Here is a 121,896-nt window from a genome sequence, read left to right as displayed (position 1 = left end):
CACAGAGATCAGGATCACTGCCCCCACCCTCAACAGATGGTGATAGAACAGATACCTTTGATCACACTCTGTATTGTAACGTGTGGCTTATAATCAGGTGCGGCTTGTGTATGGACACAGAACAAAAAGTTTCTGACACCCGGAAGTGCGGCTTATAATCGTGAAATGGCTGTCCTCATGGATGGCCTCTGGAAGGACCCCCACAAACAAACACCTGTCCAGGGACACAAACACAGGTGCTCTATTTAAGGACAAATGTTGTATTTAAGGACAAGAATGGCCTGGTAATGCACAGCAACACCTGTGTTTGATACTGTCCCTAAATAAATAATTCTTGACTTTAAACAGTACCAGACTGGCAATACAATTATGGCAGCTTTTGAGACATGGGTGCTTGTCCCTTCATGGAACTGTGCTATCAGTGCATTTCCCAGAGATCATATAATGGTGATCTTCCCAAAAAACATGAGTCCTGATGCACTTCAAAACAACAGCATCTGCCCCTTAAAGCTAATGGTGCAAAGTCAAGAGACTGGGTACCCACAGAGCTCACATGTGGAAACCTCAGGAAAAACCACCACTGCCTTCAGTGGTTTTTGTGGCCCAGCTCTTTACCCTTTAGGATGTACAACAGAAATAAAGATGATGTAACAGTGTTCAGAATTTATTTGCATGGTGTGTTAAACCCTCTGTGCTCTCCCAGGAAGAGCAGACCCATCCAGCCCCATGGCTGCTTTGCCTGCAGGTGCCTGAACTCTTCTCCATCTGCTCTCCACGCTGGGCTCCACACCCTGGGGGACCCCAAGGCCACCCTGTCCCCAGCACCCCCAGCTCATCACTCCCTGGAGAAGGCAGGAGCCTGCTCTGTGCTCCCTCCCTTGGAAGGAAGGGTGAGATGACAGAAGGAATCACCATTTCCAGGAGAAGGAAGCACTGTCCCTGCTGCCTGCTGAGGAACCCACCTCACCTCACCTGAGCAAAGCAGGAGAGGACAATGCTTGAGGATTACCTCACCTCACCTTTCCCAGTCAGAAGTTTCTGGCACCTGAAAATACACAGAGAGTTGCATTTAATCAGAAATAGTTCAAGGAGTCACAGTTCCATGTTCCATGGAGCTGGAAGCAGGACAAGTCATTCAGTGACCACTGTACAGGGAATTTATTTAATTTATTTATTTAATTTTGCTTAGATTTCCCACAACTAAATGGTCTGTGCCACAGCCAGGGATATTAACATTCATTAGCAACCACTCCATTATTCAGGAGATAGCAAGCCTCAGAATATTACTAACTCTTCCCTCAAATGTTTTTTTGAATGGTTTTAAGAAAGAATAAACTTCAGGCTGCAGTTTTGATTTTGATTTTTTTTCATTCTCACCTTTAGCTTTATACATGTTAAGTATCCTGTTCCTTGGCTGTTATATCAGTATAAAGGAGATTATTATCTGCAAGTTAATGGTGGGGAAATGAAGAAGCAGAAAACAATGTCTTGTTTAAACCAACAGAAAATAACTCAGCCCTCACCAATACATGGGGCTGTTATTAATTTACCCAAGCCCACAGTTTGCTTCATTGCACAGAATCTCACCACCCCATCAACTAAGGTTTTTGCATATTATCACAGCACTACAATTTGCATCTTTGAGCTTGTGGTGGGCCACCAAAGCAGCCAGTAAAATGAACATTCCCAGGTGTGTATTTATTTTGACAGTTTTGTCCTGCAGAATATCCAAAATAAGTTTAGTTTGTTTGGCTTCAGATTTTTACTATAACTAGAAGAGGGAAATTTCAGTTTATTTCTGTTTAGAATGTCTCCATGTAAGTAATGCTTTCTGTCAAAATATTAATTATGACTTCTTCAAGTTCTTCTGTAATTCATTTGTCCAGCATTCACCCATTCAGCCTAAAAGATCTCACAGCACTTGGCCCACTATTACAATCAAACCAGTCCTTCCAAGACAGGGATAAAATCCATCCTTACTAAAACTATCACCATCTTCAAGCTCCCTAGGATCCAGAAGAGCCACACCTCAGGTCTTAAAAGATGATGAACAAAACTCTCCTTAAAACTTCCATGAGGGGCAAAGGGCTGATTGCCCTCACCCATCCTTTGGATCCACAATATTTCAGTACCCATGCTTGGGAAGACCTTTTCCCTTTGGAATTAGGACATCACATATTTAAAGAGGAGATTACTGCTGGCAAAAAGCTCCAAAGGGAATAAATCCTAGAGACCCTCCAGCCCAGGAATGAGATAGAGCAGCCAAAAATGGCACAAGCATCTCAGTCTCACAGTCTTGGACTGAAAGCATCACTGCCAGCATGGCAGGGATGCAGCTTTTTATGGCTCATCCAGTTCTCAGCATCTCAGCCTTCCCCCAAACACAACTGCACCAGTCACAGGAGCAATGTGGGTTTTTTGGGGTGTGGATGAGATCTCCTGGGTGCCTTGCACTCCTTGCCCACAGAAACAGGAGGGTTTGGGAGCACAGGAGGGTTTGGGAGGGGAGCACAGGGGGGTTTGGGAGCACAGGGAGGTTTGGGAGCACAGGAGGGTTTGGGAGGGGAGCACAGGAGGGTTTGGGAGCACAGGAGGGTTTGGGAGGTGAGCACAGGGGGGTTTGGGAGGGGAGCACAGGAGGGTTTGGGAGCACAGGAGGGTTTGGGAGGGGAGCACAGAGAGGTTTGGGAGCACAGGAGGGTTTGGGAGCACAGGAGGGTTTGGGAGGGGAGCACAGGAGGGTTTGGGAGGGGAGCACAGGAGGGTTTGGGAGCACAGGAGGGTTTGGGAGGGGAGCACAGGAGGGTTTGGGAGCACAGGAGGGTTTGGGAGCACAGGAGGGTTTGGGAGGGGAGCACAGGAGGGTTTGGGAGGGGAGCACAGGAGGGTTTGGGAGCACAGGAGGGTTTGGGAGGGGAGCACAGGAGGGTTTGGGAGCACAGGAGGGTTTGGGAGGGGAGCACAGAGGGGTTTGGGAGCACAGGAGGGTTTGGGAGCACAGGAGGGTTTGGGAGCACAGGAGGGTTTGGGAGCACAGGAGGGTTTGGGAGCACAGGAGGGTTTGGGAGGGGAGCACAGAGGGGTTTGGGAGCACAGGAGGGTTTGGGAGCACAGGAGGGTTTGGGAGCACAGGAGGGTTTGGGAGCACAGGAGGGTTTGGGAGCACAGGGGGGTTTGGGAGGGGAGCACAGGAGGGTTTGGGAGGGGAGCACAGAGGGGTTTGGGAGCACAGGGGGGTTTGGGAGGGGAGCACAGGGGGGTTTGGGAGCACAGAGGGGAGCCCTGCACTGGGGCTGTACCTGCCTTGGTCAGACATGCCCAGGGTCTATCCCTTGAAGAAGAGGCATGTGCTGGAGCAGATTCCCTGCACTGCCTGGCGCTGGGGCTGTGCGAGGAGGAGCAGGGACATCTAGAGGCCACGCGGAGCCTGGATTGTGCGGGAGGCAGAGGAGCACCAGGCACAAACACACACAGGGATGTGCTTTAGTGTGCCATGGGAACAGAATCCACATTCCACCCGCACTGCAAGCACCACTTCTGAAGGCAGAAGGGTATTTTTGGCTTGTTCTGAACTTTCCCTGTGAGTTTATTTAAGCAGGAAACAGATAAACAGATAATGCCAACTGCAGTGGCCAGGCTCCCACTCCAGCCCACAGTTCCATCACAAACTACAAGAGCCACGTTCTATTCTCTCAGGACAGTCCTTATCAGGTTTTAAAACACATATTTATGGAAAAGGAATTTTCCTTTACCAGAGCATATACCTCATGTGGTCATTTCCAAGTCAAGGTCAGCAGAACACTCTGTCCCTGCTGCACTGACAGGACACATAAAGGTCACACAGTGCCTTCATTGCACCTCAAATTTTACACTAAGACTCCCAAAGTGAAAGTGAAAATCAGGGATTTTTTTTACTGTAAAATTTTAAATTTATGCCTCAGTTGATGGTAATTTCAAGAAGAAAGCCTGAAAACATGACTTGAAACAAGGGAAGTGCAACTGCTTCTGCCCTATTCTAGACATACAACCTCAGTTCAAATGTACACCCAAGCTAAATTCCACACACTAAAATATTCCCAAAATCCCCTATTTGTTTTTAAATTCTGCACCTCTTGCTATCATGCACAAACTTGTCAGCTTTCCCTCACACCTGTGTACCCCCATAGGTAATTACAAACCTTCCTTCTCAAGGCAAATTCTTCAAAATTCTGACCAAACCCAACCCCTTATGTTCTTCCAAGGGAACATCTTTTGAAATATCATTTTCTTACACAGCAACACGTCTAAAAAAAGTTAAAAGCAGGTTTCTCTCTGGGTTATTTTTAGAGTTTAATATACACCCTTTAAAGGAGATTTCAGTTTGTCCTTACACACAATGTAACTGCAAGTTAGACATAAAGAAATGCAAAACTTTCCATTACAACAGAAAACCAAAACCACAGAAATTCTGAAAAGTACTCAATTATTTTCTACTTAAAATTGGTGATTAAAATTGCCTGCCAAAAGTTTTGTTATTGTTCTGTGTAAATCATCCACTCCAGCCTTTGTGAATTCAATCCTGAAAGTTTCAGCCAATGTGGAAGAACCAGAAAGTGGCAATGGGGAGGTCAACAAAAGGCAGATTTTTGTTGTTCCATATAAGGACTGTTACCAAGGGAAACAGCAGAATATCCAAAATAAGTTTAGTTTGTTTGGCTTCAGATTTTTACTATAACTAGAAGAGGGAAATTTCAGTTTCTTTCTGTTTAGAATGTCTCCATGTAAGTAATGCTTTCTGTCAAAATAGTCATTATGACTTCTTCAAGGTCTTCTATAATTTATGACATCTGTGTGCAGGCAGTGAGGCAGAGTCTAGATCCTATGGGAAACCTAAAGAAAAAAAATGTTAAATGACTCAAATCCAAAGAGACAAAATATCAGGGAAAATGTGACCTAGATTTTCAAATGCACACACTGATCACACATTAGGAAGAAATTCTTCCTTGTGAGGGTGGCACAGGGTGCCCAGAGCTGTGGCTGCCCCACCCCTGGAGGTGTCCAAGGTTGGACAGGGCTTGGAGTGACCTGGGACAGTGGAAGGTGTCCCTGCCAGGGCAGGGGGGGAATTTAAAGGTTTTAAGATCCCTTCCAACCCAAACTACTCCAGAACTCCACAATCTTTACCCCTAATTTCCTCAAGCTTTAAAGCTAATAGATCATGGCTTGTTATTTGGAAGCTGAGGATTAGAGGAATGAGATAAAGAAGTTTTTTTCTAAATAGAAAATGAAATGGAGTTCCTCATGGAGTTCTTCCTGCTGCCTTTCCACAGAGCTCCCAATGAACCAGGCTTCAAACCCACAGCTGTGTCTGCTCTGCCAGAGCTGCCAGGAACTGTCAGGAGCCCTCCTCTGTTCCAGCATTACCCTGGAGGGGATGGATGACCCTCATTTCAGAGCCTGCTGAAGAGGAGCTGGTGTTGGGATGATTCTGAGAAACTCCTGGGTGTGCAAGGGGAGCTGGAAGGGGAGCTGAATCCCCACCCTGCGTTAGGAGCAGTGATTGAAATTGTTATTTTTAGCACTGTCACTTTACACCTGCTTTCACCATCTCAGTGCTGGGTAACTGGAGACAGGCAAAGAAAAGGAACTCTGAGCCACCCTGTGCCATGAGGGATGATCCCATGGGAAGGGACAAGGGCTGTTCCCAGCCCCTCACAGCCCTGTGCACAGCCCAGAGCAACACCACAGCCCAGGCCAGCCCAGCTCTGACAGAGCCACTGCTGGGGAACTGCCCTAGCCAGAAAAAAATTAATAATAAAAAAAAAAAAGATTAAAAAACACACTCTGCTTTTAAGGACAAAAGGCTCAGAACCCAAATATCAGGTAGCAGAAAGGACTTGTGTGCAGAGTTTTCTCTATCAACTAAGGACTTCTAAACCAAACAGCTTGGTAGATGCACCAGCTATTCCATAAATTATAGCTAACCCAGAAGTTAAATGAGGCTGTTTTTGACACTGCCTCTCACAACTGAGAGAACACCCAATCTAGAAGAGATAAATCACCCAATTTGGTGAGACTCCCTACAATAAAAAATATGTGAAATCCCAGCTCTAAAAGTTTTCCATCCTTAAATCTGACAGTGTTTTGTAGTGTGCCAGTACCATAATCCCAGTTTTTCAGATCCAAAACAGAGTCAGGTGGGAAGGGATTTGCCAAGGTCACTCAGAAAATCTGCAGCCTTAAAGCAGAGGACTGAACAAAGGGAAAGGTTCCCCCATCACCTGCTTTACTCTTAAAGGTTAAATTGTCTGAATACCTAAGAATTTGTGCAAACCAAGTTCCTATTCCATAAACCTTCCCTGAGCCTTGCCATGAGCAGCACACACAAACTCAAAGCTCAGGAAAAATGCCAAATCCTGGCACACCCCCTTCCCTCAGACATTCCCAAAATACATTTGGTATTTTTTATTCAAATTAGCTTGTCTTCCACCACACTTCTGCAATTAACATTCTCCTGGGTTGCTAGTTTAATTCTCTTGAAACATCCCAGAAAAATAAGCCATGGTATTTGTGGGCATGAAGGCTGGAGTGATCTGAGGCAGCTGCCAGTCCCACCAGGGAAATTCACTGAACAAAGTCATGGCAGTATGGGGTAAAAATTCAGGTGATTCAGGTTCATATTTGTATTTTAATTAAAGTGGGTTTTTTCCCTACAAGGATCATACTCTGTAATCTAAAATAACCCCAAGGATATGCTCCAGAATTTCAGACACACACACATTCCACACTACATTTAACAATAAGCATGCCAGGAACATATTCTATCAAGGGTTTCCTACTCCTAAAAGAATAGTTTAAAAAGCTGACAAAAATAATTGACTGCCTAGGAAAAAAACCAGAAATGTGGATTTTAAAGCTTGAATTCTTGGTTTTGCAGAATTAGGCTGAGTAATTTCAGAGGCCAGAAGGGAAGCAAGGGGGTTCAGGGGGTGGATAAATGCCATTTCTGGGCTTTCTGCTCTCAGTGCAGTTAAACCACAGTGCTGCTACCCTGACTGAAATGTAATATACTCTCAGGCAGCAGTATATTGCTTAATGGGAAAGCAAATACACAAAACAAGGACTTGGGAAAACATAAAAAAATCAACCAAATCAACCATTAAGGAGAAGACCTTGGTTTGTTTCAGTGAAACTAAGTATTTATCCAGACAAAAATGTTCATGAATAGAATTTTGTTGAAAGGGATGTTTCTCTTTTCTATGGAAGTCCTGACTCACTGTATAGAAAATGGGGAAGCAGAAGAAAGCAAAGAGGATCTTAATGTGCTGCACTGTGGATGTTTGGAGACTTGGGTGTGTTTGTTGATGAAAGCAGGGAAAGAGCTGGAACATGTCAGGATTTCATCTTTCCTCCGCATGGCGCGAAAGGCGAGAACACGAATGTTACCATCAGGCTTTCATGAACCCAAACAGGAAAAACCTGTTCTGGAGATCCTTTGCATTCTGACTTCCAAGAAGACACCTGACAGCACTCTCCAGCCACAGTGCTTCAAAGAACTTAATCCTCTAAAGCAGCACTGCTGCCCCACAGGAACTCAAAAATTGCTTTGTCTCACACGTGCTCTACAGTTAAAGTTTCTTCACTGCTGGCTCAGCTCAGATCATAAGGAACTGTGGTGATGAACACCAAACCAACAGTGAGAGCTGCTGGAAAAAATCTCACACCATGCCTACAGCTCACCTAGGGGACTCTAAAATGGATGTATCAACACCATTTTACTTAAATAGAAATATATTTTTAAAAGCAACCAGTGACCTAAAGTAGTGACTTGGAAAGGAATTCAGCACTGAGCTTCTGAGCTCCTTCACACCATCAGCTGCCTTGAAGGAACTGCAAGTTGAGCTCAGAGATTAGAGTCTTAGTCACTTAAGAAATCTTGGTGTAAAGCTGTAATTGAGATGAACAGCATCATGTCAGCAATTTATCTTCCTGCCCTTTTAAAAAGGCACAGATTATTGTGAAAGCCAAAAGGTGAACAATTTTGGGTTAAAAATAGAAGTACTTGTCTTCTATACTGTCAGATAATGTGGTTTGATAAAAATTTTGTATCTACTGAATCACATTCCTAACAGAATGAGGAAACTTTCAGCACACATAGGGAACACTGCAGTTGATTTTATTTAGCTTTATACAGAAATGGTGACACCAAAAGAGTTCAGGATTGCTGCAGGGTAGCAGGACAAGGATGAGCCCTTTGTCCTGCACATCTCATTACATTAAAAAGGAACCAGAGAACCAAGTGTGCTTTTGATTTGAAAAGGGACATGAGTGACATGCTGTATTGCCATAATAAATGGAGAACACGACTTCAAGTTCCAGTGACAGTGGAGTTTGAGTGTGAAACTCTTCAAAGCAGCCCAGTGATGTAAGAATTCAGTATTTCTCATCTTCCCACCTCCTTCCACTCTGGAATGTTTAGCAGATATCTCAACACCTAAAGGAAACACTACATAAATTTCCCCACTGAGTCATGGTTGGGGGCTATGCACAGGCTGTACATGGGAATGAGCCTCCAGCCCTGAGCAGGAGCTGCATCCTCTGCATCCCCAACAAAATCACCTTCCTGAAGAAGTCCTTGCATTTACTTTACTTTAACTTTGCTGAGCAGCACTGCCTGAACTGCAGAAGGAAACACAGACTCTCTGAGACTGGACAAGACCTCCAAGGCCACCCAGGCTGGGGACTCCACCACGCCCTGGGCAGCCTCTGGCACAGTCTGAGGCTGATTCCTCTTGTCCTGTCCCTTGTTCCCTGGGAGCTGAGCCCACCCCACCTGGCAGGGAGTGCAGGGAGTGCAGAGATAGAGATTGACCCCCTGAGTGTCCTTTTCTCCAGCCTGAGCCCCCCCAGCTCCCCCAGTTAGAAACAAGGCAGGCTTTGCTGAAACAGGCCCAGATATGAGATTATTACTCTTTGACTGACACAGGGCATTGAGTGCTGCAAGTTTCAGTTTTGCTGCTCACCTGCTGTGTGCCAGACCACCTGGAATCACTGAACACTGAGCCTTGCACTTCAGGGAAATGGAATATCACCCGCTGAATAACCAAAATGATTTCTCACAACCCTCTGGCAGTTTCTGGGAGTACTGTCATCCAAAACATGACTCAGAAACCCTGCTTGGCCCATGAAACATGAAAGTCTTTAAAAATTAAACAGAGAGATAAATATATAAACAAAGAGCATGTTGTTGATTACAACATTATGTCTCACTAACCACTCGAGCTTTGAATAAATTAGGAAAATGAAGCAGCTACCAATCTCTTAAGGAAAAGCCTCCCTCCAACATGATGCCTGCCCAAGCTTCCCTTGGAGTTTGTTTTACTGCCCTGTATCTTAAAAAAACAGAAAGCAGTATTTCAGTGCTCTTTTCCCAATGAATGCTCTAAAAGTATGATCAAAACCATTTTAAAAGACTTACTAAGAGAAGGTGCAGCAAAAGGAGAATTGAAAGTGATGAAGGATGTGAGGGAAGCAGCATTCAGAGGTGACTCCATGGATTCCTCTTTACTAAGGAACAAGGGCAGTGGTGGCTGGAGTGGTGAAGAGGCAGCACAGCACTCCTGCTCCTGTGTCCTGTCAGCAATCTCACATTAGACACTGGATGCTTTACACCCATCTTCACTCTAACAATCTACTTGCATTTTAAACATCTAACCCTTGTCTGAGTGTAACTGATGGGCACAAAGAGGCACTAACTCCTCCTCAAAATATATCCTAAGGCATTTCTTAAATTTTTAAAAAGATCCCGAACAAAGCTTAGGAAATAACAGCAACTCATTCACACACATGGAAAAATATAATTAATAACATTCAATTCCCACTCCCTCATTTGATGTGTACAATGGAGCATTAACTACACTTATACCATGCCTTCCTTAAGTGTTTTATTTGCATCTTGCTCTGAAATAGATGTGTTCTCCTCACCATCCTGCTCTTGCAGAGTACTGGAAGGTACATCCTTTTTTCCATTAGAAAGTTGCTATTTTTTACAGTTTAAACAGACACAGAAGTTCACCCCTCTCTCATCAGACTTACCACAAAAGCTCAGCTCCAAACCAGCATGTACTTCTTGTTCAAAATCAATTGTTCAGCTCCTTTTCATCATGAGCAGAACTACAACATCATGTGACTCACACAGATCACATTCAGTAAATAAAGGCCAGGGTTAGTATGTAATGTCTTCTAAGTTCTCTTTTTAAGGTCAATCACAAGCTATTTGTCTGTCTCTAGCAATTCAGCTTCCTGGCTAAACCCAGCTCCAGTAAAAAGCTGGAGCTGAACCCGTAATTTTGGAAATGCAGTCACAAACCACAGTAAATGAAGTGAGTGCTGTTCCTATTTGCATTCAATATTGAACATTTAGACATCAAACTCTATGACATCTCCCCAAAGAAAATCATCAGGAACCAAACTAGAATTTTAAATAACAGTCTTGCAATACAAAATGCTGACAAATCAGAGAAGCAGGAACACCCCAGCCCTAATCCCCTCGGGCAGCTTCCAGCAGGGCTGAGCTGCAGAGCAGGAGGGGCCTGGCTGCACCCCCTGCACTGCCTCTAACACCAAGGACTGAACACAGCTCAGCTGCTGCCACAAGCTGGTTCCCATGCCTTCCAGCAAACTGGAAAATGGAAAACACAGAAAGGTAAACACAACCTGTCAGATCTCCTGTCTCCACAACTCCACATCGCTGTTTTTATTAAACTGAACCATTTGATCTCGCCCAGCGTGTCACTTGGTCTCTGTAAACAGGACAAGTTTAATTGTTTTCATTGCCTGTCTGGATGCATTTCAAGACGTGTCAGCTCTTTGTGGGCAACGTTACAGCTTTATTGTTGCTTCAGATCATACAGAGGCGGCTATAAAAGCTGAGAAATTCAATTATGCAGATGAGATGCAATAGCAATAGTAACTATGAAAGCTGCACATTTCTAGTTGGGATGAGTCACCTATTTAGAACTGAAACTCTTTGATGATCCTCTCTCATTTGGAGATCTCCATCACCCAGCACTTCCCTGATCAACTGGTGAACACAGGTGAACATCTCAGTCTGGCACATCCTCGGGACCCAACAGGATTTAAGATCACTGCAGAGAAGCTGCGCACAAAACGGTGAGAGGATTTCTGCCATGGCATTAGAGTGAGGCTGCTTCACTCACCACCAGCTCACTGCTAGGCATGGCTAATAAATCCTTACAAGGTGACTGAAATACCGGACTGCAGCAAGAGCAAACACCACCTGCTAGTTCCTTGGTCAGTAAAAGATGTGAAACAATGAATCAAGTTTATGTCCCATCCTCAGCAATTGTTTTCACTTTTTTCCATGTTTCTTTTTTCTTACAAAACATCCAAATACAACACTGGGTACATTTTTCCCTTGGGTAAATACAATAAAACCTAACCAGGACTGAAAACCTTCACTGTGGCTTCCTCCCACCTCCTTGGTGTAACTGCTGTTGTAAGTACACCGAGGATTCAGCTCTTCCATCGTGGTGCAAATCCCAAATGGCAGTGAGTGCAAAAACATCCATGAACAATGCTGGAACCTCTGCATCATTCCACCAGTGTTCAAATCCATGGAAAATGTTGTTAAGGAGAGAACACGTTAGAGGAATGACATCCCCCACAAAAAAATAAACTGGGAGTTCTTACCAAAGAGTCTTAGACAGAAGCATTAATTTGAATAGACAACTACACAAAATAGTAACTTAATATGGATTAGTAGGGAGCATGTGAAGGAACTGACTGCTGCAGCTCTTTAGCCTTATCAATTTTACATTATTCCACTAATATGGACACAGGTGCTTCCAGCTCCACTGCAAGAGGCAGAACACACGTCTTGGTGGTGGAACACAACATTCCAAAATTCTCAAGAGCCAAAAAAATCTTAGCATGTATTTTTTTATTGAACTATTTAACAAGTTTAAAGCATATAAAAATAGAAAACTGTATCAGAAAACCAGAAAATGATAGTATCAAGTTAAAACAGTGTATGTAATTTTCATTATTTAAATAGTTTAAGTTTATAAGCTGTGTCCACAATTAAAACCTAAATTGCTCAAGCTAAGTCAGAAGTGGCCAGCTGGTACAAATTCATGTCACTGAGCCAGGGGGACACACCTGAAGGATGCAAGGACATTTAACTCCTCCTAGATGTACAGAAATTTCACGAGTATAAGGCGCACTTCCGGGTTCAGATCATGATTTCAGTTTAAAAGGTGCGCGTTAATACGCGTGAAATTACTTGTTCCATTTGTCCTGGCATGTCTGCTTTCCACACAAAAGGCAAGTTATCCCCAAGTTTTCAAAAAGTTGACTTCACTGGTTTTAGAAAATAAGTCATATTTCCATCTAGTTGGTCACTGGACGCGGAACCACGGCTGGAATCGCGGCTGGACGGCACGGGGAGGAGAATTCCCTCTTCAGTGCTCACTCAGCCCTCCAGCAGGGCTGGCACGTTCAAAAGCAAGGACAACCCCACTTTTATGGCAAATTGCAATTTTTAATGTTTTCATTAGAATAGTCTTTATATCACTCTCCAATAGAAGAAACAATATAACTAACAGCAAACTTTAATACAGGAACATGCTCCAAGATTAACAACCCAAAACGAAAACAAAATGAAATTAATGTAAAATGTAAATCACATATAGTACAATTGAAGTGTCCAAAACAATTTAAATAATTTTAAATATTTTATTTTTTTTAAACTTGCTACAAATGCTTTATACAATATTTCAACATAAAGTCCCCATAACAGAAATGTAACAAAATGGGAATGATAGTGAAAGTGAAAGTTAAAGTGGCACAAATTCACCAAACAAGTATTAAACTACAAAATTTAAAGAGGTAGATTACTTTTTAAGAACAAAAAATAAAATGGGGTGTCTGTATAAACTAGCCACTTTCCATCCATTCTGTCAGTAATTGTGAAAGCTCTATGAACACGTGACAAACAGTATTTCCATAAAAAGCTGTTATGAACAATAGACCAATTAATTGTCTTAAATTAGAGGTGTACAACCTTTTAGAATAATTATATATTTCATTTTCAAAATATGCAGGTCTGCAGCCCTGCTCTAGCCTTCTTATCCATAAAAAGATACACTGCATCCATTATATATCTGGTGTTTAGAAATTCATCACTGCTATATAAAGTTTTATTTGCATGTGTAAATAACTTGGAAAAATCCATAAAACATCCAAATCAGGCTTTATTCCACTGGATACTGGATGTCTAAAGACTCAAAGTGAGGAGAAGGTGGGAAGGGAATTTTGCCGTGCTAAGTTGGTCTCTACTGAATCATTTAGACAAAAGGTTTTAAGAGACCTAAAACATGACAAAAATACTTGGAGTGCAGCAATTGTTGGCCCTGAATTAAACTGATTTCTGGACAGGCTGAAGGAACCTGCTTTGCCAAGCACAGAAACCGAACTGCCCAACACCATCCACAACGTGAGGACAAAATCAAGAGCAAAGATTTGGTTCAGTGAATCCCACAATGTCTTTGGGTGATTTCCTGTGGGGGTTTCATTTGTTTTTAACAGTCCCCTTTGCTTTAATCTGAATCATCCTACACGTGTCAAGCACCAAGTAACAAAATCTCAGCCTGACACTGAGCATGAGCAAGAAGCCTGCAGGCAATTTTATGGCTGTGACTCAGCTTCTGCAGGTGCTGCAAGCTTGGATTTCACATCCCTTGGCATAGTGCTTATCCTAAGATGAGCATGCAACAGCTCTACCATGGCATTAAGGGATTTTTTTTTGTTTTGTTTCTACAGGAGATTCCTAGAAAATAGAAATTCAAAACAAAACAAAACCTCAAGACAAATGACAAAACAATTTGTGAACAAGTGTGTTTACACAAAAAAACTGAAAGGTGAAAAACAAATTGGCAGACAAATATACACAAAGCAAATATTGGAAAAAATTAAGATTTCCTGGAAAAAAAAAATCAAAACCCAACAGTGCCTACACAGAGTAGACTCTAACTGTGCTGATATTAGTGTACGAAGGCAAAAAAATCCTTCATACTATGTAACTGATATAAAAAGAAGTTGACTAGACAATCTTAGATTTATGAGTTACTTCAGAGACAAAAAGAACTCCCTAATGTAACTTTTTGTTAAACTGATAAAGACTCCAAGCAGCCAAAGTAAAGCAACTTGGCTGGTGTTTGAGCCAGCCCTGGAAACCTTACCACAGGTCAATTGATATTTCCCCAAATACTACTGAACAATTCCATATGCACCCTTTCCAAGTACTTGGTTATTTTGCCTAAGGTCAAGTGATTCATTCAGATGGAAAGATGTGGTGTTTTGGCTTCTTATTCTACTGATCTGTTCTGGCATCATTTAAATACAGTTTCACACATAACTTAGAGAGCAGCTGATGAGAATTAACATGAAGATGTTTATGTCCCAAGGGAACAGGCCTGGTAGACATTTCTTGTTCCTAAAAGGCATTTTTACACCATTAGTCTCCAAATTCCAATAACATTTTTCTCCTTCAACACATCCTAATTTGGGTATGGACTATTTTAAGTCAAATTCCCCTCTAGCACTTGGGAACAATTCTGCTATATTGGACCTTTACTTCGCAAAGTATTTCCTCACTATTTGCACCTCGGAGATCTTCACTGCAAGACAAACAAACTGTGAACAGTTTGGATTTTGACAATGAACAGATCCTGCTCTACTTCTTCTGACAGAGGCTGCCAGTTCCTCCCCCTCCTCCTCTGGCAATGACTTCAATTCAAAAACCCCTACCCTTGGCCCAAAACCTGGTGTTAATCACAGCCAGGCGCTGCAATCACCAACCCCAAAAGAACTCTTAATTACCAGTGAGCTTTGTGAAAGTTCCTCAGCAAAGCAGAAGCCTGTTTCCAAGAAAAACAGGGCAGGAGGAAGGTAACAAAGGTTATAAACACCGTGCAAAATATACTATTGATTTGAGAGACTAATGAAAACGTAAATCGGGACTCAGGCACGTAGATTAAGATTTTTATTTATTTATTGAAGGATTACCCTTTCTTGTGATTAAAATGCTTCTTCTCAAAAAGAAATAGAACTTTAATTATAAAGTTTTATAGTGAAACATAAAAGCATGATACTTCTAACAAATTTACATGTTCATGTAACTTTTCTTACATGTCTATTTCCCTTATATTAAGTATTTCATTATCTCAGTCCGTATGCACATACATTTTCGAAGTATTTGGTCATGGTTTGTTTCTTTTATATATATATATATATGTGCAGAGAATGCTTTTTATTACAAACCAAAGCAAGTTATTTTAGTGAGTAAAGAATGCAGTCATGTTTTTTAACTTAGTGAACCGCCATAAATAAATCTAAATGATTCTGGGCTACCTTAGAAGTCAGATACCAAATACAAGGTCAGTGTCTCCAATAACATTGAGTTTAATGACATTAAGTTTATTTGCACTCAGGTATTGACATTTTTTTCCAGAGTTTTCAATTCAGTTTATAATTAAAGACATTCTCTATACAAACCGTGTATTATTTCATGACATGACAAAATGCATCAAGTATGTACATCATACCTCAGCATCAGTAAGCTGCTCATTCATGTCTTAGGAAATGCAACTTTTTTTTTATTGAAGCATGAGAAACTCAAAAAAAAAAAAAAAAAAGAAAAAGAAAAAAAAAAAAGAACAAGAAAATTGGCAAAACAGCAAGCAACGTGTTCCTGGGCTGTTTCAACTCCAAATTAAATGCTTACCTGAAATCTTTTAGTTCTTGCTTTGTACTGCTTTCCTCTCTTTTGTTTTCTGCTGCCTCTGCATTTGCTGCCTGCTGCAGGCTCCGAGTGATTGGTCCTCCAATCCTCTCTCTAGATTTTACACTGAACCTGTCTGCCTTTTTCTTACTCGCCACAGATTTACTTGGCAAAACAGCTTTATTATTCCTTTGTATTCTGACGTGCAATTTCCGGGACGCTTTGCTGGAGATTCCAGAGGAACTGTTCTTAGAAACCACCTTAGTTTTTTTCCCATCAACGTGGGACATTTTAGACACTCTTACAGGACTAGAGTTCCTCAAGGATGAAGATGAATTTGGCTTTTTAGATCGTATGGAAGGTACAAATTTAACGTTTTGTTTGGACTTGAAGGAGGCAGAGGGGAGCTGGAGCTGTGTGGGTCCTGAGGTTCGCGCTCTCGTCTTGCCCAGGTGAGCCTGAGTGCTCTGCATTTTGATTTCTGCATCTGCTGTGCGCCTGCGCTGGTTGCTGCCTTTGTCACTGTTTGCAGGTGAAGAAGCTGCACTTTTTTTGGAAGAATTCTTTTTGGAGGAGGGAGAGATGGGTTTTTTGGGGCAGCTGTATGATGCGTGTTTGTTCAAACTCCCAATGTAAGTGAACTCTCGGTTACAGTAGGGGCAGATGTGAGAGTCCGTCTCAGATGAGTTATTTTTCAGTTCTGCCTTCTGCTGGGCAGATTTCTTTTTTTGCAGGATAGCTTTCTGGACAAGCTGGTTTTTCTTTTTCAATGCACTTATTTTTAGTTTATTGGAGGACATTTTGCTAATCTCAACATTGAAATTGAGTCTTTTAGGCTGGCCCATTCGTCTGAAGGCGTTCTTCCCAGGCCCAGCAATAACCACCACGCCATTCTTAGGCTGCACTGTCTGTTTGAGGGGCACAGGATTTTTTTTAGGTGTGTATCTCTTTTTATCACTAGCAGATGCACAGGCCAGTATGTGTTTGTGTAACTCAGGCATGTTATCAACACTTTTTCCACATTTTGTGCATCGAATGGCAGTAGTAAAAGTCTGGGGGATATTGTGGGTTGTGAAGTTTGTTGCAGTAACTCCAATACCCATGGGATTACGATGGTGATACTGGAAAGGGGGTGGTTTAAAGCTTGGGTAGTGTTGATTGAGGCCCATACGAACATCTGGATCTTTAGATTTCACTCCAGAAGCCATTATTTTTATAGTAGTATAAAGCTCTTCAGAAGAATCATTTAGATCTTCATCGTCCTCCTCTTTGGAAGGTTCCAAAGAATCTTCTGGCAGGCTCTGCATGTGCTCCACGTTTGCCTTACTGGGGTCAGTAAAATTCTGGGGTCTCAAAGTCCCACTTTCAAACTCATGATGTGAGCACTCTTTGTCTGGATGGAGATCCCGTTGATGCTGCTGCAAATTGCACAAAAAAGCAAATTCCTTTTTACACACTGAACAAACAAAGATATTCCCTACTCCATGAAGCAGAAAGCGATGTTCTGACAAGTCTGTTTTATCCCTAAAAAGCTGTACACAGAATTCACATTTGAAGGGCCATTCTTCAGCATGAATGGATAAATGCTTCGTTAGGTCTTTAATGGAAAGAAAAGGTGATTCACAGACATTGCACACAAAGCTCTTGTTGAATGTTTCCTGCACTACTGATTGACTTGAAGTGTGAGGATCTTCTCTTGCTTTCTGCTGCTCGCTTTCAGCTTCTTCCTGCTTTATTACTGGGAGAGAACTTTCAAGGTTATCAGCAGAGGAAACAACAGAAGAAACTACAGAAAGAGGAGGTGGAGATGGAGATGAGGAGGAGGAAGAGGATGAGAAAGAGGAGGAAGAGGAGGAGGAAGAGGAGGAAGACAGTGTAGGGGGGCCAGGTGAAGCAGCAGAAATAAGAGGTTCAACAGACGGGACAGGGGATGGAGAAGGAGAAACTGTAGGTGAAAGAACTGGTAGTGGGGACTGGGTGGTAGTGTTGGAGAGTGGCGAGGGACAGGAGGAAGTGTTAGTGGCACTGGCAGAGACATCTGGAATGGGTAAGGGCATCGTTGGGAGCAGGGGGGGAGGCGACGTGGCCACGGTTAACACGGGCGGGCAGGGCGGCGGGGAGGGCGGGTTGGTGGGCGTTAACAACGGAGGCAGCTGGCACACAGCAGGTGCTGCAGGCGCCTGTGGCACAGGGGAGGCAGAGCTGAGGGGCTGAGTGTCAGTGGAAGACGAGGCCGAGAGAGAGGGATCTGCCTCGGGCTCTGCCTGAGGCTCCAGCGCCTTGCTGGGGCTGGCGGCGCTGTCCGCGCCCAGCGCGCTGTCCAGGGCCGCGTCTGTCCCGTTGTACTCGTTCAGCAGAACCTTCTGCAGCATGCAGGTGGTGGGTTTCTTCTTCTTAACACCACTACACGTTGGCTGTGTGGAATTCTCTTTGTATTCCCTGATTTCAGCGTCGTTGCAAGGCTTCTTATGCACACTTAGATCTAAAACGGATTCCCAGGGAACCTGAGTCTTGCTCTTGACATCAGACCTTTGTTTCATACCACTGGACAAATCCAGTGGCTGCTGGTTGCACACATTGCCAAAAGTCGGAGCTGCTGTCCAGTCTTTTGATATTTTATATTCTTCAAAGCAAAGAGGGCTCAACGTTTCTTTGTCCTCCCTTCCAGTCAAGCTCCAAGCAGGTGAGTTGCTGTGGCTTTCTAACTTTGGCATTTTTGAGCTCCGAATATTATCATTCCACACAGTTTTTCCCTCCCCTGATTTGACAAAGTCTCGAAGCACTGGACTGTGCTGTGGAGAACTGGGAGGAGAGCTGGTCCTTCTTTTAAACCTGCTGGATACCGGAGGCAAAATAGGCGATGATGTAACAGAAGGTCCTATTTTAGGGATCTCACTTGATGGAGTTATCTTCTTATTGTCCTGTGTCTGAAGGAGCTGCTTTAATTTTGATGACAAATAAACCCCTTTTTCTTTATGAAAAGGTAAGCTTTCTGTTGAAATGGTAAGAGGAAGATTTAAAGAACTAGTAGGAGTTATAGGTTCTGGGTCTATTTCAGTTTTTATTTTTGGTACAAGAGGAGGGCTAGCAGTTCTTCTCTTTTTGGATTCACTGCTCCCACTGCTAGAGGGTTCCTTAGCAGGTTCAGTCACAAGTGTTTGTGTAACCTTTAAATTTGAGGAAATTTCCACTGTGACTGGACTGATTATACAATTCAACCCATACAAGTCTGCAGAGTTGGACTCCATCTGAATCACATCACAATTGCTAGTGTTGCTGTTGGACTGAATCTTACCATCAATGTAGTAATTTAAATTCTCAGAGATATTGCTGGATATATCCATAAGATACACATCATCCCCTTCACCTTCCTCTTCTATTTCTGTGCTGGCTATGTACACACTCTGGACTGCAGGGGCCGGCTCTGTTGGGACAGGTGGCTCCTCAGTAAAGAACCCTTTTCTTCTGACACCTTTGGGAATAAGATGACGCTCATGAACCCTCCGCTGATGCCTCCTCATGTTGGTGTGAGTACCAAAAACCTTCTTGCAGTATTTGCACGGATGCAATTCTTTGGGCTCCTTATTCTCCTCAGCAAACGCAGAATTTGACATTTCCTGGGAAACCTTCTCAGAATCCAAGACAACAGAGTCTTGCACAAGATTGGAAACGTTCAGGTCATCTTTAAGACCATCATCCACAATCACCTGGTTATCAGCAACATTATCCAAGTGCTGTGATGAGGTCAGTGTCAGGAATGGTTTCCTTTTCGGCCCGGCCTCGTGGCGCCGCTCGTGCCTCCGCCTGTTGATCTGAGTGCCGAAGGCTTTCCCGCAGTACCGACACTTGAACGCGTGGCTCAGGGTGGAAATATGGATGTGCATGTGGCGCTCCAGTCCCTGCTTTGTTGTAAACTTCCTCTCACAGTGCTGGCAGGGAAACATGAATGTTTCCTGAACATCACCGTTGGATTCCCCCTGTGCTTTTGGGATTTTCACCACGAGTTTTTTCTTTGGAGAGCTTTCTGGAGATTCCTCTGATGTACTCTTTTGTTCTTCCAAGGAGTCCAGCTTTTCTTCACACATCAAAGGCATTTCAGCATTTTCTTTAGGCATATTGGTATCCTCTATTTCCTCTTCATCTTCCTCTTCTTCATCATCCTCTTCTTCATCATCTAATTCATCTGATGCACAGTTTATTGCTTCTCCTTGCTTGTCTTCAGTTACCACTTGTGGTTCATTGGCTGGACTGGGGATCATCAGCTTTGGAAGTACATCTTGATTTACCATTTCCTGAATCACAGCTGTTTGTTCCAGAGACAGCACAGCAGAAACAGAAGGTGCTTCATCTTCCTCTTTATGACCTGGAACACAAGAGCATAATAAAGAAAAGAATGAGATATTTTTATCAAATGCTTCACCTTTCTTCTCCTCTTTCTTCTGTTCCTGACACAACACAACACCAGCACTTCTCATTTATTTACTCATGGGATGGATGTTTTCACCTCTGCATGCAAGTCCTACCTATCTGCTGTCAGTATATCCATTGCTGAAGAAAATAAGGCCAGGTTGGATGAGCTCTGAGCAGCCTTGTCCAGTGAAAGGTGTCGCTTTAAAGACAACCTTTAAGGTCCCTTCCAACCCAAAACGTTCTGTGATGATTTTAGGAAAACACCCCTGCTGCTAATACTCACAATGTTGCCTAAGTGGGTACATTACAGAGCAAAAAACCCTTCTCCATTGCTTAGCTGGGCCATAAGACACCTGAACAGTGGTGCACGTGTTGGGCAAGCAGAAGGGAGAACAGAAGGGAGGAATGGAAGAGTTATGGGTCAAAAGAATTAATACTGTATTCCCCCCACAGTAATGACTTTGTTAATTAGCAATAAATAACAACCATGTAACTAAGCTCCAAAGACACTAGAATATGGACTTTGCTCAGCTATTATCTTCTAAGAGTTTATGTCTAAATTTTACAGCACATTAGTTTTTCCTGTGGTCAGAGTTGTATGTTTAATGACACACTTCTAACAGCCAAGTTCCTAGCTAGTAAAACAACTGGGGTAAACAATATAAACATGTTCACTTTGCTACAGTAAGATAACCTGCTAATGTACTAAACATGACAAGCATCCCTTGATTCAAAAAGATAAACAGAAGGAAAAAATAAGCCACTGAGAACTCACTCTCTTTAGAATCCCTCATATCTGCAGAAGTAGAATCCAAATCAGCCTTTTTCTGTTTTGTATCTGTGGCCTTCTTTCCCTTGTTTTTACCTTCCTGAGTCTTCTTCTTTCCTGGGGAGAAAAAAGCATTTATTATTCCTGCTCAACAATTTTTATTTGTCATAAATGAGCGGAGATTTAAACCCTCAGCTTTGGAGTATAACAAACTCCTGTAGAGACCCTGCTTTCCTGAGGAACAGAAATGACTGATTAGGAGAACAGACAGCATTCAGGTAAAAACTTCAGATACTGAAATACTTTCCTCACTTTCAAAGCAAGAACAAACTACTTGTCCAGGCTTAAGCAGCTCACAGCAAGCAGTTACCTTAATATGGCCACTAAATTCCTGTATCTCACAGAAGTGTATGGAAAACAGAAAATCTTTTCATACACTATTAATCCTTGATGTTAATTGGAAAACCTTACAAAATAGAAACCCACAGAGGATTACTCTGGGTGTATAAACATTCTGAATGATCAGGAGAGTTATAATAAAAGCAATGAATAATAACATCATGAGAAGATTGAAAGCAGCATGAGCTTCACCAACATGGCAAAGGCAGCAGAACCAAATGAGATGGAACTGGGCAACAGCAAATAATGAAGGTATTTCCTTGGGTCCTGACACAAACACCACTTTCAAGTGATCACCTTCTGTTAGCCAAATGAAGCAGCATGTATTAATTGCAGAGGATAATGAACACAAAAGGGTATTACATGCAAAGAGCTGACCAGCACTGTAAGATGTAAACACACTGAAAACTTCATTTTCCACTGCACTACAAAGTTAATTTCCACTGCACCACTGTTAATTTTTGCCATTAACCTTACAGACTCAGGCCTATAACATAAATTATGATAAGGGGTGTGTAATAACAAATGAAAGCTGATGGTTTTCTGACTCATTTCATTGTAGACTGTACTCTAGACACAGAATACAGGAAACACCACTGAAACTCCACGGTTCTACACACAACTCTTGGGAAGAACTGTCCAGAAGAAGCAATCCAAATTCCTCCTTTGCCCCCTCTAACACACAGAAAAATACTTCATAGCACACTGCCCATTCCCTCTGATCAGAAACGTCCATGCACCTCTAAATCCATTTCCTAGTTAGAATCACATTCTTCCATGTCACAGTCCTGTCAACAAATTCCTCCTTTTTACCCCATGAAAATATTTTTGTATCCTGAGCTAAGATACTGAAATGTCTTTTTATAAAATGCTCCTCTGTTCAAACTGAGAAGTTCCAAGTACACAACCCCCCCCAAGAGAGCAGCTCAGACAGCCTCAGCTTTAAAAGGAAACACTTGTTTTGATTTGAACTATCTAAATCATTATCTGCATTTTCTCTCAAGGAGCTAAGATTTCATAGACCATTCCCAAATTCCAGTGTGTTTCAATTTTATACAGATAATAAACCTTTTTCAATTTCTTATCTAATTTAACAGATTTTAGTCTTATAACCTGACAACAGTCACTCAGACTGAATTTCTGTCACCTTTGGAAAAGACACAAAGTGAACTAGCAATTTGCTCTGAATATCCTCAATTATTATCATGATACTCATGTCTAACCTGCCATAAAGGACTGATACTGGATTGTTTGAACAATGCAACATTCAATTTTGCTTTTATATAAAACACCTGCAATTGTCAGAAGATTTAGCACATATTTGGGTGTTCACAGCCATAAGGAAGTTTAAGCACCTCTTTCTTTACCTGACAGGCTACTGAATGTCCAACACCATTTTTTTATCATCACCTCTAATGTTCATAACTGCAAACAATGCTACCAAGATCTGAGAATGAAGGATATCAAAGAAGTTTCCAGAAGTATCTCCCAAGTCACTTGAAATTGCTCTGGAAATGTACAGTAACACAATCCAACAGCTCCACTTCTAGGGAAAAAGTGGAAATGGAAGATTTCCACACATTCCTAGGAATCAAACATGCATCCCAATACACCTCAGGAGTGACATCACAAACCATACCTAATTCCTAGAACATTAAGAACTCTCAACCTTTTTGCAGACCACTTATCATCTGAAGACCACTATCAGTATCTTGACCCAAAACCAACACAATTCTTGATTTATCTCTCTTGACAGGTGAAGCAACAATGAAAGGTTGGAGGACAGGCCCCTCACCTGGCAAAGCTGGCCCATGCTCAGAGACACTTCTCCCCCACAGTGAAGTGTCCAATTTATTCCAGATGAAGCCACAGGGCAATTCTGCATCTAACTCCACAGCAGCCCTGAATTTCAGCAAAACAGGTTACTGTCAAAGTCTTTAAATCAAGAGCCAATTAATTCTTTTTTCTAACAATACTGGCAATATCCTGTGCTGTTTCAAAGGTGAGGTAAAGTATGAAAAGGGACCAACACAAATTCCAGGTGGTAAAGCACAAGGATGTGCTTCAAAGTGTCATCCAGTCAGAGAATACAAAATCAACAGTACCTCAAAATCCAACCATAATCTGAGATATCACTACAACAGCAGGATTTTCACACAAAACCAAGGTGCTTATGTCACATACCTTATGCTACTGATGCAAAGCAGATCATTTGCAAGTTCTCCTGCCAGTCCTAAAAAGAGATGCAATTTGCTCATGAGGCAACCTGCTCCATGATACAGCTGGAGATGTGTCAATGACTGGTCTTTAAGCACTGATGCATTTGAAGAGAGGATTCACCCAGCACCTGACTTGCCCTTCCTCTGAACAAACTTCTTGTGCACAGACAACATTTCAGCTGTGTCAGATCAATTTCTGACACATATCCACAGTAAACCATTGTAGATGATCTCCTTTACCACCTTCAGTTTGTTCATCTTCTAGGTGCCAGTTTTCTTTGAGAAGGTTCAAAGAATTCACTACACTCAAACATGCCAATGACTGTCCCAGATGCAGTTTCATGGTCCTGACATTCAAGAGCATGTGCCCAGAAGAGAATTAAGCACAGAGGAACAGGTGATACTTCACTGATATGCTCTCCCAGCTTCCATGTGTTGGAGTCCAGGAACTTTAGAAGACATTTAACAGCTGTTGACAGACTTTCTCCCATGACTTCCCAAAGTGCTTTTAAAATCCATATAAACCTGGAAGATTTGTATCATTTTCTTCCTGCAGATTTCCAATAAAACCACAACCTACTGCTGATATAAAGCGTATCAATGAGTAGTCCAAGGCCTGTCCCTTAGTGTTTTTTATTGTTTCAGAGGTCAGGAATGAACAGAAGCCTGCAGGAGCGGGGAAATGCCTCTGAACACAGAACCTGGTGGAAGCCTGAGTATAAGTACACACGTGCACTTACCATCAGGTTCCTGAAGGGTCCTACATGGCTGCTACGGCCAGCTGGAGCCTCCACTTGGTCTAAACAAGAAAGATACAGGAATGAAACACAGGGAAAGTGAAATGGAAACAATGACAAAAGAATAAATGAAGGGCAGAACTTAATATATGGGTATGTGCTCTAGAAGAATTGTAAAAGAAAGATGCAAAGGAAAATGAATTAAATAAACAGATGGAAAGTAGGAACTTGTTTGTAGTGATGAAGATCAAAAGAGGAATTCACCAGTTTGCAATTTGTCTTGCAACTTTCAATAGGGTTCCTTTTTCTCTCCTCTCCCCTTCTGCTGTCAGATAGCTCAGCCTTCACACCTTTACAATCCCTTTATAACACTGCACCAGGCACAGGAGAACTCATCCTGCTGCCAATGTCCAGGTCATCAGTACTCCACTAATATTAGAGGAGTTCAGATAATAGAGTAACAGTGTAAGAGAGGAGTAATCTTTATTGCTCATACTTCACTTTATTGATAAAACCAAGACACCTCTGAAGAATCTACAGTCAGACTTTTGTTGTTAACCAAACTAATGGGACTGTTAAAGCACTGAGTAATTTCTGGTGGGATGGAATAAGCATACTCAGAGCTGGGAGGGAAGATGTTTAACACAGTGTTTCCATACACCTGGAGCTGAACTCTGTAATTAAATATTGCTTAACTGTACAAGATGTCATTGTCTTTAATAACCTTTAACTGCAGCACCAAACATGTTCACAGTTAAGATCATAAAATAAGAAGGACACTCACACCTGAGCTCAAACACTGCCTCAATCTCTCAGAGAAATACAGAATGTGGACATCTGTCTCCCCAAAGATTATAAAGAATGGAATAAAGATTAAGTGAATATTCAAGCTAAAACATTCTTTTGGAAAATTCAGCAGAAAATAACTGCATGATAATTTCCATATTCTTTTGATTAATGAATTTTAACATACTGATACAACTTGAATTTTAATTTGAGAAACAGCTTGTTATGCACCAGAATTCATCTGTTCCTGTATCCAGAATGCTGGTTGATGTCATGTTTTTCAAAATAAATTCCTTAAGGCTTCAGGCATCAGTAAAAATCTGAGTAGTTGTTTGTTCTACAGACAGAACACATGAATGCCTTTTCCACACACAGAATGCTATATCTAAAAGAACAGCATAAATTGCCTCAAAAAATTAAATCCAAGTTGTGTTGGCTGGAGGAGCATGACAAAATGCATAAACATCTTGCAGTGACTTCTTAGAATCTTGTCCAACTGTGAATGGCACAGTACATGGGTGTTAAAGACCTTACATATTTAATAAGTTGAACTGATTAAACAGTAAGGTACCTAGGCTGTTTAATTCAAAATGCTCATTATTAAATGTGAATACTAGGGCTGTTCTTCTAACATGTTCCTCTGTTTGCATTTAAGAGTCTTTGTTTTTTTTAGTTCTTCCATTATTCACAAAATCTTTCATTATTCTCTACCAGCACCTGCTCACACAGCAAAGTCAAATCAAAAACCACCTGGCTAAATAAAGGGCAACATAACTGTGTGTCAAGGGCTGCTCTGAGCCACTGAGACAGCCAAGAACTCCCAATGTTTGGGGAAAGCTGGCAAGCACAACATGCCTGGTATATATAGGATTATTCAGATAATCAGGGGGATTGCAGAAATGTGCCAAAAACATGACCCACAAAGTTATGCAAATATCTTACTCCAATATCTGAGCAGGAGACAGCACAGGGTCACTGCTGCCCATCCAGCACCTGGCTCAGTGTCTCACTCACAGCATCCACCAGCTCACAGACTGTGCTAATTAAATCTTTTTTTAATTGCTGTCCAAAGTTTTAAGTGATTTAGGATAGCTGAGGTTCAAAATATCACACTGCAAATTACTGGAGAAAAAGGAAGCAAGAGTAAAAACAGTAAAAAACCCTAATATTAGGCCAGGAATAAAAAAATTGCAACCTTGAAATAAAAAGCTTCAGCAATTCTGCCTTATTTAAACAAACATTGCTTCAATGTTGTAACATTGACTTCCAATATTTCTTCCACAATATTACTGTTCATACAACAATATATCAAAGTTCCTTTCAAGTGCTTGCAGTTAAGTAAGGATTTGCTTTGAAAGGATTCCAGCAGGCTCAGCTGAGGAACTCTCAGTACCTCTGAACAGACACACTCATTACCTGGGGAGGAACAGCCCAAAGCTCCCAACTTAAAATGAAACAAGACCTGAAACTGCTGCCTACCAAGGGCTCTGGAGACAAACAGCCTTGTAGTGGCAACAGAACAGGCTACAAAACCCAAACCCAGCTTCCCAAGAGCCCACACTCACAAATTCCAGTCCTGCCACAGAACATCTTTGGTGATAATATTGTTTTTTCTCCCCATTTTTATTTCTTTGTCAGCCTAAGATAGCTGTGCTGTACTAGGTGCATTTCCCACTTGGCTTCAGATCATCCCAAGCACTGGTGGGCATGTACACATGAAATCCTCTGTTTTCAGTACTGTATCTTTCTAAAACTGAAAATTTTAGAAGCGAAGTCAGCACATTTTCATCATATTCCAGTAAGTCTAAGGGTAAAATTCAAACCACATACTCAATTTTTCAAACAAACATGTCAATTAAATGCAAATGGCTCCACACAGTATCACTAAGAGGCCTATTTCAACAATAGGTAGGTATGAAAACCAACAGAAAAAGGTAAAATTTAAATGCTTTTATGACCCTGTTTTCTTCAATCTGTCATCCTTGTAAGTATTTGGTGGAGTGCACTTCTTGCAACACCATTATAAAGTTATCAGATACAACTAGTTTGTGTAGGCTCATTTCAGGTATTGTTAAGCAAAGGAAACACTAAAACTGACACGAGCTATTTCACAGAGTACAAAAACAATTACAACAGAATTTTAACCTGCAGCTCCTGAGAACCACAAGAGTATTTCAGAGCTGCAGAAGATCATGATCCTGTACTGTCAGTCTGCCCAGACCTAACATATCAGATAATATTAAAGCTGGAGAGGCAGAATACATACAGCTATATAGCACAGAAAAAAAGGAAAAGTCTTGTGAATTAGCTACAGATTATGGGCAACTGCAGTGAGCAAAGGTTTCTCTGCAATTTTTTTCCAGCAGAACTTGCATCTCCTCTTCCATAAAAAGACACTTTCAAGCTTACCCAGTAGGAGAAAGAGGAAGCCAAACTTCACAGCAATTCTATTAATACCAAACTGCCTGTTGTATAAGCCTATTGCTACCCATTAACCATCACTTCACTCACTGAGAGCAGATTTTATTCATTGCATTTTCCATCCACAATAGGAAAGGGGCAGTGAAGCCTCACCTAGGGAAGGTGTTTCAGGACACCTGAAGACAGGTACATACACCACACTGTGCATGGAATTATTTGTGCTGAGCACTAAATAGACTCTGCAGGAAAGAACCAGAGCCATGCTCTGACAGAGACTGTTAACATTTGCATAACAGATGAACTTGTTGCCATGGAAAGCCTAAGAAAATTCTGAGCTGGGTTATTTAAAACACCAATTTCTGCAAATGTTTGGCAAAGTCTCCACTTTAATGACAGCACTGAAGATCATGTAACTGTGTCTCCCCACAGACTCCTGGAATTATGGTAGTCAGTACAAGAGATGGGAGGATGGCATCACAGGTGAGCAATGCCAAGAGAAAGAAATGACCCAACAGTCTGCAAGAAGCAGAAGGGAGAACACTGCCATTATATGGAGTTGGTGAGACTAGAAAATTTGACTCTGTTCACAGATTTCAGATAAACAAATTTTAAAAACTGGTGAAAAATTCAGAGTGGGAAGCATATGTTAAATGTGTGGTATCACACCAATCCCTACAAGCTGAACTATGAGCTATCTCCAGTCTTCTTCACACAAGTTACATTTTGTACATTAAATTATGGCCCATAACTCTGTACCAGCCAAGAGACAAAACCAGTTTATACTGCCTGTCTGTCAGAGTATGTCATCCTCTCTTGCAGCATCTCATTCCAATCCCCAACACGTTCTGCCTTCTTCCTAACCTGACTGCACATCCCAGGAAGTCTTCAGTTTACAGACTACAAGACTTATAATGACTTAAGTAGTACAGAATGTCACCCAACAATTACAAGGCATGGCAAACAAGGCTTTAATTCCATGCAATTTTAACCCACACAAGAGTTGTGCTGGAACAATTAAATATAAATAATTAAATGTAGAGCTTTTATCCTAGCAAGATTTGAAAATGTTATTTCTGCCCTTATGCCAATATTTCTAAAACTGTAGAAAAGGGACACAAATATGTGAGCAGACTTGCTCTAGACCTTCTAAATCACTCCAACTCCAGGTGTATTCCTGCTTTCCAGCCCCATTCACTACATGGAGCAAGTTGTTCCATGGCTGCCACAGCTCCAGGACAGAAAACAGGATGAACATTCTTCTCTGTGCTTCTATTCCGTGACCTTTTGTTTTGCTAAGTATTAAGACAAAAGCAGCAGCAGAAGAAATGTCAGCTGGCACACACACTTTCCAGAAATAACTGTTCTCTATATTTAGCCAGTTTTTACATAAAATTCAGTTAAAAATAGAGCACCCAAATTGTGCATTTAATACAGAGAATGTCTAAATTTAAATCTCTGCTTTAGCCAATCAGAGCTGTTATCTAAGCCCAGAAAATACTGCAGTCACTACAGTTTGCTCCAAAATGTTTGTGAAATGAAGTTGCTCTCAGGTAATTAGAAATATCACCCATTTTGACAGCAGCATTTACAAGTTAATGGAAATGAAAGCCCTCACACAACTATTTGTACCACCAAGTTTAAAATAATCACTAGTTCAGTCTGCCTTTATATATAATAAAAAACCCAAATAGTCATGGCCCTATTTGTATCACTGAACACCTGAGAGGATTACATCAAAAATATCTGGGACTTCAGCTAAGTTATCTTCAAAAGTAACTACTTAGGTTGACAAACCAGGTATGTTTCAATACAGCAGCATCACACAAATAAGAAAAGAAAAAAGAAGAGAAGGACTTTTGGGTCCATTGCAGACCTTCTCACACAGCTGATCAAGGTGGTGCCCTGCCATCCAGAGTAGTTTTGCCTCTCTATGCCAGCCATGAAAAGCTGTCACTGCATGGAGAACCAAACCTGAAGCAGTGATGCAAGGTTTGCCCAGGCAGGGGCGATGCCTCTGCCTGCAGAACACAGCTGTAGCAAGGCTCCAATCCCCAGCAAACAGGGCTGCCTTTGTGCCCAGCAGGATTACTGTAACAGGAGTCCCCACTGCTGAGGAAACAACAGCAAAGCCTCTCACACACAGGATCTGGACAGTGCTACCACCATGCTAAAGCTCCCAGGGATAAAACTGAGCCCCTCAGAATTGCACAAGGTCACACTCAACACTGTCATTTACAGTCACTCAAATTTGTCCTGTTATTCATTTTATTCAAGTTTGTCATGTCATTTATGTTTACCACATCTGCAACATGTCACTTTTCCAGCAAGTATTGTCAATAAAATCACCCCTCTGTGTTTTACAGTGCATTTCACCTGTTCTTTGACATCCACTTCCAAATTTCTTTCCTTTAACCTCATTTTATTTCTTCAGCACAACCAACTACCTACTGGTTAAGTATGCTGTGTTTTTCCATCAGTCCCCATTAAAAGTATTACAGCATCTTCTCAACTGGGTCTCCAACCTAACAAAGAACATGAATTGTTAATAACCAGCTCCTGTCAAATCATATTTGTGCCATGGAAATGCTGCTTCTCTGTATCTGTTCAGAGTAACAAACCCAAGGTCATGTGAAAGAGTATCACAGCAGGTCCTTTAAAGAAGTAGATAAAAGAGGATAAATATTACTCTGTAAACTCATCATTTTAATGTCCAATATCTGCTGGGAAATTGTGGAAAAAATGCTTCACTTCCTTGTGAAACAAAGTGCTTCATTCATTTCAGCCACAGCCCACTGATACTTTCTTAGAGAAACGTTTGTCAGCCTTCTCTGATAACATGAGATACACTGAATTATATTTCCAAAGGAACTGTAATCCTCCAGTTGCCCAATCAGTCCATTTCTCAAAAGGACTGTGCTACAGGACAACGGCAACAGTTGGTCTCATGTTAACAAAACCAACAACAGAAGTTCTAAATTTATAATATGCCCCAAACCAGACAAGAGCAAATTGCTGTGTGCTTAATTTGTGTCACCAAGAAAGGTCACATGCTCATGGAGTCATTACAGGGAACAGCAACTTCTCCCATTTTTCAAACAGTGAAAACAAATCTCAGAGCACAGATGTACTTGTCCTCTGCTCAGTTAACTGCTACAAGCAAGATGAAAGTCTGATTTGATCTAAATGGGTTAAAATTAGAAGTCTTTTGCACACAACTGTTAATAGTGTAAAACAAAAACTAAAAACAGACTACAGAAATAAAATGTGAATTGTAACATAACTTGGACAATTTAATTTGCAGGTAAGGAACCAGAAAATAAAACCAGAGCAGAGTAGAGGGTGACACTGAACAGTTCAGGATTTGGGAGTATGGGCTAAGTTTCAGCACAAAGTCCACTTTGTTTTTGCAATCCCTGACAAGGGCTGCAAGATCATAAAGACTGGACTTACTGATCTTTACCTGCAACTTGAAAGGGAACACTTTGCAGGAAAGGCCACTTCTTCCTCAACTCCTGCCACTTGGTTAAGACTAAGTCCTTGGGAAAAGCCCAAGATAACTCTGAGACCTGGCTGAGGATCCAACTATGGCAAAGGTGGGTGTGTGGACGTTCTGATCCCAATCCCAGCAGGACAGGTCAGCTATCACTGCACTGAGCTGCTTTACACACAGCTCACTGTCTCCACACTCTGCACTTTTACTGGCAGCAACATATGGAAGTTTGCATTGGACTCAGCCCTGAATAATGGTGATGCCTGAGAAAATGTCCCCAGATTTCTATGAATCAAGTCACTTTTACAAACATCAAGCCTTCCCCATTCAACAGTCAAATTGTTTCTGATGGACTGCCAAACAAAACAAGATCTGTATCTGAGGGGACTCGAGTGAGGCATCTGGCTCTCAACTAGAGTTACAATAATGTATAGCTGACTACTCATTTCCATGGCATTTTGCAGCAATAATAATCAAGATGATGGATTTTCAGCTACTATAATACTCTCACTAGAATAACTTTATGTCAATCAGCACATTAATAACAGTGCCTCTCTGAAGTTCTGTGGCATTAATCATAGTCAATCAAAAGCTCTCACAGAACTCTGATAACAAAGTGTAACAACAGAATTAACTCTTAACAGCTGGTAAGCTCCTGAGTGCTCACAAAACTTCATCCTAAATAACTCTCAGGCACTGGTGATCCAAATAAATATTGTGATTTTCCAGGGGAAAAGTGTATAAATGGTCAGACATTGCCTAATTTCTTAGCTACAAATGCTGAAATACCACCGAGTCTTGTTTCAATAACTGAAATAAACCCAAGCAGAAAGTCAATCTGCTGTAACATTTCCTTGAGGAACTCAACCCAGCAAGTGTAGGCCGGTGAGAATTCTTCAGAACAAAGTCATTCCTGTCAGTCTGTGTAAGGCTCTTGGCAGCAATGACAAAATAAATTGGAAGGTTTGACAGATTGAAAAAAAATAAACACACTCTTGTCTTACCAATGTTTTTCCTTTCTGTTCATTTGGAAAACATACAAAATAGTTCATAAATAAAACACAAAATTTCTTTGCTATTTTGCAGGTTTGTAATGCAGTGGTGTGAGAATCTCCAGAGAACTGACAAACCCAAGTTACCTTCTGAAGGAGATCTCATTAAACAAAAGAGCTCTCAGGCACACACTCAAATGGAGTCTGCAAGTCTCCATGAATAAACCAGGAATCAAAACTTGGTGTGCACACTCCTGAAGTTAAATGTGCTTGTTCACCACTGCATAATAAATTACATGGGCCCTCAGTGTAAGACATTCCCTGTAAATAATACAAGTAAAATAAATGGTCGAGGTAAAATCTTGGCAAATTGCAATAAAAAAGTTTAGTACAGTCAACCATACAACATTATTCATATTAACTCTGATCAAATGGTTTTGAAAAGATAAGGCATAAAAAAGAATCTAGAGAAAGGCAGTAGAAATGATTCAGAGGTACAGAAGATTTTTTTACAAGGATTCAGAGCCTTCCCTAAATAAAAAGATGGTTCAAGCAGAGGCAAATAAACTCAGAATACACTGAAAGTCAGTTATTGACTTTACCTTGCATCCACCATAAACCCCAGAGCCTCCAACTGGGAAACAAACACTGAAGTGGGAGATTGCACAGGAGAGTCAGGAAACCACACAAAGAGCAACAGTGGCTGGTAAAGCCTTGACTTAATGTGAGGGAACACAAAGCAATTCAAGAAAGGATTTTTCATGTGAGCAAAAGTCACCCAGATTTAGTGAGATGTAAGGCAGTCAGCAGCTCAGTGAGTTTGTTCTCTTATATTCTATAAGCAACAGGACAACTCTAAATCACTAAATACTTGAAGAAATAAAAAACAGAAGTACTTGTTTCTCTGCCTCTTCTTCTCTGTAGGAATTCATCCCCTTCCAGTTTTGGAACAAATCCTCTAAATCTATCTCAAAGCTCTTCCCTAAAACAGCAATCACCAAATTTTCTCCACATCTTCCACACAGAAGCATTTAAACAATTCTATGAGTCAGAAGAAAATGGTCTAAGAAAGTCCTGGAAAATCTCAATACAATAAAATATTTCTACAAGGAAACTGGTATTTCAATAGCAACTTAGCTTTTAATTTATTTTCAGGAAAATCAAACAGTATTTACTAAGAAAGGAGCAGAATAATTTCCAAATGCAGTGGATTGTTTTTTGAAAATTAACAGTGAAATATCAGCTGCTTTTCTTCCAGGTCACTCCTTGCTTCAAAGCAATCCTGATCAACTGAAAAAAAAACCTGATTAATAACAGAAAGCTGCCTGGTGCCTCATTTCACTTCCCACTGTAGATTATATAACTGAAGACATTTGCAAATTTGCTGGGAAATGCCACAACTCTGGTCTAGATATATTTTACTTTTTTAACTTGAGAAAAGCAGTGTAAGGCAGTGTGACTAAAATGCAAAAGTATGAAAAAATACAGAACACTTGAGAATCTGAGTTACCAAATAACCCAAGAATTTTTACTGTTAAGTAACTACATACATCTCCTTTAAGCAGACATTAGTAGCTAGAAATACAACTTAAAATAATCTGGCCTTCATGGTTGTTGTAAATCAAACACAAAATCCCCACAGAGATAAAGTAACAGTGTGTGCAAGGTGCTTGCAATATTTCCAGAAGTTTATACTTCAAACACTGAGTTTAAGGGGCCAACACAGGCAATTCAGTGCTGAACTTTTAAATTTTCTTAAATACAGGCAATTAATTTTTTTATTCCTGAAATGAAGGCTTATTTTCTCCCATTCTTAAAGCCACAGGCAGAAGCAAGGCTGGAATGAGTGACACCAATTTCACTGCTCTGAAAGCACAGAGCAGCTGTCCCAGGAACTGGGGGCACAGCTGGAGAGGTGAAGAAGGGAATGTAAAGGAACACAAGTCTCCCTTTCACAGCCCCCCTGTATGGGGGTTAAAAGAAAACTTGCACTGCTTAGAAGACCTCAGATGATTGAGTTACTCTCCAGACAGATGATTCCATGAGATATGGTCCCTTGACATCCCAAATGCTGCTTCTGCACTGGAGCTGTATAAAACTTCTTGAAAATCAATGTGCCTTGGGGAAATCAAAGTAAATTCCATTTTGAGACTTTGTTCCAGGTTATTTTGATGACCTCTTCCCTCCTCCCCTGTCTTTTTCCAGTCATTGGTTAGGAAATTTTGAAGCCTTGAACTCCTGAGTTTTTCCTTAAATTTACTGGAAAAGAGCTTAGATAACAATATCATTTAATGATATCCTTGTTTCACCTGTACAACTTACACATCCCCCTATAAACTACATTCCAACTCATACACAATCATTTTATTCACAAACTCTTTTCTGTTTAGAAACAAACTTAAACTTAGTCCAAGTACAAACCTAATAAATTTGTGTAATTAAAAATAGACAATCAGGGCATCATTTGACCATGATTTCTATTTGGGATGATATCCAGATGGGAATCCAAGGCCTAACTTTTATAAACAGGATGCATATTTATGCCACTCTCAAGTATAGCCAATGATTTGGAATTACATGAGAATGTCTAGGAAATTATTAATTTAAAAAAAGAAAAACTGCAAGGATTTCTACTATCACAGAATTTAACCTGCTTATTTCATCCCTATGTTTTCCTGTTCCCCAGCAGCAATTTTACACAGTTCCAGCAAGTCACACTTTCAGACAAGACAAAAATCAGTGTAACTTTCAGGATAACAGAGTTTATTTCCATGTGGGAAGCAGAAGCCTGAAGTTGCACTTTGCATTCAGCCTGATACAAACCAAAACACAATAATTATTTGTAACATCCAAGAACTGATTCTAAACTCGCCCACCTTCACCTCACACTGCCTCTGGGCCTGTGTTGGTTATTGTGAGTGTCCCTACAGCTCAAGTTCTGCCTAAAAACCAGCAAGAACCATGGGAAGCAGCAACATTAGCAATAGAACCATTTAAGGTAACAAAGCTTTCCAAGATTTATTAGCAATGGTTTGAGACTTTCAAACCATGCTGAACAATCAGCAGGGGCTGCCCAGGACACAGGTGACCCTGAGGCAGGTGCTCTGCCTGCACTACAATACAGAAATATTTTAGGAGTTGACACAAGTGTGGCTCAGAGGTCACTGGGTTTCACAAGCCACTCCAGCTGCATTATGCAGCATGTGCTTTGGGAAGAATTAAATGAGAGACTTTTACCCCCCTGGAGAGCCTGATGCACCAGTGCAGCTCCCAGGGAGGCACCCACAGCCCAGACCTGCCTGCCATGAGGGGAACCTCCAGAGACAGAAACCAGCACAGGAAAAAGAAAACATTGTCCTCTTCTCCCCCCAAAAAAGGCTCTTTTAGAGGTATTACATGCAAGCAGGGCAAGCTTTCATCCTGAGTAAGATCAGTATCTTTCTTCCACAAAACCAGACTTTTGATCTGCCATATAATCTGTAACAGAAATGAGATTTTAGCCTTGTTTGATCACACTCTGGAGCCCATGCAGCAGCTTAAAGCAGATTACAGCCTGATAAAAACACTGCATATCTTTATGTATGACCATCTATTGAATGACCATCCCTTCTTTAAAACAAAACAAAACTTTAGCTACTTAAGGTTACTTTTTTTCAGAAAGACCGAGTCTGAAGCCAGAGGCTTCGTGAGTTCTTTTTGAAGGAAACACTGTCCATGTTACTGCTCACTGCTACAAGTTATTCCTGTCATATGCAAAGGAAGAAACACCCAGATGAGACAATAAAAATCTACACTACTTCTCTCAAGGACACAAGAACCCAACTTGCAAAGTGAACCCAAGCTTTTTAATTTCCTTAGAAGGAGAATTAATGAAAGATCTTGTGCTAATGTGTCTGATTGAGCAGATTTCCCTTTCAATCTTGGCAGGCAGCACATGAACAATGATAAATGTTTAACAAAAAAAACAAAATTTCAGAAAAATGCGAAAGAAACAAAAAATCCCTAACCTCAGCTCTTGTGGGCCATGCACTGGCAGTTGCTGGCTCTGGACTGTGGAGGTAAGGCAGTGATAACAGCTTGGTTCTGATAAAAATCTCACCAGGTTTTCCTTTTTGCATCCCCACCCCTTTCAACACCCTGTTATCCCACTAAATTTCTTTCTAAATCTCAAATGCACCTTAGGAACATCACACAGTGCTCCCATGTACAAAAATAAATTAGCAATAACTACCTTTTCCCTCCAGGACTCCTGAGCTGCTGTGCATGGTAAAAGGAAGATGCAGAGGATTTATTCTTGCTAAGAAAAGCTACAGCCAAGGCAGGCAGGAGCCATCAAACATGAACACCTGGGGACTATAAAGCAGTTTGAATGCAGAACACAAAACCAAAAATATGCAGGAGGGAGATGGGGACCTGGAGGAACTGCCAGGTGCCAGGCCAGAAACAGCCTAAAGGAGATTATGGACCTTGTGGCAGGGATCAGTGGCAAACAGGGCAGCTCAAGGTCAGGGCGAGCAGCTCAGTGTGGACTTTGTGTCTGGCCAGCTCCTGGCTCACCCAAACCTCACAGCCTCAGCCTCTTCTGGGAACTCACTCTGACCTACAGCACCAGAGGGTTCCATCATTCCTTCAGAGGATTCCTCCTGCAACATGAACAGATTCCAGCAGTGAAAGCCTCCCCTGACTGACTGGGCCATTCTCAATAGCTGTGAAACGCTCACCTCTCCTCACCTGCCAAGAGCTCCTCACAGGGATGGCAGGACAAGGTTCTTTGTAAAGGATAAATATCTTATCAAGCACAAGACCTAAGATGGATCAAAAATTCAAAAGGATGTTTGTTTTATTGAAAATAGAATAATTGTAAGTTTTATCTTATAACTACATAGTCTGTATCACTAAATTATAATAAACCTCTCAAATAATGTCTTGTCTAGTCATTCCTAGGGTATTAAACTGTCACTTTACTTTTCTGGAAAATGCAGGACACACTTATTCACAGTTGTTGGAATTTACCAATTCTTACTTGGTTATATTTTCTTCTCAATATCTAAGACAACAGTGTGTAACATAGGCCAAAATAAATTTTTAAAAAATTATTGATCTGTTTAGGTCACTAATGAATTCAAATTTCACAGCCCTCTGGAGGAGCTCCTCTCTAGCAAATTTGTTAAATTGCTATTTAATTCAAATATTACCTTATACTGACTCCCAATTTTTCACACATATAAAGTTAATTCACAAAAAATCTTTCTCCTCCCATTCCTTTGTATGACTAGACTATTTATTTTTTAATTAATTACTTTTCAATCATATTCATCATAATTTCCTTTATTTCCCCAAACCCCTCAAGTCTAGGGTTAAGAAGCTTCCCCATCCAAGAATACAGCTGAGTCTACAGAAGCACAGATATGAGTAGAAACCATTCTGGAATCCTCACTGCAGCTACTGCTACCAAATCTGCAGGAAAAAATGTGTGTATTTCTTATAAAAAAATTGCTGTGAATTGCAAATATTAACAGATGTTACTACAAACACTAAAATAACAGAGTAAATGCAGAGTAAAAAAATTCCAGTGAAACCTATGAAAAACAAAGCTATAAAATTTCAAAATATCCAATGAATTGCCTCATCAAATTACAGCTGAAACATTAACAATTCAAATCAACTAAATACTAAAGAATTTGGTCTTTCTGCTCCATGAGACAAGAGTGTAACTCCATAAATAGATTATTCTTGGTTATTCTTACATGCTTCATCAATTTTGTGCTTGGAGTTGGTAATCACTGGGTTGCTTTTTATTCAATAATTGTGAGCCTCATTAAGGAACTTGTGTTTATAAAAAGGAGGAATAGATTTACTGATCCTAATTATGAAATCTGTAACAGTTAAAACACTAAACCTACAAAAGAGTATAAAATCAAAACCCAGAAACCAAATTAGTTCACTGGTATTTTTACCTATAACTTCATGAATGCAAATCAAACTTCTATGCCATGAAAAATTACCTTAGAAATTATTCTGTCTGGCTTTTCTGATTTATCATATAATCAAATTCTTGCAGGTTGTTTTTCTAGCCTTTCAGGTAAATCATAGGCACACAAATTCCATTTGTTAAGATAATGTAGATTTAGGTAAAAACAACATAATACAGTCTGTAATTTACCAAGTGCTACTTATATATGTGCTAAATATGCTTTTCATTATAAAACAGAACTTAGTGCTTGAATTTCAGTATTTGCTTAACCTGTGAAACACTATTCAAAATAACTTTTTGCACTACAGTCCCCTCTCCTCAATCTCATATAAAAAACTTACACAATAACTCTTCAATATCTGACCTTGTTTCCAATGTGAGTTCCAGTCAAATGCACTAGCTATAAGATCAGGCCCTACATTTTACATTAAAAAATTTACAATGATGCTTCTTAAAATATTATCTTTGTTTGGTTCATTGGTAACCTCTAGACTACCAAAATGTACATGCTCCCCTGCAAGAGGAATTGATACATCTGTGCTATAACTGTAAATATTTCCCTCTTATACCTAGTCCCTGTAACTAAAGGCTTTGTTGTGATTTTGGCCTAAAACGTTAGTGAAAATGTCAGTTATATAAGGCCACGCGTGGAGGCACACGCACTCTAAAAAACCCTGCTGCTGAATTAGTCATGGAAAAAAATAATGGATGTCTGCTCTGACATACATATTCAGAGAGGGAATAATGCGTTTATACCACCGAAACTCTGTCCCACCCTCCCTCCTCACCCAAGGCAGCCAGGAGCAGCCATTCCCACCGCCTGCCAAATTCCAGAACCAACAAATCGGCCTAGAAACAACAAGAAATTAAAAACCGCAAGGAAATAACAGGAGCGGAATTCTTCACTTGGCTCGACTGCCGTGCCCCAGACCCAGGGCTCAGCCTCCCGTTCCCAAAGGATCGGGGCGGCTCCGGGCCCGGCTCCCCCTTATCCAGAGCGGGATCGGGGCGGCTCCGGGCTCAGACTCCGCTTTTACCGGGGAGGGATCGGGGCGGCCCCGGGCTCTGCTCCCGTTCCAAGGAGGGATCGCCAGGGCCCGGGCTCCGCTCCCTTCCCAGGGAGGGATCGCCAGGGCCCCGAGCTCCGCTCTCGCTTCCCACGAACAGATCGGGGCGGCCCCGAGCTCCGCTCCCGTTCCAAGGAGGGATCGCCACGGCCCGGGCTCCGCTCCCGTTCCAAGGAGGGATCGCCAGGGCCCCGAGCTCCGCTCCCGTTCCAAGGAGGGATCCGGGCGGCCCCGAGCTCCGCTCCCGTTCCAAGGAGGGATCGCCAGGGCCCCGAGCTCCGCTCCCGTTCTAAGGAGGGACCGCGGGCTGGGTCCCCGCCCCACGCGGGCTCGCTGCGGCCCCGCCGGCGGAGCGGGACGTTCCCCCTTCCCGCGCCGCTCCCAACTTTTCCAGCCACAACTTCCACGTTCCAGCCGCGGCGCCGCCGGCCGGGCCGGGCCCTTCCCTCCCTCCCTCCTCTGCCGGGCCGCGGAAGGTCACGGCGGCCGCAGGCCGGGCTAACCCGCGCGCCGGCGGCCACGGGGCCGGTCCGCTCCGTACCTCTGCGGGCCTTCGGGGAGTGCCGGCGGCTGCGGGCGCTCGCTCGCTCCTCCTCGATCGCGGCCGCTATCGCCGGGTCGTCCTCGCCATTGTACCACACCAGAAGCTCCTCGCCCGCCGCGATTGGCTGCGGGGACACAACACAGGGCGCGCGGCCAATCAGCGCGCGCGTTGTTGGCGGGGCGGGGAGCGGCTGCGGAGGCGCCCGCGGAGCGGCCCCGCCGAGCCTCGAGGGCGCCGCCCCGCGCGCCCCCTGCCGGCCGGAGGGCGCAGCGCAGCCCCGCCCCCGGACCGCGCCGGGCACGCAAATAACAGCGCCCACAGAGAGCACAAAAACAGCCCAAAAGAGCCCCAAAACCAGCACCCAAACAGCACCTAAAAGAGCCCCAAAAACAGCCCAAAAGAGCCCCAAAAACAACCAAAAAGAGCCCCCAAGAACAACCAAAAAGAGCCCCCAAGAACAACCAAAAAGAGCCCCAAAAACAACCAAAAAGAGCCCCCCCAAAAACCCCAAAAGAGCCCCAAAACCAATCAAAAATAGCCCCAAAACAACCAAAAAGATCCCCAAAAACAACCCAAAAGAGCCCCCAAAAACCCCAAAAGAGCTCCCAAAAAAAACCCCAAAAGAGACCCAAAAACAATCAAAAAGAGCCCAAAAAGAACCAAAAAGAGCCCAAAAAACAACTCCAAAAGAGCCCCCAAAAACAACCAAAAAGAGCCCCAAAAACAACCAAAATAGCCCCAAAAACAACCAAAAAGAGCCCCAAAAAACCCCAAAGAACCCAAAAACAACCCAAAACAGGCCAAAACAGTACCCAAAAGAGCCCCAAAAACAGCCCCAAAAATACCCACAGACTGTAACACGCATACAAAACCCCAAACTGCAAAAAAAAAATCATTTAAAAAATCATGCCATCAAAAATCCACAAGAAAACTTAGAAAAAAAATCTGAAAAATTATGGAATGTTAAGGGGTTGGAAGAGGACCCTAAAGTCCATCCAGTTCCACCCCTGCCATGGCAGGGACACCTTCCAGCCCTGTCCAGCCTGGCCTTGGACATTTCCAGAGATCCAGGGGCAGCCACAGCTCTGGGCACCTGTGCCAGGGTCTCACACCCTCCCAGGGAACAATCTCTTATCACTGAACATAAATTTCCCCTCTTTCTATTTCTATTCTGCTCCTTGGCCCATCACTACAGTTCCTGATAATGCAGAGATAACATCAATACAGTTAATATTAATACAGTTATAGAGTTAATTATTAATGCAGTCCTTGTGTTAATAATTCATACACAGTTGTTGTTGTTATTATTACTTTTGGCATTACCCTTTCAGCTGTAATGTCCCAAATTGTGTTTTGTCTCAAATAGTGACATTGATTTAAATTCCAGTGCTCATTTCTATGGATATTTCTATGGATGTTCATTCTTTTCAGAGAGCAGCCAGGTTGGGACAAACATACCTAGCCTATACAAAGCATTCGATAATGTTAATTAATTATAATACAATAATAAGTTACAGCTCAGGCAGCCACTACAGCTGGATATGGAGCAAAATCTAAAGATCCAGGAAAAGATTGTCACAGTTGGTTATTGGGAAAACAGATAATTACATGTTTAATAAATTCACTTCATCACAAAAATCTAAGGTTTGCTTGCCATTCCAAATTGATTATTTCTCTTCTTTTTAACCAATTAAAAAAAAAAAAAATCACAGACTAAATTAGTCAAATTGGCATCACTGCAAATGCTACTCATATTCCCAGCACTGCAACAAAAGAAATTCTATTGATCAGTTCATTTCACATGCTCCTTAAAATATCAGACTCAAACTAATAAGTCCCCAAGTTGGCAGACTAAAGATTTTAACTTACTTTTTAAATCTTCCTCATTGTTTCTCCATTTCCTGAAGCATTTTACCCAAAACCAAGAAAAATTTCAATGCCTTAAGTTTAACTCCCCTCTTTCAGGGGTTAGTGAACATGAGGCTGAAGGAGACCAGATCCTATTTTCAGTCATTACATCAGAGCAAAGGGTGGCCTCAGATTTTTATTCCTAGTCTGAAGCCAAAGGGTAATTTTATATCAAGAGGAAAAGTAGGATTTCTTTCTTCTACAGCCCATTTTTTAGTGGGTCTGACAGCACATGATAAAGGTGATAATTATCATCATACCCCAGACACTGGAACAACAAGAGGTGCAAGATCCCAACAACTAAGGCAAGAATAAGTTTTAACACAAGCAAAGCCTATGGCTTGGCTTCCTTGAGTCCCAGAGGCCTGACAGAATAAATAGTGGCAAAATTATTTGCATGGCCTTGGAGCTGGTGAGCAGCAAGGAATGCAGGAAAAAAAATGCAAAAAACCCCCTTATCATCTAAAAAATATACAAAGATCTGGATGAGGTTTCAGGCAATGCAAACACAGGGTGATAATGAGCACATAATTTGTTGGCTGCATGGCTGGAGCTAACGTTCAACTTGATGAATTTAGTTTTATTGTGACTGCTCTAGAATCTAAATTAAGCCCTCTAACCTTGTGCTTCTAAAATGAGATGCAGCAGCAGTTTCTCAACCAGACAATTAAAGCTGCTCCCTCAGTGGCAATGAGATAAGGACAATAGTAATTTCATGGTTATAAGCTGCACCTGATTATACAGGGTGTGATCAAAGGTATCTGTTCTATCACCATCTGTTGAGGGTGGGGGCAGTGATCCTGATCTCCCTGGGAGATATTCTGCTAATGGGCATCCATTGAAACCAGGCAGGGCATTGTTCTTTATCTTTTCACAACCCATCCTTCCTCCAGCCAGTCATTTTCTGCTCATGGCCATTGAGTCCCACTGTGGGACTGATAAAATTACTGCATCCCATTGGGAGTTGCTCCAGCCAGGGGGAAGAGCCCAACATTTCTTACCAAGATAAAAACAGAGGTTTTGGGACACTAAGGGAGCCCCTTTCTCCACTGGACTCCAGAGGAAAATGGGATTTCTCCACATCCCCACTGGAGCTCCGGAGGGAAACTGCACCTTGTACAGGAGCACTGCTCCAACTGAGCCACATCTGTCACTGCAGGAGGATGCAGCCACCATGGGATGGGACTGCTGCCAACACCCTGCCTGACGGGTGTCAGGTTGTACTCTGACTGTGTCAGGGTTTGGGGTTTGTTCTTTGTAGTGCTGTATTTCTATTTTAATTTCCCTAGTAAAGAACTGTTATTCCTAATTCCCATATCTTTGCCTGAAGGCTGCTTGATTTCAAAATTATAATAATTTGGAGGGAGGGGGTTTACATTCTCCATTTCAAAGAGAAGCTCCTGCCTTTCTCAGCAGACACCTGTCCTCCAAACTAAAACAGCAACTTTTTGTTCTTTGTCCATATAGAAGCCACACCTGATTATAAGCCGCACTTTGGGTTCGGACCAAAATTTCAGTCAAAATGGTGTGGCTTATAATCGTGAAATGACTTATCTATTTTTCACCACAGACACTGCATTTTACTGTGATATTGTGCTGCTGCACCTGGGTGTGCCTCATCTCACCAAACAAAACCAAAGTGAACAGTCTGACATTTACTTGTGTGAATCTTTCACACTCTGTAACCCAACATTATGTTGCTCTCTCCTATGTAACAGGGAGGATCTAGGAGTGTTATAAACCTGTTGGGCAAAACAATCTTCCACAAGCAAATCAATTTAATTTTCATCAGGGACAGTTTCATAGCCAAGCCTTATCAGAAGACTCTTTGAAACTGAGTTTTCCCTGTATTTCACCTTTACTAGAATTCAAGTTTTGTGTGTGCAGAACAACACTACACAGCAAGCTCCTCTCATGAGCAGAGGCAGGAAGAGCTGAAACTGCATCTTGAAGATGTTCCCCTGCAATATCACAGCTCTCACACAGCTGTCCTGAGGAAAGCAGATGCAAAGCAGCTCACAAATACCCTCACCCCTTTAGGAAAGATGAAGAGAAAAACATTTGCTTGTGCTCACTCACAAGTTCTGTTCTATGACTATTCATGGGGAACAGGGAAGTTAAAGCTCTACAGTTCTGAGGTGGCCCCACACCAAGCAAATTTGGACTTTGTTATCTCAGCAATGAGGCTTGGAAATCAGCCTGTTTAACTTACAAATTTAAAACCTACAAAAAGCTGAAAGAAACCTTGGGAAAAATAAGACCCCATGACTATACTTTCAGTGATTCAAGGTAAAGCAGAACAAGATTCCACACAAGCCTCCTGAATTCTCCTTTGGGGGTAAATAAAACCTGTGCTGTTTATTTGTCAGCAAGTGGAATCCCCCTAAATTTATGAATTATGATAAAGATCAGGAAAGAACCATGTGTTCATATCTGGGCTGGTAAATTGACAGCAGGTTTGAAATGGCAGGGTAGAGATCTTGACATTATATGCAAAAGATAAGGACATTTAAGATGTTCTTTATTGCATGCCTTCTTTTGTCTCAGTTAGCAGTAAGGTGTGACTGGGATAAAATTCATTAAGTTTCAAGAGACAACAACCAAAGGAACAAAAGGATATTCCAGTGCTGAGACAAGGTATTTGTTAATCTGTCAGCAGTGCTCAGCCTCTTTCAGCAGTACAGTTGTTTTCCAAAGTGCAATATCATCCATCAAATAAACAAATTTTTAACATGTGAATGCTTGTCTCTGTCAGAACTGAAACTTTTGCAGAAAAGATTTAATGAGAAATTTAAAATGTGAGAGTGACACCAGAAGCATTCCTGTATTAATGAGCTAGTGGGACTGTGGGCAAAGGCAGAGGAATCCAAGATAAAGTGTCTAGAGAAATCAAGGCTGGCTACAGAACCATATTGGGAGCCAGCCTCTGTGAATAAACACTGCAGAGAAGTCAGCAGTCTGGCTGACTCTGAACCTCTACTTGAATGCCATTACAAACTTCAGAAAATGTTTAGAGGGTTTCTTCCATCTAGCTTGAGTGACCTAAAATACAACACTTACCTACTGCTGCACTGCCCCATAAACTTAAGTCACTCTTTTATTAAGATATCAGATACTTACAGACATTGTTGGCCTCACAAGGAAATGGAAGGAACAGCAATAGTGCAAAACCAAAACTATATATACCTCAAACACCCAAAAGTATTTTAAAAAAATCCTAAGTCAAGCTACACACACTCAATGCCAGGAGGTCTTGATCAGGCATTCAAGAAATACTTTAGAGCCATAACATCTTAACCTAACATGCTCCACCATTATAGCTTAATTTTTTTTTTCTTGATTTGGAAGGTAAAATGCTTCAGGAATTACACCCTTTTCCCTGCCTCTCCCTCACTCCCTGAAAAAAACCAAAATGGTATAAAACCTTGAGAAATAGTTTCATGGAGCTACCCATAAAAGTCTTGACAGCCAAACTTTGTCAAACAACGCACAGACTATAAAAATAACTGATTACTGCAAAAGCATCCTCAGCAGAAAGAACCTTGGTATCTACAGAAATAGCAAAACATTTATTTCATATACTCTGCAGTTTTTCGTTCTAGTTTGTATTAAATTTGGTGCTACAGCAAACCATTATCCAGTAAGACAGTGTTGATATAGACTGTAGTTTAACAATAAATCTAATGTCAACTGTATTGGCAGACAAGAATTTATCCCAATATGTGTAGCATTTGCAGTGTTTCCAATGTTTCATAAAATGTAATATCAATAGAATAAATAATAGTAATATAAATAGCAATAAAATTGCTTAATATAAATAGCAATTTAAAAAAAGTTTACTAATAGAGCAGAATAAAAAGAATCAATAATAAAAGCAACTGTTCAGGCAGTGATACCTTCAGACTCTTGTAGTAAATGGTCCTGTTGATCTCCAGAGGGAAGAGGTTCTGCTCCTTGCCCGAGCGCGCCCAGTTTATGTAGCGCAGCCAGTTGCCCTTCTCGGGGTCGGTGGCATCCACACACATCCAGCCCAGGTTGGGGTAATACACCTGAGAGAGAGGCACAGAGACCTGCTCACACCACAGCACACAGCCCTGCACTGCAGGGACACACAGCACCCAGGGCCACCCCAGGGCAGGGACATCAGCAAGGGCAGGGACAACACCCAGAGCCAGGGTTGGGCTGGGCCAGTGCTGCTGCTCCTCTGCAGTCTGTCAGAGAAACTGCTACAGCTGGGAAAAACCCACTGACAGAATGCACAGAATTCACAGAATCATCAGGTTGGAAGAGATCCTCAAGATCATGGGGTCCAAGCCATGCCCCAACACCTCAGACCATGGCACTGAGTGCCACATCCAGTCTTTTTTGGATATCAATTCATGGCCTGAAACCCATCTCTGAAGGCTCTGGATTCAAAAGCCAAAATCCTTAAAATATTTTACACTTCTTTTTCAGTTTGGCAAGCCTGAAACAATACTCTAGATTTTGCATTTAGTAAATTGACTGATTTTAAGATATGGAGGCCACAGAGCTTTATTTTTACCATCTGATCAATAGGAAAAAGTAACTACATAGAAGCTAGAAGTATTTGCTTTGTTTGGAAAGATAAAGCATACTTTATATTTAATCTTGTTTTAGGGTATAAAAGAACATTTTAACCTTTCAGAAATCTTGTGATCACCTTAAAAAACTGACCATGTCAATAAAATTCTGCATGTTCCAAGATGCTGTGTAAATTCTTTGGGTTTTGCTCTTGGGGAAAAGGCTGACACCTACTCCTGATTTACATTTCAAGACAACTTGTAGTATAGCAAGAAGGGGACTGACAACTTCACTATTTTCTGGTGACAGGTGACTCTGCTTCTCTTCCAAGATGTTATGCATCTCCCACTCTTCTTGTAATCCAAGTTAGATGCCCATAAGAAGAGCTATCAGTGGGTATTTTTCCTTCTGTTTTTCTAGAAGCCCAAAAAACTACAATGTTGTAGCTTTTTATTTTCTGATACTTTACAAATAATTCCAAGGCTTTTCAAACTGTTCTCCAATTTCAACCTTATGTACACTTCTACAACAGTTTAGAAAATACCCTATTTAATAAATTCAAAATGGAAGAGCCAAGGAATGCTGTGGGAGAGCTAAACAGACATGAAATATATGTCTAAATGTAATTACTGATTACTTTTATATATCTATATAACCCAATTATGTTTTTATATAACTTTATTATGGGTTTTCCACAAACCAAAATACTTCTTTGCTTTTCTAATCTACAGAATATAACAGTTTAACTTACAGAATATTGTTTAAAGGCCTTGTGCACTGTGAGAAGGAAAATAGCTCCAACTCCTCTCCACACCATTGTGAATTTAAGTACCCACAACAAAACCCACTCAGCACAGCTGTGCCACTCATTCCAAACCAGCATTTCCCTCCCTTCTCAGACACTTGTTCTCATTTTCCCAACTGTGGCTTTTTACCAGTAAAAAAGGAAAATATGTTCTCTCCTCAGACACCAGAGGCATAAACTGCCACAGCTCATCTTTTTCACAGTGAGCCTCTGGTATGACAGTTCAAAATCATTAAAACTGACTGGAGATGCCAGTTTTAGAAGCTTTACTTTTTATTCAGATTAATTTGATTAAAGAAGCAGATGGAACACTTGTGGAAAAGGTTGTTCCCCAAGCAGAGTGTCCATGTACTGAACCGCTCCTACACAGCACCCTCCTTCCACAAACCATATTTTCTAACAGTTGAGATTCTGGACTGGTTTCAGGTATCAGCATATGGGACCAACTGTTGCAGTCTCATTTTAGCTGCTTTTTTTTTCTAACTCTAAAGTCACTATTAAAGCAACAAACAATTACTCTGGCATCTAACAATTCCCATTATCACCTGCATTGCAAACCAGGAAACTCTGAAATAGCTGGATTGCAACTATCATTTCTCAACACAAACTGCAAAAATATCCACCATGAACATTCAGCATCCAGCACTGAGAAACACAATTGTGAGGTCAATAATTTACTTGACTGATTCAATCTCACCAAATGTTCCTGTGACTGATCAAAACTGGAGATACCTTATGCACTGCAGTTTGTGATAGCATGAGCTCACTGCAACAAACATTATATTTGAAAATTGTATTGTTTTTCTAAAGGGGAATCTGCATTTATGAGAATGTCCTGTATCAATTCCTCTGATAGAGGCTAACTCTAAGCTCTGTGCATGTTTTTAGTGTTTTAGGGAGTTCCATTTCTGCAAGCAAGGGGACTGAAGGATGGATGACCATTATCAGAGTCTTAGCCTAAAAATCCATGTTCCAGAACATTCTATGCCACATTCCTCCACCCTTCCCCTCCCTGACTATTCATTTCACTAAAACCACGTCCTGTGCTTGTCTTCAGAAAGACTGAGGAAGTCTTTGGAGTGGTAAATGAGCTGCCTCAAAGACACTGTAGATGGGATTCAGCTCCCGATGATGACATTTACATTTTGACATCTACATAATAGCCAAGGTCTCCTGACTGCCATGGAGCTGCTCAGACAGCACCTGCTTCAAGGCAAGCCCAGCCCAAGAAATACTGCAACACTTCAGAACTCTTACAAAAACTCCAAAAACTGGTTTTCAAAGAGCTAAATGAGGAGGAGTGATGTGGCTTCCTTAAGAAATTCCATATCCTCCTAATTTCCCTAATTTCACAAGCAGTTGACAGCACTCAGGGTTCAAGCCAACAAAGCAAAAATCAGCAATAAACTCTTAAGGGCAGCTGAGATCCACACACTGCATATAAGGAATACAGCAATTTCAAACAATGTCAATGATTTATAAAGCTTTTAATTCAGAATAGTTGTTCCATCCAGGTGCCTATAAATAACCTTTAGTAATGGCAGTAACAGATGGTAATTACCTTACATCAAATTTATTTCTAAAATGTCTGGAAAAAGTAAAAGCTAGATACAAAATATTGACCAGATAACAGGCACATTTTTCTGTTTACAAGCTGTTTCTTACCTCCCACATGTAGACATTGCTCTTAACTTGAGATCTTTTTTTCTTGTCACCAACAAATGGTCCAAACTTCTTGCCTTTCAAAATTGATTTTGTTGCCCAGACACCTGAGGAGACACATATCAGGAGTTAAAACCAATCTAAGTTATTCCAAGCAAATCTTCTACTCAAAATTCATATTCTTAAGATCATTCCATGAGTCTGTCTTGGACTGGAGAGCTGTCCACTCTTTCCAAGAGGAATTATTTCAGACAAATACAACCAGACATCATCTCTACCCAGCACAGGGGGGCAACACAGCAACTCCAATTTCTGAGAGCTGCTATAGAAATCTTGCTTCTCTTTTCCCAGCTGCAGCACTCACCAAGCCGACTCTTGTCCACAGCAGATGGGAAGAGCCTCACATCCTCAGGAAGGCCCCTAAGCACGTGCTCAGGAACATCATCCAAGGTCTCCACAGCTACAGGGGATTCACTTGTGTTCTACAAGTCAAAAAGCCAACCATTATTAACAGGCAAAAACAACTACACAACAGGTGATCAACCCACACCGACTTCAAAACCTTCTGACTTGTAATTAAAGTAAAATTTCCAAACTCACCGCGCTGAGGATAATTTCACATTTATTAGCAATCATTTATTTCCCTTTCTCAAAGAATGACTTCCAGGCATACTCAATCTAATCAGTCTCCAAAATCAATCTAAAGTAGTTTCTTATCTTGCCTTATGTGACAAAGTGCCCTTTGTATGAAAGACTAGAAAGTAACTTCAGGAGAAAACCAAACTCAAAGTTCCAAAAAGTGCATACAGTTAAAAAATCCAAAAAGTTCCTGGCTCTGCTGACTGAAGTGAGCATGTTGCAGTAAATTAACCACTCCAATGCAGACAGAGAACTTGCACTTGGAATACACCATCCACTCTGCACAGCTAGCAGGATGCTCTGCGTGGAATGGGGTAAGACAATGCCCTATTTGCAAACGTGCAGCCAATGGAGGGCCATGCTGCTTTTGGGGTTGAATCATGCTAAAAGCCAGAGTTAAACGTCCTGAGGGTGAGGAGATGTGGCAGAGCTGACAGACAAGTGACACTACTGATACCCTGCCTAAGCTGCTGAGCTGGCACAGCTGTCTGGGGACATCTGAAGTCCAGCACTTCATCCCAGAAAAGCGAGATCCACTCTGGAACAGGGACCTGACACACCCCTTCTTTCAGGGTGGGTGGAGACTCCTCCCTGGAGTGGGGCAGAAATCTTAAAGCCCATCCAGTGCCACCCCTGTGCCACAGGCAGGGACACCTTCCACTGCCCCAGGCTGCTCCAAGCCCCTTCCAACCTGGCCTTGGACATTTCCAGGGATCCAGGGGCAGCCCCAGCTGCTCTGAGCACCCTTACCATGGCCTCCCAAGCCTCCTTCCCTAAAGCCAAGCTAAACCTGCTCTCCATTCCCCTTGTCCTGTCACTACAGTTCTTGGGGATTAAAGTGCATGTCAAGTTTACTGCTCAGCAACAAGAGAATAAAAGGGTTTTAACAGTAATTATTTCAGTATCATAAATGTTACTCACATTTCCTACATCAAGTAACAGCTCAGAGCTTTGGACAGCAGCTTATAATTAATACAAGAAGTTTTAAGGTATTTTTTATATTAAAGTTTGATAGGCAATATAAATCTAATAAATTATTTACTGTCCAGTAAGTGATTAGTTCCATTTTATGGAGCCTGTAAGGTTCAATATTATTCTTATACTATTATCCACAGCATCACTACTCACACTTGTCAGAAAACAACCTGCTCCCTATTACCCACTTACAATTAACAAAACACTATTTCTGATACAAATGACCAGAATTTCAAAGTTACAAGAATGTAAAGTTTCCTAAAAAAATCTGCTCACATTCTGAAAGAAGTGTGCTTGGTGAAAACCAACCCTTTATTGAACCACATGCCCTAAAATAACTCCCTGCCTTCTGATATGGAACTCTAATAGTTCTGCTCAGGAACAAACACTGGTGGTAATGGCAGGAACAACTCTAACATTAAGGATGTTACACTTGAGCTCTGAACCCATTTTTAGAAACAGGTTAAACTGAGAAATTTTTCCAAATAAACTTTAATTTTTTGGAAATTACTCTGGCTTTTACCTGTAACCATAAAGCAGAGAAACAATAGTAGTTTTCACATAGTTAATAAACTACTGAGTAATACTCAGAGTACTTTCCAGTGAGTACTTTTGAAATACACTGAAAGGTTACTGGAAATATATTTTAAAATGCATCTCAATATGCCACCCAATTTCACTTTTTTTCTCTCTAAAGCAAAACAGATAAAACTTCTCATCCCTCACTCCTCAGCACCCAGTTTTTGTCAGGGTGCTGCTACAGCAATCATTCACTACAACTGAAAACCCAACTTGCTGAGTGGAGTTAAAGAACAAGTCTTCTGCCAGTTTTAATTGCAACAACGATGAAAATTGTAAAACTCGAGCCAGAGCAAGGTTATTCTAGTGCTGCCTTCATGAGCCTTAACAGCTGCACAGAGAGCTATTTGTAGGGGAGAAAGACCCCCAGATTGGAAACCATGGAAGGGAGAGAATGCCAGAAATCCCCTCCCATCCAAGAGTGCAGACACCAGGGATACTTATTCATTAGTTAGAATAGCTGAAAAACTATTCAAAGCAGAGTAAAGCTTTATTTTGCTCTTCCAACAACCCAAAAGGAAAAATATTGATGAAAGCAGCCTGATTTTCAGACATCTGTTTGCCTTGAACTGATAGGCAGGAAGCCCTGTCTCAGCTGAAAAAGAAACATGCTCCTCTCAGCATTATCAAAGAAATCTGAACTTCCCAGAACATTACCCCAGGATTTCATCCAGGGAGAAACAAGTCTATTTTCCCAGTGGTTTCTAACAATTTATATACAGAAATAGAAGAGGGTGGCTGACAGCTCTCAGAATGGTGCACTTCCAGTTTCAAGCTAAAAGCAGGATGGTTTTTTGGCTGGGTTTCATTTGGGGGTTTGGTTTCTTTGGAGTGATGCCTGGAAAGGCTGACCTGGAACAGAGACTAGACAGAGCAAAAGGAATAAAAGAGAATAAAATAGGTATTTATTGAAAGGATTCACCTTGGGCAGTGCAAGGACAGGGCTGCACCCAAATCAGATCCAGAATGGATCTCAGTCACGAGTTTTACACTTTTATAAGTTTTGGTTCATCTACATTTTGGGTTTAATTGTCCAACCACAGCCCCAGGTTAGGAAGTCTCAACCCCCTGGCTTGCCCCCTTCCTTCATCTGTTTCTGCTTTTTGGGTACTGGATGTCCTTGATTCTCTAGCTGGGAAGGGACTGCTGTGTCTAACTACTACTAACACCTAACATGAAGTTTCACAATTACACACCAAGTAGCAGAGAATATAAAAATATAAAAGCTAAAACCCAAGGCATCAGGAGAGTGTTGGTTTTGGTTTGGTGTTTGGATGAGCAGTTAAAAATCTCAAATCTCAACCCTGCAAATAAATTTGAACCTATCAAAACAGACTCACCTGATTCAGAAGAGTACAGCACTGTGATAATCTTTGATTTTCCTGGTATATTCCTTAATAGCCACACCTTTTAACTGTAAACATCCCCAAACTGTTCTACCAGTTAAGAAGTGTATTTGTATGGAGTAGTACACAATCAGAACGTTATTGTGCATCTACCTACATAAATCAGAGATTAGCAGGACACCCAGAGAACACAACACTCATCCAGCACTTGTCATATTAATGGATTTCACTAGAAAATTGGATATGGCCTTTACACAACAATACAATTCACACCTCAAATGAATAGCAATATGCAATCAAACTCAAAAAACAGTAAAATAAACAATTTAGTTCAGTCAAATCAGTGCAATCTCTTTTTATTTGCAATTTAGATGTAGCTACTTGAAATGCTTTCCAGATCACAACTTGTCCCTAAGCAATGTCTGTCTACTAAAAAGAAATGCTGTATTTCAATTATTTTTCTACCAAGACTTATAATCACATTTAAATTTATTTTTCTGTTTACAAAATTCACCACTTGATAAGGGCAGTGCACCTCTGCATGTCCTACAGCCAAATTCTGCATTTATCTGAAGCCTTAACATTATTTTTCACTCCTTCCAAGGCTGCAATTTTGAATACACAAACACCTAAAGCTTATTTCACTTCTAAGCTTCTTACTCTGAAGTTCATCAGAAAATTATATTCTAGCATTTAAATCAGCCAGTGTGAAGTGACTTTAGAACAATCCAAAGGACCTTTGAATGCTGAAATGGTGCCTTAACTGAAACAATCTTTTCCTGTTTGCATCAAATCCAGAGCCCAGACACAATGACAGTACCTTTTACCACATTAAGCAACTTTTCACACCACTTTCAATATAATTGTACTCATGAACCAACCACAGATTAGTCTATAATGTTACAAACAGCATTTAAGCAACAAGATATTTACAGGTGGTGAAAGATTAGAGGGAAGAGGAAAGAAACCATCCTGAACAGTGCAATGAATGACAGACAGCCAAGCAGGTTAGTGCCATGTTAGGGTGGAAACAGGATTGGGATAAATGAGAAGAGAAAGGAAAGGAAAGGGAGGAAGGGAGGAAATGCAGAGAAGTTAGAAGAGGCAGTTGAGGAAGGGCAGTTGTGCCAGCTCTGGGCACAGAAAAGCACACAGGTCTCTCCTTGTCCAGGCACCTCACCTGGCTACCCCTCTTTGCCACAGTTACACACAATTTTCATGCTTGAAAATTAAATATGTATTGGAAATATTTGATATGATCATTGAAAAATTCAGAAGGAATGGGGGGAGGAAGTTTCAGCACAAGTGCAGGTGTCCTTTGCTCCTGTAATTCCTCAGCACTTCTCGAGTAGCTGCCATTGCTCTTCACCCAAATTCCTCCTACTCTGTCTCAGTGCAGTCTGAGATAATGCTACCCATCAAACCCCATGTTTGCTTGGGGTTTTTAAAATAAATTATTCAGCTATTCTGATGAACTAATTTACACATTAGAGGAAGATCTCCTTTTAAAAGAGGACACATACTGCCTATCCTGCAATCTTCCAAGAAACCCAAAAACATGAACTCCAACTACAGATGGGGGTTTTTAAATCCTTTTTCTCCTTACAACAAGAAGGCCATATCAAAGAATTTAAGAAAAGGTTTTCACTCACTACTTCAAGATTTTTGTGGGATAAACCACAAAACTAACAGTCTTTTCATATAAACCAAATCAACACAAGCCCAGTTAGTTTCATGGTCACCAAAGTCACACCAAAAGCAGAGACAAGCAGAATGAAAGAAATATGAGAACAAACCACTTGAAAGATGTTTGGCATCAGGCAAAAACATTTCTTATACAGACCTGGCACTACAACTTGTCAACAGTGAATGAAATGACAAGGGCACTGCAAGAAAAAAACACCACAGGGTTGATGCTAAATACACACAATATGAATGGTCAGTGAACAATTAAAAGCTCCACAAGCTTTGGAAACCAAAGGTGAAAGCCAGAAACACCAAGGAGGACACTAAGCTGTTGTAAGAAGTCCCTGAGGGAGGATCATCTCACCCTTTAACTGTAAGATAACACTCATCCCAGCATGGCATAAATGAGATCAGCAGTCCCCATAAGAAAAATGAGGACTTTTGATACAGAACAGAAATCTAACTTAATTCTAGAAACAAATCACAGTTGTTATAGATAGGCAATGTGACTGATGGGCTCAAAGAAACCCAAAGTTTCTTTTCCTTTTTCCACTGTCCTCACTCACATCCACAGATGCTATTATGACTCATCCAAAAATCAAATTTGACTTAAGAGAGGCATGAGTGGATCATCAAAATGGAAAATGAGGGTTAGCTGTTTGATCCAAATGACTTCTAGAAAAAGAGAAGGGGGTTTGTTATCGATAGGTGATGTGATGGATTGGCTCTCATAGTTAATGGATGAATATTGTGTAATGTTAAGAGAAGTTTTATTGATGTGTAGTTATGTTATTGTGATTTATTGTCTAGATACCCTCAGTTCTCCCCACAGTCCCCTTCTCCCCTCAGTACTGCTGCCCCCAGACAGCCCTGGGTGTGAAAGGCTTGTGGAGGGAGGGTGTGCACCTGTGCCCACTGCATGGGATGGAGAAGTTTCTTGCTAGGGGGGCATAGTGTGACAACACCTGTCACATCAAGCTGTAAGAAAGGAATCTCCACTAATAAAGGGCAAAGAAAAATTGAGTGACAGACTTTGGGAGGGGTACAAAAGGCAGAGCAGCCACTTTGTAGATGAGCACATGGCACATGGTCACGCTCCCAGCACTGCCTCTCTCCTTAGTCTGTCCTTTGCTGGATTTGTTAAGGTTTAATAAACCTCTGAAATGTTAAAAGTGAGAGTCTTTTCTCACAGGTGTAGGAACACAACAGACAGGACACCAGGGGACAGGACACACAAGAAGGAAGCAGTCAATGATAACAATTACAGATTAGGATCTACACTTTTCAGAGTTTTAGCAGAATCCAAACCTTATTGGAATGACTAATAAGGATTATTCCTCAAGCAGACAGAGCAATAGGCTGCTGGCTTCATGCCACTGAGTGCATCAAAACAAATCCTTCAGGTGAAAAAATTTCAATTCTCAACAGAAATCTTGAAGTTGCAGTTAACCCTGCTCCCCAAAACAAACTATAAATGCTTTTAAGTGTGCTAATGCAAATGTCATTTCTATTTTATATATATAATTCTATAGACAAATATGATATAATACAAGTATGATTTTTCATAATACACTGATAGAGAGTGTATTTTGCTTTTTATCTTTTTAATATGTACAAATACACTGAAGACTTTTAACTTTAAATCAGAGGAAAAAACCAACAGAAAACATCCCATCAAACCCATTTCATGCTGTAATTACTTATGCATGTATCTCTATGAGTTCACAGAAAACACATTTCAGCAAATGCTAACTGTACTCAGGCCTGCTGCTGATCAAATAAGGATAATAAAAGCACACACAGACACTGGAGTACACAAAGCATTTTATACAACTGTGTACTGTGGTTGTTTCTCACTCATGAAGTTTCTGTTCATGGGTGACTTTTCCAGCAAAGGAGAAATGGCTTTGCTGCAGTGGGATATCCTGTGTCACATTCCCATGCCAAAGTGGCTTGGTAAGATCAGCCACAGAGAGGAGGACTTGTGAGAAAAATCTGAGGCAATATGTACTTTTTCTAGATCTCTAAAAACCACAGTTGTGTGTGACAGACAAACTGATGGACAATTCCTACTTGGATAAACACATGCAGAATAAAATGCTGCACAGTTGGTGCTGACTAAAACACCCTCCAGTCAGGATATTTGTGACTCCACACAGCAGAGTGCTGCTCCACAAAGGAAATGTGATTTCCACTTGGCTCCAGGAGAAACACTTCAGATTTCACAAGTGTGACATTTCCCAATCAATCAATTCATGGCACACTGCTTACTGCATATTTGAAAAAGGAATGTGATTGTAAAAGGACTTTTAAAAATTGAAGTCTTCAATTTTCAAACCATTTTTGTAAGGAACTGAATTATTACATGCAGTTTCAGGAGGAAATAGAATTTTCTGGAGCAGTGTTCTTAGAAGAGGTGCCAGGAGGAGTAACTTAAACACTGCTAAAGGGAACTCACAAAAAACTTGAATCCATGAAATAACAGACATCTCACCACCATACACACTGTACAATAGATAATTATGAAATTTAATGAGGCCAAAGATTTTAAAGAACATTTATAGTGGATGATTTACTTTTCTTATTAATAATTAACTGTTCTAAGCAATTTGATAAAGTCTTACAATTCTACTCACCTGATTCATTTTGAATTCCTGTTGTGTTCTGAAAAGATACAACAAAGAAACTCCTTTGATTACATGCACCCTAAAAAGAAAAACAGACAATTGTAACACATACCTATGTACAAATTTACATTGAACTGAAAGTGCACACAGAGCTGCAGTTTCTCTTCCTAAATTGTCTGTAGAAAAGCAGCATTTTGCTTTAGAAAAAATCCGTTCTAAGTTAGAGTTTTGTTATTACAGCTCAAATGTGTCTGAATAATTTCAACATGGATATCTCCCATGAATCTTTTTCCTACTTTAAATGATGTTATAACAGATGTGCTCAGGTAAGATTGTTCCCTTTGCTTTTTCAAGTAAGTTAGTTTGCTCAAGATTGAGTACTTAAAATAACTTTACAAGTCAGATCTCTTTAGAATTTTATATCAAAGCATTATGGAAGGCTTTACATGGTTTTCAAATTTTAAAAATATATGTATTGAGTCCCTGCTCTTCTATATTGGAAACAGGAAAATAGTTCTTGAATTGAGCTGTACTGAGGTATTTTATTGCACTAATGCATTTTACATTCCTTTTTAATAAAAGCCTGAGATTTCAAAAGGTATCTGACAAAAATACCTAGTTCAAGTAGGCATCAAATTTGGAAACTCCCAACTTGAGGGAAACTTAATCAGAATGATGCCATATCTAAAGGTCAAGATCAACCCACTTCCTTTCTTTGTCAATGTATACAAAACAGCTTTTTGGCAAATTAGAGCAAAAACCTTTTAGTCCCATTGTCATACAGAATTTTCAATAAATTAACATCCCTCATTTTTGACAGTTAACTGGTCCCTCATAATTTAAAGCACTTTATTCAAGCACTGCTATTTCTTCCCTATCTTTAGTTTTCCAACTGCAACAATGATCAAATGAATTTTTTTACTAAGTACTCTGCATAAGTACTAACACTTAATTTAAAATAAGTTCAGGCAAAATCTACTCCAAGTAAATTTCACATAATCCCTCACAGCTTTGCACTGAAAGAATTCTTAATGCTGTGCAAAAGTGACAACACTGCCAAGCATCATTCAAATGTTACCCTGCTTAAGAAATCCATAAAAAAAGGAAAAATGTCCTTGGAAATTATATTTCTGTTTAGCATCTCTTACAGATTTAACTCTTTTGTCCCAGTGTTTCCATACCATGTGAGAGCTGAAACATCTGTATTTCAGCTCCAGCTTTGCAACTGATTCTGAGGGATTTAAAGTTTGCCAGCAAAGGCTAGTTCTGGGATAAGGAGCTGATCTGAACAGCTTGTACACATCCAAAGAAAAGCATTCCTTTTGGAATGCAGTATTACTGACTTCCCAACTTATTTCAGTACTGGAGTCAGTATAAACAGCTGTACTTAAGCTGAGCCCTGAATATAAGGGAAAATCCCAGCAATCTTGCTCATTGTTCATTGTGACAAAACCCATGCAACATCATTTCAGAAATGAAATCATCTGTGTAGCAGGAGAGGTGTCAAAGAATTTCCTAGTATGAAACCAACCTTACTTTTAGTATTAAATGTCTCATTTTTCTATCCTGTTAGAATATTTTTATACAATTACATAAAGTCAAGAAAAGCCAGAACATCTCATGTACCCAGGAGCAGCAGGCTGTGGCTGGCATGAGTTTATGCTGTTATATAAACATGAGTTTATGTTGTCACTGTCTCCACCTGCCCATTTCTACCTTTTCTCCTCCCTTTTACCAAAGATCATCATTCCCTCCATGCCACAGCTCTTCCATGATCACTTCTGATCACAAATCAGGATTTTGAAAAGCAGACAAAATCTATACTAATTCAAAAATACTTTGCTTAGAATTAATTGTTAACAAAGAATTTTTAAAACAAAAATAATGGTATTTTTACAAACTTCAGAAATATTTTATTCAACTCTTATACAACTGGCTGTATCCAAACCTCTCAATGGTATTTCTTAGCAGATGACAACATATCTCAATGAACTGATGTAGTTAAACATTCACACAGCACAGTTTAAGCAGACTCTTAACAGACTGTACTACTCTACATTCTTTCAACTACCAATTACCAGTGGAACCACTTGAGAATAAAACAGAATTAGGTGAGAAATTAAATTTGTAGTAAACCAAAAGCTTTAACAAGTATTTTTAAAGCTATTAATTTAAAATACGCTCTTCATATTAAAATTTTATACCTGCACTTCTGCATTTTTTTCCCCTCTTCCACATTACTTATTTTGTTAATAGTGAAAACTGTGTGGAAAGCAAGATTAACTGCACTGGCAAATAAATAAAATTAATATTGTACAGTCTTGTGTGCAGCCACTAGTTTTCTTTCTACCTAAAATCAAACATTGAAATTAAATGAAATGAAATGAAAATGTGAAATTAATTCTACAACTGCTGCCCAAACATTAGATCCCAGCACAATCAGTGAGTACCAGCAAGGTCTGTACTCTCATCACTGCAGGCAGGAAGAAGCCCTGACTCCAGACACCAATGAATTCCCAGTTTCATGCAGTCAGGCCCTAGGTAGGATCTCCAGAAAAGCCCCAAAGAAAATCATGCTGTTCTGAGGTGTCACCAGGGCAATGTGACATCTATTAAAGGCACAATGATGGCCCCATTAAATCAGTTTTAAAGTCAGCAGTAGCTGACAACTGAAAAATTCACTCAGCAGCCCCATCAAATACAGGTAACAAATATTTTAATCCAAACTTTCCTTCAAACTCAACAGCAACACAACCTGACCTATGCAAAGCCTGGATATTGTTAATAATATTTCCCCCAGTGAACTTCAGCCATTCACTGACAGCCCTAAGAAAAGAAAAGTAAGTGAAGCACACACACCAGCAAGCTGAACTTTCAAAATTAATTCTCAGAAAACATTGCCAAGTCATATTGATTTGAAACCACTACAATTACTGCTTTATCTCATAAGTACAAAAATACTACACACTTACTCAAGACATTAAAGCATCTGGGAAACAAAGAAAAAAAAAAAAGGAGATCTACTGCATCATCTTATCTTAGTTACAGAAAAGTTCCTTTTATAAAGGCTCAGTTTTAGGTAACAAATTATATTTATTCATATAAGAATATACAAGGCATTTGCATTTAAGGAAACATTGTGGTCTGTAAAACAAAATGCTTAAAGCAAAAAGTATTTTGACATGATTTCTGAATCTATGCTTTAGAATTTTAAATATTCCCTTAGAAAATCTATGACTTGTTAGGAATAAAGTCAGCAAACAAAAGCAAGTAATTTTATTCAAAACCAGCACTGCAGATCATCCCTTTTCAACTCAGTCAGATGGAAACAGACTACTAAGCATCCCTAGGTTTTACTAAGTAGACTATTTTCGATTTTATAAGCCATATTTATAATTTCTGTATGTGGGGTTTTTTTAAATCCCAGAATCAAAAAGCATTTTGAAAGAGAATGCTGCTTCCAATTCAGAGAAAGGAAAAACCAGGCATGAGAGTATCAATCCTATTTTGGAAGCTGAAAATGGGACATGCATTACATCACTGCTCCAGTAAAAACCTGTTCATTAGAGAACCAGGAACAACTTGAAAGTCTCCATGGCCTGTTTTCCTAATGACCAGGCTCCAGGCTGGGATCTGCACAGCTCTTGGCTTTGTTTCACTTTCTAGCTGCAGCACAGGACCATTTTTTAAACACCAGGACATCTACATGGTTTCAATTCAATACTGAAATATCCTCATCCACTAATTTTTCGTGCATTAGGCGAAATAAAGTTTGCTAATTTAAAAACATAAAGTTCATGTTAACTCTAAAATACACATGTGATAGGGCATCCTGTTTCTATTGACAGGCACTTAATTGCAAAGATATCTTCAGTTACTCAAGGCTGCCTGAATAAAAACAGAGAAAAAATGGGCAGACTGTAATTTTCTGAACACTAAAATCTCTTACCCATTGTCCAGTAAGAAAAAAGAGTTTGCTTACTGCCACGTAATCAAAGAAACTGTTACACCTCAGAAGGTTTATTCAGGTAACCAAGATAATGAGCCAAGAAATCACCAACACAACACAAACCCCGGGTTTATTAATTAAACAGCAACTAGTCAAGAGAAGTCAACAGAAAATAAGAAGTCTCTAAGTGCAAATATGCAGAAATACCACTCCAGTCTTCAGATATGAGTGCACTCTAATTTGACCCAAAAACGCAGTAAAATCCAATGAAAATTTTCTCAGGTAAGTACAGTGCTGATTTATTACTATGTGAAAAAGCTGATTTCAGTCATTTCACAACACAGGACTCATCCTCTCACTTTTGACTACAGCATGTTTTATAGAGGTGGAGAAGAAATACTTTTTCAGCTTATTCTCAGTGGAGAAATAACACATTGGTAAAAGAAATTATGTCATTTGGGCAGTCAAGTATCAGGATCATATCTGCCCTTTCCATGAGAACAAGTTCAACAGCAATGATATTACAGTACTTTAAACAGGTTTGCCAAGGCAGGAATGCATTACTGGTCATCCCTAAACCTCTCTGAATTTCTGTTTCCAACAGAGAGACACCCAATAGGCAGCATCTCCCTTTTATACACTTTATATTATTTGTTTATCCCTAAAGATCAAGGCTTTTGTGTGTAACAGTGATGGACTTCCAGACTCATTTCAGTTCTTACAGAAAAAGACTTTCTGCTTTACTGCTCTTCCATTCCCAAGCAAATTTTCAATAGTAAAAAATGGATGTGTTATACAAATGCACAGAAGTGCTTGAACATTATTTACCTTCCTTCCATGCTGAGCTATAGAAAGCCATTCCTAGGATTCCCATAAAACAGGCACCAGCTCAGGAATCTCCAAACACCACACTTATCATGGCATTTCTAATAAAGATACTGTATCCAAAGTGATTATTTGCCCTTTAATTAACATAACTAGGGTTTCACTGTAAGTGCCACTTATTTTTATGGTCTATGCTATGGACTGTGGAGGCACTGCTGTCCCAGCAAATCCTGAGAGCCATATCCTTGAGAACCAACAGGTCCCTCCACATGGTTCTCACTGCTGTCTCTGCAAGCCCAAAAGTTCTTTTATTTCTTAAAAGTCACTCCCTAGTGGATCAGTGATGCAGATCTCCATCTGAAATGTGCCAATGCTCTCACTCAATCACCATTATGCTTTTCTGCAGTTGGAGGAACTGGAAATCCCTACCTCAAGGAAAGCCCTGAATTCTTATCATACCCATTGTTTTTATTGAAATGTTTTAAGTGTCACAAGATAACAACATAGAATCATGGAATGGCTTTAAGAGACCTTGAAGCTCATCCTATCCCCTGCCACAGGCAGGGACACCTTCCACCATCCCAGGCTGCTCCAAGCCCTGTCCAGCCTGGCCTTGGACACTTCCAGGGATGGGACAGCCACAGCTGCTCTGGGCATCTGTGCCACAGCCTCACCACCCTCATGGGGAACAGCTTCTTCCATGTATCCAACCTAAACTTCTCCTCTTTCAGTTTGAAACCACTACTTCTTGTAATCACTACAGTTCCTGGTGAGGAACATAATAATTACATGCTGTACATCTCCAGTTACCCTAATGCATTTAGTATATTTGAATAAGGTGGAAAAGACTTTGCATCCAAATAATATGCCCAGAGTCCAGAGCACAGACTGGGAACAGTAAACTGGGGCAGCATAAGAAGCACAAGCAGCCCTGCTGTTCTCTACAGCTGTACTGCTGCTCATTCAAATGTGAAATAAGAAAAATAGTTCTCTTGCCACTGAATGATCATTTAGCAAGTGCAGCCACAGCACCTTCTCTTCCTTCCTCAACAGCTGAAAACAACTTCAAGTTTTCTTTACTGCTTCAGAATGGAAATTTTGCAGCTTCATATGAATTTGAAACCACTGGAAACTTCACTGAATACTTCAGCTACCTGTCCATGAGATGGTTATCAGCAATGCTCTGCAGGCTGCTCTGCCTTCAAATAAAAAATCCACTTAAGATACATTTCTTGAGCTGTTCTACATGTCTTACACAAATATTTTTCATCTCAGCTCAAACATTTTTTCCCCCATGGTACCACTGTACCAGCATGAATTATTCTTTTACTTAGAATAATAATTCACAGATGGTCATTTGCAATGAGGGACCAATTCTGGAGTTAATTTCTTCAAGCCCTGCTCACTCAGCTTGGCAGAGCGTGACCTGCAGGAGCCTCGGGGCCTGCGAAGTGCCAGAACTTCTGCACACACTTTGAAAGAGCAGAGTTCTCTCAGTATCGGGCTGGCAGCGGCGGGAGCCAGCCGACACTTCCGAGGCAGCATTTTCAAGATAAATAAAATTGAAAAAGCCGCCCAGGGGACGGAGCATCTTCCTCCAAGCGGCCTCCCTCGCCATCTCCCGCCGTCGCTTCCCCTCCCCGAGGCGCTCCCGCGTCCCGGCGGGCACAGGTCCCGCACCTGCCGCCGCTGCCCTCCCGCCCCCGGCCGCCGCCTCCCCGCGCACCCCGGGGCGGCTCCGCATCCGCAGCAGCCTCCGGGGGTCCCCGTCCCCGCTCCGCCGGCTCTGCCCCGCGCCCGCCCGGCCCGGCCCGGTGCGCCCGGCGGGTCCCGCCGCCCCCCGCTCACCCGGGCCCCGCTGGCGGCGGAGCGGCCTCAGCGCCGGCACCGTCCGGGCGCCATCTTGTCTCCAGCCTCGGAAGTGACGTTGGGGGGAGGCCGCGGGAGGGCCCGCGCGGGACCCCCGGAGCCCCTTCCTGCCCTTCCTTCATCGTCCTCATCTGCCTCATCCCCAGAGCCCCTTCCTGCCCTTCCTTCATCGTCCTCATCGTCCTCATCCCCAGAGCCCCCAGAGCCCCTTCCTGCCCTTCCTTCATCGTCCTCATCGTCCTCATCCCCAGAGCCCCTTCCTGCCCTTCCTTCATCGTCCTCATCGTGCTCACCCCCGGAGCCGCTTCCTGCCCTTTCTTCATCATCCTCATCGTCCTCATCCCCAGAGCCCCTTCCTGCCCTTCCTTCATCGTCCTCATCCCCAGAGCCCCTTCCTGCCCTTCCTTCATCGTCCTCATCGTGCTCATCCCCAGAGCCCCCAGAGCCCCTTCCTGCCCTTCCTTCATCGTCCTCACCCCCCTCATCCCTAGAGCCCCCGGAGCCCCTTCCTGCCCTTCCTTCATCATCCTCATCGTCCTCACCCCCAGAGCCCCTTCCTGCCCTTCCTTCATCGACCTCATCGTCCTCATCCCCAGAGCCCCTTCCTGCCCTTCCTTCATCGTCCTCATCCTCCTCATCCCCAACAGCTCATTCCTGCCGTTCGTCATCCTTAAACCCCTCATTGTTCTCATCCCCAACAGGCCATTCCTGCCCTTCATCGTCCTTATTCCCAGAGCCCTTTCCTGCCCTTCATTGTCCTCATCCCCCTTATCAGCTCCATTCCCCTCATCCTCAACAGCCGTTTCCTGGCCTTCATCATCCTCATCCCCAACAGCATCTTCCTCCCCTTCATTGCCTTGCAGCCCTTCATCACCTTCATCCCTAACAGCCCCTTTTGCCTTCATGCTCTACATTGCCTTCATGCCCGACATCCACCCTTCATCACCTTCATTCCATTTGTTCCCTTCATCACCTTCATTCCATTCATTCCCTTTACCCCTTCCTTCCCTTCATCACCTTCATTCCCATTCCCCTTTCATTCCATCATTGCCTTCATCCCCAACACCGCCTTCTTCCCATTAATGCCCTTCATCTCTTTTCACCCCCTCCATTCTTTGAGCCCCCCTCAGATCACCTCACATGCCCCAGCCACCTCCATCCACCACCCCCTGCCAGACAATCAACAGGTTCTCCAAGCTCTCTTTCCCATTGCTTTCGGGTTTTTTTAATGTCTTTTTCATCTTTTTGTAGTCAAGTAGCTCCATAGGTTTCTCACCTGTGACTGAAAACAATAAAAAAGCCAACGAGTTAGCTGAGGGGAAATTATCTGGGTTGCTGAGGTGGTGTGGGGTCTGACCCTCACTGCCCTGAGGAACCCAGGCTTGGCACCTGTTTTTACTGCACATAAATTGTATTGTTCCATCTAAACCAAGTTTTTCTCACTGCAATTTCTGAGCAAGTACCTGACAGGGAAAAATCTTCCATAATCACCTGCTGGGAGGTGTCTGTATTGGTACTGCAGGACATAACAGTGTCTGTGCCCTTAATTTCTCTCTCCCCTGAATATTCTGTTCATAATGCAGTCAAAGATGCATTCCTCCCAGGCTAGCAGTGTATTTTACCAGGAATTGTTAAGAATTTGCCATTTTCCCAGAGGATAATCCCCAACTTAAATCCATAGGACATTAATACAGCTACAGATAAGAGTAAGTTCAGAGATGTTTTACATTTATTTGATCATGTACATCAATGAGTAACATTAAAACTGTCAGTAAGGCTGACATAAAAAGTACTTATGTAGCATCAGTACAGAGGGATCCCATTCCATTCCATGAAGCTGCAAGATTTCCTCAGCAAGTAGCCCAGCAAACCATCTGTCTGCTCACTCTTATCAAAACAAAGCTTTTTAAAAACAATCCACCATATTACCAAGAAACATAGCTGCAAACATAATCTTTCATACATCTGCAAGACACTCACTGCCAGGGAATTTGAACTCCTCTACATTGATGCTTAGCTTTGGCAAGCCACAGCAGGCTGAAAAATAACAGGACACAGAGATTTTTCCACCTGGAACACTCAGGATGCCTTTATATTACAAATGATGTATAATCAGTTTTGAAGCCTCTAATTTTAGTAGTAAGAAAACCTCAAATATGTTTAAACTACTTTGACCTATTATATAAAATTAATTTTAATTTAACTGTTTTAACATTTAGTTTTATAAGTGAGCTAGACTAGCTGCACCTTTGTAAGTCTGGGGTAATTTTAAGAAAAATCAAGGTTCCTATTTAAAATGTTAGAGCCCTACAGCTGTAACAGAAAAATTTAAAACATAGAACAAATTACATACCCAACTAGCTAGAATCTGAACCTTTCTACCTTTAAGATTAAGTATAAGAATCCCTAAAAGTATCACAAATACAAATGATAACTTTTCTCCAACTGTATGAATAAGTCACCCTTATTTTTCCCACCTTTATACTGAGACTATCTACCATCTGGTGGTGTTCCAGGGGAGCTGCACTTTCAATTTACACATTCAGTTGTCAGAGAAGCCTATAAATCTTTATTTGAATGAAGTTCTGAACATTTTTTTTTTTGTATTCTGAAAACATCAGTATTTCTGCTGTTGTGCTCTCTAAAATGATGAATAAACTTTTCTGGTTGCTTGGAGGTGTGTAAGCACACACTAGCAAAAATCTTTTTGTAAATCTTGGGTGTCTGGCAATATATTCAGGGTGACTGAAAAGGTGACTCGTGGTTAGAGAGAATTAACTTCTTGTATGTGAAAATCTTAGTGAGCCATGGCAGGAAAAAGCATTTCTAGAGAAGATTTTTTTCATCAGAAGTTCTAAAGTAGCCTTGAGAGTAGGTGGTCTCCAGTGATACCAGTATGGCCAGTTGTTCTCTTGTTAAATGGGACAAGGTCTCTTTTATTATAACTTTCTGTTCTGTTCTGGTTTGTCCTTATAAACACAGAATACAATGTGCTGCATGTTATGGCTCTGGGAAAGACTGAACTGCTTGGCTTACTGGTTATTTATAGCTCTGAATTTAAACAATATTACCATCTTTTTCTAGAAGTGCAGTGGAAAATAAAGAATCGACTGAACTGCTAAAATATTTTTGGAAGTTGTTCTCAAAATGTCCTAGGGAATGATCTTAAGATTAAGCATTAAGCATTCCTGCTGGTGTAGGTGAGCCCTTTTAACCTCAAGGTCCTTTACAATCCTCATTTCTGCTTTCTATAGCCTGCATCAATAGCAGATCTTGTCACAAAAATCTAATTATTCACAGCTTAAAGCAAGCTTTGACACAAATGTCTCATGGTTTGGTTGTCACTCTTGTCTGTGTTGTCACTCACCTGTTCCATGGTACAGAAGTTCCTCATCTGCAGACCCACAAGTGCGGCTTTTCCCACAGCTGTGGAGTGCTCCCTTTTCAGAACCACTTTATGGAGTTGCTCATAGGTCATACCTCGTTAGTTTTAGATATTTGGGTTCTAGATCCTGCCCCAGGGGGCTTTCCCACAATTCCCATTTGACAGACTTTAGCAAAAGGGTAATCAGGATATCTGATGGGACAGGAGAGCACTGTTCAGTCAGTTCTGTTGATTCATTCCCTCTTAATCACCCCCAAGACTTTTACCCTGTTTTACACAAGGGATAACTCCTCTCCAAGACTGATAATTGCCCTCTCCAGAATGTGACAGCTTCAGTCCAGCAGGTAAATTCTGTAGGGCTTGATGGAATGGGTTGGATTGGGCCTTAAGGATTTTCCAGTTCTACCCCACTGCCATGGCAGGGACACCTTCCACTGTCCCAGGCTGCTCCAAGCCCTGTCCAGCCTGGCCCTGGACACTTCCAGGGATGGGGCAGTTGAGCTAAGATAGACTTAGAAGCCATTTCCTGCATTCTACTCACACTGACTAAAATTAATCTGTATAAATGACATCAACAGTGTCACAGGGCTAAAGATAAAGTTCACTAAAATGTCAATTTATCAATGGCATTGGACACTCTCCATTGCAAAATAGAGCAGATATTTTAGGACTGTCTCTATAAACTGATTTGAACACTATAGGATTGGGTCCAGAACATTGATGACCATGAGTTTCTTAGCTGAATTAATCACTTAAACTTACTTAATCAAGAAATATTTATATTGAATATTATTAATTTTATGGAAGGAGGAGCATATAAGAATAATTTTCAGCTCTTGGTTGTGCTGCCTACTACATGTGTAGTGACAGGCTGGCTCAGAGCATGAAAAAAGCACCAAGAATGGAGAAAGCATCTCACTGTCTGCACTCCTGCTTCTTCCAATTTCCAGCAGCTGTATCAACCAGAACCACTGAGATGATGTATAGATGGTGTAGGCAAAAATGAGTAACCAATATGTAGCTTTTGTTTTGTTGGAAGCATTTAAAAAATAAAACCAGGCTTGATGAGTAGGAGGAATGCATAAGAGTCTGAAGCTTTTCTGTTACGGGCATGCTCATGTTTCCTGTAAAAATGCCATCAGTAATTCCCACCACTAGCTGGGGCTCAGGTACAGCTTACTGAGTGTGCAGCTCTCATGCATCTACAACAGCCTGCAGGGAGGAGCCTTTCATTTTAATATTCTGCTCGTGCATTTCTTTACCCATTGTTTTTTGTCAGGTGTACGAAATCTGAAGTCATTCTTGTGACTCCTGTTCTCTTTTCTGCATGAAATGTAAGCATGGTTTACCTTCTTAATGATTCTTTTGCTATTTTCCCCTCAATCAAGCATGCTTATTGTGTTAGTAAGTTAAGTATTAATCATGACAAAATGAACTAGGAGAATTCATCAGGAAAATTGTTTTCAAGGAGAAGCTTCATAGTTATGAGATAAACATTTCTTAACTTCAGCCCTTCCAGGTTTAAATGAACAGGTGGCAGGCTTTGCCTCCCTCTGAGAGGAGATTAACAGTAATGTATCCTTACATGATCTCATTAATATTTTGTCTATTAAAAAGACTCAGATCTTAGTTCCAGGAGTAGTTTTCTCAGGCTAAGTCCAGGTCTGGATCACAGAGGGAACTTCAAACAGCAACTTACACCAATAAATTCTTCCACTTTAATTTCTTTTCCCCACTACTTTATAACAGGCAGCCTTTGCTCTACTGTAAAAGTGAGCTGTGCTTTTTATATACAACTTGTTATATATAAATATTATATATTTGTATGTGCATATGTATACATATACACACATATGTATGTATATATATAATGTATATATATTTACGGGCTGGCTTTTAGGTCACCCATATGTAAAGCTCTGTCTAAGTGGTGAGAAGTGGACTTTTCTCAGTTCTCTTTGTCTAAACAGTTTGTAGGGAAGTAGTCAGGAAAACAGCTCTGGCTGCCCCTTATTTCTCAGTAAATTGCCTCAGTGCCTGATGTACAGGAGGGGACATTCCTTCAAGAAGGAAGCTGGAATGTACAGGAATGTACCACACTGTGCTCAGTTATTGCTGCTTGTTCAACTCCTGTGGGGTTTATTCCTGTGCTGGATAGGAAATGAGGAAGAGCTGACATTCCTATCTCTTTTCCCTTGAGCACACCTGCTGAACCTGCTAATTCCTTCCCTGTTTCCTGCATAGGATGAACCAAATGTCATGAGGCAAAATAACCACAGGACTCAAAGGAATGTGTTATTTGAGGATGACATGGTTCATAAAGGCAGGAAATGGAGTTGCTTCCCAGCTCAAATGAGACATACAGTACTAATTTCCTAAGACAAACATCACTACATTTCAAATCACCTTGTTAGAAAATGTTTGGTCATTCTGGAGGGAAGGGAGTATTTCAATAAGGATTTAGGTTCATCCACTTCTAGTCAGTGACTTATCTCAGTATTGCCTTCAAGTTATTACCAGTAATTGTAAGAAAAATTAGTTAAAGGCTTGTGCAGTACAATGAAATCCACGTTCTTAGAACATTGACAGCTTCCAGTTCTGCACAGGAGAAAGAAGCTCCAGGGTTCTCTGAAGAACAGGACAGATTCCCCTTCAACAGGACCATGTTCCCCTTCCAAACCCAGCTTTTGTTACATGGCTGTTACTGGATTTGTTGCTGTGTTCCATCAGTATCACTCTTACTGCCTTTCCTATCCTAAGATAAGGTTGCAACATTTTTAAGATTGTTTTTTACCTGATGCACATTTATCTGAGTACTGATGTGGGTTTACTCTGATGTAGCCCCACAGGCTGGCAAGTTCCATTGTTCAATTTTAGCTCAAGCTGGGAATGTGAATAAAAATTAAATTTTAGTGAAGACAAAGTGTTGCAGTTCTCTACCTTCCCTTCTCCTTCCATTTTCCTCTTTTTTTGTGCATGTCACCCTTTGGTTTTGGTTCTGAACTCTCAATAATCACTCATCCTTCCCAACTGCCTTCTGGAGACAGAACAAAGTTTGAAAATGCATGGAATGTGCAGCACTCCTTTGCCTGCTATGACATTTGCCAGTTTAGCATTTACCAGAGTCTGAAAATCTGACTTCTCAAGCCTGGAAGGGCTGAACAAGCTCCATGATTGAATGGGGATCTTTGTGTTGCAGCCCAACTGTTTGTTGCAGAGCAGGGGGAGCTGTGGGTTTGGTCTGATGCCTAAATCCACAAGGCCTGGACAAAGGCACGTGGCCAAAGTGATGCTGGGTTTATTTATCTGTAAATACCTCCACGCTGCAGCTGTGAACAGTGTACAAAGCATTAATTCAGCCCTCTCATTATGGCACCTGGTGTTAAGTTACAGATCCCCTGTTACCTTCTGCATCCATCAGGGCTTGTCAAGCAAAAAAAAAAAAGCTGGGAATTTCAGTATGATTAATCCTTCAGCTTTAAAAAAGTTGTCTGCAGAACACCAATCTGGTGTTTCAGATCTGGTGAGTACAAAGGTGTAACAATGTCTTCAGGCCCAGAGATAAGAATTCAGCTTTAGAGTGGTTCAGCAGCACAACACTGCAGAACTTCTGTTGGTGCCAGAGAAATTAATTACAGACTGCTCCTCATCAAAAGCAACCCAAGCACACTTCTGACCTGAGTGGTCTGGGAGATTCAGTAAGGTGATTTTTGCTCTGTATCCTTGGTTTCTATCTCATAGTAAAGAATATTAAGGATGGTGTTACTGCAAAGTGTAATGGAACATCACTTATTGGAACTAATATGAAGTTGTGACAGGACTAATATTTTAATGTTTGAAGTTTCCTGGGTTGGTGGCTTTTCTCTCATGTTACAACCTTTGGCAAGTGACTTCATCTGGCAGTACTTGCCATCCTGTGAGTGATGCATCAGTGTTTTTGAGTTTGAGCTCCTTACAGAGGTGTTAATGTGCAGGGTGTCCTTCCTCTTTAATAAAATATGTGGTTAACATAATTGCAATGGTATACCTCTGCTCCTAAAATACTAAGAAATTGCTGCATGTTTTAATTGGTATTTAACTATAAATGAATACTTCATAAATTTATAGGAATAAGTCAATCTCCATAATTCTTGTGGTGCACACTTTTTTAGTGCTGGTTTTATCGAATTAATTCTGTTCTTACAGGAAAAACACCTGAAATGAACTCTTGTACGAATTGCTGTATTGATGTCCAGAACTATGATAAATACTGAGGTATCAAGTCACTGCTTTCACAGTTACTGCTGCTATGTATCTTCCCCACAGACACAAATGCAAGGGGACAGCCATGTTTATGATATTTTTTAGTGACATCTGGCACTCTCACAGGAAGCCTGGTGCCTGCTTGTCTGTTCGGGGGAGCCACGTTCATGACTCAAAGCCAAGCTGCAGAAGGGAACATTATTGTTACTAACTCTAAAGGAATGAATATGATCAGGAGTGAGGATTTTAAGTTAAAAGCTAGTGTTGATTTATTGAGTGCTGTTCCCTGTGAATAAAAGTCAAGCTTGGCCAGCTGGTGAGAGTATGGAGCTGTTGTTTCCTTGTGTGTTCTCATGCATAGGAAGTCTCCTGACCTTGGCCTTGGTTGTAGTAGTGATCACTCATTTCAGCTCACAGAAGGATTTATTTGCCCTAGGACAATGTGCTGTTTGACTTCTCACAAAGCAGAAAATCTTCCAAAAATCTGCATAGCTTGTATCCAATCCACCTCTGAGGTCCTGAGCTCGTGACAGGAAGCTGCAGAGTGCCAGGCAATGACAGCTCAGTCACTGAATGCTGCAGTAAATTAATGTGAAATACAAACCTCTGTGTGCATCTTTAGTCTGCATTTCCAAAATGTTTGTATCATGAAATTACAGGTTAATTAAATCAAGGATTCAGTAACACATAGATAAATGACAAATGTGCAAGATTTTAATGAATTTTCCATTGTTTCTTGAGGTTTGCTTGAAGCTGACCAGAATGTTCTGCACTTGAGATTTCTAGGCAGCAAGGTGTATGAATCATCAGAATATTGAATGTATCAGTGCAGCAGCAGTTGCTGAACTTTCAAAATAAGAGATATCTTCAGTTCTTTGGAATCCTTGCTTTCTTTAGCTATAACTGAGTATCCTGGACTCCAACTGATAACCAGAAGGAAATTGTCTTCATGTTTTTGTTGGTCAGATTTAGTACAGCACAATATTTAGTACTGAGACTCCAGTGCTGGAAGCCCCCTAAATGTTTTAGTGGGTCAAGGGTTGAGTTTTACCCAAGATTTAAAAAAAAACCAAACTTGTCTTAAACAAGGGTGTGGACTATAAAGGCACAGTGAAGACCAGAAAAATTAAGCAGTTGTGAAGTTAAAATGGCTTCTGGAGTAGGAACAAAGCACAGTGTCCTTGAGCAGAATGCTGCTCTGTCCATGATCCAGGGAAACTCAGAACTGCCCAGAAAGGTTCTCTGCCATGCATTTTTCAAATGAGGGGCTTGATACTATTGGTGGCATAAGAAAGATTTCCTCATTTTGGTATTTGCAAATTAGCAGTGCCTGAGCTGATGCAGAAGAAACTTGTGACATCTGTGCTATTCCCTCCAATGGGTGAATAATTCATTATTCCATATGCCAGGCATTTGAGCAGGCATCAGAGCACCTTATGGTATTTCCCAGTACTGATAAGGAATTGTTAAACTGAGGCTGACAGAATTAATATTCTTTTGCTGCAAGAAGAAAAAACTGAATTTTTCCTGCTTCCATATGAATTTACACAAAGATAAAGATTAAGCTGACTGCTTGGTCACAGACTGAGGGTCTCATCACATCAGCTCCAGAGCTAACTGAAGACTTCTGAATTAGTTTTCTCTCATATGTTTAGTTTTCAATTATAGTTTCATTTATCAGTGTCAAATGAATTGGTTGTAGACAATGCATTGATAAGACAAGTAGCAAAATAAATCAGGAAAACTGAAGGAAGTTTAAGACATTTGACCTTTCTTAAAGAAAACCAAGAAAAATTATTGTAAAATAGTGGAGTTTATATTATGATTTTTATTTCCAAAGCTTGTATTGATATAATAGTTCAAGGCACATGAAAGAAAGAGAAAAGTAAACACAGATAAGCTGACAAATTTATCAATGGATGACAATATTGATTATCATGATTTTTACACCAAACACTGAAATGCCATAAAATTTAGGAAACCTGATGCACTGCAGCCACTTGACATGCAAAGCCTTTGCCCTGAGCTCTGTACATTCAGGTTGTGCTGCTCTAAATATGCCCAGAAAAGCTGCAGACTCCAAAGCTGCATCACACCTCGGTGACACATTCTGACCTGGTGCTGCACATTGTCCAACAAATCCACTGGCCAGGTAGGAAATGGGACAGGCATGAAGGAAAACCACGGTGTGCCCTAACTCAAAAGCTTCTACATGGCAGCTCTAAAGTGACCCATCAAAACTGGGTATTTTCCAAGCACCCCTTAATTCAGGATGTGTATTTCAGTTCCTGCGTGTCTCTGCACAAGAGAAGGCAGGAAATTCCTGATGCCATAGTCAGACGAGCAAGCTTCCAGTTGGTAGATCAGTTCCAGCCAGACCTACCATATTTTGCCACAAAATAACATAAGTATCAAGAGCAGAAAAATCTGTATCAGTAATGGATTTTAGCTTCCAATATCCAGTATTTTCCTACTTTGTAGATAACTGGTTCTCACTGAAGCTAATTCCTCCTTTTTGATACATCATGTGGTAAATAAACATGCCAGGAGCACTAAACCAGCCAAAACCACTTTTGTTTTGTTTTGTTTTTGTTATTTTTTGTTTGTTTGTTTGTTTGTTTTAAAAGAATACATGTAATGTAATGTGAAATAATCTTTGGTAGCATTTGAAACCCAAGCATATAATACCTGCAAATCACATTTCAGATGTACATCTCTTTGCTGCAAGGTATTTTTTTTCCTTACTGCAAAATCTTTTTCTTCTAGTAAAATTCTGGTTAGTAAAAAATCCTATGAAATGTTCTGTGATCTGTGCAAGTCGGGTGTGAGGGTGGTCCTTAGAGCTGTGTGGTATCCCCATAGATCTGAAATTCTTTGGCTATATTTCCATGGATCATCTTCTCACACAAATACAGGAACAGTCTTTAGTTTGTATAAAATAAGAAGCACTTGTGTTTTCCAGCATGGAATGGCATGGTTGCTTGCTTCAACTGTATTTAGGGCCTGGAAACAAAAAGTAGACATTTTTTGTTCATCATCCCCAAATGTAAGTTACAGATCCTTTTTCCCTCCTTATCTTTGTCTTTCCTATCACCTCTTTATGTCTCTTCCTAGTTCTTATTTTGCTTCCTCCTGCTCCACAGTATCTGTTCAATTTTCTGGGGTTTTCTTACTCCTTCAGTGTTTCTAAAACTCCTTAGATTTGTGTGTCACCAAAAAAATGAGGTAGAGATCACTCCCCAGTGTTCACATGTTATCCAGCACTTCTAGAACTTAGCTCTGTTACTTCTGGTGATGACTCAGCTCACCAGAGCAACCCCAGTCCCGAGCACTGATATTTATTATACATTATTTGGGAAGTTCTTCTGAGGCACACAAGAGCATGCAGACCCCATTCCACACTGGCAGCTCTTGCTGAGTCTGTCTAAGGCACTGGAAAATTGGTAACATTGGTTGTTTTGTCAAATAGAAACCTTAGAAATCTCCCAAGTGATTCCTGTGACCCCGCTCAGAGGAAATCCCTGAAGAAAAAGCCTGGTGAGCAATTTACTTACGAGTACCTGCCTGACATCTTCCTCACAACTGCAATTACGATTCCTGCAAGGATTCCAACTGCAACAACGATTCCAACAATGATTCCAACCAGTGCAATTGTTCCCAGGCCACCTGAAAGAAGAAATTGGGAATGTCAGTGTGTGTCTCATGGAGACATTGATACAAGGCTGCTGACAGACCCAGTGCTGTTCTGCATCCCCCTCCTTGGGGAGATTTCTTACTGCCTTGTGAATTCTGAATAGGTTTGGGTGTTCAGCAGCCTTTGGGCTGAAGGGATACACGAGGGTGTGGGATGGAGACAGGGAACCAGGGCAGGCAGCTCAGGGAGCAGGCTCTGCCTCCCCTGAAACTGTCACTCAGTGCCATGGACACAGAAGGGGAATTCCTGGCAGTTCTGTTCCCCTTGTCTTTATTACCAAATCTCTTTAATACCTGCATCAGTCTCCTCTGGTTCCCCACGTCGTTCATCTGTAAAGCCAGAAAGATAATCACAATAATTATCAATAACAATAATTATAATTAGCAATAATTGCCCACTCTGCTTTGTACAAATTGCCTTCCAATCTGAAAGGCTATATCCAAGGAAAATTTTATTGACTTTGTCACAATGGTTTTTCTTTTGATAGTAAGTGAGCAAATGAGGTTTGAGACGGTATTTGAGATTTCCAGATATTTTTTTAGTAGATGGCAGTACAACTTTGATATGTAAAAATAGAAATGAAAGGGATTTTTACCATCAACACTTGGTGTCTTTTTACCATCAACTCTTGGTGTGTTAACTTCATAAGCAGTAGCATTTTCAATTTCTCCATCCGGGACAAAGGAACTTTCTGTGGTCTTCAGCTCCCCAAACTGCAAGAGATTTATTACATTGTCACTGGTGGGCAGTGACAAGAACTGGAAGGAAAAGAGGGAAAAGAAAACCTTGGTACATTCACTCTACATGTATAAAGTAACATTTAAATGTCTTGGTCTGTCAGGTGTGGGTGCATTTTTAGCTGTCACCTCTCATGTTTGACATGTGTACAGTGACCAGAACAAACCAAGATAAGCTGATCTCTTCCCAGCTGGAGGCTTTCTCCATCTGATCTCTTGGTAGGACTGCAGAAGGTGGGGGAGGCTGCAGGATTTTGCTGACCTGCCTTTTTCCAGTGGGTTTTTGTAAAGTAGTTTTTGAGTTTAGTTCCACTGAAACTGTTTGAGAGAGACTGGATTGGAAGAGGTGGGAAGTGGCAGGGAATAAGAAGGTAGCATAAAGGATCTTTTATTTAGCATTGTCTACTCACCATTGTTGGCAATTCTTCAAAGTCTGTGTCATTTCTGAAATCAGTTGTTGCACTCTCCTCTCCTTCTAGAACTGAGCTTGCTGAATAAAATATTAGAAAATGAGTCAGGATTTTACTGGGTAGTCACATGTTCTGTCCTATCTGACACATGAACTTTGTTAATCATGACCTCTGTGTAGTGTTCTATCTCCCTGCCCTTGCCCACATGGGACTGGGAAATTATTTGGAATAAATTTGAATTCTGTTATACTTTTGTCCAAAGCAGGAGTACAAAAAGCTGAAGTACCCATCACTTAACTCTGGTACAACCTTGAAACACACTGGTTACTAACATTTTGTCCAAGAAGAGATTTCCTTTTTTATTAAGAGAAGTTTCTCCAAAGTGGATGTGATGATTCTGGATTTCAAGCTAAGCATTAGCTTATACATTGGGATAGATTTCTTCAAGCATCTTCCATTTTCTAAAATAGTAAAAGCTTTCTCCCATCTTTCAGCTCAGCCCCAGCTGCAATCTTTATTTTTAGAGCTGTCATCAATGCTTATGGGTGCAGCTATAGTTTGGAAATATTCCTACACAAATCAGTCCTGAGGTTTTCCTAAAGCTGCAAACCCTAGTTGCCATAATTTGAGTTTTTAGATAACAATGTACAGGTTCTTTATTTTATTCTAGACCCCTAGTTCATCTGTGCTCTTTGATAAAATGGATATTTAGGTTTTGGCCCACACAGTTCTGTTAATTTACAAATGCAGCCAGAATTCATTGGTAGGGAAATGAGCTGGAACGAGGTAGAACAGGAAAAATACAGCAGTGAGGAGATAACTGGCAGCACCAAGAACGTGCTGAAAACCCAAGCATTATTTAATCCAATTTGGTGCTGATTCATAAAGCTGTGAGAGGCAGAGAGTGATGTTAATGTGGTGTGAGAGCTGCTGGCAGTTTGTAATTCCTGGTGGTTGCACAGCCAGGTGAGGCTGCTCCTCCTCCTGGGGCACGGAGGTGCTGCCAGCTCCAGACACCACTGCTGAAACTTGAGCAAAGACAAATAGGAGATGTTCTGAGCAAGTATTTGAGGCAAAAAAGCACCAAAAACTTCTTTCCTGGATTCAAATCATGCATCTAACTTCTATTTCTCAAAGCAGCCAGATCAGAAGGGCAGCTCTTCACAGGAGTTCTTTTAAAAATGAAAATTGCTGTATCATTTGAATATCTTGGGTGTAAGAAACATCCACAACCTCCTTGTTTTAATAAACTGTAACACTGTTTCTACTAATTACACTTCTTATTTAGTGACCTAAAAACATTCTCATCTCCTCTGCATATGAACTTAGACAATTCCTGAATTGTTAGATTGGTTCCAAATACTTTTAATGGAAAACTTTACTACTTCAAATGCACCCTACTTGTTTTATAGATGACCTAGAGGCAAGTGAACAGCTTTTGTTCTGTGGTTGTGTCCTGCTTTAGGGGACAGTATTGCCAGGAAAAAGGCAGGAGCTTTTCCCAAAATGGAGAGTGAAAATCCCCTCCCTCCCAGTTTAAAATTAGGAGGGATGGGCATTTTGCTTGATAGCAGTCAAAAATGAAAAAAAAGGGTAGAATCTCTTTGGATCAGCTGTGGAGATATCATTCAGAAATTGTTTTTCTTTAATTGTGAATTCCATTTAAATTTTGTTAATTTTTACCTGCCCATTTAAACAGAAAAATGTTATTTGAAATAAAAAAGCTAATATTTAATTTTAAAATCAGTTAAAAAAATGTAAAGGCAGCTGAAAGGAAATTTTTCATGCAGAAGATGAATGATTTGCCATTGAGAAAAAGAACCCCTGATTTTGCTCAAAACTCTCATTTGAATTCTACTGGAGACTTGCAAATATTTTTCCTTTGCTCCCAAAACTCTTTTGAGAACCAAACTAGAAAAATTTTATCTTCACCAATGTAAGACTGAGAGCTTTGTCCCATTGCTGAGAGACCAAACACTGAACTGAAATTAGATTTCTAAGTGTACTGAAGTAATCAGAATTGTGTTTTTCTGTATCCTTATAACCCTGAATGCAGTCACAGCTTCTGCTGTGCTGGTAGCACTTCAGGCAGCAGTGGATGAAGAAACTGTATTCATGTTATGCCAACATGAGGCCAAATAGAGTGGCTAATTAAGCCAGTCAGTCTCCCAGAAATCACTTTATAATCCATGGAAAGCCTAGAACAGGGTAAATCAGAGTTCCAATTAGGTAAAAATAATGGCTTGGTCATTTTTGATTGAAATACCCCAGGTTTTGTTGAAGAAGCATAAAGGGGACTGACTTTTTGTTTTGTATTTAGACACTCTAAATATCAGTGTGATTTAAGAGATAGCATTATTTTCCAATTCTTATTTTTTGCTTATAATATAGTCTTTAAAATACAATACTGTGATGTACAATCATGGCCATGTAAGTGTGAAGTGTGAAGTGTGAACAAAAAAATAACAATAGAACTCAGCAACACAAATGTGTGTGGATCAGTTTACCTTGTAATCCCAGTCAGAACTGAACAAACATCCTTTATTCACTAGTTGAAAATAAGCACAGATGGAGAAAACCAATTACTAGAGGAAAATCCCCCAGTAGAAGGTGAAATAAATTTTGTATGTTAGCTACAAGCAGCTTATTGAGAGAAGCTGCTTACACTCCTGGCATGGCAGGAGCTTTCAGTCCTGAGAACTGCCTGATAGTGAAGGCAGGAAAGGAAAGCATTTCACACAGGAAAGGTGTAGAAAATTAGTGAATGCCACAAAGAAACATAAAATAATTTTTCTTTGTGTGACACTTGTTGCAGGTTCTTGGTCATGAGTGTAGAAAACTTATTTCAGTGCCTTTGCCCTCTCAGTACTGTGTGTGACAAAAGGAGGTGGCCCAGATTAATCTTGCCTAATTTTAGGTGCTTAATAAAGGCACCTAAATAAAGTGTCTGCTTGCCCTTATCTTCTTTGATAGCCTGTAGGGAAAAATAAATACCTCTAGGAGATCATTCAGCTCAGCTGAGATTTGGGTCACCCTTGGCAGTGCTGCCTTTCATATACTGCAAAGGGAAACTGGAGTGTGGCTTCCCTGGGAAGTGCCCCAAGCCCACACTGATCTGGTTTGTGCCAGCTGAAGCCTTGCCCCAGCCCTGCTCAAGCTGAGGTTTCTGTATTTGATGCAGAAAAGTCCCTGGACTCAATGTCCAGGTTCAGAGCAGCAGTGGAGGTGGCTGGGTGATGGTTACACACCCCCAAACCATCACCCAGAGAAAGATTGGGAGGCAAATTCTTATCAGTGTTCTGCATTTGTAGGAAGGAGCACTGGATACCAGAAATCTCTTAGTTGGAGAAAGTAATAAATAATTAACTATTGAAATGAAATTGGGAGACACTACTGAACTTTAAGCTTCTTTCACTGTACCCAGCACAAGGCTCAGCACCACTGACATCAAAGGGAGTGTGACTGGGATTGCAGGGGTGTGTGCTTGTGTCATTCCTGCTTTTGATGTGGGCCAAATGTACCAAGAGTCAGGGTAACGTGGTGCTTCTGCATGTGTTCTTAATATTATCTCAGAGGAGGCTGTAAATAAAAACATTGCCTCACAGTGCTGGGGCTGCCTCCAAAGGAGCCTCCTCTGTTGCAGCCATACATTGCTGCAGATGTGAATTAATCATTGCATCCCTCCTGCCAAAGTTCCAGCTGGGAGCCTTTCAGTTCAAAGTTCCAGCTGCTCTCAGGCTGCAGCTCCTCACACCAGGACAAAATTTGATGTCTTTAAAAGTTTAATATTACTGTGCAAACCTCCCATGCTTGAGCATCCCGTGACTTGGGGAAGCTGAGCTCACTGCTGCCCTGCACAGGGCCAGGGAAACCTCTCAGGGCTGCTCTCAGAGCACACAGGTTGTGTTGGAAAGGAGAGGGAGTTGTAAAACTGTTGTTCATTAGCATTTCTTTCAGGTAGCTCCAAAACCAACAAAGATGCTTCTGAAGATGAAAAATGTTGTAGGATCTTGTTTCTTTCCTTGCATAAACCTGAATAAACCCAAACACCAGTGGGTAAAGGCAGTTGTATTTTAGCTTAGCCCTTGAAATAGGAAGCCCTCAAAATAGAATGTTTCCATTTCTGATAAGAGACCAGGAGACAAAAATGGCAAACCTTAAAGGATTCCCTCCAGCAAGAGCTGCAATAATCTTTTGCTCATTGCCCTCTGCTTCTACATGGAAAAAAAAAATTTAAAAACCCAGCTTCAGTTATTTGTAACAGCTAAAAATATGAGCTAGCAGAGAGTTTAGCAGGATGGGTCGCTTGGGACAGATCCCTTTTCTGTTGGAAATGTAACTGAGCAAACATCTGGAGCTGACTGATGGATTTCAGCATCTGCTTCCGGAATTGTTCCAGACCAAGGGGTGTTGTTTGAAGAACTGTGCGTGGATGTGTGTGTTGGTCATCCTGTTTTGACTGCATTTTATTCAGCATTTATGTCCTGGCACAGGAATTCCCTTTCTGCAGAAGTATTATTCACTTAGAGACCTTTGTTTGATTATGAACAAAATGAGTTAGTCAGTGTCTCATTATGGGAATTAGTTCTGTTATAGTTCAGTGAAAACTTCTATTCATGGTGGTGGAGGTTTAAAAATTGCATTTTTTGATTTGCAGGAGATCTGCCTTTTAAATACAGCAGCTCTGGAATTTTCAAAAGCAGTTTTGCTGTGATTTGGCTTCATCCTCAATTCAAGAGTATTCCAGAGTCATGTCCAAAACCTACAACATTAACTTAATTTAAATAATTATTTAATTCAATTATTTAAAATAATAATTCCTCTATTATTATTATTATTATTATTATTATTATTATTATTATTTCTTCATTCATAATTGCTTAATTTAATAGAATTTTCAGTTATTTTTATACATTTGGAAATTTTTTTACGTATACTGGTGTCTCTTTTGTTGTGAAATTGTTCAGCACTGCCAAATCCAAGCCACAAAATTTTTTGTACTTTGAAAATGCAAAGATTTGAAGACTTTATTATAGTGAATTCTGAGGATGTATTTTGCAACTTGGATCTTTGCACAGTTAAAATTTTCAGGCTTCAGAAAAGTAGGGAAGTTTGTTAATGAGAACTGAAATTCTCATTTGTACCTGAGGCTCCTCCAAAATCGTATTTGCAGTATCCAGAGCTCAGTGTCCTTGGCCTGTTTGGGGCACAACATTGGCATTTTCTTTCTCTGTTAATTCTTTCTGGAAGTTGGAATCATCTGTCATGCCATTAAAAATCCCCTGGCGTGTATTGAAGTGTCTAGACTGCTGTTCAGGAGAAAGTATGCACTGTCTAAATCCTGAAGTGCTTTCTGCAGTTTCCTTAGACAAAGACTGACAGCTCTGCTATATATAACAAAGGATGGCAGAAGAGCAGAAACTTTGGACAGCACAGTTGGAAAAGCACAGGGAAGGATTTAGCTCAGCCTTATTTAGGGTATGACTGACTCTGGTCAGGTATGCCATGGAGCTCGTGATGACAATGCCTTGCTGAACTGTCAGAAACATTTCCTCTGGTCACCACACCCTGCTCCAGATGGGTTTTACTGCTGGGGCTGCCTTAGCCAAAGGAACAAAGCCAGAGTTTAAATCGATGGTGCCAAGTGGCAAAGAACCTCAAGTAAATCGCATTTCTTCTGAATGTTACAATATTCTACTGACAGAACAAACCAAAATGTGCTTAACTGGGCAGATTCACAGAAGCAACTGTTCTTCAAGTGCTTGGGGTGTGTAATGATCCAGTCATGAAACAAAGCTAGGAGAGGAAAAGCTGGAAAATTCCTAAGTTTTGTCTTATGCATGGTGAAATCAGCCACAGAGCTGATGACAAACTCCATTACAGGATAGTCCTTTAAAATATTCCTTGCAGAGCTAGAAATCAGTATTTCAAATTTTTGCTTTATAGCATTGCTGTCTCAACCTCTGCTTTCTTGTCTACTAAGCACACTGACCTCAGACTTGGTGTCCCATGAATATAGGATAAAATTGCTTTCTTGTTGAGATTTGACCCTGTTTCCCTGTTTGCAGTTTCACTAACAGGCTGAGTGTTTCCTCTGAGCAGTGAGGGATGGAACAACAAGGCTGAACTTATGATCAGGGTGTAAATGTCTCTTGTATCTTGTTGAGAAGGGCACAATCACAGAACTTTCAGTCTTTTGCTGCGTGGCTGGAAGGAAGGAGAGTTGCAGGCAAGACAAGGAGGAAGTACAGGGCTTGGTGTAAGACATCTACACACAAAACTGGGATATGTAGATGCAAATGAAAGGAATTAAGAAATTACCTCTAATACAGTAATAAACTAACCTTTTCCCTAAATTACTTCCTTCCCTGGACTCTGAGGCTGCAGCCATGTGCCCTTTCACAGCTGCCTTGCTGTAGATTACTAACTCTTTGTGTCTGCAAGGAGAATTTTTGCAAGTTCCACAACTCATTTCTTTTAAATACTCCCACCAGACACTGCACTGGAAACTCTTAGGTGTTAATTCTGTCCACACAGTGATTTTTGGCTGCTTACTTTACATTGCCGTGCAAGAGGCAAGCTCCCTCCAAGTGTGTTTAGTCTGACTTTTATACTCCACTAACAATAGACTAGCTAATGTTTGGATGGGTTTCATAGTCATGAAAACATTTTAATGTGAGTTTGGAGTTAAGTGTGTCCCTGTTACAGATTTAGTGGTGTCTCAAACTCTCTTTCAAGACATGCTTGCCTGGAAATGGTGATGGCAGAGCTGTGCCCTCACAAAGGATTATTCTGATGCAGTTTGTGCTGGATGTTGTAGTGTTTGTAATCAACAAGGATGGAAAAAACATGAGGAAGTCATAAAGCAACATGAGAATGTGCTCAGCATCAGCTTCTATGTCCTCTGAGAGTTTTTGGCCAAGCTTCTGAGATGGAGAGCTGGAAATCAATAGTGCATTTGTCTCTTACTTTTCCTGATTTGTTTCTCTTCAGCACAGCCCAGCATACCTATACTCCCAATCCCACATCTTTTCCTGCAGCTCTGTGTAACAAGCTGTGCCCTGCAGAGCTCTGAGCTTTGCTGTGGGATTAATCCCCGTGGAGGGGATGGTCTGTGCACACACAAACCACAGGGGCCCTCTGAGAGGATCTGGGAGGCCACAAGTGGTGGGAGCTGGCAGCATTTGGGTCCCATCCTGTAGCCCCTGACCACATCCAGACAAAAAGCAAACAGACCAAGAAAATAAACGTGCCACTGAGGCAGCCCATGTGCCAGCAGCAGTGGGCATTTCTGAGCTCCTGGTGTGGCTCACCTCGAGTGACACCTGGAGAAACAGCACAGGGTCCTGCTGGAGCTGAAACCCTCCTGCACTGCCTCATTAGCCACATAAATGTTCTACACCTAAAGGTTCTTTGCTGCTTTGGGTGGGTTCTGTTTTTGGTGTTTGTTTGCTTGTTGGTTTGTTTGATTGTTTGTTTTTCAGACTATTTACTTGCAGGAGATGAGGATCTGTCCTCTCTGTTTCCAGTTTGAGTGTGCAGCCTGAGTTAATGAAAGGTCCACTTGTGAGCCCATAAATATGACTCTTTTCTTTGTTTGTGAAGTTACAGAGTCAAAGCCAAGCTCTTGGGATGCAGATGTGCAAACCTCTCTGCTTGCTCAGCTGAGAAGAAATCGAATTTTATTTGTGCTCTGCTGGTCTTCCACAAGGACACTGAAAAATTCAGATACACTGATTGCAGACCTGCTAAGTCACATTCAGCAAGAGGATTTTCTCCTTTCTGTGATAACTGTCTTGGGTATTGGACTTGTAGAGTCAGATTCATACCATGAAGAGGCAGATATGGGGTGTGTGAGAGTACTCCTCATTCTTCATGCAGGATGAGAGGTTGTGCAGTGTTTATTTAGCAGAAAACTGGGTCCCTTTTGAGTCAAATGTGACTGTTCCATTTGCTTGTACATTTTGTTTACAACAAGCAGTTTTAATCAAACAGAGTTGGATTTTCAAGAGTTGCCTGATTTTATTGTTTAGTTTTGCCACTGAAATAGTGAAAGACTTTGGGTAAATCAGGACTCTTTTGAAACAATCTTTCCTTGTGATTTTGTCAATTCTCTTTGTTATGATTTTGAAAAACAGAACACTTTTTTAGTCCTTCATAGCTGACTATAAATTTCAATTTCATTTCTTACAATATAAACACTTTTTATCTGAATTATCCTGTCCACGTTCTTACTTTCACTCCAAACCAAATGCAACATGACCTAGCATAAACCCGCCTTGCATAAGGAAATATAATCTAATATTTGCCTCTAGGTAAGATCAGGCACACAGTTGATACAGCCCAAGTGACATGTGGTATCCTGTTAAACAATCATGTTAATTTTTGTTCATGTTATGTGACAGCCAACAGAGTAATCTCCTTCCCTGCAATGACACAGCACCATGGGAAAGGTTTGAAATCAGGAAATGTGTTGCACTGGTTGGGATGCTTGTTCAGGCCAATTTCCATCTCAGCTCCTTTGGTCTGATTCTGTGTGTGAAGATTTGTCTGAGTTTTGAAAAATCAGCAGGGCCAAAGTGTATCTGCTAATATGATGATGATAATAATAATGATTATTATTATTAATAGTAATAATAATCATCCTTTTGGAAATTGGAAATGTGCTTCCTGATGGAAACAAAGCTGCTTTTATTACTATTAATAATAGTGATAATAATCATCCTTTGGAAATTGGAAATGTGCTTCCTGATGGAAACAAAGCTGCTTTTCTTAACCTGGAGTGCCCAAGCAGAAGAAAAGGGTCGCTGCAGGTTTCTCTCTGGCCTGTTCCAGGAGACTTTTCCCTCTCAACCCCCAGAGTTCCCAGAGTTCATGTACCTGGGTAAAGCCACTCCACCAAGCACTGTGCAAGTCAAACCTTCTCCCATCTCCCTGTCAGCCAGCAGAGATTGCTGAAGGTGGAATTGTCATTTTGTGTCTGTTCTAACTTGTAATTGCTGATAAATAAACAGCAGTGATAGACACTAAACACTCCAGATTTATTTTATCTGGAGTCTATTTTCCTGGTGCATCCTTTAGAAATTATCCTAAATGACTGGCTCCATGTGAAGAAAAAGTCACAAAACCTAAACAAAACCTTAAATGCTGTAAATCACATTCTTGATCCAGCTCTGGGGTTCAGTGCAATCTGTACAGGTAATAAAGAGGTAGGATATTGCAGGCAGGAAATATTCTTATTTTTTTTTTATGACAAGTAGGGTTTCAGCCTGGAACTCCTCTCAGAGTTGAGAGAAAATATACCTAAAAAGCTTCTCAGAAGCCTGAAGATGAAACACCTTTTAACCTGTAATTCTGGTATCTTGGAGTGCTTAAGGTATTTCTATAAAATAATGGTGTCTTTGTCTCATATCTAACGGCTTTACACTTTGGTACATTTAATATAGATGCTTTTGAGAACAAGGTGCCTGGGTGAGCCTAGAAAACAACTTTTGTGACCTGCCTAATATCTGTTGATTTTAGTTTTTCTGTGAAATTTTGAATCATAACTCCAAATTTCAGCCTTGTTACAGAACACCACTAGAAGTTTCAAGTCAAAATCTTCACACAGTGTGTACAGTATAGCTCCATCCTTTCCAGCAGGATGATACTGGTTGTTATGTGCCCAAAATCAGGTAATTTTTTTCAGTTTGGCTCCCCAGATCTAAGCCTGATGAGGAGCTCTGTGCTTTCAAAGATCAGTGGGCTGAGTTTGAGGTTCCTGCATTGGCACGTGGAGCTGCCAGGCTGCTCCTTGGAATGAGTTCCATGGCCAGGGCAGCTCTGTGCCACATTGCCCCACAGCCAATTCACTCACCATGAGTCAAATACTGCTCAGAAAGTCTGAGTTTCACAGTGACATTCCTGGGCAGGGTAATTCTGATTTACTGTTAACAAATCAGGCTCTTCTCCTACGGCTGTAGAAAGACTTAAACATCTATTTTACTGAAAGTGTATATTGTATCCTTCTTATAAAATTCAAAATAAATAGCTTTTCAAATTCAGCTTTTTGGTACATAACACTTTTCCTATGTCTTTGGCAATAATTCCCCCTGTTTTCATTTCCCTCATTGTGTATATATTGCTCATGGCTAAATCAGACTTAGAGAGCCCTGCATAAGGCTCAAATTCTAAGAGTCTGAAAAGTCTCTAAGCACAGAAGTTAGACTCCAGACTGAGCAGATTTACAGGTTATTTTCATAGCATGATACCCCCAAGTGCCAGCTGAAGTCAGTCAGAGCTGGCAGAGCCTGCAGTGTGTGCTCCAGGGGGCTGAGCAGGGAAATCCTCCCCTGCCTGCCCTGCCCTCTCCCCCCTCGCACACAAAATTCCTTCCTCATGGACTCAACTCTGCCCATCGAAGAAAACTTTTGCTGTGCTTCTTTCCACATCTCAGCTGTAGTAGGTGCCCAGCTGCAGCTTAAGGATTTCAAAGCAAGTTTTACAAACAGAGTAAGAGAGCACAGAAACTGGGAAATCACAGGAAATGACTGGAAATAATTGCAACCAAACTTTCTCCTTACCTTCTTGAGCAAGTGCTGCAAAAGGCAGGCTCCCGAGGAGGAAGATGAAGAGCAGATCCTTTATAAACATTTTTGTTCTGCTTGGAGACTCGCTTTCCAATCCTGAAACCAGATGGATCCAAATTCGGATTATTTCTTTTAGAGGCAGTGGAGAATTAAGATGATAAAAAGAAATCACTGCAAAAAAACCCACTTTGGTATTCCAAATATTCCTTCAGCAGCTGTAGTGTAAAGAGGGGAGGTTTCTCAGGCAAAAACTGAACAGTTAAAGAAAACTGAGTGGAGTCAGAATTATTTTCTTCAGCCAAGGGATGGGAGCAGCCCAAAGTGGTCCTCAATGAGCAGCCAGGCCCGCCCTCCCCACGCTGTTTGGTCAGGACCAAAATTATGATCTCAGCTCAGGTTTAAAGTTACAGGACCCGTTGTGGCTTTCAGAAGACTTTTATTTAGCAAAGGGGAAAAAGGAATTTAGGCAAAGCGAGGTGTTCCCTCCCTTCTGCCAACTGTCTTTATGAGATCAGCACTGAGGACGCTCTTCTTGTTGTTTCCAGCAGGGAACTGATGTGTTTTTCATTTCAAAGTGAGCCCCCATGTTTATCTAAGCAAAGTGTGGTCCTGAATGTGCATTTAGGGATACTGAAATAGTTTTTAGGACAGGCTATTTAGTTCTGCAGTAAATACTGTCTGAATTCTCCTGTGTGTCTCCTGTCCTCAAGTGACATCCTGGCTCTGCTCGACCGTTTCTCTCTGCCCACTTCTGCTGATCCCACCCTTCAGAGGGAGCATTTTTCCTTCTCATGTGCAAGGTTCCTTTTTCCTTGTCATTGTTTCTGGCAGCAGTTTTGCAGGGCAGCAGTGTGAGGTTGGATCCCCACCATGGGTAAGAGACTCCTCTGCTCACCAAGGGACACAAACTGGGGCTGGACAGGGCTTGGGAGCAATGACTTACATCAAACTTTTTGTGAATCTGTCTCATCTTGGCAAGGGATAGTCTACAGAGTTATATATTTATATAATATATGTATATCATAACATCTGTATGTTGTATTTAAGAGTGCAGTGAGTTTTAACCAGGTTTCTGTGTGAACTCAGTGTCCCAGTGACAGAGCTGGGGGAGGAAATGTGGGACCTTCTCCTTCCAGCTCAGATTTATTTCCTTTCTGCCCACAGCTGAAGGATAACCTCTGCCAGAGGAGTGGGGCAGGCTTGTGGCAGAGGTTTTGTCTTTTTCTAAATACACACACACAAATGAAACCCCTAAACCAGAGTGGAATTGTTTTATTCAGGGAATGTGGGTCAGAGCTGTCATTACAGACCCCACAACACTTGGTGCTATAAAGGCCCCTGAAAAGTCTAAACATTACAAAGGGGCTGCAGATGGGGAATGCAACACTTTCCATGGGGATTTTCTTTCCTTCTGGAAGTGATAGGTGCCAAAGTAATTCGGTAGCTATCAATGATGGTGCTATAATTGTGTTATTTGTGATGAAAAGGAGTGTGGGATGAGAACAGTTGGTGCCAATGCAAAGAAACAACAGGCAATATTGGCTGATTGTCTTCAGGAAAACAGCAAATAAATGTTGCCACGTACTAACTTTCAGCTTCTTAAAATCTGGGATTAATTATTTCTTGATGACTCTGCTTCAAATTTATTTAAAAGAATGTTTGCTTATTGGGGAAAAGTTCCTCGTAGGAAACTGAAGCTTGCCAGGGGCCCATGCCAGTTTTCATGGAACTTATTTTGAAAGGCTGAAGCAAGCTCTTTTTTACCTTATCAGAATGGAATGTTTGGAATTCTGTATGTATCTTCAGAACCAAAAATTAATGCAGTACACTGTGAAAGACAAACCAGAACAAACAGTGACTTTTAAATGTTAACAAATTCGCAACAAGAGTAAAAAGAAGGGATTTTTAGAATTCCATTCAATTTTCAAAAGTATTCAGAAGACCTTTTACTTTTAGTTTTTCATATAAACTAATTTGTCTCCTGTTTAGGAATAAGTCTTTCTGAAGGAGAAGCATTTTGCTGAATTATATAAATTCTCACTTCACACTGTGCTGTATTCTGGGTAAAGAGTTGAGGCATTTGAGCCTTCAGGAACTGGAGATATCCAAATTCCAGTGGCTACTTCAACACTTCTCAATACTTTTATTATTCTTCCTAACAAGAAATAGTTTCTTCTATATGAGCCTATTTCTCCTGCTCCAGCCTGTTCATGAAAGGAAAACTCCTTAGATAAATTCATTGAACTGTGAAAAATTCAATAAAGTCATTTTCTATCATGGTATCATAGTGCAACAAAAGGCAAGAAATGCACCCACAGATGCAAAAGTTAGAGCAAAAGCCAGAAATGTCTTGGGGTGGAATTGTTCCTGCAGGACAGCAGGGGCAGAATTTGCCTTTGTGGGGACAGGGTGATGCTGGGCAAGGAGATTGAGGCTGGGAAACTGCTGAGCCCTCTGATGGAAAACATGAACAAAATTCCTTGAGAGGAGCCAATACACCCTTGGGAGAGGGGATGGGTGCAGGAGATGAGGGAGCAGCTCTCTGAACTGCTTTAATGAAACTGTGGCTCACTGGTTTGTAATTCTGCTGAGCCAAGAGGTTCAGTGGTGTCCTGATTTAGGGCAAATTTGGGGAAAGGAGATATAAAGGATTAATAAAGGAGTTATTCACAGGTTCTGATTGAACAATTCATCAGCACTGAGAGCAGCACCCAGTCCTGTGCCTGTGCCAGAAGAGGAGTGAGCCATCCCCAAGTGTTGGTGCTGCAGTGGCTCTGCACACGTGCTCCAGTGCTGTCATGAAATGCACGTCAGGGATGTTGTAATTTGGTCTGGGTGTGCTGTGACAATTCCCACAAATTGCCAGGATATGAGTGCATGGGTCACTCTTGGTTGTTTTTTTTTTTTTTTGCCAGGCAGGTCTGTGTTTTCAACCCCCGTGGTTTAGGGGAGGAGGTGGAAGGGGCTCGAGCACACTTAGCACTTCTGTTTTCATTTCATAATCTCTTCTTTCCCTTTTGTTGTATCAGGGCTTTGCAGAGTCTTGTGGGAGGTTTAGACTGTCTCTGCTCCATTGAGAGCCAGGAATGAGCCAGAGCTGGGGGAGTAGAGCAGTGACTGCAGCCTGCAGTGAGTTCTGCCTGGGTGTGCCACATGAACCCAGGGGTTCAACTCAATCACACAAGGGTTTGACTTCTTGTAAATAACCCATAAGACAGAACATGATCATCCCCTCTCAGTTTAATGTCCACTGTGCTGTCCAGAGTTACAGTCAAGGATGAATTATCTCCAAACACACCCCAGGAAGGGCACACCAATGTCTCTGCTCACAGGAACATCCCAGCTACCCCTCCACAGCCCACAGAGTCTCCCAGGGTTTGTGGCATGGGGACACTTTTGAATGTCCTGGCTTCTGCCTGACTTCTTACAGAATTTGTCATGAATGTGTAACTCCATGTGCTGCTAAAATTTCCCTTTCCATGGAACCATCTCATCCATTATCACTGGACAAGTGAAATCCTAGCTTACAACATCTCCAATCCACAAAAACTAAACCTGGATTTTCCCATCCTGTTCTTTCAGTAAAAACACTCAAAAAGTGTAAATTAAACATTCCATTTGATGACATCCTTTACAAATCTGCTCTGTAACTCAAAAAAAAAAAAATACTGTCTCTTTCTGTTGCCAAATTTCCTGTTTCTGTACCCTGGGGGCAGCTGTGGGCCTTGCAATATTTGGTCAGAAGCATAAAAGATGTTTTCTGCAAGCTTTATTAATTTTCAAGCCATTTCCTGTTTTCCCTTTGCAGCCAAACCCTCCCTTTTGGCAGGTACTGAAAGACAGAAACACCCAATTGGGTCTGAAGAAAAGTTCAATTACCTAAAAGAGGAGGAGCCCCCAGGTGACAGCTCCAATTTTTGTTATCTGCTTTCCATGAGGAAACTTTGCTTTTCTGAGAGGTGATCTTCCAGCAGATTACATTGTGTGAGATTGCAAACAGCTTTTGCAAAATTACAGGTGTTTACCTTCAGGAATGGCTTTTACCTTCCCTTATTCCCAAACTGAGTTCAAACCCCTCATATCCTGTCACTGGTTTGTGCAGTCCTTAAGGATGTGTCACTTGGTCACAGGGTTTGGGTCACTGTGGGTTTAGTTTCTGATTTCTGGGTTGCAAGAGATGAGAACACCCAGCAGCCTCCAGCTGCTGGAATGGAAGTCCCGAAGTTTTTTATTGGGCAGGTGTCAGGGGATGGGAGAATGGAAGGTGCTGCTTTCACCCTGCCTGTGTTTCAGGGACACTCACAGGGAGATCTGTGATGTGAAGTCAGACTTGTTAATAAAAGAATAACAAGTAAAATATAGGAAGGGATTGGTGTCAGTATTGACAAACTCAAATCTGTGTATTATGCAGCTTTTTCAAGATAAGCAGCTATAAATCAAACCCTGTTCCTTGACCATCTGTGCTCCTGACAGGGTAATAAATACACAGAGCTGTGAGCAGCCCGAGCTGTCAGATGTGGAGCAGAGAGGCTGTGAATGAGAAAATTGCAGCAATGTTTGAGGTTGGAGTCCTTCAGCTACAACAATGGTGTTTGTCACTCAGCTTTAGAGATGGGGCTGCATTTTCAGCTGATATAAATCAGCTTCACCAAAATCAATAGATCCCAGTGTTCACAAACCTGCCCTCCAATCTATGGGCCATAGAAGAAATTGAAAATATTTTAGAATCTGAGAAATGGGCACACACTGAGTCAGTGCCTGCAGGCTGTACAGGAGGCTGATGGAGAGAGAAATTCTGGGGCAGCCAGGTGCCATGCTAGCCAGGAAATCTAGATGTATTGCATTGACTCTCAAAATAAATACATTTAAAGATAAAGAGGCAAGTCTCTACATTTTAAATAGTTTCATTTGAGATTTATGGGCAGATGCTCTTTGTACCAGTTGCTGTTCTCCACGATGGCATTTTAGTCAGTCCTGAGAATCAGTGATTAAGATGAGCTGGGAGAAGGAAAGGGCACACAGGGCTGCACAGTATCTCTGTCTGGAGCAAGTTGGTTTGTGCAAAATGGCAAGATTTCTCCATGATATTTCCAAGTCTGTCATTTGATGCTGAAGTTTCAAAGCTGAAACTGGATTTTGTTGATACTTTAAGGTTTTTCATTAGCAGCAGATGAATTCAGGCCATTTAACACAAAAGCCTAAACGATATTTTTTTAAATAAGATAACACCATTGCCCACCTAAGCAAAACACAGGGGTGAAAGGAGTAGGGGACATTTGTTAGATGGCCTGCAGTGCTTTTCTGAAGAGGTTTTGAGTGTTGGTTGTTTATAGGGACCCTGGAGCAGAACTTTCTGCTGCTTCCTCAGTGAGGCTTTCTCCAGAGACAGAGAAATTCCCAGGGGGACAGTCCTGAAAACAAGTTTCATAGAAGTCAACAGGTTAAGAGCTGGCTGTAGGGAGTGGACATGCTCCTCAGGACCCCCTGGAATTGGGATTTCTGTCAGTGAAATAGAGAAAAAGTCTTCTCAACTCTGCCAGTCTCTACGTGACACACAATGCAGTGACTCAGAGTTAAATATGGAATGCCCACTCTTTCCTACTTTTAAACCTGTCACTGACCACCATGTATTTAACAAAAAATTATAAGGTTGACGTAGGTTTCCTTGGGTCAGGAGTGTTTTTTAACTAGAACAGTTATATAAGGAAAGCAACACAATGGAGCCAGAAGGGGAAAACACACAGACTGTGCACTCAGTCTCATTTAATGCAGAATGTGAGTTTGTTAATACCTTCAGAGGCTTTCACTGCTCTGAGAGTGAGCTTATACAGATAATCAAATGCCTGTCAGTAATTTAGGGAACTCACATGCCCTGTTTTTTTAAATACACGTTGTGATAGTGTGCTGGAAATTCAGCAAGAGACACTGAAATCCTGACAAGGTGACTGAGATCACCCCTGCTGGGAATTTCAGCAGAACCTGGGGCAGTCCCTGGACTGTTTGAAGCCATGCTGTGTCCTAAGAACCAGCCAGGAGCTTCTGGGCACCTTCAAGGTGTAGCAGGACCTGCCTGGGTTTACAGGGAGAGGAACCAAGGCACCCACTGCATTAGGGCACAGAAAGTTCCTCATTAAATTGATAATTGTCTCTCTGAATGAACTTTCTTTGAGAAGAAATGAAATGCACATGGATGAATAAATGACAAATGCTACCCTCATGAAGCTCCATGAATAAACCCCCATTTCAACTCTGATTTTCAGGAGGAATCACATATAAAACAATGTGATTTTCTGTGTACTAAGCAGGTTCCCCAGAATAAGCAGCTCCATGGAGGAAGTGCACAAATGAACCAAGGCTGGTGGGAGGAAGAGTTGTGTTTCAAATGGGGAGGGACAGAAAAGCAGGGCCAGGGGGGATGAAGGCTCAGGGATGTGGGGAAGGAGTGAGTGCAGGGGGTGTTCTCCAGCTTCCCTCTCTGACCCTAACTGGGATTTATCTGCAAACCACAAGTGAATCAACAAGAGCCCATCTCCACAGTACCTGTGGCCACGAGAGGGAGTGAGATGTTCACAGGTCCTGCTTGGGATGAAATTCAGGGCTGGATTCCTCCTTTCCTTACCCCAGCAAGGCATCTGAGCTGGGAAATGCACTCCAGACAAGCAAGGCTTGAGCTGCAATGTTTGTGCCTCATCTTCAAGGAGCAGCATGGTTTTCCACACCAGCTGTGTCCAGATGGGGATGGAAATGTGTGGTTTGGTGAGAGAAGCAAGGCAGGGGATCCCAGCAGAGAAAGCAGGGATTGTCTGCAGTGACCACAGTCTGTGGTGACCCCAACCCAGCTGACAGCACCCACATCAGGGAGCAGCAAGGCAGAGAATTCTATTGAGGAGCCAGCACACCTCAAGTAAAAATGAATCCAAGCATGGAAATGAGGGCAGAGATCATGGGTGTTTCAGCTCTTCTGCAAAATCTGGATTCATTCACATATCATTGCACTGACGTGTCGCTGAATCATGCCCTGCAATCTCTTCAGATGAAATTCTCTACCAGTGAGTTTGACAAAGAGCCTCAGCTGGCACTGCAAATGCTTTGTCTAGGAGAAATACAAGACCAAGAGCATGGCTTTACAAACATTTCTGCCAAATATTTAGAATATTGTTTTTCTGGAAAAATGAACTGCATAAATATCATGGCAAGGGGAACAAAAGCAACAAATGGCACCAAAAATTTTACTGAATCTTCAGCATAGTTAAAACAGCGATCAGATTCAGAGTTTGAATTCTTGTCTGGAATATGCTATAAATTATTTATGTCTGGATAAAATGAAATGATGACTCAAGAGTGGGTAGTGCCAGTCTGTGAGGAGAAAGTGGACCTTGAGGAATATGATGAGAAGGAGATCACAAAGACAGATCTTACCTTTGCATTGCTCAAACCCTGCCTGGGATCACTCTGAGTGATCACTCTGTGTGACAGCAGCCTGTCAGTCCAGGGAGACAAGGCAAGGCAGTTTAAATGCAGGATTTTCCTATCTAAGGGGTAGGTTAATTCATGCTTCAAATTAGGGAATGAATGTTTTATGCTTTGCTCTGTATTTGCAAGACCTGTCTTGCATAAACTAATCCTGGGCACAAAGGAGAGGAGGAAGCTGCACTCTTGGAGGCCTGCTCAGCACTTTAATAGCCCCAAGCCATCCACACAGGTCTGCAGATCAAGGCACTATTGTGTTGTTAAAAAATAAATATTTAAAAGCCGGGGCCTTTTAACATGGAAATGCTGAAAGCTTTTGCAGTGAGTATCATTTAACTTTAAAGCTCCATCCTGTTGCTGCTTCGAGTTATTTCCATATGAAATGGTGGGGGAACAGAGGGGCTGAGCACTCTGGTGCCTTCCCCAAGGTTGTACAGTAGATAGGAGTGTAAATAAGCATTGCAGATTCTCTCTCCAGTGCCAGTGCTGTCTCTATCCTATAAATCAATTCATTAAATGCAAGCAGTGAATTAAGAGGGGGTTTCTTTATTGCAATGGTAATAATATCTTGCTTTCCCTGCAGGAAACTGAATTAGAGGAGCATGATTCATGGATTTGTAGGCGTGGACAGCTGTGCACCAAGTACAAAGAATATTAACAGTTTTAATTGCCTGCAAGCACTGCAGATAATTCAGGATTGTTCACAGCTGACAAGATTACTCCTAAAATGGGTGACTTGGATCTAAATATCTTGTATTATAGCCCAGAAGTCTGAGAGCAGTTATATCCCTTCCCCTGGTTAAAAAGAGGGAGGCTGCAAGGTATTGCATTCTCAGTGTAAGTTTAGGTAAAACTCTGGCTTTGAGGTGGATTTTTTGAGTGTCCATCCATGGAGTTTGATTTGCACTTCATTACTGTATAGAACATTTATGTGGCATAAAGCAGTGTGCACACAAATCTCCCCAGGAATTCTGGGCTCTGGTGCCCCTGCCCCTCCTGCCTTGGCCCTGCAGGGAGTGAGGAATTGTCACAGCAGCACAAAGGAGCAAGGGAGGTGTCTGTGTCTGCTCTGAGTGACACCTGCTGCCACCTTATCGGTGACAATATCACAATAAACTGGATTTCCTGAAAAGTGGCAAGTCTAAAAGTAAAAATCATTAGGGCTTTCTTGAATATTTTTGCGTTAACTAATCCTTTATTGGATGAAATATTTTTAGCATCACAAGTGAATGGTTCATCTTACTCAAAAACTGGACATTAAACACTTCTTATTGATACAATTTTTAACTCTGCTCCTCTGACCATCCCATGGAACAGGATGTAATACCTGGCTGGGGTAGTTGCCAGAGGAAAGTTCATCTTTTGGATATTATGTGACTTCTGATGTCATTTTGGTGAAATGAAAGGTCCTACCTTCAGGGACCCAAGAATAACAATACAATGAGAAGTAATTTTCAATTTTATTTTTTTGTTGAATGCGTTTTGTTAGACATTTTTGGTTTCTCTATTTTCAGTCTGCAGCCATTCCACAACCCCTAAAAATGGCTTTTTGCTTGTAGCACTGCCTGAGAAAATGGACAGTGCATTCCACATGTTACCATGTGGACAATATTTTTACCATATCCTTTTTTTGTGCTGAAAAATTTACAAGAGCCTGAAGCAAACTTACTTTCTCTTCTGTGCTCCCTTCAAATTCGAGATTCAAGAGATTTCACTTATTCCTTTCTTGTGAGATGGATTTATTTTTAATGCTGCTAAAGCTAAAAAGAAAAAGGATGTAGAACCATCTCAGGTTGTGATGCCTGAGAACAAAACTGCACAGCGCCCATTAACTCCTCTAACTTTCTCCAGGGAGGAAATTCTGATGTTTACCTTTTTTTGTGTGATGTTTACCTTTTTTTTTTTGTGATGTTCACCTTTTTTTTTTTTGGTGATATTCACCTTTTTTTTTGTGATGTTCACTCTTTTTTTGGTGATGTTCATCTTTTTTTGGTTATGTTCACTCTTTTTTTTTTTGTGATGTTCACCTTTCTTTTGTGATGTTCACCTTTTTTTGGTGATGTTCACCTTTTTTTTTGGTGATGTTCACTCTTTTTTTGGTGATGTTCATCTTTTTTTGTTTTTGTGATGTTCTCCTTTTTTGGTGATGTTCACCTCTTTTTTTTGTGATGTTCACCTTTTTTTTGGTGATGTTCACCTTTTTTTGGTGATGTTCACCTTTTTTTTGTGATATTCACCTTCTTTTGGTGATGTTCACCTTGTTTTTGGTGCTGTTCCTCAGCTTTAGTGCCTTTGCAATGAGCAGACCCCAGAACTGCAGAAGGCAGTATAAGCAGAGCTATGAAGGATTATATTTTATAAATTACAGCCCTAAATCTGCCTGCCCAGAGCTGCAGTCACTGTGGGAAGCTCTGGGTGCTGACACCTCCCCACATTCTGCAGCCCCAGGTTCCACCAGGCTGGCAAAGCCAGGTCAGAGCAGCGAGCCCCACTCAGGTGGGACTGCAGGACAATTCAGGAGGTGATTTCTGACACCACCAAGAGAATTCCCCCCACTCTGACAGCGAGGTGAGGGATTTCTGGGGCAGTTATGAAAGCTGCTGTCTTGGTTTAGGGCAAATTTGGGAGGAAAGTGTTCTGAAGAGATGACAAATTCAGAAGAGTTTTTTTGTGGGTTGCAGTCCAGCTCACTCAGGCTGTTGTCAGTCCCAGCCCTGCTGGACCACAGGTGTGAGATCCCACTGCTTTTTCGATTTTCAGTCTAGAACAGGCTCAAGCATTCCAAGAAAAAAGGGGGAAAAAAAGCAACACAGTACCCTTTTTGCTTCAGCTAGTCAGAAACAACTAACTAAAAGCAAAGATAAATTCTCTCCTGCTGCCCACTGCAGACAGCACAGCCTGTGTGAAGGATGCAGAGACAAGTGCAGCCTCTGATAACAACTCTTCCCTCTCTGCTTCCCTCCTGGAAGCAGTCTCAGAGCTGCAGAATTCAATATTTAACACCATAAAGTCCTGAAGTCACCCCAGGACAGCTCCTCGTTGCAGTAATTAGCGCTGGTTATCAGCGTGTTGGTGAAAAGCAGCTCCAGAGGCTGCACTGGGGGCTTGGCTGAGCTCTCTGATGGGATTGCAGCTGACATCTCAGGCAGCTGATGAGCAGGGCAAGGCAGATGTCACAAGGCATCAAATCAGAGGCTGCTGCCTGCCCTGAGGGACACCCAACCCCTGCACAGCCACAGAAACTTTGGAGAGGATGGGAAGAGTGAAGGTAAGTGAGCAATGGGATGTTCTGCCATGAGCAGCATTGTGGGTGCCTCCTTTATAAGGTAACAATGAGGTTTTGTCATCTTGAAATCTTGAAGACTTTTTTTTTTTGCATACAGTAAAGTGCAGGGAGTGTTTTCAACATTTGCTTTATACTTCAAAGGTAGAAAGAAGTCCTTTGTATCACAGGATTTCATCCCATTGGTTCAAGAATATCTGTCACTGTTTTGATGGGTTTGTTCTTCATGTGGTAAAAAAGAACCTGTGAATTCTTCATTTTAGGGTGGGAATTTGGTTTTATATAATATAGGATTTAAAAGGATGACAATGTGTTTTTATCATCCTGAAGACTTTTTTTTTTTTTGCATACAGTAAAGTGCAGGGAGTGTTTTCAACATTTGCTTTATACTTTTTTTGCTTTAAAGAAGTCCTTTGCACCACAGGATTTCATCCCATTGGTTCAAGGATATCTGTCACTGTTTTGATTGGGTTTGTTCTTCATGTGGTAAAAAAGAACCTGGGAATTCTTCACTTTAGGGTGGGAATTTGATTTATTTAATATAGGATTTAAAAGGATGACAGATGTGTCCACAGGAAGAGCTCTGCAGTTCAGGTGCAGGGCCCATCACACATCACTCACACCCTCATCCTGTCACTCCACTCCCATTTCAACATGGTAAAAATCTCCTGTTGCTGATCTTGCCCCAAGCCCTAATCTACTGCAGGTTGTCCCTTTATATTCCAGAGTGCTCTATGGTTCCAGTGGATGCATTTCTGTGCAGGAATTCTTTGGCAGAACTCCAGTTGTCCAGAATTAACCTGTAAAATATGGAATTGTGCCCTTCTGGGAATGGTGCACATGATTTAATGAGTGTGGATGCACTTTAAAGGGCAGTTTTCAACTCCTATTTTGAAATCAGTCTGATATTTCAATAACTTAATTATATTTTTCATGAAGTATTTTTATGGCAAAGGGCAACAGAGCAGGGTCTAATAATTATTTCCATTATTTCTGCCTCTTGGCTGATGCTTGCAATTCCCCCTGACACAAACATGCTTTCTGCATATTTAAATCCATGGAGTGCAGGCAGCAACAATCAATAAGGGAGAAAAGAAGGAAATACTAATGACTGTCTTGGGGATGTTTTCTCTGAATTACAAAAAAAGATTTAGAGGATGCAGCCTGTTTCTTAACTCCTGTTGTGAATAGCTTGTACCACACATAAATTAAATAAATACAGCCACAGAAGGCATTTCACAGAATGCCTTTGTGAAATTTCCTTTTCAAAGCAGATTGAGGAGTCACTAAAAGACCTTGACCTCCAATTAAATCAGAGCCTTTGTAAATGGAACTTTTCTTGCTGGGTCTGTGTTTGGTGTTAATTTGCATAAAATCCTCTCAAGTGCACCATCCCTTTTGGGCAAAAACTTAGCTCATCAATGTCACAGTGTTAATAAAAAAATTAATTTGAATTCTCTTTTGTTTGTTTTGGGACTCTCTTAGTTGATGGGGGGTTGTTTGGGTTTTTTGGGGTTTTTTACAGTCTCTGGTGTACCATGAAGACCTCATGATCTGGAGGGGCTTTACACTCAGACAATTTTTATGTTATTTTTATAAACATTATTCAACTGCTTTAATTGCTGTAAATCCATTTGCTGTTCCTTAGAACTGAGCAAACTCCCCTAAAGGTTTTCTAGGGGGCAGAGAGGACAAATTAAACCTATACACTTCCTCCTGAGAAAATGCAAGCTTGGTTTGAAGATAAATCAAGATAATTTCTGGTTTTCCTTCCTTCCAGCAGAGGAGAACTCGCCTCCTTTGCCCTGGAACATTCTCCTTGGTGGGGCTGTGCCCTCTGCTCAGCTCCCAGCAGCTTTTCCTCCAGCAGGGCTGAGATCAGGGCCAGAAGGAGAGAAATTCCCAAGGGTTATTGGTTTGCTGGTTTTTGGAGCAAATAGACCATCTTTGTAATGGCAACCATGGGTTAAAAAATCCAGTCTATCAAAATCTGCATCAGAGCTTGATTAAGTGCTGGGGTATCTTGAGGTATTGAGAATTTGCTCAAAATCCCTTCTCTCTGCAGAGTCACTGCCTGGAAAAGGTGCAGGTTGGAACAAGTCTCAGGTATGAGCATTGTGTTCAGCTCCAGCTGCTGCTTCAAAGCCTCTGACTTTCATAAATTTTCCTCACAAAATCCTGTGTTGGATTACATACACAGTATTTATTACTTACATAGTGTTAATTATTTACATGGCTTTTATTATAGAAACTCTTGAGCTTTTAGAAAATCTTGGATCTCTGATCTCCATGAGGTTTTTCAGATCTCAGCAGACCCACTGGTAAATCTGAACAAATAAATAAATATAACCTGAAAGGCCTTTTCCAACTGAGATGATTCTGTGATTTGAGAGGAATCTGATATTGATGCCTAGAGAGGAACAGAGGCTGGACTGAGTTAAAGGAATAAAACAGGTATTTATTAAAAGGCCTTCAAAGGATTCACCTTTGAAGGAACAAGAGCCTGGCTGAGGACAATGGGCCATGAGTTTTCACACTTTTACAAGTTTTGGTCCATTTCTGTATTGGGTTTAATTGTCCAATTACAGCTCCCAGATTCTCTCCCCAATTTGCTGTTTATATTTTTTGGGCCTGAAGCTGCAATGGTGTCCTTGGTTCTCAGGCTGGAAAAGGATTGTTCTGTCTGACTAAACTGTGAGGAGAGCTTGCTAACACTCTATATGAAGTCCAGAGTTACATATTGATGCAGCACATAATCTGGATATTATATAAAAACTAAAGCTTAAGGCATCAATAGCACCTTTCCTTTCATTGCACACATCAGCAGCAGTGGATAAATGTCTTAATTGCCTTTAATTTGCTTAAAGCTCTGGTAATTCTGGACCAGTGCATGAGCTGTACAGAGGGCAAGCAGACTACACTGCAGCAGCTGGACACAAACTCATTCCTGAGGGAAAAAGGAAATATAATTCCCACCCTTGCCTCTCCTGTGACTGCATTTAGTGACTGGAAATGCTCTGTGGGAGCCACGCTCTCTGGGGCAGATGATGGAAGACTTTTGATGGGTTTGGGCTGGTCTCATTTGCCTGCTGAACTGCAGTGTCTCAAGTTTTCAAATTCAATCATTGCTGCTGCCACGTTGATTCATTCTGATGCAATTTCCCTCCCAGTGCCACAGCAGCAGCAGAGAAGGACTGGGCAGGTGTAACAAAGCTTCAGCTCACAGCTTCTATCATCTCATCAATTTTGAGACTTTTGCTTTTTCTGTCTTTTTTAGATGTAAAATCAGAGGGGAAACTGCCCAGAGGTGCCCCTTGGCTGCATTCAGAAAAGTGCCCAGTCAGAGCAGAAAAAAAAAACAAAAAACACAACACTAAAGCCAAAATGGTAAAGACCTGAATAAAAATGGGATTTTTGCTTAGCAGTTGGAATTGATTCACACAGTGTTGGTCACTCAGGCTCAGGCAGTGGTGCAGGACTCTGTGATCTCTGACAAGGGGCAGGAAAAGCTTTGCCATCACTCTGTGCACCTGGTGCTGCAGCCTGGACCTGCCATGTGCCCTAACCCAATGAAGCATGAGCCTGGAATAATAACTTCCTTCATGGAAAAACATGCTCAATTAGCTGCTCAGAAATGTGCATGAGGATGGGCAGTTCTCAGTGTGAGCCTCTTGTGAGGAAGGATTTTCTGGCTGAGCCTGAATCCTTCACGTGTGTCTGCACGGTGATTGCTCTTTCTTTTTAACCCCTTTGCTCAAATTGTTTGGGGAAGTTTTGAGCATTTTTAAGGGAAGTTTCCAATGGGAAACTCTGTCAGGAGCAAATGTTTTTTCTCTTTTATCTTACTGTTTGACATGGTGCAGTGTGAGCACACCAAGGATCCAGGACCTTGTCCCTGCCTTTACCTCCAAGGTTTCTCCTGGTATATCCTGAATAAAAAATTAAAGAAAGAAGAATAAAAAATTTAAAACATATCATTGTTTTTAGTCCAAAGCCTGCCTGCTGTTGTGCTTCTCCAACTCCTGCTGCTGGGGGGTGTGGAGAGAAATTGGTTTTCCTTCTTGGTTCTCCACAGAGGGATTCAAATAAATTCCTTTACAGTTAGAACTGGAACTGGAATTGTTACCCTGATTTACAAGCCCATTTTTCAAACCTGGTCTGTCCCTTTAGGGGAATCTAAGGGGCAGAATCACAGATGAATCAGCTGTTAGTCAAAATCTGATCAATGTGGGATCCCACCTGTGTGGAAGAAGAATATTTGGGGTTTTTGTTGGGCAGCAATTTCCAATTGGGAGGTTTGTGCTTTTTCAAACCTGTATGAACTAAAATGTAATACTGGAAGTATGGAAAAAGGTGGAAGAGCTGAGGGCTTTTGCTTGGGAGCACTGAAGAAGCTCAGATTATAAAACCCCTTTATTTCTGACATTACTCACTGGAGCAATTTCGTGTTTTACCACAGTGTCAGCTGAGTACATAACAACACCACCTGATTTATGTCTTTTATTTTCTTATACAGAGTGATTGGGCTTTCTTTCATAGGAAGAAGGGAACCTGAGAGACAGGCAGGCTGTAGGAACCTGGTAAATTTGTTAAAAGCTCACCAGAAGGGAGCAGAGCAGCTGCAGCTGCCCAGAGTCCAGGGGCACAAGAGGGTGCTGTGCACTCAGCACATCACAGCCCAGGTGCTGGCACTGCCTGGTGCAAATAAACCACTTTAAAAAGTAAAGCTTGAATACTTTTTTCAGACAGAAAGCTTTGCTTTCTTCCTGCTACTCAAAACTGCACAAAATCTTTGGCAAGTGAACGAAGTTTTAAAAAGATTCAAAAGAATTTCTGTGCTGTGAGGGAAACAGCTGAGAAACAGAAATAAGCAGTGGCTAAAAAGGAGAAAATTAAACAGGAAATGTTGCACAGAGAAAGATGGGTCAGGAGGAAAGTCTCTGAAATGAAAGAGAGCATAGAAAGGCATCAGGCCATGGCAGGCACTGCAGCTGGGATTGCAGAGATCAGAGAATTCTCTTTGTTGGCTGCTGTGGGAGCAGGGCTGATGCTCCACAAACCTGTCCCAAAACATCCAGAGCTGACAGTGACCCCTCATCTCCTGCCCAGCTCCTCACAAAGCTCTGAGCCAGGAGAGCCCAGAGTCTGTGCAGAGGAGAGGCAGAGAGCTCAGGGTGGGTGCAGGTACCTGGGACAGGTAAGGGATGCACCTGGGCTGAAGGAAGAGCTGCTCTCTGCAGAAAGGAGAGGCAGTTTCAGCAAGGGCTGGAGGAATTCTTAGGGAAGCTGAGTCCTTTTCCATGAGCATGTTCTTGGAACTTTCACAAATTGTGCCTTATTGTCCCCAGTCTCCCATCTGTGAAGGCTGAGGCATCTTGGAAATGAAAATGTCACATCCTGATTTTGTGACTTGATAGGAAGAAGGGGGGGTCTGCAGAGGAGGAGCCACAGAGACCCTTAAATCCTGAATAAATACCTGCACTTAATAGAGCTGAATCTCTCCTTTTAAAATTGCATTAAGACATCAAATCAGTTCTGCTTTCCTGTGTTAGGAACATTTTTATCTCTGACCTAAAGCCTTGCTTACATTAGGGACAGAAAACCAGTAGATTGCAGCAGGAGCAATTGTTTGCAAGATACAGCTCATGGAATTTAAAAAGCATCAGCACAAGAAATACCAGTTGCAGTGTCTTGTTGATGCCAATCCAATGTATCCTGACCCCAAGAGTTATTTTATATGTTTGGGTTTTTCTAATTGGAGGTAGCCAGTCAAACTGTCACTTCCTCTGTAATTTAAAGGTAAATATTTTAAATAATCACCTCAGGAATTTATTTGGGCTTTGCCCTGGTGGTTTATAGAGGCAGCCATGCCCATTTCTTTCTGGGTGGTGTCTTCAAAGTAATTTAAGACATGAAAGACACCTGGAGCAGGATGTGTCTTTATGGGAGGGATCTAGAGGCTCTTTTTAGCCAAAAGATCAATTAATTAGAAACAAGGTGTGCTGCAAAACGTGAGAGAGGTGCTCAGAGGACAAGTTCATTTCCCAAGAGTGCTGCAGGGAAATGCTGAGGTTGGAAAGGACCTCTGGAAATCAATTTGTCCCCTGCTCAGGCAGCCAGAGCAGTTTGCCCAGTGCTGTCCCCAGTGGGTTTGTGGTGCTGTCCAACCTTTCTGGGAAGCCTGGCCACCCTCACAGCAGGAGAAGTGATTCCTTGTGTTCACATTGGGTTTCAATCTGTGCCCATTTCATCTTTTTCTGTCTGTGGTGCTACTGAGAGCAGTGTGGCTCCCTCTTTGATCCCTCCAGTGTTTCCAGGTATGTACCAAAGGGGAGCTGAGATACTGCTCTCATTGTCTGAGCTCAGGCACAGGGATCTGGGAGGAGAAGCTGCCTGAGAAGGAAATATTTGTCCCCTATTCTGGATGAAAGATACTCTGAATCCAGTTATAAAATATAATCTTAAATAGAAATTTCTGGCCTTCCTTTCACCTAAGCACGAGCTTGCCAAAGGTGTTGGACTTTGTGCTCTTCTCATCAGGATACATGCACCCAAATACCATCTGTCTCCAGAAAAATCTTCCACCCCAGCACCCAAATACCATCTGTCTCCAGAAAAATCTTCCACCCCAGCACCCAAATACCATCTGTCTCCAGAAAAATCTTCCACCACAGCACACAGGTGTGACCCAGCTCTCCAGGCTCTCTGCTTACACACCCTGCATAAAGAGGGAGGGATGGAGTTAAATTTTAAGTGTAGCTGCCTGAGGATTTGCCTTTGTGGGTGTGGGTTTGAGGATGTCAGGAAAACACAGATGCCTTGTTGCAAAATCATTTCTGCTGCCCCACAGGAGACAGGCAGATCGACTGTCCAATATTTCAACCCCCTGAAAATGAAGAAAACCAGCTCAATTTGAACCAGCTAAGGATTTGATCCACATTTTGCACTTCATGTGCCCCACAGACATTACTGCTGCTGTAGTAGAAAGTAGTTTCTGGGCCATTAAAACAGGAAAAGCCCCTCAGTTTGGAGACCTTGTTCCTCCTCACTGCTGTAGGTTAAAAGCTACTGAGTCACATTTAGATAATGTGAGCAGCTGAGGAATCCAGAAACAGCACAAAGCAGAGTTCCTTGCCTTTGGGCTCCCCCCTTCTGCTCCCTGTTTCACAAATAAAAGGGAGAACTGTCCTTAGCAGGCACCAGGGCACTGCCTGCCCCTCGTTGCCTTTCCAGAGCTGTTGGTCACCTTGATGGAGGCTCTGCTGACAAACACAGCGAGTGATCTCATCCTGATTTTTACCTGAATGGCTTTTTAAGCAGAAGCTGTTGCTGCCAGAGTCACAGGATCAGGTGTGATTTCCCCTTTGCTGGAATATACAGCAAATATTCAAACAGGCTCTGGGCTTTTTTTAGCTCACAAAAGCAAGGGAGTCCTTTGAAAGATCCTCGGTGTGCCCAATCATCGCTGTCCTCACCCTGTACAGCATCACAATATTCTGGCAGAGTAAATCCTCACATTTGCCTCCCTCCCTCTCTCCTCCCTCCCCCTCCAGCCTGCTGCTATCGGATCTGTGATGATATGTGATCTCCTGGATACAATCAGGCACACACACAAGTACCAGGCACTCCTGCTCAGCCCAGCAAAATGTCTTTCTCCTAGAAGTGGGTGCTCATCACAGCCTTCAGATCCTTGACGATGTTGCCATGCTTTCCTTCCTGCCTCCTGCCTTTTGCTGGCTTTGCCTGCCTGCTTTTCCTGCCTGGGGGTCATCTCTGCCCTGCTGTCTGTAGCTGTATGGACTACCACACCATAGACTGCCGGGACCAAGGACTCCCGAGTGTTCCCAACCCCTTTCCTTTGGATGTGCGGAAACTCCTCATAGCTGATAACAACATCCAGGCGATACCAGCTGACTTCTTTATATTTTATGGAGATCTAGTCTATTTGGACTTCAGGAATAACTCCCTCACCTCTTTAGAAGAGGGCACTTTTAGCAGTTCTACCAAACTGGTGTATTTAGACTTAAGCTACAACAATTTAACACAGCTCGATGCTGGGATATTCAAATCAGCAGAGAAGCTGATAAAACTGAGCCTTGGAAACAATAACCTGGTGGATGTGGACGAGGCTGCTTTTGAGAACCTGGACCAGCTCCAAGTGCTAGAATTGAATGACAATAACTTGCAGAGCCTGAACGTGGCAGCCCTGGAAGCGCTGCCCTCCCTGCGGACCATCCGCTTGGAGGGCAACCCCTGGGTGTGCGACTGTGACTTTGCCAACCTTTTCAGCTGGATACAGGACAATGCATCCAAGCTCCAGAAAGGTAAATCCCTGTGGCTCTCAGTGCAGTCTGTGTGTCTGTGTGTGCAGCATGGTTCCTGCTCCCATTGTCTGTGTGCTGCCTGCGGTTTGCTCAGGCTGCAGTTGCTGAATTTGTTGTCGTTCGCTTTCGACAAACCAGCCCCTTAAATTCAGGCTGGCTTCTTTTAGCAGCAGGTCCTCCTCCCACTTAAGGAATAAAATTTTAAAATTAAGCCCTAATAATTTTGATTTACAGGCTAAACTCACATAGGCAATGAAAGAGCCTTTTCACATCCATTCAGCCCAGAGCTGGTTCTCTTCCAGATTTCATTTTCTCTCTGGTAACTACATTTTCTACAATAAGCCCTTTGAACAGCTAAATATTCTGCACCAGCTCCTTAGGAAAACTGATTCTCCTCTCATTTTACTGATCACTGATGAAGCTGCTACAAAAGAGTTAAATCCCCATTTTATGCAACTGTGATTGTCAGCCCCTTCCTGGAAGTATTTTGTTGTGATGTTCTGTGTTTGAAACACTTCAGCATCTCAATCTGGGCCCTTTTCATTAAAAAAGCACTGCTTCCAATATGAGAAATAAATTGAAATGGCTTTAGAACCCCCCAAAATGAAAGAAATATAATCCTGGTATTTGAGCCAGTAATTTTTAGAAAGGCACAGGGAGGGAAAAATAAAGGTGCTAAGACTGCCATGTCTAGGGAATCCAGCCTCTTGCTCCACATGTCCCAGCAGACCCCAAAGCCTCTCTTAATCCAGCTTTAGCAGGAGATCATCTCACAGTTCATGTCTCCCAACAAGCACAGGGAATAAACTCCTGCCACTGAGCAGCACCAGCTGCAGCCAAAGGCAGATTGCTGGGAGCAAGGAACCTCTGGGAGGGCCCACAGGGGACACCTTCACTGCCCCAGGCTGCTCCCAGCCCCATCCAGCCTGGCCTGGGACACTTCCAGGGATGGGGCAGCCACAGCTTTTCTGTTCTAGGGCTCCCCACCCTCACAGGGAAGGGTTTTTGTCTCACATCCCATCCCAATATTCCCTGTCAGTCTGAAGCTGTTCTCTGTGTCCTGGCACTCCAGGCTCAGACTCTGCAGTGACTGATTCAGGTTCTTGCCATGCCTGTGACCTTGGGTAGCACCTTTCTAACACACTCATCTACCTTGCCCTGGATATTCTTAGCTGTAGGTCAGCTTTTAAGGAAGAAGTGATTTGAGGAAAAAGTGCTGGGTTTTTTCCTCTCTGTGTCAGTGAAACTTTGATCTTGATTCTTTCTAAACCAAACCTGTTATCCCACCTTTCTTTTAGCTAAAGTTTGAATTTAGCTCAATTTGAATGGAGTGTTTGCCTGTCTCTGGTGCTAAACATGAGTTCACACAGCAGTTCACTTTTCCCAGGCTTTACTGAACTTCCAGGTTGTTCCCCTTGATCCTGACTGAGATCCTGCTCTGCTCACTTTGAGTCTGTCCCACCTCTTTCTCTGCTGCCCCCTCAGTGTTTTAAAGTGTATCTGAACTTCTGTTTGGGAATTTCCAGTGAGTGAGCTTCCCCCAGTTGTCTCCCAAGCCCAGAGATGTTTTCCCACAGCATTTTCTCTCACCCACAGTTGTGTTTGGCCAAATAGCTGAAAAGTAGCTTATCCAGAGCTTCTAAACTTTAACTAAGACTTGGTTTGGGAAGACAAAGAGGGAAGGAGCAAATATTCAGGTGGGTGATTTGACCAGAGTTGTCCTGCAAGGATTTGGGTTTGTTGCCTGGAGTGAGTGCCCTGCTCTCTCTGTCCCCAGCCATGCCAGGCAGAGATGGGCACAGATGCAGAAAAGCACCAGTGCTTCTGGTGAGCTGCTGCCACAAAACCACTCCTGTCTCCTTTAATAAAGCACCAAAACATTCTTCACAAAGGTGACTGCAAAACTAACCCCAAAATGGAAAGACTGACTCAACCACTTTTTGAAGTACATGGCCACAGTTGCCATGCCTTGCAAAACAACTTTTGGAAAGTCAGTTAAATAATTGGAATTATTATTTTATTGCATTTTACACCCAGTTTCCAGTTTTTAATGATGCCACAACATGATTCCCATTAGCACCTGATTAAATCTGGTTATACTCATCCAAGACCACACCTGCCTGGCCTTTCCTGGAAGGGTGGGAAGGGCAGCTCAATAAACACTGAGCAATAAACATTCAGACTCCCTGGAAGCTCTATAAAGCTGGAGGATCCTTGCAGCAAACACACCAGGATAAGTAGGGCAGCAATGAAAACACAGGAGGAAGGATAGGGGTGCATTTCCAGGAAAAGATTTTGGCTGCTCCTTTGTGGAATTGTGCAGCACAGGCTGGGAGAAGGACATTGCAGACAGATCCAGGGTCTGGCATTCATGTAGGCTCCTCACTTTGAGTGGCACCTGAAGGAGCTGGATGTGCCTGTCTGAGGGAAGCCTTTCACAACCAGAATTATTCACTGAGCCTGGCCACTGCTCCCCCTCTCACTGCAGCACTGCAGGGAAAGCACCAGCCCCAGCTGCCCTTGGCTTTTCAAAAGTTGATTTTAAAAGGGGAGTTTTGTCTCTGTGAACTGAAATCTGGATAATGGATCCTGAAGCTGTGTCCCTCTGTAATTAAGGTTTCTGGAGGACTCAGTGATCTGAACAAAAGCTGTGTTTCAATTCATCAGTTTTGCAGGAGCCAGGTCCATTTTCCTCCTGGCACAGAACCAGAACGAGCTTGGGAAGTTCCAACTTCTGCTGACCTGCCTGCCCAGCTGAGCTGCCTCTGCTCCTCCAGCTTGTCACTTCACACAAACAGCTGGGACTTCAACAGTTTTACAGATTTCAGCATTTATCCATCTAGCCTAAATTTTGAATAAAGGCTTAATTGGCATTAGGTGAATACCCTTCCCAGATGATGCCCTCAGCCTGGCAAATTTGCAGGCAGACCTATTAAAAAACTGTGCTAAAATTTGGCTTTTAAACCCAGCACTTTAAAACAGTAATTTTTTTTTTCCCCATAAAGAGAAATTAAATCCAACATTTTCTTCATACTGCAAAACAAAACTACAATTTTCCCCTCTGGTTTGGTTAGCAATTGATTTAAAACAAATTAGTGAGCATAAAGCAAAGAAGGCAAAGGAACTGTGAAGAGCAGTAGGATGGTGAGAAGTGGAAAAAATAGAAAAGTTCTTTTTCCTGGAGAGGACAAAGTGTTTGCTGCTGGTCACACTGGTTAAGTACAACAGTTATGAAGATTTTCTGTAGAAGGATGTTTGGTTGTGCAGGCATTTGTCACACCTGAATGGCATCTGGTGGCAAATGGTACAAATTAAAGCCTTCCCATCAGGAGAGTATGGATTTTAAGAATATGGGATTATTTTTTTTTTAATAGAAGAGTTGCTGTGAGATCTTTATCCCTACAAAGACAAGTCTGAAAACTTTAATGGAAGGTTTTACTCCACAGGGCTGTGAAAACTCATAGAACAAAAAAATACCTTGGAAGAACCAATGCCTAAGCTGATCTGCAAAAATACACTCAGCAACTTCTCACATTGACCAGGCTTTCTTCTGCTTTCAGGGTTTGTTGTCCATCACATTTATCTTGGCTAAAAATGTATTCTCTTTTTTTTCCTTATCTCTGAACCCAGTTGTTTTAGTAATGCTGTTTGAAACTCGGGGCTCAGCCAGTGAGGGATTGTCACTGCTGTGAGTGAAGGAGCAGAGGGTTGTGAACCTTCCATCTCAGGGCTTAAACACAGAGGGCTTTGATGGAATAAGTTTGTGCAGAAACATCTTGTATAAAATCAGTGCAAAAGACTTGTCTTGAATCTCTCTGAGGATCCCATCAGGGTGAAGGGGCTGGATTCAGATAAATGCCTGCAATAAAATACACAGTGAAAACAAAGTGATCTGCAGTGGCCACACTGAAGGGCTTGGTGACATCCCCACTGCTGATCTTTATTTTCTGTGAACATGCTTTGGGCAGCTGGGCCTGTGACCTTGTTTGCTAATGACTAATGCACTTTTAACATTACTTTTAATTAGAGTTCAAGTTCTCCTTGGGGTATGACTAGTGTCTCCTTTCTGTCATCTTGCCCTCATTTTGCTTTTTACTTCTCTTCTTCCCCTTACCTTTGGAAGTTGTATACAGTTTCTGGGATTAATTGATTTATTTGTTTTGCTATTTAAGTTTCCCACTACCCATTGCAAGAATTAAACATTTTTCTGCTCTATAAAAACAGTATTAGAAAGACTTTTAGCAAAGGTTTAAACTGAGCATTTCTATGGGCAGCCCTTGCACATTTGTATTTCCAGGAAGATTTGAAAAACTCATTCAGAAGTGGCCAGAGACAGAATTCCAGATAGATTTGTGCTGTCATAAGTAAAATATGTGTTCTGAATATCTGAAATTGAAGTAGCCAAAGCTGAGGTGAGGACTGATGCTCAGGGCTCCTTTGATCAACTCCTGCTCCATTTTGGAAAGTTGTGGGCAGTGGCTGCACATTTCTGAGATATTCCAAGAGGGTTTTGGTGTCAGTACTGACACAGATGCTGTTTAGCTGCTTGAAAAGCTTATGTAGCTTTCAAGACCTCTTCAGAATGGATGGAGAAGTAAATTCTGGTCAAGTGACAAAGTTCCAGATAAAGCCTGTCTATGCAAAAGGGGAAAGGAAGGCAGTGAGAGGAGGGAAAAAACCAAGAGCAGGTGACAGTGAGAGTGTAAGCAGGAAATTCAGACTGAATTCAGTCCTAAAAGAGAGATCCATAAGTGAATCAGTGTAATGAGAATCATAAAATAGAACCATTTAGGTTGGAAGAGACCCCAAAGCCTTCAAGTCCCAGCTGAGCCCCATCCCCACCCTGTCCCAGCCCAGAGCCCTGAGTGCCACATCCAGTCCTGGGACACCTGCAGGGATGGAAACCTCCCTGGGCAGCCCCTGCCAAGCCCTGAGCTCCCTTTCCATGGGGAAATTCCAGTTGATACCCACCCTGAGCCTGCCCTGCCTAGCCTGAGCTGTTCCCTCTCCTGTCCCTGTTCCCAAATCCCCCCGACTGTCCTCTCCTGGCAGGGAGCTGTGCAGAGCCCCAGGGCCCCCCTGTCCTGCTTTGGAGGACAGGTGTGTGCTGAGAAAGGCAGAAGCTTCTCTTTGAAATGGAGAATGTAAACCCCCTCCCTGCAAATTATTATAATTTTGAAATCAAGGGGCTCTCAGGCAAAGATATGGGAATAGGAATAACAGTTCTTTACTAGGGAAATTAAAATAGAAATACAGCACTACAAAGAACAAACCCCAAACCCTGACACAGTCAGAGTACAGCCTGACACCCGTCAGGCAGGGTGTTGGCAGCAGTCCCATTCCATGGTGGCTGCATCCTCCTGCAGTGACAGATGTGGCTCAGCTGGAGCAGTGCTCCTGTACAAGGTGCAGTTTCCCTCCGGAGCTCCAGTGGTGATGTGGAGAAATCCGGTTTTCCTCTGGGGTCCAGTGGAGAAAGGGGCTCCCTTAGTGTCCCAAACCTCTGTTTTTATCTTGGTAAGAAATGTTGGGCTCTTCCCCCTGGCTGGAGCAACTCCCAACGGGATGCAGTAATTTTATCAGTCCCACAGTGGGACTCAATGGCCGTGAGCAGAAAATGACTGGCTGGAGGAAGGATGGGTTGTGAAAAGATAAAGAACAATGCCCTGCCTGGTTTCAATGGATGGCCCATTAGCAGAATATCTCCCACAGAGATCAGGATCACTACCCCCACCCTCAACAGATGGTGATAGAACAGATACCTTTGATCACACTCTGTATTGTAACCCCAGACACCCCCTGATCCCCCTTTCCAGGCTGAGCCCCCCCAGCTCCCTCAGCTGCCCCAAAACAGAGGGGGACCCTCCTGTGACCCTCCTGACCCTTCACACCCAGAAGAATGGAGTGATTTTTCTAAGCCTGTTTAGACATTCTGTGCCATGAGGTTACCATCTCCTGCTCTTTCTAGGATCCCATTCCCATCTGAGATTTATTGCATAACTTATTCTATAAATGAAACAATCTCTCATTTCACTAATCCAGGCCTTTAATGGGTTTACAGAAAATATTAAATATTTTCTTTAAAACAAAGCATCATAATGACCTGAGAGGACAAGTTTTGTTTAACATTTGAACCAACAGCCAGCAAAGAAACTGAGAGCTTTACAATTCCTCTTGACTTACCACTCTTTATTAGCATTATTTGTTCATGTGCTGTGCAGGGAAGGCTCCTTAACTTGCTGCACCAATATAGAACCAAAGTGAGCTGCACCAGGAAGGACAGGCTGTTCTGTCCACTGCAGCCATCAGCTCTCCCCCAGTGTCTGCACAGGCTCCCACATCACCAGGACAGAACAGATCTGTGTGCCTGCAAAGGAATGAAAAGCCCTAAGACATTTCACACATTCAGCAGCTTTTATCCTGCTCAGGCAGAAACTCCTCACAGAAATTATATTCCTTAACAAGCACATCAAATGTGTTTCTATATATATACATATATAAATATATAATTTGATCTCCCAGACATTTTCAGTGAAATGATCTGGCTGCCACTGGCTTTTCACTCTGTTTCTTCCATCCTGAGGTTATTGGGAGTGCATCCATCTTTCACAGATTTGGAGATGTGAGGACAGCATTTGCAGATGTGAACACCTGATGCTGAACTTTATATTCAGGCATTGAGACAAACTGCTGGGTACCCTGAGAGAGTGTTCTGCAAATCTTTAGGGCACTTGGCCATAAAAGTTTTATTTAGGGACCTAAATCTAGGCTTCAAGTTTTTTAAGCTTTACTGTTCTGATGGCTCCAGGCTATTTTCAATGAGATCTCATCTCACTTCAGAGGCAATGCCTCTCTTGTTGCTTATTAATACATCTGATACATTTGTGACAGCGTTTAAGGAGGCAAACCATAGCTGGGAGCAAAATACCACACAAGAAACCACATGCCATGTTTAAACATTTCAAATCTGTGTCAGCTACATTCAGCAACGTGAGAGAACAGCTAAATTCCACCCAAAAGGGCAAATGCCAATTTTGCTCTTAAAAAAAACCCTGTTGTAGTGCTCTTATATTTAATGTATCCATAGGAGTGAATGTGTGCATGCAGCTCATTTGGACATTGATGTCTCAGATATTTCTGTGGATGTCTTTCCTTGTGTCCTGGTGCATGTCCCAGTGCATTATCCCATCCTGCTGTCCACTGCTGAATGGCAGGAATCTCTTTGTCCTGGTACCTGCTTTTTGTGAGCTCTAAAGGACCCCAAAAGAATTGAGGTGGTCTTGGTTTTTTTTTCTTTTTCTTTTTCTTTTTCTTTTTCTTTTTCTTTTTCTTTTTCTTTTTCTTTTTCTTTTTCTTTTTCTTTTTCTTTTTCTTTTTCTTTTCTTTTTCTTTTTTCTTTCTTTTTTTTTTTTTTAACTCAGCATCCAAAATTATAGCTGGGAAATCCCTGGCTGCTAACAGACAGACCATAACACTGAAATGATAATGGATTGCAGAAGTTCTCCAATCCAAGATGTGTTTGGCATAGGGATTAGAAATAAGCAGAGACAGAAAGACACAAGGAGTCCTTCAAAACAGGGCCAAGTGGAACCTGCAGAGAGGGATGCCCTTATCTTGTCTTTAGCTGAGCAGTAAAAACCAAACCCCAGAGTGCAGTAGGGCAGCAGTCAACACGTGCAGGGAAATCCCTGGAGCAGCCAGGAGCAGGCAGTCAGGGCACTCCATAGTTTAAAAACTCCTGATCACAAAACCTGTGAAAACGTGGCCAGATCGTGGCTGCAGAGTCCCAGCAGGGCTCAGATGAAACCTCTGGGGTTTTGTGGGGCTTTGGAGATGCTGAGGTCAGTCCAGTTACAGCTTTGGGGCACTACAGCATTGTTGGTCTGTTTTTATTTACAAGGAAATCATTCATTATCTGCATGCAGACTGGTTTTGGGTTGCTTCTGTTTTCTAGGATGTTCAGTTTTACAGGGAAGGATTTCAGCCTGGGCATAGTCCTGAACAGAAACAAACTCCAAGTGGTTTTTAGGATCTATCAGCAGCCTAATTGCTGTGATTTATTGGCAGGGTTTAAGTGCTGGACTTGCTGGAATTGTACTTCTTAATATAAGGCATTCAAAGTCATTTTGTTCTAAAACCTATTTGGGATTTTTATTGAAATAACTCTACCTGGAACCCTCCTGCACCACTTCTTTATGAACACACTTTTCCTCTTTTAAAAAACCCACCTCTCCTTTTAACACAATGGTTCTGGAATCCCAGCATTTTCACACTTCCCATGTCACTCAGACAATCCATTCCCCAGGGTACAGACCTGTATTTCCATCCTCATTTTTCCAGAGCTCAGACAAGCCTCTGCAGAATCCAGCACCTGTGCCTTGCCTGGCACTTCAAAGCAATCAGCCCCAGTGCAATCCATCTCCCCCTCTGATGACATAGCAGAAGGATGCAGGGTGTGTGACATTGTCCTTGGGACAGCTGGAGTCATTACAGATAATGGGATGGCCCTGACCAAAATAACCCAAGCTGTGTATTTATAGCACACTCACACTTGTTATTTCATTTACAGTTTTGTTTGGTATGAAGAAGCAACTCCTTGAATATGTTGTGGGGGCAATGAGGTAGATAAATATAACCCATCAAAGGCTCTTGCTGCAGCCAAGCACTAAATAACCAAGCTGCTTTGAGATGCCCTTTACAAGAATCCTGGCTGGTCTTTTAAAAGAATAAATGCCACAGAATAAATAAATAATAAATAAAATACACAAAACCCCCACAAACAAATTATAAAAATTAATACCCTTCAAGTACAAGTGTGTGAAAGCAGAGCTCTGAGGTTAAATGGCATCTCCTGTCCTCTCGAGGGGACAGGGATTTGATTGAGCCAGTCTAGATGCAACAGAATCACACAAAGGAAAAAACCTACACCCTGTAATTAATACTGATCCCTTTCTAGAAACCATTCTTTGGCTCATTGTTCATGCACAGGGTGTTTCAAGGAAAGAACAGAGCTGGATCCATTTCTGGGCACCAATGGAACAGGACAGTGGGATTCAGACCATCAGTTCTTTGGACTCTCAGGTCCTAAAAACAACCTACTTGTAAATAATGTCCTAAAAACAAACCTAGCTGTCAACACTGTTAAGCCAGGGCTGTGTCTCTGTGGAAGGAAGCAGATGAAATGGGTTTGGCCACACACAGGTGTGTGTTGGGATTTTCAGGTGAAGAGTTGGAAGCTCTGGTGCAACAACCACTGCATCAGCTTTGGAAGGAGCAATTCCTTGTGCCACCAGAGACAGAACTGCTGGTCTTACTGTTGGCTGTTCCAAAGGCACAGCCTGTTCCAAACTCTCTTTGGAGCCCAAAGAAAAGCTCCTGTCTGGCTGTGCTGGGTTTTCAGCAGAGTCACGACTCAGAGAAGGGAAATCTCCACCCCCCAGGATGGGCTGATCAATGTTCCTTTCCCTCAGCCACTGCCCTCTGAGCTCTGCAGTGTGCCCAGGCTGCTCCCAGCACAGCTTTCAGAGGCTGCCCTGGGTGTGGGTGGGAGAGCTCAGCTCATTCCTGCCCTTTGGTGCAAAGCTACAGCTGGGATCCAGCGAGGGCCCTGCACTGGCCCTGCTCTCTGGGGCTGTATTTCATCTCCTGGCTTCTGTTATTCCCAGTAATTAAGAATTCTCTAAAAACCTGAGGCCACAGAAGCCTGTTGGGCTGTCACAGAACAAAGCAAGTACCAAATTCCCAACTAATCTATTTGGTTTGAGAACACGACCTAGATTCCAGTACCCATGGCTACATGGAGAGCAGCATCTTTATTTCTCCTTATGGTACAATGGGGCTCAAAATCCTTGCAGTACAGTGATTCTCACAACAAGGAATGCCCTCTGAGTGCCTTGGTGTGCTGCAGATCCTTTGCTGTTTGCATCCTGTGTGTTGTGATGTAGGGAAACAGGAACAGAGCTCACAGTGCACAGGGTGAGCTTTGATCCATGGCAGAACTGCTTTTGGGATGGAGTGAGCTCCTCTCCATGTCTGGGATTTGGGTGATTCTGCCATGGTAAGCTCTCTCCAAACCCAAGGGCTGCAGCATGTAGAACCACTCAGGACAAGAGTTTTCTTTTGGAGTCTTCTTTGCTCTCTTTTTTTTTTCCAATATATATTTTTTTTCCACTTCCTCCCTTATCCAGATCTGGTATTGTGTCCCACCACTCCAACACAGAAGTATTTTAAATGCTGCCAGTTGGGAATTTCTTTTGCAGCTGGACAGAAATTCTAAAGGGTAGAGTTGCTTATGGTCACCTGCACCCTCTTTCTTTTGAGGGGCTTGACTGAGATGTTCTGACAACAACAGTTCTCAGGAGGTCTCAACCTCTGTTAGACTGATTTCTTTTACAGAAACACAGTTGTACAGAAATTTGGGTTTTTTCTGTGCTTGCTACAAGTGAAAGGGAATTTGTGTAGTTGCTGTATTCACTTGGTGCAGGTTTTCCTGCCAAAATGCTGCAGTGATCTTTTCCTATTAGCAAGGAATTTCCTCTTCAAATGAATTTGCAGGATGTTGCACTCATGCAACTGCTTTGATTATTGTCAGGATTGTATTTATTTACTGAAAAAAAAATCTTTGCTTTTTAAAATCTGATTTAAAAGACACAGGTCTTGAAATTCCAGCCTATAGCTTTTCACTCACCCCTCGTTTCTCATGGTTTTGAATAGGGAAGGATATCCATCTGCCCCCCATTTTGCTTCCTCTGGTTGATGCCTAGAGCTGCCACTTCCAAGTCTTACTGAAATGAGAATAAGATTTGGAGGTCAGCTCTCAGTTGTTCCATTGGAAGGTTCACAGAGGGAGCTCAGAGGTTGGAGAGGGCAGGTTTGCATCTCCTCAGTCCCTGAGTGCTCAGTGCTCCAGGCTATGAGCTCATGCAGAAGACATGAGCATTGCAGGGGCTGATTTCCAGAAGTCTCAGAGGTTGTTTGAAACCACTGCTGTCTCTTCCAGGTAATTTCTGACAACAGGAGGTTTCACAGACTCCAGAGCAAGTTGTGCTTGTTCACCATCTGCTGTGCACGGCCAGCACTCCAGGCTCAGGAAAAGCAGCGTGGATTTGGGCAGCAGCTTTCCTGCAGCAGCCAGGGAGCCTTGGGCAGGCTGGCTCTGACCCTGCTGGGCAGCTCTGCACCATCCCAGTCAGGGCTGCATGGAAAAGAGGGAAAAACACAGAACTACAGGCAAATATGACAGATACAGGATCAAAATTCAATAATTCACCATTACAAGGTCAAGTGGGTCAGGGTGATAATTGGTTCTACAGTGGAATTAACTGAAACTTCTCAAATCAACACAACAGCTGGGCTGGGCTGGATCCAGCTGATCAGAGAGGGCAGCACCATTGACCCAAGGAGCCTGGGTGTAACAGCAGAACATCCATGCCATAAACATGTCTAACAGTAAAATATCACATGCCAGAAAACATGAACAGTAAAACATCACAGCTGCCCAGCCAGAGGAAAACTGGGATTCACAAATGCAGAGGGAATCACCATTCCTTGTTTAAAGGTTCTGTGGCAGAGCTGTGGGATGGAAATATCCTCTACTCTGTGAGCACACAGCAAGGCAGAGCCCAAAGCAGGGAGAACACCCCGGGATCAGCAGTAGAGAGGAAGTGGATCAGGTAATTCAGCAGCAGATCTTGTGTCATTAACACACAATTCTTACATTCATGTCAATAATGAGACAAAAGCTGCCTTGCCAGCAGCTCTACAGACTGAATTCACTTCAGTGTGGGTTCCATTCTAGCCCTGGTAATTGCCTCCCCTGATGTTCCCTGTGCTGGGCACATGCAGTGAGCTGTGTGCTTTCACCATCCAGGATCCAACTCTGTTCTCACCAGTTCCTGAATCTGGGGGGTGTTACTCTCACTACAAAGAACCCAGCTCTCAGCATTCTCCAGTAATGCAGGCAGGAACAATATCTGTCATTCTGCTTGGCCTCAGGACAGCCAGAGAGAAAAGGTGGAAGCAGGTCACAGACAAAAAGCATCCATTAAACCCAAACTGTTGTTTGACCCCCTCTAATTTGGAACTACAAGGAAAAAAAGTAATGTAGAAGGGTATGGAAGGAATTTCAGTATCTCTGTTACCCTGCTCAGGAGTCAGAGTTGTGTTCAGATGGAGTAGCTGGGAACTGCTTTCAGGTCCCCAGGTTTAGATGCATCCAGGGCTCCACATGCACTTTTTAAATTCCTCCAAATCATGGTCCTAGATCACACTGGAAGGCTGCAGGTGAAATAACTGAATTTCCAGGAGCTGTTCAGAGGGAATATGTAATGGCTTTTGGATAATGACAGGTTTTGTTCCATTTTTCCCTGAATATTGTACAATTTTGTAAACCTAAATTAACCCTAAAACTTTTCTTCAGCCATTCTGACCCAGAACAACAGAAGAACTCATCAATATTCTGCTGATTTATTCTCCTTTCCTCTTCCTTGCAGGTCTCCATGAAATCCAGTGCTCCCTGCCCGTGGAGAACAGAAGGATCTTTCTGAATGAGTTATCTGAGGTCAGCTTTAGTGAATGCAAGTTCAGTTTGTCATTGACAGACCTTTTTATCATCATCTTTTCTGGAGTCGCCGTGTCCATCGCCGCAATTCTCTCCAGCTTCTTCCTGGCCACGCTGGTGCACTGCTTCCAGAGGTGTGCTCCCAGCAAGGATGATGATGATGATGAAGATGACAGCGAGGACTGAACTTGGTCAAACTCCTTAAGGTTTATCACTTACCAGATCATCAGCCAAAGTCTCTGAGGAATAAAAAGTAGAGTGAAAGCTTTAAACGTGGCTTAAGCTCGTGATGTGTAAGGATCCCTTCTAGCCCCAGGCTGGAATGGCAGAGCTGAGACTGTCAGCTCTGCTTGCACACGTGCCCTGCTGCAATCAGACTGGGCTGATTTCCATGGTCCTTAATCAAACACTGCATTTAAACTTGAAGATTGAAGGGAAAAAAAGGAAAAGCAAAAAAAAGTTCCAGTGTTTTAAAAGATTTCCAGGTTGTCCTGATGAGATGCAGATCCTAAGTGCTTGAAGCTTGTTCTAGATACACTTTGAGAAGGACTGGATGAGTGGAGGTGTTTCAGGTTGAAAATACAGAAGCAATTCAAAACAGTATCCTTCCTAGATCTAACTACTGGGAGATTCTATTTAAACTCACACAAAATGCAATTAAAATTATTCCTGGAATTGTAGAAAGCATAAGAGGATGGTTGGCATTTTCCCCCTACAAAAGTTCTCCAGAAACATCCATCCTTCATTTAATGACAGCAATTGCAGGCACCATTCAGCAAAAAAAAAAAAAAAGTCAAAAAATCTGTAAGTGAATACGATTCTGGGTCTGAGTCATCCACTGCAGATGCCTGGCACTTCTTTGGTCATGGCACAAATACTAAATATAAAATCCTTCTGCATTTTTAGATGCAGTGAAGTAAAGGATTTCCCTCCCCGTGTTGCTTGGCACCAGTACCTGTTGCAGCATCCAGTCCATTTAGCTATTTTAAAGCACTAAGGGCTATATTCTGCTCCTGGTTATACTGGAATAACCCAAATGAGATCAACACCATGATCCAAATTGGCAACTGTAGAAACAAAAGTGAAATCTGGCCCAATGTATTTCTGTCTGTATCATAGATTTGTCAAAACTTGAGCTCTTCTATATGATGGTAGATATTTTTGTTAAAATTTAAAAAGACATTTATTACAAGAGATTTTTGGAATAGTGCTGGACAGCTTTTTAGGATAAGTATATTTTTAAAATATTTGTAATGGAACTATTTTTTTAAAGCTCTGTGTATTTAAAATGTTATCTAGAGTAGCTGTGAGGGCTTAAAGTAAAGAACAACATAGTAATAAGCAAGCTAAGGACTGTATGCTATTATAAAGTAATTAGTGCTGACAAAAAGTAGCATTTGTTTAACTACTGTAAATGCTGTTATTTCTTTTTAAAAGCACTCTGTGTTTAAAATACTGCCTTGCTCAACAGGAGGGAATCACCCTGTGTGGCTGGAACCTTCAGCAAGCCACAGACTGTCTGTCTGCCTGTCTGTCAGTCTGTCTGTCAGTCAGTCAGTCAGTCTGTCTGTCTCTCTGTCTGTCTCTCTGTCTGTCAGTCTCTCTGTTTGTCTATCAGTCAGTCAGTCAATCTGTCTGTCTGTCTGTCTGTCTGTCACCCAGCTGCAGACCTGCCTTGGCTGCCAGGGCTGGGTGTGCACCACGCTGGGGTCACAGCCAGGAGGAGAGCACCCATTTCTGTTCAATATTCACTTCTGTTCAATATTCCTTTCTGTTCAATATTCATTTCTATTCAATATTCCTTTCTGTTCAATATTCATTTCTGTTCAATGCACTCACTGGGGTTGTTATTTCTGAAAACACACTGAGACAGGATTAAGCAGGCCAGTGAGAGGCTGTGCTGTATCAATACTGTCTTATTCTATTGCAATTCCTTCAAGAAAAATGAAATGACATGATTTTCACTGTGTAGTGCCATGATTATAAACAACACAAATATATTTATAATTTCAACCTGGGTTTTGATGTTTGTTTGTATGTGGGAATGAAAAAGGACAAAATCTATGCCTGATTCACCTTCTGTAAGGGAGGTTTTGTGGGGTGGCTGGAAACACATTGCCCAGTTCCTGAGGCACCTCCCTTTCCCACCAATACGGATCTGTTATCAACAGTTTTATATTTAGAGCTGTGCAAATTGTTCAGCTGTGGAACAGGAAACTGGGTCACACTTATTATGGACTCAAAACTTGCAACCCCTCAGCAAAATGATTTGTCTTACCAAACTTCCCAGGGAGTCTCCAGTGGGTGTTTCAGCAAACATCTGCCCTGCCCTGGTGATGGATTCATGGCTTTGTGTCATTCATTACCTGGAAGGCTGAGCCATTTTGCAGAGGTCACAAACCAAACCCAACTGTTTTGTCTGGGCTCTGCTCTCTCTTGAGGTTCACCCCACTGTGGGGCCTCAGAAGGAAGATGTGGATTTGTTTATGGTTTGTAGCTTTTTGCTCAAGCCAACACAAAGCTGTGGTTCTATTTGGAGTGCAGCAGCCTCAGAGCACTGAGGAGCTCACCCAGCTGACACCCACACAGCACAGCACAAGCTGGGGAGCAAGGCTTGGCAAAGCTTTATTTGGGAAGCTGCTATTCTGGATACTACACTGCACCAAAGTGATTTTGCTATGTAGGGTTTTTTCTGGATGAGAAACTTCAATGATATTTTTAAATTCTATTTTTCCCTATAACTAATGTACATTTCTGAACATTATTGAACACCTCCAGTTAGTAATATTGATTCACTGTAAGCACTAGCAGTTACCAACTATTAATATTGATTCTGCATAATTCTAGTTGCTAGTAAGTGAGACAGAACTTGAATTTAGTTGTAATTTTATGGAATCTTGAGAGTAAAACACTCTCCTGTTGGAATATTACCAGAACCAGTGATCATCACAATGATCCCCTGCAAAACCTTGAAAGCAATCTGATCAACAGAGAGTGGCCTGATGTTTGCATTGCCATTGCAGTTTTAGCTGCACAAAGGTGTGGCACACAGCTCAGCCCCTCTCCAGGAGTGTTCCTGTGCAGGGATGATTCCATGGCTGGGCTGTGGTGAGCCTGCACTCCCTGCCCAGGCTGCAGTGACCCACATTAGATCAGAGGAGTCACTGGTGCCAAGTGAGAGCTGAATTTAGCTTCCCTCCACTCCAGCAGCCCTGCCTGGAGGTGATCAGAAACAAACTGTACAAAGTTCTTCATTTACAATTTCCCTTCTAAAACAGCTTCACTTGGTGCTCTCTGTCCCTGCCAGGACCAAGCAGACATTTTACCTGCTTCAAGGGGAAGCAAAGATCCTCTGCATGACCCAAATAAAGCGTTGCAGGCTGCAGGAGCCAGGCAGCAGCTGCCACATAGCCTGCAGACATGTCTCCTTGATGAAATGCTGGAGCTGGGTACGTGTGAGCATCCAAAACCTGTGCACAAAAGCAAAGCTGCATGATGTCATTGAGACAGTCTGACTTTTAGAAGTGTGCACATGGGTTTTAAAAAGCCCTAATCCACAAAATATTAAAATAAAGATCACCTAAAGCAGCTGTCCAAACCCAGCATTTCGTCCCCAGTGAGCCACCACCTCTCTGAGTCTCTTGCTCAGACATGAACATTCATGGGTCAGGTTTTACAGCAGCACAAAAATGCCCTGGTTCAGCTGCAAGGGGTGGCTCTGGAATAGAGGGGCACAGTGCTTGCCCACCTCAGACAAGGAGCAGGGAGTGACCCACTGCACACTGACAGCTGAGATTCAGCCTGGCAGTCACAGAAATGACACAAACTGGGTTTGTTTTTCAGCTGGGGAAGGAGCACAGGAGGTTGGTGACAATGCTGAGCTGCTGTAACTGTGTCCCCTGGTGGGGCTGGGGGTCTGAGCTGGGCTCTGTCCTTCCAGCCCAGCCCAGCTCCCCCTGTGCTGCCTGCAGAGCTCTGTGCAGGCTCAGCTCACACCCCCAAAATGAAGGAGCAGGGCTTTGATGGTGCCCAAATGCACCCATTCCTCTGAGGGGACAATGTTAAACCTGTGGTTTAATGTGAGCTTCCTTTTTGGTCTCTGGCAGTTGTTTTACCAGGACCTGAGAGTGCTAATATTGATCAGCCATCTCTCAGGAGCTCACATCAGCCAGCAGAGAAAGACCTGAGCCTTGCTTGTGTTCCACAAGAATCTTTATTTCATG

At 41.9% G+C, this 121,896-nt stretch overlaps 3 protein-coding genes across 5 annotated transcripts; 1 reads left to right on the top strand and 2 right to left on the bottom strand.

Annotated features, from left to right (window-relative positions):
* Positions 1–803: 803 nt before the first annotated feature.
* Positions 804–63,038, bottom strand: LOC117006881 (PR domain zinc finger protein 2-like). Of its 2 annotated transcripts, none has more exons than XM_033079605.2 (9): positions 62,981–63,038; positions 56,368–56,437; positions 48,871–48,988; positions 48,510–48,613; positions 45,394–45,546; positions 39,587–39,713; positions 20,967–21,077; positions 15,785–20,144; positions 804–1,045 (listed from the first exon to the last, which is right to left on the bottom strand). In XM_033079605.2, the coding sequence occupies exons 2-9, from the start codon at positions 56,374–56,376 to the stop codon at positions 1,006–1,008; spliced, it is 5,022 nt and encodes a 1,673-aa protein (XP_032935496.1). In that variant the 5' UTR covers positions 56,377–56,437; positions 62,981–63,038; the 3' UTR covers positions 804–1,005. The 2 variants fall into 2 exon arrangements, with proteins under 2 accessions (XP_032935496.1, XP_032935494.1); XM_033079603.1 differs by lacking the exon at positions 804–1,045 and adding an exon at positions 10,758–11,126.
* A 9,407-nt stretch (positions 63,039–72,445) lies between these two features.
* Positions 72,446–86,301, bottom strand: LOC117006898 (podoplanin-like). Of its 2 annotated transcripts, none has more exons than XM_033079644.1 (6): positions 86,032–86,301; positions 75,470–75,549; positions 74,918–75,035; positions 74,616–74,651; positions 74,183–74,294; positions 72,446–73,631 (listed from the first exon to the last, which is right to left on the bottom strand). In XM_033079644.1, the coding sequence occupies exons 1-6, from the start codon at positions 86,099–86,101 to the stop codon at positions 73,625–73,627; spliced, it is 423 nt and encodes a 140-aa protein (XP_032935535.1). In that variant the 5' UTR covers positions 86,102–86,301; the 3' UTR covers positions 72,446–73,624. The 2 variants fall into 2 exon arrangements, with proteins under 2 accessions (XP_032935535.1, XP_032935536.1); XM_033079645.1 differs by having other exon boundaries at positions 74,189–74,294.
* Positions 86,302–104,301: 18,000 nt separating this feature from the next.
* Positions 104,302–119,251, top strand: LOC117006852 (leucine-rich repeat-containing protein 38-like). Its single transcript, XM_033079535.2, has 2 exons — positions 104,302–105,114; positions 117,606–119,251. The coding sequence occupies exons 1-2, from the start codon at positions 104,487–104,489 to the stop codon at positions 117,857–117,859; spliced, it is 882 nt and encodes a 293-aa protein (XP_032935426.1). The 5' UTR covers positions 104,302–104,486; the 3' UTR covers positions 117,860–119,251.
* Positions 119,252–121,896: the final 2,645 nt, after the last annotated feature.

This window comes from Catharus ustulatus, chromosome 24 (assembly GCF_009819885.2).
Source record: "Catharus ustulatus isolate bCatUst1 chromosome 24, bCatUst1.pri.v2, whole genome shotgun sequence".
Classification (NCBI taxonomy): domain Eukaryota; kingdom Metazoa; phylum Chordata; class Aves; order Passeriformes; family Turdidae; genus Catharus; species Catharus ustulatus.
This window is presented reverse-complemented; position numbering and strand designations above follow the sequence as displayed.

Coding starts and splice junctions, on each gene's coding strand:
- LOC117006881 (XM_033079603.1), bottom strand. Junction 48,614..48,870: donor TGTGGACAAGAGTCGGCTTG/GTGAGTGCTGCA, acceptor GTGTCTCCTCAG/GTGTCTGGGCAACAAAATCA. Junction 20,145..20,966: donor TATGAGGGATTCTAAAGAGA/GTGAGTTCTCAG, acceptor CTTGTGTTCCAG/GTCATAAAGAGGAAGATGAA.
- LOC117006898 (XM_033079644.1), bottom strand. CDS start 86,101: ATGTTTATAAAGGATCTGCTCTTCATCTTCCTCCTCGGGAGCCTGCCT. Junction 75,550..86,031: donor TGCAGCACTTGCTCAAGAAG/GTAAGGAGAAAG, acceptor TATTTTATTCAG/CAAGCTCAGTTCTAGAAGGA. Junction 74,295..74,615: donor ACCAGAGGAGACTGATGCAG/GTATTAAAGAGA, acceptor TTCTTCTTTCAG/GTGGCCTGGGAACAATTGCA.
- LOC117006852 (XM_033079535.2), top strand. CDS start 104,487: ATGTTGCCATGCTTTCCTTCCTGCCTCCTGCCTTTTGCTGGCTTTGCC. Junction 105,115..117,605: donor TGCATCCAAGCTCCAGAAAG/GTAAATCCCTGT, acceptor TCTTCCTTGCAG/GTCTCCATGAAATCCAGTGC.